This window comes from Melanerpes formicivorus, unplaced genomic scaffold (assembly GCF_026170545.1).
Source record: "Melanerpes formicivorus ecotype bairdi unplaced genomic scaffold, bMelFor1.0.p_v2 SCAF_26, whole genome shotgun sequence".
Classification (NCBI taxonomy): domain Eukaryota; kingdom Metazoa; phylum Chordata; class Aves; order Piciformes; family Picidae; genus Melanerpes; species Melanerpes formicivorus.
In genome coordinates this window covers 8,692,250-8,804,867 of record NW_027142378.1, presented here as the reverse complement: position 1 = coordinate 8,804,867, position 112,618 = coordinate 8,692,250, and the positions used below count along the sequence as shown (strand labels likewise).

At 44.7% G+C, this 112,618-nt stretch overlaps 1 protein-coding gene across 2 annotated transcripts; it reads left to right on the top strand.

The window, feature by feature from the left end:
• The first annotated feature begins 3,704 nt into the window (after positions 1–3,704).
• Positions 3,705–84,605, top strand: SUSD4 (sushi domain containing 4). 2 transcript variants are annotated; one of them, XM_068153539.1, is made up of 9 exons: positions 3,705–3,779; positions 4,091–4,246; positions 53,020–53,232; positions 62,195–62,374; positions 66,270–66,458; positions 80,689–80,880; positions 81,771–81,915; positions 82,558–82,940; positions 84,478–84,605. In XM_068153539.1, exons 2-9 carry the CDS (start codon positions 4,126–4,128, stop codon positions 84,504–84,506), a joined length of 1,452 nt encoding a protein of 483 aa, XP_068009640.1. In that variant the 5' UTR covers positions 3,705–3,779; positions 4,091–4,125; the 3' UTR covers positions 84,507–84,605. The 2 variants fall into 2 exon arrangements, with proteins under 2 accessions (XP_068009640.1, XP_068009639.1); XM_068153538.1 differs by lacking the exon at positions 3,705–3,779 and adding an exon at positions 3,867–3,931.
• The last annotated feature ends 28,013 nt before the right edge of the window (positions 84,606–112,618 follow it).

Below are 112,618 nucleotides of genomic sequence, written 5' to 3'. Positions count from 1 at the left end.
GGGAGATGGAGGCAGTTCCATGAGGATGTACAGAGGAAAAAAGGAAAAAGTCACATCATCACTCTGCCTTGTTTCCACCTGCTCTGCGCCAGCGCTGGTTAGGGGTTATCCCCACTGGAGACAAGGCAGAGTTAGTCCCTACAGGTTTGAGGCTTAGCTGTAAACAGGCTTAAAATAAATAGTGGAGGGATGACCAAGTGTGGGAAGGGAAGAAAAAAAAAATAAAATCACAAAATCTGTGCTTGTGAAGCACTGGGGAAGGTTGCTGAGGGACAAATCCTTCTGTAGTTTACAGTCTGTACTGTGTAACCGCAGCTCAGAGCTTCAGGTGCAGCCCATGAACACTGCTCTGGCCCCACTTTGGCTCAGGAGGATGCACTAAAAGTGATTGTGTATGTCAGGCTTGGGCACTGAGATACTGCAGCCCTTCAGGTAATCTACCCCTTCCAGCAAAGTCCAAACTGAAGCCCCTTCTCCTCTGCCTCTCTGTGGGCAGGCTTGATGCAGGCTCCATCACAGGATCATAGAAACATGGGATTATTCTGGCTGGAAGAGACCTTTAAGATCACAGAGTCCAACCTAAGATCACCATGGCCATTAAACCATGTCCCAGAGTGCCATGTCCACACATTTCTTGAACACCTCCAGGGACAGTGACTCCATGCCCTGACTCCATCCTCCTGCACCTCTTGCAGCTCCTCAGTCTGAGCTTTCCTGGGCTGCAGGAGACCCACTCTGCTTTTGGCTGCCAAACTCCTTTGTCCACTGGGGGACAGCCCCCCCAGCCCTTTGGCTGCCGCCACCATCTTGCATCCTACACCTATGAGCTCCTTGGCAAGAGCTGAATTTTTACAACTCATTAGGATTGGGAAGAAGAGCTGCTGCACAAGTGAGCACAGATTTTCTGGTGCTGTTTGGAGTGGTTGTCCTCCCACTTATCCATGATAGCTGATGACTGACCAGAGCACTTGGTTGTCCTTCCTCAAGCTGAACAGTGTAAACTGCAGGGCTGCACACACATGTGGGCAGGAGCAGAACCAAGGGTCAAGTAGTGTCTATCAACACTGACAGATGTTACTTCACTCATCTCTTCCTCCTTGGAAGGCTGCTGTACACCTGAGAGTAATGCCCCAATCCATGTTGAAGGCAGACTTTGCATTTTAATGGGTGCAAAACAGGAACAAGCTAGCATGCTGGGGATGTGATCTTGTGCTATTTTGATTTCAAAAATCAAAGCTATTAAAACAGTGACATAAAAATAAAGATCCTACTACCACAGATCATAGAATCATAGAGTGGTTTGGGTTGGAATGGACCTTTGACATCTCTCCTAGTCCAACAGCCCTGCAGTGAGTAGGGACATCTTCAATTAGATCTGACTGCTTGGAGCCCTGTCCAATATGACTTTCATTGTTTCCAGGGATGGGGCATCCACCACTTCTCTGGGCAACCTGTGCCAGTGTTTCACTCAGTGTCTTCCTTTTATCTAGCCTAACTCTCCCCTGGTTTAGTTTAAAACCATTGCCCCTTGTCCTGTTGCAACAGGTCCTCCTAGAACATCTGTTCCCTTGTTTCTTATAGGCTCCCTGGAGCCTTCTCGTCCAGCTTACAAAGCTCCAACTCTCTCAGCCTTTCTTCACAGAACAGGTGCTCCAGCCCTCTGATCATTTCTGTGGCCCTCCATTGGACCCACCACAACAGGTTCATGTCCTTCCTTTTCTGTGGGCTCCAGATCTGGACACAGTAATCCAAACAAGGTTTCACCACAGTGGAGCAGAACAGCAGAGGCACTCCCCTCAACCTGCTGGCCATGCTTCTTTTGAGGTGTCCCACTGCCTATATCATTGATGAAGATGGTTCCAGTACAGATCCCTGAGGGACACCACTTGTCATCAAACTTCACCTGGACATCAGGCCAATACAGAGAGAGATTAGGAATAATAACCTGTCTTGGCAGGGAAGTTGGAGTCAATGATGTCCAGAGGACCAACCCCTTCCATTCTGTGATTCTGTGAATTGCTGCATGATTGCTCTGTCCTGCCACTTGTAGTAGGCAGCAGTTTACTGCCTCAGGGGAACCATGCCTATCATGTAATTGTGCCTGTGTGGTATTTGCTCAGCTTAGGAGAGCTGTTACTGACCTGAACTCTCTCTCTAGACTGGCTGAGGAGGTGAAAACTGAGCTGGTAAGGAAACGATGCTTGGGTGAAAAGGCTCTGTTATTTTCCAAATTTTCCTCTTTAAAAGGAGCAGCAAAGGTATCTCAGAGGTTGAACACTCTCTTAGCTGAGAATTTGCCACTTGGTTTTCCTTTCTTAATGGAAGACCTGTATTTCACTACAAGATGCCCATTTTCTCCCGGGGAGAGTAAAGAGAGAAAGAACTATACTCCTCACGCTGCTCTTTGAACCGGTACGTGTACTGAGTTGAGCTGAAGTCCCTCTTCAATAGCCTGCAATTTTAACACAGAGGGCACAGAATCAGGTGTCTGAGACACTTGAAACCTACCCCAGCTTTGATGCATCCAGATGTTCTGTTTTCACATGCCATTATCAGAAGCCCATGAATCTTTAGGGTACGAGTTTGCATTGAGTCCAAGTATGTTTTGTTACAAATGCACCTTCCCTTGTTCCAGTTTCTTCCCCTTGCTGTACCCCAGGAGTGTGCTTCACATCTTAACCATCTTTGCAACCTCCTCAGCCAGAGGACCCCCTGCATGACCTCTGAGCAAGCGAAGGGCTGCAACGCCCAGCTGAGGGTATTTCACAGTGCAGTACAACTAGCACCAGAAATCATGGAGCTATGTCACAGTGGCTTAGGCCACCAGACGGTGTCTCCAATTCAGTGGTTCCAGGCAGTGAATTTCACAGATGGATTAAGTCCAGCTGAGTGCTGCTCCTAACAGGCCAACTGCTTCAGCTGGCAGGCCAGAGCATACTGCCTTTCTCCAAAGACAGCTGATGGGACAGTGTTCCATAAGATACCTTCTCACTCCCACCACCTGGGGATGATGCAGCACTGGCACCCTGGGGTGTTAGTCTATTCTCCTAAGTAGTGATAGAACAAGAGGGAATGGCCTCAAGCTGCACCAGGCAAGGTTTAGGCTGGACATAAAGAATTTTCACTGAAAGGGTTGTCAGGCATTGGCATAGGCCGCCTAGGGAGGTGGTTGAGTCACCATCCCTGGAGGTGTTTAAAAGCCATGTAGATGTGGTGCTTGGCAATACAGCTTGGTGGTCGACTTGGCAGAGAGAGTTGGACTTGATGATTCTGAAGGTCTTTTCCAACCTAAATGATTCTATGATCAGCACTGACACAACCCACACCTCATATCCACTGTTCTGCCCGTCTGCTGAAGCACAGGGCATCTTCAATATGCTGCCTCAGAGCTGCTCACCCTTTTGAAGTGCGAAGTGCCCGAAACTCCCAGGAGTGAAAAAACCATAACTTCGCGTTCCTCTGCTTTTGGAAGTGTCTGGGCACCGCTCCAGGGGTGCTCCCCGCTCCCTCCGCTCGGGTTTCCTGCCGGCAGCCCCCCTCCCTGGGATGCCTACCCGGCGGGACGCCGTGCCGAGCCTTGCCGAGCGCGGCGGGGCGCCGCAGCCTTGCCCGCGGCTGCCATGCGTGTGCGCGGTGGCGGAGCTGCCCGCGCTGCCGCTGGGCGCCGGCGGTCCCGCAGCGCAGGGTTCCCCGCGGCGGCTCTCGGCTCGGCTGCGCGGCCGCGGCCGGGAGGGCGCGGACAGGTGCGCGCTGCGGCTCCCCGCTGCCCCCCTCCCCAGGTAAGGGCCGCATGTGCCTGCGTGTGCCGCGATGCGTGTGCGTGCCCGCCCGCCCGGCCCCGGCAGCTTGCCGAGCCGCAGCGGTGGAGGCGGCGGCAGCGGCAGCAGCCGCGGAGGTGCCCGTCGGCGCTGGAGGGGGGGAACCCCCGCAGGTAGCGGAGGGGGTTGCGGGGCCGGGAGGGCGGCGGTGCGGGCGGTGCGGTGCGGGGGAGGGCGGTGCGGGGGCAGCCGCGCCGCGGGTTGCGGGAGCGGCGGGGGCGACCTGCGGAGCCCCGGGCAGCGGCGAGGCGGAGCCGGCTCTCTCGTTACAGGCGGCGACGAACCGGATGCCTTTGGCGGGCAGAAGATGTGTCATGGGAAGCAGGCGAGCGGCGGCGGTGCCCTCCCGGCGGCGCAGCGGCGGGCGCTGGCCGCGGCGCTGTGGCTGCAGCTGGCTTTGAGCCTCGGCCCGGGGCCGGTGGCGGGCGGTGAGTGAGGGGCCCCGGCCCCTGCCCCCCTTCCTCCGCCTGAGCCGCCCCTTTCCCTGCCGCCCCCGCAGCTCCGGTCCCGGGAAGGGGTTTGGGGCGGGGTGGGGGGATAGCGGGAAAACTTCCTCCCCTGCGCCCGGCACCCTCCGAGGGGAGCGAAGAGCCGCTCTATCCGGAGAGTGTGTGTCCCCCCACCTCTCCCACCCCTGTCCGCAGCCTCTGGTACCTCGCACGGGGACCCCTGGGAGAAGGGAGCCTTGCCCCGGCCCCTGCTAGGCAGCAGTAGCTCTGTGTAAGTGCAGCGTGATTTTGAAAGAGCGTCATGTTTTTCATTGGGAAAAAAACCCCAGAAAAAAAAAAAAAGCATCCTTCTCCTCCGCCTCCCCCCCGCGATCCGCTCGGACACCTCTCAGATGCCTCTTGGTGCAAAAGCCCCATGCAGCTGGGGGCAGCAGGAATTTCGGGGGGACGCAGTCGCGGGATTTAGGTCTGAAAAAGGCAACGTCCTTCAGCACTCTCCTCGTGGAGGAGCGACACAGCCAGCTGTGGGGGTTTTGTTATTATTATTTTTTTCCCCTTTTAATTTTAATTACATTTTCACACTACCATTTTAAATTATGGAGCCTGTGAGATATTTTCAGCAGGTACATTTAATCACAAAATTGCTTTAAACGGATCCCATAATTAGACTCAGATTGCTGGAAAAGTCTTAGAGTAAACTGCTTTGCTGTAAAAATGAACTTAGCTCTGATAATCAGAGCAGCTTCACATTTCTATTCCGGCATAGTATTAGATATTTATGTTGGGGGAATAAGCCATTTTATGATGGAATCGCACCACTAATGGCAGACAGAGTCTAATCTAAAAATTGCCTGGGCTTTTGCTCGCACCAAAGGTGCCAAAATGTTCTAACTTGAATGCCTAAGCTCAAGCAGCTCCAATCCAGATGTGTTTTCTGTCTGTGAATAGAGACTTAGAGCGACACGGCTGAAAAGGACCTCAGAAGATCACCTGGTCCGTCCTCCTCTTGATACGATTCAGTCCTAATTTTCTCTGTGGAGGTGATAATGCCATTTTCCAACAGCAATCCCATGAATGCAGAATTTGATTCCAAGCTTTTAAACTGTTGCAGTCGCTAGGAATCCCTCTTCAGAAATCAGTGGGTTTGGGGTTTTTTGTATCTACCACTGTGTTGCCCTTGGTTTCCTGCCCAGCTTGCTTTCAGCATGGTGATGCCATTCTGCCTGTCCTGTGCTTTCCTTGCCATTGGACTTGCGTGAGCTCCTGTCCTTCTTTACCCTTCTTCTTACGGCTTGATTCATAAAAATTGAGACTATTCCAAGCCCCCCTACCTCCACCTCTCCCAGAGGCTGTGTCCTGGAGTTTGATTGTTGGCACTTATTTAGCTGATTAGTGCAAGAGGTACTTCAAAACATGGTTTATTTCTCCCTTGAATGTAGTAGTTTTCATCACAGCCTGCAATAACATCTTCTGCGATGTTGATCGTTATTCATACTGCTGCCTTTCACCTTGGCACCGTAACTAATTCTAATTCCATTTGTAAGGCATTTCAGGATCCCTCACAATTTTTTATTGTTATTAATTTTTTTCTCTTTGTAGTCCAGAGTGTAGGGAAAGGCAGCACACTGAGTGCTGCTGCATGGGTAAAACAATCAGTGAAAAATATTCATGGCTGTTCTTACTTTACTATCGCTATTATTTTCCAGTGGGGTTGTGCTTGGAAGTTAGGCACTATATAAATACTGCTTAATGTGCAGGTCTTCCATGAGCTAGAATGGATGGTTGTTGTGTTGGCTGGGGTGGGGTTTTTTTTCACCTGGAGTTATTCAAGTAGTAAAAATCATGAGCTCTGTAATTATAGCAGAAGACTGTAAATTAGAATCCCTCCTGTTTTAAGACTCTGGAGTATCTGATCAAGCTTGCTTTCCGTGAAGCCTCAGCTCTTGACTCCCCAGCCTGTGACCTAGAGTTTGAGAACTTGTAAGTAGCCATTGTTACTGACCAAAGTTGTGTTCTCCTGGGACCTTTAAGCATGTTATTTCTGTAGGGCTCTCCTCATTTTCTGGATTCATGTATCCAGACAGAAGGCACCCAGCATTACTGACTGCTTTGGAAAATGTAGCCCAAATCCCTCTCTGTCTTCTCATTATCTGTTAAATAAAGATAATCATACTTCTCTCAGAGATTTGAAAAGAGCTTTGATGGCAGTTAATGAAAATACTATGGAGGTGGAAGGAATTTGTTTCAAAAGCTTTAGAAAAATAGTAGTGACAATATGCTGAAATAAAAACTCTCTCACATAGTAGGAAATTAAAATGAATAGTTTAGGGTTGTTTTTTCAATAAAGCAATCCCTGGCTTACATTTTGGGTCCCATTTATAGCTTCCTCCTTTCCTGAGCTGATAGCAGGATTTGGCTGCTGTAATAATCCTGTCATGACTTGTGTGACTCCTTCTATTTTATATCTGACTAAGCTGTATTGATTGTCACATTCTACCATTTCACCCCAAATCAATACTACTTATAACTCCTTTTTTTTTCCCTTGTCAATAACCCTACAGAGAATAACTCTGTTTATTACATTCAGACTTTCCCAAAAGTGGATCTAGCAGAAAATTTGCTGTAGAAGTGAACTCAAATGAACAAACCTTTCAGCTATCAATACACCTCATTCCTCCCTGATGTATTTAACTCTGCTGATACCAGATCTCTCGTGCATCAGCTTGTGGCTCTCACAGAATCATCTTTGTTTATCTTGCTTTTTGCTATCATGTCATAGTGTAAGAAAGAAAGAAAGGAAAGTAGGAGCAGGCTGGGAAAGCTAGGAGGAGGGAAAATGAAATTCACAAGTGGATGAAGCTGATGAGAAGTTATTTGGTCCTTTTAAGGCATTGTAAGTTATCTGTAAGGCATTGTTAGTATGGAGATGATAAGCTGTAAGAATAGATTTTTATACCTGTATTTCAAATTCCTGGAATTACATTAGGATGAGGGGGAGGGGGAAGGGGGAATCTAAAAGGAGACTGAGAGAGAAAAAACGTTCAGTAAGCTTCTGGTTTTGAGGTTTGTTACGTGGCCTTAGAATTTTGTCATTGTAGCCAGAGGGTGCATGTCTGCTCTATCGTCCTAGCTCGGTTGTTTGAGCCTTGTTCTTCCACAGTGTCTTCTGCACGGCCCCATGGAGAGGCTCAGCGTTGCAGTGTGAGTCTCTGTTGGCTTGGACAGGATCATAGGCTGTCACGTTGTCTTACCTCTTGTTCTCAAGCAGGGTCAGGTGTAATTATGTTCTTCTTGCAGGATGTTTATTTAATCTTCTTCTTAAAAGGTCTCCACCTCTTCTTTAAGCACCCTCTGTGAGTGCTTCATCAGCCTTTACTCTAGCAAGTTTTTCCTAAGGTCTAACCTGAAGCACCCTTGCTGCTGTTTAATCCTGCTAGTTCTCATCTTCATGGCAGACATTCAGCAGAGCTGCTGCTCCTCAGCTTTCTGGCTGTCTTTCACGTTCTGTTCCACCTCTTTGGTCTTTTGCTGCATAAATGGGGATTCCAGTTCCTTCAGACTGTATGGCCACAGTTTCTCCAAGCTTTTCCCAAGTCTGGATCACTGGTCATTCAGACCATGAGCTTGCTCCCATGGGGCCATGTCCCTGTGGAATGCACTGCCCAGCAGCCTCATGAGTGCTGAACAGACGTGAGGGATAGCTGCCTGTGCTTTGGAAGCTCTGACCCTATTCAGACATCCTGAGTACTTTTGCCTTTTTTATATGACATGGTTTATACCCAGCTTCTGAATCCCTGTAGCTCCCAGGCTGGCTCATCCAGGGCTGCTACCTGGCCAGGTGTTCCCATCTCATATCCCTCCTTTTATTTAATGTATTCTTTCTTTTTAATATTTTTGTTGTGGTGGTTGGCATTGCAATCCCTTGATTGACTTTCCCTATTTTCATGTCCTGCAGCCAATGTCCCTTCACCTTGTTGGATGCTTTTAAGATGGGAAGTACTGTACCTCACGCATGGTGGTGCAGAAAACCGTCACACTGTGAAGCCTTCAAACATGGTATTGAATATTAGTGATACCATGCAGAATTGTGTGGGGTTTTTAATAGACCAAAGCTGAATTGTTACTGCTCTGTGATTTTACTGCATTTAGTTGAAGTCTTGGTTATGTCTTGGTTATGATATCTAACTTCTGCCTTTGGATGTGGTGGCTACCAAACCCACATCCTTCAGGTTTCTAAGGATAGTAGACTTGTTTCCTTGTACCACACAAATTTTTTGTGGGTGCTGATGATGCAGACCCACCTGAAGTTGTTTTTGACAAGAGAAGCCAGCCAAAGATTCCCCCCAACTGCCTTGCATACACTTTTGAGATGATAAAAAATGCTGTCTGGAAAAAAACCACAACAATCAGAATGTTTTCTGATACCCTCTCAACTAAGTCTGCAGTTAATGTATTTTACTCACTCCCTCTCAGCGTGTCTGCTTCGAGTCCTCTGTATATTTGATGAAATCATCAGTTGTTTTGAAGGATTGTTTTTAACCTCCATCTTCCTGGAGAAGCTCAGTATTTTGACAGCAGCTGATTTTCCCCACTGTGACACGATCTTATTCTCAACCCTCATACAAGCTTCTCTCCTCTCTCTACATCCTTGAATTAGCAGTGAAGTACCATTTTGCAGCCATTCTGCCTGCAAGTGGCAGAAGGCTGCTCCTCGTTTGTCTTGGTGGCACATCCTTCTGCCCACAGCCTTGCAAGAGGTGGATCTATTTGACATAGGAATCTTAAATCAGTTTCTTAGCATCCTGAAAGGAGGAGGTTTATCCCTGATTTACCATGGGATTTGGAAACTGAGGTTAACTTTGCTTCTCTGGTTTGTTCCCTTACTCCTGGGATTAGAGTAGACTATCTTTGATCTCTGTATTAGGGATGATTACAGCTTTAGAAGAATGAATTAATTATGCTCTGCTTGATTTTCTCATCAGTGGATAAGTGATGTAATTCATAGCCATGTTGTTAGGTAGTTTGAGAACACCCCAAATGAAATATTACAGGGGTGAGACATGAGGGGATTTTAACAAAGTGCAAGCTAAAGTTTACTTGAGTAGAAGGCTCTTTTTGCTGCTGCTGCTGTGTGGATTTGTGGATTAATAATTCATTTTTCTTACCAGAATTAGGAATATGTACTCTTTTCTTTAACTTTTACAGCTTCTTAGGGATTTTTTTCTACAGTGATGCTCAGGTACTCCATTAAAAAAAAAAAAGGAAAGAAAAATCCTTCTACCTCTGATTACAATTCTTTTCCTTTTGTTTAAAAAACAAAATACACATTATTAGAAGTTAAAAAGCCTGGCACTTGGGCTGTGCATTTCAGTGAGCTTTTCACAGAATGTTAGGGCTGGAAGGGACCTTGAAGGATCATCTAGTCCAACCCCCCTGCCAGAGCAGGATCACCTATAGCAGATCACACAGGAACCTATGCCAGATCGCACAGCAGCGCAGCCAGGCAGGTTTTAGGCATGAAAAGGACAACAAAGTGTGACCCAAATTAGTATTAGTAGTGCAAATGTGAATGAAAACCTGTGTTGTGCTTAGTGGTGACCATAACTTAGTAAGAAGATGAGCTTGAGGGATAAAGTGGTGTAGTGTGTAGAATTTGATTCACTAAGTGTAAAAATTTGCTTTGCTAACGTATTCAAGGGATGGAAGGTGCCTGTATCTTGCCAAATTCAGCAATTTAACTGTGAAACCAACATCTCCTCACTTAGTTTTATATCTTCTCAGCTACTTGCTTCAACGAGGCACAAGCATGGCATTATGAAACCAATTACAGGCTGTACATCTACTGGATTTCACAGCAGAGCAGTTTATGGCAGCAGCTTTTAATGTCCACACTTCCTTTCTGGCTGTTGTAACCCATTGCTTTTTGTCCCCACCAAGTCTGGTCAGTTGTTTTCCAGAGGGGGCTCTGGTGACTTTTCCTGAACAGCTGGGCTGCTGATGGGATTTATCCAGATTGGGGCGTTTCTTTGTCCTTGTACTGAAAACAGGAGAAGTGGTTGTTGGTGCCATCCATGTGCACTGAGCTCCTACTGGGAGTCATAGCATCATAGAATGGTAGGGGTTAGAAGGGCCCTCTGCAGATCATTAAGTCCAACTCCTCTGCCAAAGCAGGTTCACCTAGGGCAGGTCACGCCGGAGCACATACAGACAGGCCTTGAAAGTCTGTAGAGAAGGAGAATCCATGACCTCTTTGAGCAGCCTGTTCCAGTGCTTTGGCAGAGAAGTTTTTGCTCACGTTGAGGTGGAACTTCCTCTGTTTCAGTTTGTACCCATTGCCCCTTGTCCTATCACAGGGCACCACTGAAAGGAGACAACGTCTTCTCACTCACCCTTCAGGTAATTGTAAATGTGTTGGATCAGTTTTCATGCTCATGATGGGTGACCCCTGAATCTATTGACTTTTAAATTGGATAGTGTCCATCCTGGGTTGTTCTTCTCTTCATTATTAAGGGATTATACGATGTTGTTGCTGTCTAGAGAAGTTCCAGAATTCACCAGGAGCATTTCTATATTAAATAGGCTTTGTTTGGAACACTTCTCTACTAAACAAACCTTGGAGTTTTGGTGGGTTTTTTTTTGTGTGTTGGTTGGTTTGTTTTGGTTAGTTTGGTTGGTTTTGTCTTGGGGTTTTTGGTTTGGTTTGGGTTTTTTTTCCCCCAGTATGATCAACTTTGGAAAGTAATATATGGGGCTTTTCTGCCAGGGCCACTACTTACTTTAGCTAAACACATCACATTAAAAGAAAAAGAAACACCAACCAACATATAATTTGGCAAACATTCTTGCTTGTGCAATAGTAACAACAGGGATAAAAATGTGACTTTTTTTCTTCTAATACAGCCCTTCTCATCCATAGAATTATAAAGCACTTTATAAAGGAGAATGGAATGGGATGGAATGGAATGGGATGGGATGGAATGGAATGGAATGGAATGGAATGGAATGGAATGGAATGGAATGGAATAAACCAGGTTGGAAGAGACCCTCGAGATAATCATGTCCAACCCATCATCCAACACCAGCTAATCAACTAAACCATGGCACCAAGCACAGTTCTATTATGTCCCTTTGTGTATAGGAAAATTGCTATAGAAAGGTTAAATGACTCAAAGCCATGTTTCACCTAAGAAACAGATCTTGCCTTAGACTGGGAAGAGATCTTCTAGGTCTCCATCCAGCACTTTCTTCTGTAAATAGAACTTCAGGAAATTCCTAATCCATGATACTGCCTTTGTACTAGGATTTTTTTTTGCTGTGCTAGTCTTCTAACTAAAATGAGCACTGGATTTCCTATTGACATCAATTGCTACTTAAGCAAATCACAAAGGGAGTTTTTTTCCAGTGGGGTTTTATTTGCCTGACTCCTTTATGTCTGAGATGGCACATGGCATTTGTCCAGGTGCTAAAAACATCTTCTGACTAATGAAAATTAAAATGTTATAAGTAAGGGTTGAGCACTGAACACCAGCATCGTGCAGTTTCTCCTGGTGCAAAGCACATATTAATAGGAATGCTATTTCTGCCTTGCTCAGCTGTAGAGTCACAACATTGTTTCAGTTGGAAAAAGACCAGTAAGATCATTAAGTCAGACCTTCAAGCTAAGACCACCATGGGAATTAAACTGTGTCCTGAAGTGGCACAGACCACCATGGGAATTAAACTGTGTCCTGAAGTGGCATGTCTACACATTCCTTGAAAACCTCCAGGGACAGAGACTTCATCAGCTTTGGGCAACCCATTGCAATGCTTGTCATGTGGTTGGTGGTTAGAGTTTACAAGAAAAAGCAACTTTAAGAAAGCATAATTTTTAATTAATCCTCACATACTTGAGAAGTTGGAGAGGAGAGCACTGCATGACCAGGTAGCTCCATAGAGACTGTGGCATGAGTGTCGTGGCCCTTATATACTGCCCATGGCAGGTTAGAAGTATCACAGTATCACAGTACATTAGAGGCTGGAAGGGACCTCAAGAGATCATCCAGTCCAATCCCCCTGCCAAAGCAGGATCACTTAAGGGTGGTCTGCACAGGAATGCATCCAGGTGGGTTTTGAAAGTCTCCAGAGAACGAGACTCCACAGCCTCCCAGGGCAGCCTGTTCCAGTGGTCTGTCACCCTCACTGTAAAGAAGTTTCTCCTCATGTTGAGGTGAAATCTTCTATGTTCAAGCTTGAACCTGTTGTTTCTTGTCTTCTTAGCATGCACCACTGAAAGTCAGTGGATGTGTAATACTCTAATGTAAGAATGAGTTCTGCTTAAAGCTGGTTGCTTGCATTGGAATAGGGAGGTGGTGGAGTCACCATCCTTGGAGGTGTTCAGGAAATGTGTGGCCATGGAACTTTGGGGTGTGGTTTAATGGCCATGGTGGGCTTAGGTTGGCAGTTGGACTTGATGATCTTAGAGTTCTTTCCCAACTGAAAAAATTCTGAGAGGGGTAATGTAAAGGATGGATTACACAGGTACAGTGCCTTGTCCCTCGCTGTTTCTTTTGCTTACTGCAGGTGGTGAAGCCACGCAGAGCTGGGAAGCATGCAAGGGCTAATGGTGCAGCAGAGTTTCTGTGTGAAGCCAAATTCTGCACTTAGTGAAAATGTATAAAATCTGAGAGAACAACTTTGCTTGGAAACTGAAAAGAGGAGACAGGGCTTACAATAGACTTAAGAAGAAAATAGGTTAGGTTACTAAGGGTTAGATTATGTAGAAGTTGGGTTATCAAGGGTATCTTGAGGAGGTATCCTAAAAATAAACTCTCTTGTACACTGCTAAAGAAAAAAGCAGGATATGGCATGCACATGAACCAGGGGAATCATTATATCACTGGACTCCCATTCTGGAGATCTAGAGAATAAGCTGAAAAGAAGAGGCTGTCTTTGAAAATGCAAAGCCTTCAGATCTTCTCTTTTGGTACTGCAGAAAGGCAGCAGCATGCATAGTTGTTGATCTGTCAAGAGACTGGAGAGCACCATACACATTCAGGAGAAAAGCTCCCATATGTGCTGGGAGGGAGGAGAAGATGCTCAGAAGTGGAAGCCTGTAAACGTGACATCCTCTTCTCATTTCTGTCATTAGCACCAGTGAAGGAAGGCATACACTGAAAAAAATATGGCATGAAAAATTCATCTCCATCTTCCTGGAGATGGAACAATAGACTTAAGAACAGAATCCAGAAATAGGACTGGGAAAGGCCTCAGAAGCACCTGTAGTTCATTCTCCTGCTCAGAACGGGATCCCCACACACACTTTAGGGAAGTTATGGTCATTAAACCATGTAATGGTCATTAAACCATGTCCCAAAGCGCCACATCTACATGTTTCTTGAACACCTCCCAGAATGGTGACTCCACCACCTCCGTGGGCAACCTATTCCAATGCCTGATCACTCTTGCAGGAAAGATATTTTTCCTAATTTAAACCTCCCCTGGCACAATTTCAGGCCATTTCCTCTTCTTCTATCACCTGATACTAGGGAGAAGAAACTGACCCCCACCTCACTCCAACCTCCTTTCAGGGACTTCTGATGAAAGCCTCCTCTTCTCCAGACTAAAGGTTAAGGTCACAGCTAAGTTTGCATATAGCACAAGATCAGATATCTTACCAGCAGCTATCGAAAAGGTCAGCTTTGCCTTGCTGGTTTGGAAGGGCTTGCAAGGATTTTTCCCTAGTCACAAGTGAAAAGAATCAGGAATACATTCTCAGAGCCCTCCTATAAAAGATGCTTATTTACACAGTCAGGTCTCCTTGGGGATATCAGACCAACTCCCTCTACTTGATGGTGATGTAAACAGTATGGTTATTGCCACACTAAATTGCACCCCAGTGAATTAGTATTTTATTTCTGCAGACTGAGGGAAGTTGTGTATACTGAATAGCCCTGTGGGTAATACATTAGGTCTACACAAAAGCCTGTCAATAGCTTGAGACTTCCATGTGTGTTTGCACACACACACACAACTTGAAGTGCAATTTTTAGAAGCAGCTACTCACAGGTGTTGCTTGAGTTCCCATTCAGAGTAAAAGGAGTGCTGGTGGTGGGTAAGCAGAAAGCTTGTGTCATCCAGCAGTCTGGAGTGGCACAGGGAGAGGTGGGGGGTATTAGGGGATAGGTGGGGAGGAGGTGCTTTTTCAGGCTAAAATGGAAGTTGGAGAGATTTAAAGCAATGCTAAGAGCTGAATTATCAAGAGGAGGAGTGTGATGGTGTGGGGATTGAAGGTGACAGGATTGCTTGTTTGAGTAAATCTTTTAGCTGTAAGAACTTGATGGCACAGAGTATGTCTTTTATCTATGTCTAATTATGGCAGGTTTAGGCTGATGCCTAGGAAATTTCCCACACACATATCTTGAGTAAAAAGTGGTAGAATGTAAATAAATTGCCATTGGAGGTAAGGGGGATACAATGATAAGGTCTAAATAATCCCATTGGTCTGATAACTAAGATAAAGGTAGTTGTATGAACTAACTTTTTCTCTTTCATGGCTCTTTGTTCTAGCTGATACTAGCTGGCAGCTTTTGCTTGGCTGTGTTCATGTTGTGGCTAAGTACTAACAAGCTACTCCCTGCTTTTCTCTTCTCTTTCCTCTTTCCCCTTGTACAGGGAGGAAGGCAGTGGAGAGGGGAAACTCTTGGTAACCCCCTTGTTTTGTCCAGGGGGGGTTCTTGTGTTGTTTATGAATTGTCAATACACGTAAATATTGTTCATTTTGTACATAGTCACTGCATTGCTTATTTCTAGATTTTAGCTGGCTTGTAAGTGCAGCTTCATTTGCTTCCATCAACTCAACTGGTCTGGCAAGTTTATTTTGGGGGTACTTTTCTCCAAATCAGCTGGGGGGGTAATTTCAACCCACCAATGGGATGGCATTCAACAAGTCCAAGTGCCGAGTGCTGCACTTTGGCTACGGCAATCCCATGCAGAGCTACAGGCTGGGGTCGGAGTGGCTGGAGAGCTCCCAGGCAGAGAGGGACCTGGGTGTGCTGATCGACAGCCACCTGAATATGAGCCAGCAGTGTGCCCAGGTGGCCAGGAGGGCCAATGGCATCCTGGCCTGCATTAGGAATGGTGTGGCCAGCAGGAGCAGGGAGGTCATAGTGCCCCTGTACTCTGCTTTGGTTAGGCTGCGCCTTGAGTACTGTGTCCAGTTCTGGGCCCCTCAGTTTAAGAAGGACATCGAAACACTTGAGCGTGTCCAGAGAAGGGCAACAAGGCTGGGGAGAGGCCTTGAACACAAGCCCTATGAGGAGAGGCTGAGGGAGCTGGGATTGTTTATCCTGGAGAAGAGGAGGCTCAGGGGTGACCTCATTGCCCTCTACAACTACCTGAAAGGTGGTTGTAGCCAGGAAGGGGTTGGCCTCTTCTCCCAGGCAACCAGCACCAGAACAAGGGGACACAGTCTCAAGCTGCGCCAGGGGAGGTTTAGACTCGAGGTGAGGAGGAAGTTCTTCACCGAGCGAGTCATTCGTCATTGGAACGGGCTGCCCAGGGAGGTGGTTGAGTCGTCAACCCTGGAGGCGTTCAAGAGGAGATTGGACGTGGCACTTGGTGCCATGGTCTAGTCATGGGGTCTGTGTTGATAGGTTGGACTCGATGATCCTCGAGGTCCTTTCCAACCTAAGTGATACTGTGATACTGTGATACTGTGATACTAGGGAGGTGGTGGAGTCATCATCCCTGGAGGTGCTCAAGAGGGGCACTTGGTGCCATGGTTTAGTCACGAGGTCTGTGGTGACAGGTTGGACTTGATGATCTTTGAGGTCTCTTCCAACCTTGGTGATGCTGTGATTCTGTGAACACTGACAGTCTGTGTAAGCCTACCATGCTGTCCCCATGTTTGTGTAGCGATGATTTGTGTTCTGAAAGCCACGGGTACTTAACAAGACTGGCAGTCATTTTTCTCCACTGAGCTGACATTTTAAGGGATATTGTGTACACATCTTATTATGCAGAGAAAACACAAATGATCCACTTAGAACTGAAAATAAATAATAAATAATTTGGTCTCCTGTAAATTGGACTTATAAAATAGCTTGATTGCAATTACCAGCTTTGCAGTAATCTTGAAGGAATTAGGATAAAATTGTGTTTATCAACAGCAGTAGTAAAAATGAGAAGACACAGACATTTGTCTTGCTCTTGTGAAATGTAGAACATCCTTCTCTCCTCTCCAGGGGGATTGTGATTCTCCCTGAAAAGTACAGTCACAGCCATTCTGGGGCAGCACCACATTGCTGCATCTGCATCACTAGCTCCCACTCCACCCCTCCTTAGCTTCTGAGATAATCATCCCAGGCAGTTCTTCCTGTTGCTGACATGCACACGGAGATGCTCTGTTTTTTTGCACTCCCTTTTTTTTTGCTCACTTCTCTGAGACCTGAGACCAGCAGAAGAAAAGTACAGTCCAGGATGGATTTTGTCAACATGAAGCTTGTTTGCAGAAGCTTGCCTAAATTCTTGCTTTTGTGGTGGAGTCGCCGTCATTGGAGGTGTTCAGGAGGAGACTTGATGGGGTACTTGGTGCCATGGGTTAGCTGTTTGGGTGGGTTGGATTGGTTGATGGGTTGGACGCGATGATCTTGAAGGTCTCTTCCAACCTGGTTTGGTTTATCCTAAATAAAGGTTTATTCTAAATAAAGCTAGGATATTTTAGTCCAAAGGGAATATCCCAGTGAAAATATTCCCCAAACAAAGTACAGAGACTATTGCAAAATGGGTGCAGATGAAGCTAAACTCTATTATACTCGTGGTGTCTTTGAAAGTGAGTTGTGATGGGACACACCACTGCACACTGGCTGTAAGAGGTGTACTGGAGGCACCTGCAGAAGGTGGCACGTGGACTGTCTGGTCCTAAAGGAAGGATGGAAGAGGGGTACATGACTGTCTTTGTATGCACCCATGCACTAATGCGCTGAAGCACTTTTCCACATGCAGATTTCTTTCTGTCTTTGCAGGGAGGTGATTATGCTATCATAAGATCTCTGAAGAGCAAAACCAAAGCAGTGTTTCAGGAGCCAATGAGATTGGCAGCTTGCTGTGAATGTTAACAAAATACTGCTCTTTGTAACCTTGGAAATGCCATTTGCTGTTATTTCCTTGATCCAAATGGCTTTGGGAGTAGGATGATGTAGGGATTTTCCTGTTCATCAGCTGTCCATGTCTCCTGTGAATTTTCTCTCTGACTCTGAGGCAGTCCATTATGCCATGGCAGCTGTGATAGCCACAGCTCAGCCAAATTTCCTGCAAGAACAAATTTGGATCCTCTGTTTTATCTCCTACACTTGACCTTGGGAATGAAGGAGGTGGGGGGAGTGTATGTTGTATGAGATGAAGAGGTTTGGCTTTATGAAACAGTTCCAAAACCATGCCCCACCTCAGTATACATTCAGGAATGAAGAAAATATCATCTTTCTAGAACAGAAGATGCTTCTGGTCATTCTGATTAGATATACAGCCTGTCCTTTCAGCATCTGAAGCTCTCTCATACTTGCTCTCTTACAGCTTTGTCAGTCCCTACTTATTTTCTCCTCTGACCTATTTTCAGAAGTACTTCCCTGAAAACAAAATGAGCAGGTGGACTGATGCCTTCTCTGAGAGGTACTCTGGGAAGCTACAAGGCACTTAGGAAGTGTTTAATATGTTTATTTAGTCATTTTGCCCCTGTGCAGCCTTCTACAGATCATCTTGTCTATCAATCTAGATCAGATAGCTGTTAAAAAAATCTTCACAAACAAACAATACCCATTTTCCTTGATTTGAAATAGCAAATGAAAGGCAGGGGGTAAAAATTTACAGCACTAGATGGGGAAAAGAGAGATTGAGGGATGTACCATCCAGAGGTTTATGTATAGCTTCTTGTTTTCTTCCTACTTGTAATGGCAATTTCAGTCTTGGCTTCCTTACCAAACTCAACTGTTTCCATTTTGTTTAGTCCTGGGCTATCTTACTGAGTTTTGAAACCAAAGAGTGGTCAGTACCCAGTTCCTGAGTGTTGACATCCTTGCTATCATTTCATGGTCTCTGCTAGGAATGGAATAAGGACCTGGGGGTGCTGGTTGATGGTAGGATGAACATGAGCCTGCAGTGTGCCCAGGTGGCCGGGAGGGCCAATGGCATCCTGGCCTGTATTAAGAACAGTGTGGCCAGCAGGAGCAGGGAGGTCATTCTGTCCCTGTACACTGCACTGGTTAGGCCACACCTCGAGTACTGTGTCCAGTTCTGGGCCCCTCAGTTTAGGAAGGAGGTTGACTTGCTGGAACGAGTCCAGAGAAGGGCAACGAAGTTAGTGAGGGGCTAGGAACACAGCCCTAAGAGGAGAGACTGAGGGAGCTGGGGCTGCTTAGCCTGGAGAGGAGGAGACTCAGGGGTGACCTTATTGCTGTCTACAACTACCTGAAGGGAGGTTGTAAACAGGCAGAGGTTGGTCTCTTCTCCCAGGCAGCCAGCACCAGAACAAGAGGACACAGTCTCAGGCTGCGCCAGGGGAAGTTCAGGCTGGAGGTCAGGAGGAAGTTTTACACGGAGAGAGAGATTGCCCATTGGAATAGACTGCCCGGGGAGGTGGTGGAGTCGCCGTCACTGGAGGTGTTCAGGAGGAGACTTGACAGGGTGCTTGGTGCCATGGGTTAGTTGATTAGGTGGTGCTGGATGATAGGTTGGACGTGATGATCTTGAAGGTCTCTTCCAACCTGGTTTATTCTATTCTATATAAGTCTAATGACTTGAATTTGTAAAGCTAAATAGAAACACTGCTATTGGCATGACTCACTATTATTTTTAGCTCTGAAGGGGAGACAGTGGAGCAAAGGTTCATCTTTCCATACCCAGCTGTGTCTTTTGTTGAATAATCTGATATTGCTGAGAGGCTCAGTCTTCATGCTTCTGTTTTTAATCAGGCTTCTGCAAGATGGTATGCATCTGTGAGTTTCTTTTCATAATAGGCTGACTTCTGGAGAGAGAATAGCTCTCTGCTCTCCTTGTAAGGTACCCATTCTTGCTTAATATTTCTAAGGAGAGAGACTTTGCAACTTGAAGTATTGTTAGAAAAAGCTGAAGCAAAAAAAGGTGACTGATTTAACTGAAACAGCAACACAGAAGTCTTTGGATCAGGTTTGTGCTAGTCAAAACATTTTCCCCTTTTACCTGCAGAATGCTAATTATTTTATTGAAAAGATACTTTCCAGGGGTGAAATGTTTGTCAGTAGTGAAATGTTTGCCAGTAGGAACACAATAAAGGAAGACTCATGTTTTCCTGTAGAATCATTAAGGTTGGAAAAGACCTCAAAGATCATCATGTCCAGCTGTCAGCCCACCACCACCATGGTCACTAAACCATGTCTGATAGAGCAATGGCTACAGTGCCTTTTTTAACAGCTCCAGGGACAGTGACTCCACCACCTTTCTGGGAAGCCTGTTCCAATGTCTGACCACTTTCAGTAAAGAAATGTTTCTTAATACCCAACCTAAATCTCCCCTGGCACAACTTGAAGCCATTTCATCTTGTTCTATCACTAGTTACCTGGGAAAAGAGACTGACCCCCACCTCACACCAATCTCTTTTCAGGGAGTTGTAGGGAGCAATGAGGTCTCTCCTTAGCCTCCTCTTCTCCACACTAAGCAACCCCAGTTCCCTCAGTCACTCCTTGTGCTATCTGTTCTCCAGACCCTCCACCAGCTTTGTTGCCTTTCTCTGGACACACTCCAGTTCCAGATCAGTTGCAGTTTGGAAAACTGCAATGATTTCTGAGAGCTTTTTTTCTCCTAGTCTTGTTGAGTGCTGCAAAGTTGAGGAGGTTGTGTGGCCCCTGTGCTCCTGCCAGGGTTACCTGGGAAGTAAACTGGTCAGTAAAATCCCCTGTGGCACACAAGCAATTCCAGTTTCTAACACTGAATTTCTAAGTAAGGGTGTTACTGTCAGCTTCACAAGAAAGAAACGTACTTGCATCTTAAAAAAGGAGTTAAGTGACTTTGGAGGTTAAGAACTGCTTTACAACTGGCTTAGGCACCGAAGTAAACTTACAGTCTGAAGTGAAACAAAGGCCCTGTGAAGGTACAGGCCAGACCAGAGAGGTACTACTGCCTCTGAGATACTTGCTAAGAGTATGAGACCAAAGCAAAACTCCACAATCAGGTTACAGAGGGGTTAAATCTTGGACTGCAGCTCATAATGGTGATGCAGCATATTTGATAAAGAGATTACATTAAATTGAAGAAAAGATTTAATGTTATTTTTTCTTTAAATCACAAGGAGAAACTGCACATAGAAAAACCTTTTCCTGGGGAAAAACCCCCAATTTAGCAGTATTTACATCTCATCTGAACTACTTCTTAAGGAAGACATATGATAGTGAGCCTTAGCTGAATTGATACTAATACGTTCTCTGTAATCAAGCCTTGCTCTGCCACATAGGGAAAATTTATCCCAGCCAAAAAGGGAAGTTAGGGTAGGGAATAAGGAATACAGGGGAAGAATGTGCCTTGCATTATCAGGGGATTGCAAACTCAGATGCAGTAAGATACAGACATTTTGTCAAAGAAGTCGGGTATGTAAGTTTAAAGCTTGCTCTAGGCAGTTTTAACTTAGCCAGCACTTCCAGCAGCTGATAACCCAAAGTGACACTGACCTTGGCAGACTTACCAGGGTAAGCTTCGCACAGGGAGGAATTATTTCTTGATCAAGTATATGAGAGACAGTCCAGCATTCCTTCAGTATTGATTATGGATGTTTGTTTAATCCCAGAACAAACATACTGATTGTGGATAGTGGAAGCAGGCTCAGTCTCACTGTATATTTGAGCTAGTTCTGTATCCATTATACAATATCCTTGGGCACAGTGATGCCACTGAGCTTTTGCTGTGCCTCTTTTTTCTCATAGCTTTTTTTGACTGACTCCTTTTAAAGCTGTAAAGCATGGAATAGGTAATACTGGTTTTGTTCTGTAGCTACCCACACAGCCTTTTCTGCTAGGCTGTCGTTCTCTTGGCCTTGTTGTGTTCATGTCCAGGGGATGCACCTTTGCTTGTGGACATGCAATGGCAATTGCACAGGTAGTTTTCAAGTATCCTAGGTGGCTGCTTTGAGGTTATCAGTATTTAGAGACACGGTGGAGGCAACTGAGCCACAACGTCACTATTTTTAATCCATCCTCTGTGTACTGAATCACTGCACCTCTTGCTAAATCTGTCAGGGCCCGTGGGTGTTAAATGCTGCTAGGATGTAAATCCTTTTTCTTCCAAGGAGCCACCCAGACTCAGGAAATAAAGTGCCATGATGGCAACAGAGCTCTGCTGTACTTTCCCCATGCTAATTGTAGTGGTTTCTGTTAGCAGAATTGGGCAGCTCTGGAGTGACACCATAATCCAAGCCCTTTTCTGGAAGGTGACAAATTGTGGCCCAGTGGACAGACATTTTTCTTGGACTAACAGAATGATGTGAATGCCAAGAACCCCACTGATATTCTCATTTTAGGCTTAATATATTAAGTGGTTATGATTGAAAAAAAATAATACCAAACCCAATCAAAACCATCACCAAAAGTGTTATCTGATACCTTAGGAAATGTGGCAGCTGAAGTGTTCCTTCTAGGTCTTCTGCTGAGTGACTTGCTGGATTCAGAAATACTCTTGCACATGCTACTTCGCCCATCTGTTCTCTCTGCTCTCTCAGATCCCCTGAGAAGGCAGGGAAGCAAAGCTCAGAAGACTTCTCTTCTCTCTGCTTTTCAGAGAAAAGAAATTGTGTCAACTGCAATGCATTGCTTAGATGCAAAAAAAACACCCCGAGCAGGCAGGAAAGAAAGCCAGATAGTACCTCTGACTTATGAGGCTGATTTGAGCAGTGGTCCTTGAGTTACAGGCCTGGATGCTGACATTCTTGGGCAGCTATGATTTTTGTTCATGTTTGTTCCTCTCGTTAACATTTAAATACAGGATGTAATGCTGTGGTGAGAAATGGCTTCACTTGTGCTTATTTATTTGTTTTTAACAGCATGGCCTTTAAGGCAATAACATTTTTGAAGGCTGAAGCTCTTTGTGAGCTAAATCTCTGTTGACAGCACATGATTGATTCAAATTTGCAGATGGCACAGGTTTCCTTCTTGTGTCTCAACCTGTCTTCTGATTACTTGCACACAGACCCAGCCACTGACAAACTCGAAATGTTCACGTGGATGAATGCTCACATATAAGTCTTACACATAGGTGAACGCCCACTGCTTTATGCATTGCTTGAGGGAAAAATACACTTGTACACAATAACCCTGTTCTTTATACATGTGTAATAGAGAATGAAAAGTGATGAAGCCAGTAATGGGAGCAGGGGGATTGAAAAGCTGATTTATAAAAGAACTGAAAATGGAGATGGTTGTATATTCAAGGGTGCTGAGCACAACAGGGATTTGTACTTGATCACAGATCCTTCTTCCTTCAATAGGTCATCACTTGCTAGCTCCAAATATGAAGTTGCTTTACCTGAAGGCCTTCTGTTACTCTATGTGCTCTTACAGGACACCTATCTGTCTTATAACCCCAGGCCACTTGACACTAATTTCTAATAATTGCTATTGACTTTGAAGGAAAAGCCAGTATTGAGCAGGCAAAGAGAATGAATTGTTCTCTGTCCCTGAAAGTTTTACCTTTAGCAGCCACTTGTCACACAAGGCTGCTACCACAGCCTGTTTGATGTTCTTGCCTTAATGCTACCTGTTTTGGTGGAAACCAACCAAGTTATGCTTTGAATTGCATCAGAAGTAAAATGGCACAATTAAGTAGAATAATTCTAGAAGAATCTAGAAGCATCTGAGGGAGCTGGGGTTGTTCAGTCTGGAGAAGAGGAGGCTGAGGGGAGACCTCATTGCTCTCTACAACTAGCTGAGGGGAGGTTGGAGTGAGGAAGGGCCCAGCCTCTTCTCCTTGGTGTCAAGTGACAGGACCAGAGGAAATGGTTTCAAGCTGCACCAGGGGAGGTTCAGGCTGGATGCTAGGAAGTATTTCTTCACAGAGGGGGTTCCCAAACACTGGAATGGTCTGCCCAGGGCAGTGTGTGGACCTGGTGCTCAGGGCCATGGTTTAGGTCTGCCCAGGGCAGTGTGTGGACCTGGCGCTCAGGGCCATGGTTTAGGTCTGCCCAGGGCAGTGTGTGGACCTGGCGCTCAGGGCCATGGTTTAGTGCAGACCCTTCAGTGCTAGGTTGAAGGTTGAAGTGGATGATCTTTGAGGTCTCTTTCAACCATATATATTCTGTGATTCTGTGTTTTATATTGTTTTTTTAGAGTATTACTTCTTTACTATTGTTGTTATTTCAGTCTTCCTTTTGTTCTTTGTGCTGTTCTGTTAAATCCATGGTATCTCAGCCCACACAGTGTTGTATTTTGCTCCCAGTTTCTCCTTCCTATCCTGCTGTGGGGAAGGAGAAGGGGCAGTTGTGTGAGCAGCCTCATGGGGCTCAACTGCGGCTGAGCCTGATCCACAACAGGGTTGAAAAGGTTGTTTGTCAGTAGATAATGCTTCATATGCTCCAAGCTGAATTAATTAAGACAAAAAGGCTTCTAAATGGAAAAACTTTAAGAACTGGAGCTACCCATCAGAGCTACACAGCCTGATCTCCTTAGTCACGTCCTCTTCAGCCACACCACTCAGTTCATAGATTCGTAGAATGGTTTGGGTTGGAAAGGACCTTAAAGAGCATCTAGTTCTGACTCCCCTGCCATGGGCAGGGACACCCATGGGACACCAACTAGACCAGCTTGCTCAAGGCCTCATCCAACCTGGCCTTGAACACCTCTAGGGAGGGGATATCCCTGGGCAACCTGTTCCACCCTCACTGTAAAGAATTTCTGCTTACTCTGTCTGAAAAAAATGCTTATAGACATTGGTGTTTGCTAAGCAAAAGCAGTGTCTATATTGTCTTGATCTTTTAACAGTAATGGTTCTTAATGTTGTCCTCTTGCTTTTGAGCCCAGCTCCTGACTCTCATTTTTGTCCTCTGGGTCCTGACTTTGAATGGAGAACTTCTACCCTCATTTCTGGGTGAGGTCATGTATCTGTTGCTACCAAAACCAAATGCACCATGTGCTGGGATTCATCTCTTGGTAGACCATTAGTGAACCTTGCTCCAAGTGTCAAGTTTAACAGCAAAATTACAGGTTTTTAGCAGGCAGTGAAATAATCTTAACATTGCTCCAGGGTCGATTTTGTGGGGTTTTCATGCAAGTTACTTCTGGAACAGAGTGGGATATTATATTCCACCTACTTGTTCTTCATGTAAATATATACTCAAGCACTTGCTGGAGGCAGTGATTTCTTAAATCAAACAAGTTATATTTATTTAAGCATGGATCTTTTATCCACTCTACCAGAGCAGGTAGCAGTTCCTTAGACTGATTATTCAGGATGAACACCTCACACTTCCTCAAAGCTTGCATGAGTGTGTCTTCTGTATGTGCAGAGTATTCCTCTCATTCTGAAGTGGTCACCGCTCCTGTTCACAGATACTCCCCCTTCTGTGGCCTTACCACATCCCTTCTTCAGACATTGCTTGTGCCTTCAGGTACCCTTGGACTCAGTAGCTATGATGCTGGCTTTGTCTTTTTTTACAGTTTGTATGACCACATCAAAAACCTGCTGGTTGAACTAAAGGCCTTTCCATAGCCTATCTTAGATGAGCTGTCACTGCGATTCCAATGTGTGTTGGACTTGTCATGCAGAAGCAGGCCCTGTTCAACTTATCACTGGGACAGAGTGGTGAGAACTCCACCTGCATCCCACCTGCAGGATGAGTTTATTTCAAGTGTGGAAAGCTGTGGTTTTGTATTTGAAATCTAGAGGAATAAATAGCTCAAGTAATTGTCACCAAATTGTGTTTCTATTCAGTTTCAAAATGATTTTTCAGTGATGTGTTAGCACTGCCAGCTGGGAAGTCTCCTTAGGCAAAAGATCTGACTGTTTCAAATGTATAATGGTACAGAATAGCTATGTAGAAGATGATAGTTCTGTCCTTTGGGCATGTGTCTCTGTAGGCTGAAGAAATTATAGTTTCATAGTTTCATTCAGGGTTGGAAGGGACCACAAGGATCATCCAGTTCCAACCCCCCTGCCACGGGCAGGGACACCCCACACTAGATCAGGCTGGACAGAGCCTCATCCAGCCTGCTCTTAAACACCCCCAGGGACGGGGCCTCGACCACCTCCCTGGACAACCCATTCCAGGGTTTCACCACTCTCATGGTGAAGAACCTCCTCCTCACATCTAGCCTGAATCTCCCCACCTCCAGCTTCATTCCATTCCTGCCTGTTTCCTTAATGCCCTGTATGTATTTTATGAAATGTTATGGTTTTCTCTTTCACACATCTGGTTTCTTTCTCTTTTCTGTTTCTGACTCTGGAAAGTTGTGCTTTGTAGTTGTGGTCTGGAGTTTACAAGACATTACAGATTTAAATTGTGAGATATATGAAATGAAGCATATTCTTCTTCAGAAGCATCCTCTAAACTGAAGACTTCAGCTATTCTTTGTTTTGAGTGCTTCTTGAAGTCTAACCTCTGTATCACCATGTTCTAAATCTGCTAGAAGGAGGATCTGATCACTTGTAGATTCCAATTTGTCCTTATGTGAGGTACAGTCCTTAGAGATGCATTGAGGTCACTGGTAATCACTCCTGTATTCATTTTCCAACCAAAGAATAATCTGACTGATTTTCAGTAGAATTTTGCATAAAGATAGAACTGCAGTAGTGTGAACCATGCACTTTGCCTTTCATATTTTTAACCTCAGTTTGCCCTTGTGCATCTGTCTTGTCTGTAAACATATCCAATGCTAGAGCTTTCTGTGCAAAATAAGTCCAAAAAGCAATCACTTAGCCATATACATTCCCCCTTCCCTCTGTACCACATTAAGCAATAGTGCAGCTTAGCTCAGCTTTTTCTTGTGGCTTTTCCCACTTGTGCTCATTGAGAATAATTCCCACCGTGACCTAAGTCTTTTGTTTCATTCAGTAACAATACTTTTTGAGATCACAGTCATATTCTATACAGGGTAGCTCTGCAGAAGAGGTGAAATTCTGACCCCCTTTGTCACCCATATCTGTTGCAGTTGCAGGTCTTGTCTTTTTGCTTCTCAGTCCTAGGAACACTGAGAGATGTGGTCATAAAGGGGTGGTTGCAGGAGAGTGTGGAACTTCCTCACTTTGAGATTTGGAAGATCAGTTTGATTCGGGGCCCTGAAATAAATGTGGCAGAGTGACTCATTGGAAATGTGTTTTTCTTTCCCTTAGTTATAAACTCTGTAGCTTCCTTTTCTGCCCCCACCTATAGAGTGATATGGTAGTTGAGCCAGAAGATGAGAAAGACGTCATGTGCTTTATGACTTCAAGTCATAAGTGACTTAACAGTAGAAGAAGTATTTGTAATTGCAGAAGCCATAGGGATATCAAGTAAAGAACCCAGAAGGCACATAGACTATAACAGACTACCTGCCACTGGCCTTTGATTGAAAGCAATCTTCAGAATATAGCAAATTCTTTAAATGAGTCAGAGTCAGCTGTAAAAAATGCCACCACCTGGCCTAGTCTAAAGTACCTTTTGTGGTTGTTGTTTGTGCATGTGCATCCAAGTCTGGTGTGATGCAAGCACACATCTTAAAGGAGAGTTCTTTTTCAGGTACTTAAAAAATCCTAATAATAGAGGCTGACATTTGGGACTGACTGATGGAAAGCAGCTCTGCAGAGTCCTGTTAGACAACAAGCTGACCAGGAGCCAGCAATGTGCCCTTGCAGCAAAGGCGGCCAACAGCATCCTGAGCCCCATTGAGAAGAGACTGAGACTGGGGCATGCTGTGTGTGAAAAGAAGCTGAAACTGTTTGGCCTATAAAAGAGAAGGCTCAGTGGAGGCCCTACTGATGTATAAAAATAACCTTAGGAAGGTACAGCAAAGAAGACAGAGTCAGGCTCTTTTCAGTGGCGCCCAGTGGCAACACAAGAGTCATTGGGCACAAACTGAATCACAGGAGGTTCCCTCTGAACATCAGGAAACACTCACTTTGGATAACCAGGCACTAGTTGCCCAGAGAGGTGGCAGAAACTCCATCTGTGTTGATATTCAAAACCCAACTGCATACAATACTGGGCAGCCTGCTCTAGCCAACTCTTCTTGAGCTGTGACATTGGACTAGATGATCAGAAGGTCCCTTTCAAACTCAGCAGTTCTTTTATTCTATGATATATGACACATCAACATACATCAGAGGAAGCCTCTCTGTCAGGCTTGCCTTTCAGGCCTGTTGAGGATGTGGGAAGTGTGTGTGACATACTCCATTATATAGCTGTGAAATAGGATGCACTGGTAATGTCCAAAGCACATGGACTTGTGTCAAGCTGGGTGCAAGGTTGAGGTATGTTCCTAATATAAAGAAGCAGCTGAAGACCTGGGACCTGCTGCTTAAAACTTTTAGATGTATCCACCAAGATTTGTGTGTGTATGCATGTGGACATTTTTGTTCGTGTTCAAGAGCCTGAATGATTCCAGGCTGATAATATGGCCTAAGAGACAAGTGATTCTGGTGGCCTGTGATCATCCTTTCCTCCCTTTTCTTTCATATCTCTTTCTAACTTTAGGTCAGAATGAATCAAAGTATTGCAGAATCATGGAACCACAGAATGGTAGGGGTCAGAAGTGACCTCTGGAGATCATCAAGTCCACCCCCCTGCCAAGGCAGGTTCATCTAGAGAACGTATAACAGGAACATGTCCAGGCAGGTTTTGAATGTTTCCAGAGATGAAGACTCCACCACCTGTCTGGGCATCCTGTTTCTTGGCTCCATCACCCTTACATTAAAGAGGTTCCTCCTCATGTTTAGATGAAGCTTCTTATGTTCAAGGGTGTTCAAGAATGTAATGCTTGATCACTGTGAAACAATTTAGCAACCCTTTCAAAACAGAGTTAAAGCTCTACAGGGCAATGCAAGCGAAGAGAATGACCATTGGAAAATAAAAGTATGGAGACATTATGTACAGCAGTGCTGTTGCAATCTGCTATTGCTATTGTCATCACTGGTATTGTTATTATGACTGACAGAGATGTTTTTAACAGTCTAGCTACTGTCCTCAGATGATAATAGGAAGAGTTGGTGGCACTGGTGTCTTTATGAACGCGCCACACGACCGTATGCCGCCTTGGCTCAAGCAGGACCAAACTGCTAAGGCACAGCTCACATTCTTCAATGTCCTTGTGTTGCTGTTTTCATTATAGGAACAGATGGCTTCACAGGAGTGTTCCCAGCTTGGTTAAAACAAAGATGCAGAAGGTCAAAGGAACTGGCTTTTATTGGAATATGCTGGCTATTATAGTTCGGTGTTGTTTAACAGTCAGTGCTAGATGTATTTTTCCTACATCTCACAGATGGGATCAAAGATCTCACACATGTGGGAAGAATATGAAACACAGAAATGAACTGAATGGTTTTAAGAAGTAAGATGCAAGATCACTAATTTTGTGGAGAGAGACATATCAATTTTGAGGCATTTCTTCCCACATCTGATTCTGAATGTGCAATAAAATGGCTGCTCTGTTGGCAGCATTTTCTGTTTGCTTGCATAAAAGCTGTGGATGGCCTTGAAACCTTGAATCTGAAGAGAGGGACAAAGAAACAGCTGTATTTTAAGCTCCTGATTCAGTGACCTTAGTTCAACAGTGACAAAAGAATGCTGCCATTTAAATAGACATTAAGAGACCTCACAAAAGCGAAATGGGTTTTTCAGTTGCGCAGGTGTCTGCACCCATGATCTCCTCCTGACCTTTCACAGTCCCAGCAGAGATGCCAGCTTTGGCTGAGATACTGGAAGCTGAAATGTACTTGGTTGGAGAAGTTAACTAGTTGGGGGTGGAGGGGTGCTGCTGGGGCCACAGAAGAAATTTACAATCCTCCTCTAGTAAATATTTTACCTGCCCTGGGTGATCCTCTTTGTCAGGGGGGTGGGACTTGGTGATCTCGAGGTCCCTTCCAAACCCTACCGTTCTGTGATTCTATGATTCTTTCTATCACTCTACATCCATGCCAAAAGGAAAATCCTTGTAATGCTTTTTAGACTACTTTCCCTGACATTTGCTCACTGTATTTTGACCTCACGTGTTTGCTACTAGATGGAGACTAATTGCTTGCTGTACTTGTTCCTGAAACTGAGGAGGGAGTGAAATGCTAGGACGGATCTGCAAAGTGATTTTATCTCATTTTCTCCTCTATTGCTTTTGTGTTAGATTGCTCTACATTGTTTTCTTTGTTCTGACACGTATCTCTTGGTCTCTTAATTTTCAGCATTAAAAAATAGTTACTCATTGATCCTATATGTATCAAAAGGTGGAAGAGGTCAGTGAGGGAAACTAATGATAAGAGGGAGAGGAAAGGTGGTTCTGAAAATATGTTTCTAGTTTGATTAGATTTTGCTCCAGGTTCTAAATAGAAAACCTTTGTAAATTTTTAGCTCCTGCAACCTTGTTAGGGTTATGTTGCCAATCAATTGAATCTTCTGGCCAGTGTGCCATTAAATGGACATTTTCTAATTGATAACTGCAGTAGAAGCAATGCAGTGGACTTCACGAGGAAGGCCTTTTGTGACTTTAAAAGGGTCCAATTTTTATGATTATCCTAATTGATCCAGCAAAATATATTTACTTCCCTTACAAATGTTGTCTTGGTGAAGACAATCACAGCTACAGCAGTAGCACTCCTGCTCTGGCAGTCACAGCCGAGTATGTTCGGTGGGAGTGAAAGCAAAAGGTGCAATAGAAATGTTATGAATTATTATTAAGACACATGAGAAAGCTCTGCAGGGAGGAACTGGAACATCTTGGGAAATAGTCTGCAGTCAGCCAGCTGGGAAAGCCAGAGACAGAATGTTAATAGAAATGTTGTTTTTAAAAATCACCATGACATCAACACTTAGATCAAGTGCCTTGTGCTGGAGCTGGTTATATAACTGTGTGATTATATTAGGTGTGATGAGCAGCTGCGTAGCTGAGAGTGGCTGTGCTGTTGTGGGGAAAGTGGAGTTGGTAGGGATTCTTGTAGCTAAAGTTGCTTCAGTAGGAGCCCTTGGGTTTGGTGCCTTATAACTTTGTAACTGTTTAGCTGTATTAATTGGGTTTTGGTTTGGTTGTGGGGTTTCTTTCTTTGTTTGTTTGTTTGGGGGGTTGTGGGTTTTTTTGTTTTGTTTTCAGTCTCTGGCTTTATTGGTTTGGATTTCAGGAAATAGCAGAACAAGATTTTTTAAATACCTCATAGTGGCCAATGTCTTAATTCTGGCTCTAGTTAATTATTAGAGCTTGCAAATGGTCAAAAGGCATTTGGGTGCTTGTGAAAGCATCTCAGCGTTCCTATGCTACTCGTCATCCTGCTTAGCCTACACATTTGGAGCTTCAGGTTGCAGGAGAGAGGTGTAGCCTCCCCTTTGTAATCTAAGGAAAGGAGTAGTTGCAGTTGAGGCTGAGGCAGGAGCTACTCTTTTGTCCAGAGGAATATTGGTTGGAATGGAAACACATGAAGGAAAACATGAGTTTGCCTTCTTAAAGTCATCCTCAGTTAAGGACTTTGGGCTGCAAAAACCCTTGGGTTACAAAAAACTGAATTAGGCTTGCTCATGTGGGTATTCTTCTGGTCCTCTTATATGTGAGCCCATTAATTGTGATCTTTCTTAAGATTGTCACTTACATTAGCCCAGGCTGACTGTGTAGAGTTACTTGAGATGTGTGAACAAAAGACAGCTCACAGTATCACAATATAACTAAGGTTGGAAAGGACCTCGAGGATCATCGAGTCCAACCTATCAACACAGACCCCATGACTAGACCATGGCACCAAGTGTCACGTCCAATCTCCTCTTGAACGCCTCCAGGGACGATGACTCCACCACCTCCCTGGGCAGCCTGTTCCAATGATGAATGACTTGCTCAGTGAAGAACTTTCTCCTCACCTTGAGTCTAAACCTCCCCTGGCACAGCTTGAGACTGTGTCCCCTTGTTCTGGTGCTGGTTGCCTGGGAGAAGAGACCAACCCCTTCCTGGCTACAATCACCTTTCAGGTAGTTGTAGAGGGCAATGAGGTCAAAATGAGCTCCAAATGATCAGTGCAACCAGTATGGGTTCCAGTAGGACATTTACTTCAGTTATGGAAAAGAAAAATCCAAAGTCCCCTAGCATATAAGAGAAGCATCTTGAGAGGCTATGGTAAGTACCATATGTCATCTAGCAATTGGTCTGATATTTGATTTGCAACATATTCCTCCATTAGTAGGAAGAGAAATGTCCCAGTTCCAGGCTAAGTAAACTGAAACATAGGCTGTTGGCGTTGTAAAGCAAAGCCCCCGTGGCAAAATCTCTCGGTTAAAAGGATGATACTTATGAATAACAACATTCAAGGGCTTTGTGTCGTAGGCATCTTCTCTAAAGCAGCCTAAGCCATTCAGAAGTAGTTCAGGGACTAGAACAAGTGATGAATATTTCAATAAATGTGCTGTTGCAGATACCAGATACAAACACAATGTATCATTTTTCATCCTTTCACAAATACATGCTTTAAGGCAGATTTCTTCTGAAGAGCCACAGAAGGAATAGGGTCTAAAACACAGATGCTTCTATGGTTCAGCCATTTATAATATTTCATATTTTTAATGACATTTTGAAGGTCAGCTGTCTAGGGAACATAACAGGGATTGTGCAGGATGTTGAGAGGCTTGAGAAAGCTCTGCTGCCTTTTCTGGACAACTCTGCTTTCATCCATCCACGAGGCAAGGCAGAAGTGATGCATATAAAATCGATACTCACGCAGGCTTCATGCCCAGGATACAAGGTAGATGTTTTCTTTTGCAAAATTCATTTAAAAGCTTATGTCTAGAAAATCTGATACTGTTCTATTACCTTAGTGTAGTTATATGTTAATACCTGGTTGAAAACTACGAGCTCTCTTGAGTAATCTGAATTGCTTCTAGCTACTCACTGCCACTGAAGGGCTGCAGCATTTTCAGATGAGGCAACTCTTAATCAAAGTTGTTCTCATCCCAGTCTGATTCTTGTCCTCCCTCTGCTTGCTTTCTATATTGAAAGGAGCCAGTTGTGCCATAAAGTGCATCTTTATATAAAAACCTTACACCAAAATAGAATTTACTCTTAAGATCAAAGCTTCTCCTTCTCAGAACTCAATTTCTCAACTATAATTATTTTCATTAATTTTTCTGTCAGTTTCAATATCTCTTTCTTCTCTATCAAGATATCAGAGACTCCCTCTGGTGGCTACATTAACTTAATTTTGCTCTTGCTCTTAAAAAGGGAGGAAAATTGCAGAGTCCTCTGTAAGATTGAAATCCCTAACTGCAAGAAAAAATAGTATTAATAATAACAATTACAGGAATGGGAACACCAGGGGTGTTGTAGAGGAGCAGCAATGTAGATCCACACTGAGGAGGGGAAAGGTGATTTCTTGCAAGGAGAGCTGAAGGATTTGCAGCACAATGTGAGCTTTAAATTAACACATTTGTACACCCTTGCTATTGAGCAGTGTGCTCAAATAGGAACAGGATATGAAATCTACTGTGTGAAAACACAGCCTCTCTTTTTTTATCATCTAAATAATTAGACCTGCTATCTCACTTAGCATGGTAAAATACTTTGAATTTTGACTTTCCTTTTATTTTCTTGTTATTTTCTTGTTATTTTCTTCTTTTTTGTTTGTTGGTTTTTTTTACCACTAGAATTGTTATGCACAGAGGATTTTAGAAATAATGATGGAGTCTGTTGCACTCAAACCCCACATCACTGAGTTCCCATTAATTACTTTTTTTATGTTAATTTTCCCCCAGACTTTCCAAGCATATGTAAAATAATTCATCAGCACAGTTCTGCTGTTTGTTAGGAATCCATCTGGCAAATAGTCTGGATGCAAGAAGTTAGAGCTAATGCATTCATCTCATGGGCAAAGAGTGTGAGAGCCTGTTGGCTCAGCTCAGCTGCCACACACAACCTAGGTAAGCCACAATAGCTTAACATGAGCTTAAAGAAGGCTCCAGGCAGCTTCTGCAAGCCTAAGAACTAGGATTGACATCTCCCTCAGTTGGCAAAACAAGGACTAGTTTTAAGCTGTGCCACTCGTGGTTGTATACAGAGAGCTTATGCTGTCCAGTTCTCCATTTTCTCTGGCTCATGAGCAAATACTTGAAAGGTTTCAGGCTGAAAGTTGCAGTCCCCATTCTTCCTGTTCTGTCTCTCTGGAACTGAAAGATGCCCATGAATGTAGCAGTCATCATTTACAGCAAAATCCCTTTAAGTGACCCACTGGGTTATTTATTTGGCAAACTTCCACTGGTTGGTGGAAGTCTGAAGTTTGAAGAAGCTAACTGTCTGCAAGGTAAGTCACAATGAGGAGAAGATTGTACTCTGTTACTGGATTTATAGACAGTCCTGAGTCTTGTGGGGTGTCCTGGTTTGAGCTTCCAGCTCTGGATAGAATGTGCATTTGCCCCAAAGGAGTAAATAAAAACACTTTCACAGAATTGGAAGTTAATTTGCAAAAGTAAACAAAGTGCAAAAGGTATTAAGGTAAAAGGAATATATATACAAAACCAGAATTGGCAATGGACTAAGCCCCACCCCATGGCCCACAGCTCCTGGCCAGCAAGAAGCCTCCCTCCCAGCCAGCTGAATGCAAAAGCAGGAGGCAAGAGAGCACTGACCAGAAGGTCTGCCTCTTAAATAGAGAATATGCAGGAAAAGGAATATGCAGGAGCAGGGAAGTTGTTGGGCCCCTGTACTCAGCACTGGTTAGGCCACACCTTGAGTACTGTGCCCAGTTCGGGGTCCCTCAGTTTAAGAAGGACATTGAGACTCTTGAACATGTCCAGAGAAGGGCAACGAGGCTGGGGAGAGACCATAAGCACAGCCCTGTGAGGAGAGGCTGAGGGAGCTGGGGTTGCTTAGCCTGGAGAAGAGGAGGCTCAGGGGAGACCTTTTTGCTCTCTACAACTCCCTGAAGGGAGGTTGTAGCCAGGTGGGGCTTGGTCTCTTCTCCCAGGCAGCCAGCACCAGAACAAGAGGACACAGTCTCAAGCTGTGCCAGGGGAGGTTTATGCCAGAGGTGAGGAGAAAGTTCTTCCCAGAGAGAGCTGTTAGCCATTGGAATGTGCTGCCCAGGGAGGTGGTGGAGTCACCATCCCTGGAGGTGTTCAAGAGCACTTGGTGCTGTGGTTTAGTCATGAGGTCTGTGGTGACAGGTTGGATTCGATGATCTTTGAGGTCTCTTCCAACCTTGTGATTCTGTGATTCTGTGAATAATATGTTACATTATCCAGTGCCTCCCCTTTTGGGATGGACTTTCCACCACCCCAGGAGGAGTTCCACTCTATGCTACAACAGTTAGCCCTTAACCTACAATATGAGGATGTCACAGTTTTGCTGAAGTCTGTAGTCTGAGACAGATTAAAATACCTCACAAACTTACTGCCCATAGAGAAAATGTATTGTGCAATGTCATTACCAAAAAGCATATCACTTCTCATTACTGGTATAAATCACACTAAAGCAATTTCCTCCCTCATTTGGGTACGGCGTACTTCAGAAATAAGTGTCCTAAAGGTGGGGGGTTTGGCATCAGGTTATGTTTACCTGATTACTCATAACATACATTTAGACAATAGGCTGAATTCATCCTGGTTTGGAGTACCTCCCCTTGTACTTGCACCATGATGTGTAGAACAGCTGATAAAGTTGTAAGTGAATTAGGTAGTCTGGAAACAGGGTGAAGTCATAGAATCACCATATGGTTTGGGTTGGAATGACCACCAAAAGTCATCTAGTCCAACTCCCTCTGCATAAGTAGGGGCATCCTCAACTAGATCAGATTGCCCAGAGCCATGTTGAGCATCACCTTGAATATTTCCAGGGATGGAGCCTCAACTACTTCCATGGGCAACCTGTTCCAGTGTTCCACTACCCTCATGGTGAAGAACTTGTTCCTAACATCCAGTCTAAATCTGCTCTTCTCTTTAAAACATTGCCCCTCATCCTATCATTAAAGGTCTTTGTAAACAGCCTCTCTCCTTCCTCTAGGCCCCCTTTAGGTACTGGAAAGTCATTATTAGATCACACCAGAGTCTTGTCTTCTCCAGGCTGAACAACCCCAGCTCCTTCAGTCTGTCCTCATAGCAGAGGTGTTCCAACTCCCTGATCATTATCATGACCCTCTTCTGGACCCTCTCCATCAGATCCATGTCCTTCCTGTACTGAGGACTCCAGATCTGGATGTAGTACTCCAGGTGAGGTCTCACCAAAGCAGAGCAAAATGGCAGAATCCCCTCTCTGGATCTGCTGGCCATGTTTCCTTTGATGCAGCCCAGGATGCAATTTGCCTTCTGGGCTGCAAGCACACACTGTCTGCCCCTAGAAGAAGCCTTCAACCTTCTGTTTCAGCTGAAGCAGAAGCCCAGGGGATGTGTAGGTTCTGCCCTTCATAACAGCTCCTTTTGAGTGGCACACAGGGTACACAGCATTGTGTTTACTGAGTCAAGCCTAATCCTGGCATAGCAAAGCATTCAAGGTGCTCCACTGAGAGACTGCTTTGACAAGGGATAATAAATGACACTGGTCCTTCTTTAATGGCTGAGTAATATCCTGTCTGAAGAGGAACTTACCTGTCTGATGTTAAGACAGCTACTAAACGTGAGGTTGGCAGTTATCCCTTTACACTATTCCACATACATCTTTTAGCCTTTGATTTAATTTTAACAAAACAATATAAAGTTATCACTCCTACATCCAGGTCTAGTGTCAGATGATGCTGATAAGAGGCACAAAGTGCTGAATTTTATGAGAGTACTATGTCTATAAGACATGGAGGAAAGGTGTGCATTGTGAGCAGGAAAGATCTTTAGGTCAAGCCAAGCACTTTGCACCACGTAGCGATATCTCAGTGTGGGAACTTGTAACTACCTGTGGAGGTCAGTCCTGCCTGATGTGTAATGATTGATGCATCTTTGTTGAGCAGCATGTGAGCTATGAAAGGGCTTGAATCAGGAATCAGGAGCAGAGATGCTTCTTTTTATACTGGGAACAAGTATTTCTTCACAATAAGAGCTGATCAGTGGCAGTCTCTCTGATTTCAGGTTGCAGGGAATTAACACAGTTGCAGGGAATTAATCACAGGTGAAGATATTCCAGAAGGTTCCTGTGGGATTTACCCAGGAATGCAAAAAAAATGAACTAAAAGATGAAAAATTTCAGGCCACAGTTAGGGCACACTCTGTAAGAGACCACCAAGCGTGGTCTTTCTTACCTTTGGGTTTCATAGCCTAAACTCAAAGGCCTCATGGAGAACAGCCCTCAAAGTGGAGAGCAGTTTTGCCTGGCAAAAGATAAATGAAATAAGTGGGGGGCTGAGTAAGGGGTATAAAAGACAACTGGAGAAAAAATTTGGGAGATAGAGAAGTTTCACACAAGATAAATTAAAGCCTGAGGAAGAACAATACATCCAAAAGCATATCCTGAGGAGAATGTAGAGAAAAGGCAGGGCACAGAAAGAACCAAGAATAGGGGGATGTATGGTGAGGAAAACCAGGATGAGGGGCTTGAATGTCACAAGGAAAGGGAAAGGGAGGGAAAGGAGTGCAGGGAAATGGGGCTGTGCCCTCACTGACCAGGGCATATTCTCAGTGTCTCAGCAGAGATGGATGCTGCTATTGGGCTCCATCAACAGCCTTGGGCACAGTCAGAGGATGAACCAAGTCAAGGGCCCACCCAGACAAAGCAGCAGGACACAGGGCTACAACATGGGCCCAAGGTCCACCCAGAAGACAGGGCCAGAGACAAGCACACCTACAGCATAGCCAAGGCTATGGGAGCTTAGGGCTGAGCTACTTGGAGCTCCTGGGTCATAGGCAGAGGGTGTAAGTGGGGTTTCCAGGCAAGGCCAATCAGTGCCATTAAATCCTATCAATGCTGTCTGGTTCCTGGCAGAGACTTACAAGAGAGCAGGGATGTTACTGGGAGTGATGAGGAAATGTTGCATTCAAGACAGTTCTGGAAAGGCAGATTTATCACCAAACATGAGATGCCAAGGCATGATGGGTGACTCCCATGAGGCAGAATGGGAAGGAAGAAAAGAAAAGATTTTAAGTGATGGGTTTTTTTAAGTGGCACCCAAGAGAGCCACAGAAGAAAGTCAGGTAAGGATAGAGAACATAAGGAAAGAAAGGGTTGGTTTTGCTCTCAGAATGTCATGAACAGGTTTGATGAGGAGTGGCTGAGGGAGCTGGGGTTGTTCAGTCTGGAGAACAGAAGGTTGACTTCATTGCTCTTACTTGCAAGTAACTAGTGATGGGATGAAAGAAAATGTCCTCAAGCTGTGCCAGGGGAGGTTGAGATTGGATATCAGGAAAAATTTCTTTACTGGAAGAGTGGTCAGGAATTGGAACAGGAGTCACCACCCCTGCAGGTAGACATGGTATTTCAGGACATGGTTTAGTGGACGTGGAGGTGTTGGGTTGATGGTTGGACTTGATGAGGTCATTTCCAAAATCAATGACTCTGTGACTCTATGATTTTAAAACTGGTAATGCTGAAGAGCAAAGGACAAGACAATGTAATGGTCAGGAACTGGGGAAAGGACCCTATCAATGCCCTTCTTCCCCCAACACTATCAACAGCCAGGTTCAGGGCTATATTATGAAACTCTTTTTGAGTTACTGGGAGCAAAGCATACCCATGAATTCCATGCATAACCAAACAAGGCTGTTAATCTTACCTAATCTAGCAAGGCCTTGCTAAAGCAGTTCATCTCTGGTGTCAAAAGAGTTTCAAGATGGTGTCAGATTATGACAAAAAGTCTTTCTAAGGTGGTCAGAAACTGCAAGTGACAGTGGATCCAAGCATCTGCTCAGTTTTAGCCTCAATGTATTAAGGCATAGTGGGCACATGGTAGCTGACTGGGGGTTGACTTTCTGCTCACCCCTAGGCCATCAGCTTGTGCTCTTTATGTCCTGCTTCTGTTTGTCTCAGTGCTCCTTGTGTAAACAAGTAATGTATCTGCCTGTCTTCATTACAGGGTAATCTGTAGTCTGGTTATAGGAGCAAAATATAATCACAAGATTAGCACTGGCATGCTGCAGTCATAAGAGCTACTGAAAGGCCAGGTCTGTTTACTGAGCTGCTGAGCTATCTCAGTATTTTGGGCTATATTTATAGAGAGAGGCTGTAGATGTAAAGTGTAGATATAATAATCAGGAAGAACATAATTGTCTAAATAACCCAACTGCTCTTGCAAGTCAGGCAGCTCGATGTGTTTCTTGTATCAGTGGAGACTGCAGGTCACTAGAAGGCAGGCTCCAAAATCTCTGCAGTTATAAATAAAGAAGTGGCTGAGCCAATTTTGGTAGAAACCAAGGAAGAGTTGAAAAGAGAGACCCTGGATTAAATCAGGCAACCCATTACGTGCGTGGCTGGAGTCTATGGTGCAAGCCAGACTCCTGCATGTATTTAAGTCTGCTTTCTACATAATTCAGGGTGCTGAGGTGAACTAAGGATGAAGCATTAGCTTTAAGCATAGCATTTTTATTCTGATCACTGGAGCCTGAAGTTATTATAAGAACAAACACAATTATGACATCCTAGGGGACTGGCACACGTATAAATGTGGGTCTGCTGCCTGTTCCTCACAAAGCATATGTATGGATCTCTCTACTGCCTACTTTTTATTATAACTAGGTTTGCTGCAACTGTTGTGCTGAAAAGAATCATTTAACAGTCAGGGAACAGAGAATCTGCAGAAATCCTCATCTTAGCATCTCTTAAGAAAAATAAGCTTGAAATAAATTGCTTGTTTATGTGGTTAAAGCCCTTGCCCCTTGACCAAGAACAAAGAACTATCACTTTGCTAGTTCTAGACCTTTCCTAGCTTCCAGCTAATCAACTTACAGTGCCATAAAGATTTAATAACACTTCATTCTTCCTCTAGTCCTCCAAAATGATGGGAATCTATTTTCAGGATAGGTAGGGATGTGAATCCTTTCTGAAGCACAAAAGCTCCCAGTCTTTACCTTTAACCAATACATGTGAATTTCAGATTGGCTTTTGTGAAAATATTGTGAGCATCAGGTAGCTCAGCATTACCCATTGTCTGTGCACATGAATGTCATAACTCTCAATCTTTCAGCTCACTAATAGTGATGTGTCTATATTGTATGAAGTGCATTAGATTTCATCTGACAGTCTCAACTTCAGTGTTGTCACTGCAGAGTGCATTATGAAGTCTGTATTTTTTAGATGTGTCAGCAGAAAAGCCCCCAAAACGCAGAAGGATAGACCATTAACCCTGGGGAGGGCTCTAATAATCTATTGCCAGCCTCTAGAACTGGCCTGTCAAGCATCTTCCTGGCACTAATTCCCTGTTCTTGTTTCAAACACTGCCCATCCTCTTAGCTCTGCTTCCTGTGACTGAAGATTTTTCCCCTCTCTTTCCTTTTGTCCCTCTCCAGCTCCCCGGTTTAGCCTACTGGGAACCCTGCTGAGCTGCTGCTTCTGTTCCCACCTCCTTCTCTCTTCTAGTGGTATCACCATCCAAACAGCTGTCAGTCAACTGCCAGGGTAGCATATTTCTGGATGTTCACTGTAACATATTTCTGTGTGTCACCATCTCTGTACCTTTGCCAAATCACTTCTGCTGTTCCTGCTCCATTTTCTTCACTTTCTCTTCTGTCCTCAGCTCCCTTCCCTTCTGCCTAAGTTCACTGTGATATCCATAACTGAGGGGGAGTGACTTCCAGATGTGCCTTAGCACACTGTCAGTAATATTCACTGATTAAAGAGAGGGAAAGATAACCAAAACACAACCACCACCACCACCCCCAAAAGAAAAAGGAAAGAAAAAAAAAGAGAGAAAGGAAAAAAGAAAGTAAGACCCCATGGTCTGTATGGTCTGGGCAGTCAGGGGTGTGGTTGTCTCAATTAATTCACAAGAATTTGGACTTTCTTTAAAGTAAGGACATCAGACATCTTGAAGCTGTGATATAAGATGAAGCATAGATATATTAAAGAAATGTGGGTTTTTTTCAGGCTGATCTATTGAATCTCCTGAGATGACAGCTGGTTTCCCAGGGAAGGGAAATGGAGCAGATCCCTGTCTATTGTGACTTGAGTAAATTGCCCCCTGGGAAAGGATGGGTGAAGATTTGGATTAATTGCAGAATTGATAGGAAACTGGCTAGAGAGGAAACAGATTATGTTGAAAGGGGAAATACTGGACCAGAGGGGACTTTACACACCAGTGGTCTCTTGATGATAGAATGGAATGGAATGGAATGGAATGGAATGGAATGGAATGGAATGGAATGGAATGGAATAGACCAGGTTAGAAGAGACCTTCAAGATCATCATGTCCAACCCTTCAACCAATCCAACCCACCTAAACAACTAACCCATGGCACCAAGCACCCCATCAAGTCTCCTGAACACCTCCAGAGATGGTGACTCCACCACCTCCCCAGGCAGCCCATTCCAATGGTCAGTCACTCTCTCTGTATAGAACTTCTTCCTAACATCCAACCTAAACCTCCCCTGGTGCAGCCTGAGACTGTGTCCTCTTGTTCTGGTACTGGCTGCCTGGGAGAAGAGACCAACATCTGCCTGTCTACAATCTCCCTTCAGGTAGTTGTAGAGAGTATGCCACAAAAAGCTGAGGTTGTGACAGTAAAATACGGTATTGCCATTTCTTTGGATATTATTTTTAGGGGCTCAAATATGATGGTTCTGTAGAGGCATAACATTTTAATCACAAATCTTTCTGCCTTGCTTACTAGCTCCTCTGTGACTGTGTTCCTTGAGTTGCTTGTTTTGATGCTGTGTGCAAGATTGCCATCGCTATCCAGCCATTGGGAGGTCCTCAAGTAGGACTGCACCAGGAAAATAGGCACACCAGGATTTTTAGGGGAGATATCCCTGCAACTGGATTGTCTGCTATTACAGCCCAACTCATGGCCAGCTGTTTAAGCAGAACAAATTTTAAAGGAGTTTTTGCCCTCTATTGAGGAATTAAATTGAACACAATTATGATGTAGTGGTAGTGGTGAGATTGTGAGCTCTGGGTGAGCAGCTGGATTTGATGATCTCAAAGGTCACTTCTGACCTTGTCAGTTTGTGATTCTGTGAATCAAAAGGAAAGGAAAAAATGTGCTCCAGCATCATCTTAACCTACTACTGATTTTTCCAGTCTGAACAGAGTATCTCACAAGACAGAGCATTTTGAAGTAGCAATTTCAGTAGAAGGGATTTTGGTGTGATGACTCTGCTTCATTATCAGTGCCCATCTGGATTCCTACTTTTCCATGCAGTTTTGTGGGTTTATCTCAGTCTTTGAAAGTAACATCTAACTTTGTTTCCCTATTCTTCAGTAAATGCATTCCCATGAAAAGAATACAGAAACAACATACTGAAAGCTGTGAGGGTGCTAACAGTACTAGCAGGATACAGGGACGTGAAAGCAGGATACAGGGACGTGAAAGCAGAATACAGGGACATGAAGTCACTTTTCTGTATAGAAGGAAACCAGAAGTTCTCTTTGAGTTGAGAATAGGACCATAATCAGTCAGGGTGGTGTTTTTTTTTCAGTGAGCATTATCTGCTTGTTTCCTGACATCTTTACTTGAGTGGAAGTGCTTTGCAGTTGCAGGGTGATCCGAAGGAAATGTGCAAAGCACAATGGCAGTCATCATGTGGTGAATGAACGGTGAACCAGCAAGACCACCTCATCTTCCTTGACATAGTCTAGACCTGCAGGTAAATAATTTCCCAGCTTAGCCAGACTAATCCAGTAAGTACCAGCAAGCAAAACACATGCAGAGAAATGGGGAATGAAAAATGGATGTCTGTGATGAGGTGCTTCTCTAAGAGGAAAGGTCACATGGATAGGTGCACAGAGAGAAAAATCACTGTGGGGCATAAGAGCTGTCAAGAGTATCCAGAAACATCTGGACTTGTTTCAGCAAGTCAACATCCTTCCTAAACTGAGGGGCCTAGAACTGGCCCCTCAGTTTAGGAAGGATGTCGACTTGCTGGAACAAGTCCAGAGAAGGGCAACAAAGTTGGTGAGGGGTTTGGAGCACAAGCCCTATGAGGAGAGACTGAGGGAGCTGGGGTTGCTTAGCCTGGAGGAGACTCAGGGGTGACCTTATCACTCTCTACAACTACCTGAAGGGAGGTTGTAGACAGGTGGATGTTGGTCTCTTCTCCCAGGCAGCCAGTACCAGAACAAGAGGACACAGTCTCAGGCTGCACCAGGGGAGGTTTAGGCTGGATGTTAGGAAGAAGTTCTATGCAGAGAGAGTGATTGCCCATTGGAATGGGCTGCCCAGGGAGGTGGTGGAGTCACTGTCATTGGAAGTGTTCAGGAGGAGACTTGATGGGGTGCTTGGTGCCATGGGTTAGTTGTTCAGGTGGGTTGGATTGGTTGATGGGTTGGACGCAATGATCTTGAAGGTCTCTTCCAAACTGGTTTGGTTTATTCTATTCTAAAGTATTAAGGTTTATTCTATTTGTGGTAAGGTTTCAAGTGCAAAAGCTGGAAACTCTGTCTGTCTGCTTCCCTGCCTTAAGTATGCACCAGCTTTTTAAATCCCCTGTTCCTCTATCTTCTCTAGTGCGCACTTTGTTTAAAAGTTTAATGTTGTAATATTCACACATTAATCCTGATTGTCCTGGTATCCAATTCTGCCTGTTCTTGGCAAGCTATAAAATCAATTTCTATAGCACAGCTGAAAAGCAGAAAGAAAAACTTTGGATTACCGTGCCGTGGTGTGCAATAAAAATACAGCCTCATCTGGGGAAGGCTGCAGTTGATTAGAGCATAAATATCAACCCCCCAACCCATACCTCTGAGTATTTGATTCCTGCATCTTATAAAAGTGAGGATCTTTGCTGAGCAGTGTGACATTTCATTACTTTGGATTTGCTGTGATGAATAATGTTACATGCCATTGGCCTAGAAGAAATATTACTATAGTAACTAGCTCATGATTCATTTTTTATGCCTTTTTTTTCCCCTGTATTTCCTAAGGGATGCCTGTCTAGACTAAAAATGTTTAAATTAACTCATGGCAACAGTAATTAATTTTTTTTTCCCCCCAGAGTGTTAAAAACACGAGGCAGATGAACAACAATACTTGGATACTGCTTTTTACAAACACAGCAGGCCCATAACATTCTTGAAATGATGAGAGTAGAGTTTGGCTTATTTTGTTTGACACTTTTGTGTCACTTTTGCCACAGTGTGCCCTGCTGGCCAAGAAGGCCAATGGGATCCTGGAGTGCATTAAGAACAGTGTGTCCAGCAGATCAAGGGAGGTTCTTCTTCCCCTCTACTCTGCCCTAGTGAGACCTTATCTTGAGTACTGCGTTCAGTTTGGGGCTTCCCAGTTTAAGAGGGACAGGAATCTGCTGGAGAGGGTCCAGCAGAGGGCAGTGAGGATGATTAGGAGACTGGAGCACTGCCTGGTGAGGAGAGGCTGAGGGACCTGGAGCTTTTTAGTCTGGAAAAGATAAGACTGAGAGGGGATTTAAGAAATGTTTCTAAATATCTGAGGGCTGGAGGTCAGGAAGGAGGGGACAGGCTCTGCTCACTTGCTCCCTGTGATAGGACAAGGAGCAATGGATGTAAGCTGCAGCACAGGAGGTTCCACCTCAACACAAGGGCGAACTTCTTTACTGTAAGGGTCACAGAGCACTGGAACAGGCTGCCCAGAGAGGTTGTGGAGTTTTCTTCTCTGGAGACTTTCAAGGCCCATCTGGATGCATTCCTGTCTGACCTGAGCTAGATTCCCTTGCTCTGGCAGGGGAATTGGCCTTGATGATCTCTTCGGATCCCTTCCAACCCCTGACATCCTGTGATCCTGTGATTCATAGCTTTCTGCATTGTTATTAATCCTGTTGAGTGACCTAAGGCACTAAATAGTGTTGGGTGATAGGTTGGATTCAATGATCTCAAAGGTCTCTTCCAACCTTGTTAATTCTATTCTATTCTATTCTATTTCTATTCTATTCTGTTCTGTTCTGTTCTGTTCTGCTCTGCTCTGCTCTGCTCTGCTCTGTTCTGTTCCGGTCTGTCCTATCCTATCCTATCCTATCCTATCCTATCCTATCCTATCCTATCCTATCCTATCCTATCCTATCCTATCCTATCCTATCCTATCCTATCCTATCCTATCCTATCCTACTGAACTAGATGAATAAATGGAAATGGAGAAAATATTCACCTTCTATTTGCAGAAAGCAGAACAGCCTTTGGCTTCAGGTTTTTAGGCATTTCTGCCTGATGCTGAACTGGCCTGTTTAGTCTTCAGCATGCAAAGGCATTTTCTATGTCTGTCTGAAAAGTAAACATCCAGTTAAAATGTTTGGGAACTGGGAGGAGGTTGTGGAATTTTCTCATGTGGCAAATCAGCTTTCATTCCCCCTGAATCGTACCCCAGGATGGCCAGGGTAGCTTTCTGCAATCAAACCACAGAAGAAAGGAGCTCTGTCAGCAGAGCCACCAGCAGATTTACCTTCTGCCTTTTGTTTCCCTTCCTAAGTGCTGGCAGGTTCAGGGGATCACGCAGCAGCATATGACATTTCATAAGGCTCATAAATTATGCAGCCAGACTTGTTGGGTTACAAAAGGCTGGAAGCAACAAGTGCTTCCTGCACTAGAAATTAAATGGCTTATTTGCAGAGCTGACATGGCTGTATTAATTGTGAGAAGTTATGATTAAAGGGACAGGCCTGTGCTGTTCAAGATGTTAATTAGGAGGAAATCATTTTTGAGAAGAAACTAATGCATCCTTTTAGTTTGCTGTGTGTTTACTGCAGTGCTCTGCTGATTGTAGTCGAAACCATCTTCCTTTTCCAGCAGTTTCTAAGTGGTTTTTCCTCATGCATCAGCTCAATGTCAAGGCAATAAAAGAATCCCGTGTCAAAGGTCACACTCAGAATTAAAAATGGTGACTGCCTCCATGGGTAGAAAATTCAGCTTGTCCCCTGCTGTGTGACACTGGTCAAGCACCAGCTGAGGTGGTCATCCCTGAGTGCTGAACAGTAATTGGAGTAACTAATTGGAGGCACGACCCCTGAAATAAAGATGCTGTTATTACATCTGCAATCTTCTATGCAGGGCCCTTGAACCTGCCCTGCTGATGCTACAGCATTTCCTCCTTTCTCCTTGGTGATGTTCCCAGGCAGAAGCAGCCTCAGCAGAGCTGCTGGAAGGCCCATTTTTCCCTCCATGGGCACTTTGTCCTGCCCACGGCTCCTCATGTTCCCTGTATCCCTTCTGGGGGGAGCATCAATCCTTCGGCTTGCTAGGGAGATGTCAGTTTGATTTAGTACAAAAGTGCTCAGGGACTTATCACCCTTGAGTAAGGATTTTAAGGCTGAACTGGCCATTGCTCTTAGAAGCTTCTCTGAGTGACAGCTCTTTTCTAAGAGCACTGAGAAGAGGAGAAAGCAAGGTGGTGAACGTGGTGGTGGGCAACATTTGGGAGCATGAAGGCCTTAATAGAGGGTGCACGGGTAGGTGGTGATTTAGTTGGGGGTGGAGGGGGGGGGTAAGAAGTGGGGTGAAGGAGGGTGGAGAACACATGTGGGAGGCGAGGGTTGGGGAAGAATAGGACATGAAGTGGAATGGAAAGATAAGAAAACTAGGGAATTGCAAATGAGGCAGTGTTTCAGCCTTTTGAATGATCACTGCCTCTCTTGGAGCCTGTTGCCCTTTATGCAGGGCTTGCATTTTCATGTTTTATTGCAGATGGGTGGTTTCAGTGCTCATGAACTGTACTGCACAGTGATTTTCCTACTTTTCTGCTATGACACTCTTGGGTTATATGAAGAAGAATGAAGCTTAATGGTGTTCCTGATTTTATAGATCAGCTTGTGTCTTAAGCAAAGTACCCAGCCCCTGGAGGTCTTACTTGCTGTTCTGTTTCTCCTACAAAGTAATTTGAACTTCTTCCTTTCTTTCAGTGGCTTGTTAGGCTGCCCTGGACAAGGCTTAGCTGAGTGAGGAGGGATATTCAGCAGCCCTGGGAGCTGAGAGTATGTTCTGCAAGGAGAGCAAGGGAGGTTGTGATTCACATCTTAAACAGGGCAGGGTTTTTCCAAGGCTGCTGAAGTCTCAGGGAAGCTTAAGCATTAGTGACCCTTAAGGGCTTAAAGAGAGTTTAGATTTTAGCAGGCATTTCACTAATGAAATCACAGGTTTATAATTTCATTTTACTGCCAAGGCTAGATGCTAATTGAAGCACATCCTTCCTTTTCTTGTTACAGGGCTGTGTGGGTAGTTCAATTAACATCATCAACAACAAGAAGGTATAAACAGCCAGTGGCACAAAATGCTGTGCCTGTGTGGCTTTCACAGAAAAAAAGAGGGCAGAAACTCTTCAAGGGAAGAAAATGACTTTTCCTTTTGTATGAGACAAGCAAGCCCTCAGCTCTCTTGCACTTCTGGCCCTTCTGCTTTATATTCTGCCTAATATGACTTTTTTACTGAGAGCTGGCCTAAGATAACCTGCTCCTGCAGTGTTTACAGACTCCTTCTGAAATGTGCATGCTGGCAGTTTGGTCCTGCCACGAGCTGCAAAAGCCTCCACTCCCAACTGAGATAGAAAGGACTTACTGATTTAATGACCCCAGATGCAGGTGTTGCTGTAGAAGCCCTTTCTCCATCATACTGAAGACAAATACTGAAAATGCTCTGTGTCTTTAATATCATTACACATCATAGGCCACTCTTCCTTCACTGTGAGGATGTAACAAATTGGAACCTGATGTCTGTGTTCAAGAATGAGTGCAGCCATTTCTGAGTAGCATGCATCAGCAGTGTGTCACTCAAATGCTATATAGCAGCCTTAGAGGCAAAGAAGTCCATCAAGTCTAGATTAGAAATCACCTTGCCAGCACCACAAATTTATGGGGAGCTGTAAGATATGGAGGTAATAGAAGAGGGAAACCAGGAAAACAAAAGAGGAAACTGAGAAAAAGATGTGGAGAAATGGAGAGTTAAGAGGAAGAGCTGAGAGATTCTTCCTCCAGCTTTTTTTCCCTAGGCATGTCTGAAGTTTAGTCATGGCTATCATGACTTCTTGTCATCACCAATGTGATTTCCCCCTGGCTTCCAGTATTTCAAGCTTTTCATTGGGGCTGAGATGAATCACTATATATTAGAGAACATATAACACAGGATTCTAGAGCTGCAGTCCAGTTCAAAGAAATACAGTGTTCTATTTTCCACCCCAGAGAGGTCATTGCTTATTTTCCAGTCTTCTGATGAATTTGGCATCATGTTCATCTGACTGACAATCCCAAGAGGTTTGGGTAAAATAGGAACCCATATAAACTGTTTCGATTTTATCCAGGTTAAGAGCATTTATATTTTCTGATAATCTGCTGTTGTAGAAGAACTATCTTAAATACCACAACCAAAAGAATGCTCTCATTAGAAATACATTTCTTATCTTACAAAGACACAAGGAGATGGGGTGCAGCCAGCAGGCCCAACAGCCTCCCACGTGCAAGGGCTCATCTTGACCTGTACAACACTTGCTGTAATGACAGGACAAGAAGTAATGGCCTCAAGCTGTGCCCAGGGAAGCTTAGGTTGGTTAACAGTGAAAAGAGTGGTCAGGCATTGGAACAGGCTGCCCAGGGAGGTGGTGGAGTCACTGTCCCTGAAGGTGTTCAAGAAAGGATTGGATGTGGCACTTGGAGCCATGGCTTAGTTGTCAGGAGGTGTTAGGGATTAGGTAGTAGGTTGGACTTGATGATCTCTGAGGTCTTTTCCAACCTTGTTGATTCTATGATTCTATGAATGAAAGGACAGCTCACCTAGACCTTGCCCTCTCAAAAGCCAACATTTCAGATCAGTATTGTCTGGGTTCTTTTACTAGAGCTAAATCCATAGCACTGTGTTAGTAGGATAGTTCTGTGGATGACAAACACTATTTCAGTGCATATTAAAGAACTCTTTCTTTATTGTCCTTGCTTGTACTACAAGAGTGCATGGAGACTTTGCCCAAGATCTGTGGCCATTGTGCTGAGCACAGGGTAAAAACATCCTGGGTGATGTGCTTGTACCCAAGCATAACAATCAGCAAATAATGGGCAAGAGAGGTAAAAGATGAAGAAATAAAAATAGTTCTGTCATTTCAGATCCAGGGACAAAGGCAAAGAGAAATGAGGGCTAAATGTCCTACAGGAAACTCGTAGCCAAACTGTGTACTGGTCCACTACTTTCACTGTAGGTTCATCATCCCTCTCAGTGGCAGAATGAGGCACTAAAGACATCAGAAGTTCTCTGTCTGTAGAAGCACTCTATATTCTTTATCAGCTGCATGTTTTGCTGCTGAGGATGGCCTCACCAACCTTAACAGAAGGTCTTATTGTTCACTGTATTTATAAACAACATCCCTTACAGGTGCCGTGATGCAGAAAGCCTGCAACCAAAGACTAAACATTAAAGTCCTTCAGTTATTGAACTGTCAGTTTCAGCAGTAATTGTGTGGTCTTTATTTGAGAGATTTAAAGCCACACAATAGCATCCCATAAAGTTGTTGCTAGTGCTGCAGTATTGATTATGATGATGGCTGGTGGCTCTGCTGATTTTTTTATTATGCAGGCAACATGAAAATTTACTGCTTTCACAAGTGTGCTGTGTAGTCTTTACTAGCTGATGATTATTCCCCCATCCCTCTTTGTAAGAGAGAAAATCCAGTAGTCAAAGTAAGGTTTCTTTCTTTCCCCCCAAAGACTCCTTGATAGTTTTACAAAGAAAGAGAATCTGGGTTAGTTCTAAGTTATTATTATTTTTTTATCTTATCTGACACGCTCTTTCCCTGCAGGATAACACCTCTCTGTTAGAACCTTTCTGTTATTTGCTTTCCTATTTATGTAACTTCTGTGGCCCTTTCCAAAGGCTTATCTTGTGGCTTTGACTGAGAAATGTTTTGATTGGTTCCATCTAGTTCTAAAGGGAGCAAAGCAAAAGATGTCCTATCTCTAATGGGAGACTGCTCCTGCCATTATAAAAATGCTTTGAGGAGCTGCTTTTAAATGCCTGGCTTCAAAAAAGGAAAGAATCTGAAGATTGCATGAGAAAAAGTAAATAGCTAATTTACCAAGCTGCATTTACTCATTTCTGATAGGGTGAAGCTTAACTAGATGAGACCACATGGAAAAAGCTTATTATGCAAATGGACCTGGCCTGCTGTCATTAAGGACAAGAGGAGAATGCCAGTTCTCAGAGGTGTTTCAGCATTGCTGTTCTTGAATACTGTTACCAGACATTTTACACTGGTAGACTTAGCTCTTGACTACATAAGCTGTTGAAATAGTCAGCACACCTCTTGTGCAAGAGAAGCAACTGTTGTGAAGAAAATCAGAGCAATTCCTGGCTTCTCTAGACAGTAAAGACCACATAGAAACACCTGCAGCGCCCTCTCAGTGCTGTGGCCAGCTTCACTATACCGCCCTTGAAAGTGTCCTTGCCTCTTTCTCACAGGAAGAGGTGGCAGAGCACTGGCTTCACTGCTTTGTGCCTGGACCATACACAAGAGGACACAGTCTCAGGCTGCGCCAGGGGAGGTTCAGGTTGGATGTTAGGAAGAAGTTCTATACAGAGAGAGTGATTGCCCATTGGAATGGGCTGCCCAGGGAGGTGGTGGAGTCGCCATCATTGGAGGTGTTCAGGAGGAGACTTGATGGGGTGCTTGGTGCCATGGGTTAGCTGTTTGGGTGGGTTGGATTGGTTGATGGGTTGGACACGATGATCTTGAAGGTCTCTTCCAACCTGGTTTGGTTTATTCTAAATAAATAAAGGTTTATCTTCTAAAAGGAGCTTGCTGTACAAGTGGCTTCTACTAATCTTAGTAGGACTATAATTTGGGCCATAGGTACTGTTGATATCTGTGGAGAGAAGATGGAGCTGAGATTTTGTTTGCTTTGCCTTCATGATCATACCACGAGAAGCTACCATACTGCACGTGTAATCCTCCTAACTGGCTATTCCCTGGGGCTTTTCCTTCTTCCTAGCTTCAGGAACAAGCAGTGATCCTGTACTGATTCCCTGTGTCATCTCTTGCTCAGTAGCTGAATAACAGCTGGCTGCTGGCTTTGTAGAAACTAGAGGATACATAATGAAATTTTTCCATTTGTGTTCCAGTTCCTTCTTGGGAATTTCCCTTGAGGACAGATTGGTCTGCTCACAAACTGTGCTCAAGAAAAAGAACCTAAGAGACCAACTTACTGCAGAAAAACCACAAACCCTAGGAGGAATGAAAATCTTTCTATGTGAAAGGTCACCAGAAAAGTGGCAGTAGGGTCACCAGTGAAAAACCCAACAAGAATGTTTTGCCTTCTGTGTTGGGTTTTGTGCTGACAGCCCCAAAAGCTCTAACTTTGCATACTTGACATAATGAAAACTGAGAAATGAGCTTGCCTTACTTTTCTTTTTGTGGTTCTTTTTCTCACCAGGCAAATTGTATGTGACCTCAGCACCTTTCAGTTTTTGTTCTGTTGTTGCAGAGGCACAGTAGTAGGCAGTTGTGTACTTTTCCCTGATGCAGCTAGTAGGAAAGGACACATATTCCAAGGTGGGTTATAATATTCCTTGCCTGACTGCAAATTCTGAGATTATCAAAGTAGCACAACTGAACTAAATGTCATGTTATCCCTTGGCTTAATGGAAAAGAAATAAGATCATCACTGACTGCACTGAAGGATATGGATTTGCTGCCTGAAGCATAACGAAGCTTCTTTTGCATCTCCAGTGAAAATGGTCAGCCCTTCTTTATTACTAAGTATGGCCTACAATATGTAATCCAATGAGCATGATGGTTGTACTACTCCTTGTTCATCATGTTGGCAGATGCTAGAGCATCTTGGCCAATTTGCACTGGACACCTGGAGATAAGTGAGCAGAGATGAGCAGGGGTGAAATGCAGAGATTTGTTTGACTTGAAGCACTGACACTTCAGTTCTCAAAACAGACTTCCTTGGGTGAAGGAGTAGATGATAAGAGTGGATGCCCTGCTGCTCTTGTGCCAAGAGAGGACGCTCAGCAGTGCAAAGAGAGGGGACATTAGCGCTGTTGCTTTAGGTCAGTGGCCTGGGTATTGGAGCACTGCAGAGAGGCAGAGGCTGGGTGCAGGTGATGGCTCTCTCAGGCATGCACAGCACGTAGCTATTTGGCTGGGGTCTGGCCATCAGGTCAGCTTCTGGAAGTTGTAGCTTGGAGGAGCAGTTCAGAGCAGTGACCTGGACTCACATAAAATCAGCTGTGTATGGAGTCAGGAAAATGCAGTCCTCTCTGGTGACCCCCACGGTGTTTCCTATTCTGCTAGCAGGGGCAGGCAATTGGGCATGCAGCACAGTGGTTTGGTGTGTGCTGCTTTTCCTCACTGGCAAGCCTTCAGACAGGGCACTGAAGGGAGAAATTCATTGTTCAAATGCAAGAGCCTTTTACCACCCTCAGTTCTCCCCATTTGGCTGCCACAGCATCACTTGGAGCCCTTTGGTGGAGGGAACGATTTGGCCTCAGGAAATGGAGATTTATTTTGAGAAGTCTTCTACTGTAGTATTCTCCTTCTCTCTGACTGTACCATGGAAGCACTGCATGCTTCTGAGGCAGAAAGTAGCTGGGTCTCCCTGATACCAGTCTTTAAAAAGCAAACATTAAAGCTACAATGGGATGATTTGCAACTTTTCCAGGCATCCCTCCCACTGGCATTAATTGCCTCCCTGCTGTTCCTGTTGCAAAGCTGTTTGCTCTTTCAGTATGCAGTACTTGTTCAGTGCTGCACTAAACCTCTGTTGCTTTGCAGGGGGAAAAAAAAAAGGGGGGGAAAAAGCTTCAGTTTATGCAAATGACATTGAAATTATCTTGATGAAGTGATAAACAGTTCCATTTTCTGATTGCAACTGTGGGGGTTTCCTTTGTTGTTTTACAGTTTATTTTGTGGAAGTAAAGGGCTCTACAAAGTCCCTTCTGGCATCACTGCAGTCATACAGCACTCTCCCATCAGTTCTTCAAGAATTTGGTAGAGCTACCAAGGCAGTGTGGGAGGGGATTCACATACAGCCCACATCACAGTGCCCCTTTTCCCTGTGGTATGGATCCCTCCCAGCTTGAAATCTCCTGGCACCTAATACGACTGCAGAATCTCAACTTCTGGTTTAGTTGTTATGTCTTCGGATGGCAGATAGGTTTCATGCCCTTTTATTTCCTCTTCCTCTCTGCTTCTCACACATTTTTTTTTTCCAGTGACTGCACCAGACCTCCAAAATCCCATAGTCCCCAAGAGTAATTGCAGATACATTACTGCACAATCCCCACTGGTAGGTTGGGTCAAGTGCTTTATTTTTATCCAGGTCAGCTGCTGAGGAGTGTGGTTGACTTCCTCAGCAGCTGTGCAACAAGACAGGAGTATTTCTGTCACTTGAGTACCTCTGCTGTATCTGAGGGTTGGTCCTGTCCCATCTCTGGCATAGCTGGTACCCAAGTAGTGTTGCTAGTGGTGTTAGAGGTCTCTTCCAACCTTGGTGATACTGTGTGTGATTAATGGAAGGTAAGAGGCCCCCATGGAGATTAAACCACTCGAAGAAGTACAAATGCAGCTGCATGAGGAGTAAGTGAACAAAGTTTGATTGTATCTTTGTCTGGTATAGGGTTTGATGACTTACATGCTTGTGCTGATCCTGGAGCTCCTGAACATGGATACAAGACACCCAGTGCAGGTGTGTTCTTTGAAAGCGTGGTAGTCCGCTTTCACTGCCAAGAAGGATACAGGCTTAACGGTACTTCCAAAAAACTTTGTGTGAGACACTTTAATGGCTCCCTGAGCTGGAAACCAAGTGATAAACCTGTGTGCCTACAAGAAGGTAAGTCAGTTTTCTTAAAGCACTTCCCCAGTCTCAGCTTTTCTCACTTGTCTGTGTCCCATATCTGTGTTTCTCAGCACAAAACACAAAAGACGGGAGCCCATTTCACTGTGGCTTTTTCGACACATGCTTTACTGTCCCATCCATAACTCCCATTTGTCAGTTAAATGTACATTGTGAGAGGTGGTGTGTGTGCATGCAAGCTTGTGTTGGAAGGGACATAAATCTGAAGGAAAAAAGATAATGCATTTCTCCTGTCAACTAGTTACAAACTGATGGAGAGAGAGAAAAAAAAAACCGAACTCCTAGTATCTGTAAACTATTTGTAACTATGTATTAAAATTGCCTTCTTAATGCTCCTTTCTACAGTGTTTTACTAGGAAAAATATAATGAAACTCCAAGGCTTCTGTTTCTCTTAAATGGTAGTTTTAAATAATGATATTTGATGACATGTGCAGGGTTCAAGTAGGAAAATCAAACATGCAGGGACTGCACGAGTGTAAAGTCACAGCAGAAGTTTGCTTTGAGATAATTCAGGCTATAATGGCACAAATCAATTTATTTCTATTATATTGCACATTAACATTTGTATTGGGTTTTAAATCCTAATCAAGACATTAAATTACTCTCATCTTCTAGGAGTTAGATAGAGGCAAGGTTAATCTGAATAGCATAGAATCAGACAGAATCACAGACTGGCATGTGTTGGAAGAGACCTCTGGAGATCATCCAGTTCAACCCCCCTGCTGAAGCAAGTTCACCTAGATCAGGTTGCCCATACCCTAAGTGCAAATTTTGGTCAGCAGCACCAACAATTTGTTTCATCAAGCCCATTAAAGACATCCCTTGTTCTTTTTGTTGATTTATTTTTGGTCAAGAGAGCTACTAAAATCACCAGACATGAAAGGTGTTAGCTAAACCAAGCATGTACATTTTAGTCTTGTCGCTTCTCCACTGAAGTCATTCACCACTGCATTATTGTCTTCAAGGTAGAGCAATATAAATTCTTTCAGGACACCTTCCATCATTTAACATCAGATAAATATATGATCTTCATTCAGAAGTAGCTGAAGACTTATGTGGGTCTTAACCACTTACCACACAGGATCATGCATCACTCAGCATGTGTGAAAACTGCAGGTACTTGTTTGAGCTGATGAGTGGGTGGGCATTAGAATCCTGTGCCAAGACAGGGTGTGTGAAGTTGACAGGAGCAAGCAAGGACTGGGAGGACCACACTCAGGACATACATGTGAGGGAAGAACCCTAAAAAGTGGTCTGTGTAAAAGCTTTGCATGAAATATTGGAGAGAACAGCCAGAAGCAAGTGGTAAATAGTCTGTAGGCTTCCAGGTAGCTGCCCTGTTGGCAGGAGAGGTCTTTGTAAAATATGGACTCCTGGACACATGAGGCCACAGGCTACAAAGCTGTGAGGGGCACAGTTGTGAGCTGGTCCTTGCAAAATATGGACTCCTGGACACGTGAGGCCACAGGCTACAGAGCTGTGAGGGGCACAGTTGTGAGCTGTCTCATGGTATGCACTGAAATGACAGCTGATGTGTACAATGTAAAGGCAATGGGGGCCAATGGCACCTGGCCATAATTGTGGCATGGGTCAGCCTAGAAGAAGCAACCTGAGGCCTTTAAAAATAAAGTATGTTTGCAAATCATGCCCTCTCCTGTTCCAGCCACCTTTAATAAATGCCCCTGTCTCTCATCTCATGGTTATTTAAGAGAAAAACGCTTGCAGAGTGACAGCAGCATGTGTCTGACCTAGGCACGTGCACTGCCAGAAAAAGCTACCATGCTTGAGAAAACTATTTGCTTGGTTTGAGCTGAAACAGCTCTGGACTGAGGACAGAAGAGGGCAATGAGGCTGGGGAGAAGTCTTGAGCACAAGCCCTCTGAGGAGAGGCTGAGGGAGCTGGGGGTGTTTAGCCTGGAGGCTCAGGGGAGACCTTATTGCTGTCTACAACTATCTGAAGGGAGGTTGTAGCCAGGAGGGGGTTGGTCTCCCAGGCAACCAGCACCAGAACAAGAGGACACAGTCTCAAGCTGTGCCAGGAAGTTTAGGCTGGAGGTGAGGAGAAAGTTCTTCCCAGAAAGAGGAATTGGTCATTGGAATGTGCTGCCCAGGGAGGTGGTGGAGTCACCATCCCTGGAGGTGTTCAAGAGAGGATTGGATGTGGCACTTGGTGCCAAGGTTTAGTAGTCATGAGGTGTTGGGTGACAGGTGGGACTTGATGATCTTTGAGGTCTTTTCCAACTTTGTTGATTCTATGATTCTATGAATGTATTTTACCCCAAAGGAGTAAATAAAACCACTCACACAGAAATGCTATTTACAAAAGCAAACAAAATACAAAGGGCACCAAAGTCAAGGGACATATGTACATTCAGAATCAGCCCCAGCTTAGCCTTCCCCATGCTAGGCCCCAGTTAGGCTTCTGCTAAGCCTCTGCTAGGTCTCAGGTTTGCCTCAATGAAGCCCTGAGATAGGCCTCAGTGATGCAGCAATAAATATTCTCCAGCCAGCCACACCTCCCTCACGCTGCAGGCAAAAGCCAAAGCCATGTGTCTGGAGAGACAGAGAGCCAGAACAGACTGCCTAGGGAGGTGGTGGAGTTGCCATCACTGGAAGTCTTTAAGAACATGTTGGATGTGGCACTTGGTGGCATGGTTTAGCTGATGTCCTTGTGTTAGCTCATAGGCTGGACTTGGTGATCTCAGAGGTCTTTTCCAGCCTCAATAACTCTGTGATTGTGACCCCATCAGTGTTTATAAATATGTGAAGGGTGAGTCCTGAGAGGCTGGAGCCAGGCTCTGCTGGGTGATGCCCAATGACAGGACAAGGGGCAGTGGGTGGAAGCTGAGGCATAGGAGGTTTCACATAAATATGTGGGAATTTTTTTTCCCTATGAGGGTGACAGAGCCCTGGAACAGGCTGCCCAGGGAGGTTGTGAAGTGTCCCTCTCAGGAGATATTCAAAACTCGCCTGGATGTGTTCCTGTGTGATCTGGTGTAGGTGAACCTGCTCTGGCAGGGGGGTTGGAGTGGATGATCTTTCAAGGTCCCTTCCAGCCCCTGAAATTCTGTGATTCTGTGTGTGAGAGAGAGAGCTGACTGGAAAGTCTGCTCCTTATATAGGGAGCTACAGGAAAAGGGAATAGAATAACAAATTACCTGTGTGTGCCTCCCTCTTGGGATTTTCTAGTCCTCTGGAGGACTTTTATCTCTGTGGTTTTACAATTAATCCTTAACCTACAATACTTGAGTGCTGCAGGTAGCTTCTAGGAATTTTGATGAGCATCTTTGAAAGAGTGCCTATATCATCCACTGCAGCTGTCCAAACAAGCATTGCCATGTTTTGCCAAATAATAGAAACCTTTTCCCAGGCCCCCCACTCCAGTGGAAATCAGTAGGTCACAATGCCACCAACAGCCAAGCTGCTGTCAGTGTCATCAACCCTCGAGCCAGGTGTTTTCAAAAGAGAAAGAAACTGGAAGATGAGGATGTGATGGATAGTGTGATAACAGTGGCTTAAGAGATAATCATTACTTTACAGCACAGAACACTTAAAAAGGATTGCTAGCCAGTGCTCTGATCAAGTAAAGCACTTAAGCTCCAGCATAACTGTAATTATGTGATTAGTCTTGTTAAAGTTCTGTTCTCAAAATCAGGCACACACCAAAACCTGCTTTTTATTATTAGGACTGAAAGGTAGGGCTCTGATTTAGTGAAGCAAGTGCTTAAGTCTTTTCCTGGCTAACTGTGTAATAAAACCTCAGGTATTATTAAAACCCCCCCTAGGGCTTAGCAATGGGTAACCAAAAAAAAACCAAACAAAAGATGAGAGAACCTTCTTTCAAATATACAATACAACCACTGCTTCTGAAGAAACACTAAGCAAGGGTTCAGTGGCAATCCATGAGAACCAAGTATTTGTCCAGGTGCTTTTTACAGGCACCATTTTGTGTATTGGGAGTGGAATCATAGAATCATAGAATGATTTGGGTTGGAAAGGACCCTAAAGATCATCTAGTCCCACCCACCCCTGCCATGGCCAGAGACACCTTCCACTAGACCAGGTTGCTCAAGGCCTTGTCCAGCCTGGCTTTGAACACCTCCAGGGAGGGGGCATCCACAACCTCCCTGTTCCAGTGTCTCAGGACCCTTACTGTAAATATTTTTTTCCTAATATCTGGTCTAAATTTGCCCTCTTCCAGCTTCAATCCATTCCCTTTACCCTATCACTACAAGCCCTTGTAAAAGGTCCCTCCCCAGCTTTCCTGAAGTTGCCCTTCAAGTACTGGAAGGCCAATGAAAGGTCTCCCTGGAGCCTTTTCACCTCCAGGCTAAACAGCCCCAAATCTGGCACCATAGGGCAGGTGCTGCAGTCCTCTGGTCATCTTTGTGGCCTTCATGAGAGCAACACGACGGGGAGGTGGGCTGTGTAGGAACCTGGCACATCTGGAGAACAGCTAAGGAGGAATTATAACAGCATTTGCTGTTCTCAGCTGTCTAATGGCAGACATAAAACTCCTCATTGCAGAAATTCTGTAATTATACATAAAAAGGCATTTTAAATGTGTAGCAGCTACTGGAGGAGTGCCAAGTTATGTTTAGCCATCCATCATTAGCCATCACATGGCCAAATAAAACTTATATTGGTTTTCCCCACTGAAGGCAGGGGCAGACTGCCAAGTGTGCTATGTATGCTGTACACACCTCTCATCCCGGGCTGTGCAGGTGTCAGCTAGAGCCAGCTTGAACAGTAAAAACACTCAGCACTTTGAAGATCATTTTAAGTTCATCTCAGGAGCTTGGATTCAGCTAAGGATGATGAAATACAATTTCATGTCTGTGTGTTCTGCATGTTTAATTGTCATTATGTGTTTACTAGAATGATCTCTAATTACAACTGAATGCCATTTACCTAAGGAAGTGAAGCAACCTGCTTCAGAATGTAATTGATCTCAAAGCTAATACGTTTGCCTGGAGCTCTTCAGCCAATCAATTTGATTTTATAGGTCTGTCATTTCTGGTTAAGAGGCAGGAGATGTTAAGTGTTGGTATGAGAACGAAGTTGCATGACTAGGTGCCCAATGAATGCCCTGTCAACATTCTGTGTGCTTGGAGTGGTGGTCTCAGGTTGATCTACAGCATGTTGTGACTGGAACTTACAGCAATTTTAATTCAGTTATGCACATAAATACCAAAGCTCTAAGGCTGATTCTTGTATTTACTCTTTAAGAGCAATATGTCATGTTGTTCACACTTTAATTTAATCTTCTCCCACTGTGATAATGTGGCTGCTGAGTCTGTTGCCCTACTTGGAACAAATGCTACCTCTTGCCTATGAGATTGAATCTGAATTACAGCCTGCATGGAGATGGCAACCAAGTGAAGAACTGTGCCCTTCTCTCCCAGTGCTTCCACAGACAGAGAACTTCTGATGTCTTTAGTGCCTCATTCTGCCACTGAGAGGGATGATGAACCTACAGTGAAAGTAGTGGACCAGTACACAGTTTGGCTACGAGTTTCCTGTAGGACATTTAGCCCTCATTTCTCTTTGCCTTTGTCCCTGGATCTGAAATGACAGAACTAGTTTTCTTTCTTCATCTTTTACCTCTCTTGCCCATTGTTTGCTGATTCTTAAGCTTGGGTACAAGCACATCACCCAGGATGTTTTTACCCTGTGCTCAGCACAATGGCCACAGATCTTGGGCAAAGTCTCCATGCACTCTTGTAGTACAAGCAAGGACAATAAAGAAAGAGTTCTTTAATATGCACTGAAATAGTGTTTGTCATCCACAGAACTATCCTACTAACACAGTGCTATGGATTTAGCTCTAGTAAAAGAACCCAGACAATACTGATCTTAAATGTTGGCTTTTAAGAGGGCAAGGTCTAGATGAGCTGTCCTTTCATTCATAGAATCATAGAATCAACAAGGTTGGAAAAGACCTCAGAGATCATCAAGTCCAACCTATTACCTAATCCCTAACACCTCCTGACAACTAAGCCATGGCTCCAAGTGCCACATCCAATCCTTTCTTGAACACCTCCAGGGACAGTGACTCCACCACCTCCCTGGGCAGCCTGTTCCAATGCCTGACCACTCTTTTCACTGTTATCCAACCTAAGCTTCCCTGGGCACAGCTTGAGGCCATTACTTCTTGTCCTGTCATTACAGCAAGAGTTGTACAGGTCAAGATGAGCCCTTGCACGTGGGAGGCTGTGGGCCTGCTGGCTGCACCCCATCTCTTTGTGTCTTTGTAAGATAAGAAATGTATTCCTAATGAGAGCATTCTTTTGGCTGTCCCATTTTAACTTTCACAGGGTGGACATAAGGAGATCACATAAAGCTGCCAGGAAGGAGTGTAAGTCATACCCACTGCTGTTCAGGGCCGGTTAAAGATCCTATATTCCCTTAAACAGTTTAGCAGCTTCCATGGATTTGCTGCAAAATACTTAGAATAAAGCACTTTATTTTCTAGGACAGGACATTTTAAATCCAGTCACTTAACAGCTTTTCCAAGTGGAATTCATGCCAGCTAATCCAGTTGTCTGCAGCAAGGTGGCTGCTGCAATTTATGCCTAAGTGCTAAACAATACAGATTCAGCCGGTGGGGAAGCGTTTCCTTGCAAGGCATCTGGAAAAAAGAGATGTAATATTGTGGTCTATTGGGCTCACATTTATCTGGGGCTTGTAATAGACCCTGTTATCAAAGTCAGCTAGGATGTCTCAGGCAAAGGATGATACACTGAGCAACTTATCACCATTCTCTGCCACCATCTAGACGATTAGAATGATTCGATCTGTAGCTATTACTTGGAATAAGGGGGATGAAGTTGCTGAAATAGGTCATTGTTACAGAATCAATCTCCCTTGCTTTGAAAGTGAAATTTCATCTTTCACTGCTGTGTATGTACACACACCTCTTTCATTTGTATAGCAACAGACAGCTGTTATGCCAAGAGAGCGAGCTGTTCATTGACATTATCTTCCGACATCCATCTCTGACCTCCTCGTGTATGGCCCCGGAGCAGGATCCCCATCTATCTCATCCCATCCTCCAGGCTGCCCAGGGCAATCTCTTCATGACAGCATTCAAGGCTTAATGTCAGACATTTCTTATGGGGTATCCTCTCCTGTCTCCTGCGCTGATTAACTTGCCAAAGAGAGAAAACTGCAGACTTTGAAGATGATGTCTGCAGCCTCAGCCCAGAGCATTGTACAGCCTTCTGTTAGAGTACACACACTCGCAGAGTCAGGCATTTATAAATGAATACATTCTGGTCTTGCTGCAGGTTCTGTGTGCCTGACTAATCATGTGTTCAGAGCCCATACTAAAAGTACCACAGCCAAGTGCCATGTCCTTTAGAAAACATCTCTATAATAGGCAAGTACAAAGGAAAGTACATTTCCACTGGGGAAGCAACACTCTCCATGTTAATAAGATCTAGTGATGGAGTCTTGGAATAATAGATCCTCTAGTTTGCCTAAATAAATAACTGCATTATGAAATGCACTTGCTCTTAGTAGTTTGCCTGTGCTATGCTGAATGGCAGTTTATCTTCCTCCTAGTTGGGCTTCTATGCAAACAAGCAAGCTGTTGCTACCACTTTCCTCTGTGCATGCTGTCAGTTAATTGCTAAACACAAATTCAGCGCTGCTGCTTCCTCTTTAGAGAGAATTACCCATGAACATGGCAGAAGTCTCCAGGGGCTTCTGAAGCTTCTCTTTTGTGGTTTTTTTTGACAAATATTGCATTTTAAAATGCAGATAATTGTCTCTTGTGTTGGAAAAAATCCCCCAAACGAGCAACAAGCAGCATAAAACAGCCTTGCAGTTTTACTGCATTGGCTTTCTGGTTTTGGTTTTTGTTAATCCTTCATAGGTTTTGATGCCTGGAAACTTTTATTATCATCTCTGTCTTGGATTGACTGCTGGCAGACAAAGAGATATTTTTTTGATTATATTTCCCCAATATTTAATCTTTCCCTCTCTTCTGTTTAATCTCACTTTGCATTATGAGGAGGATGAACTTTAGAGTCACCTGAACTGTTCCTTCATATATTCTTGGCTGGTCTCTTAATTATTCAGTATTAGCAGAGGGATTTTTACCCTGCCTCACCCTTTCCTCTCACTTTCCACATCTTTCATTTTTCAGTCTTCTGGGGTTTGTTTTACATTTTGGTGTCTTTGGCACTGGTTTATGCAGTGAAACACAAACCTGTCTAATACATCTGTCGCAGACAGGTAACAGAGCCTATGCCTGTATATCACCAGAGGTTTGCAGTCATTTCCCTTGCTGAGAATCTTCTACAAGCATTCAGGGCCTTAAAAATCACACCCTCTAAAGGCATGTGGATTCAGGCACATGATATTCCCTAATTTAAAACAGAATCAATGAGATTAAGGTGAAGAAATTCTCAATTAAAGACAAGACGTTATCATGACAAACTGTGGGAAAGAGCTGGATAAACCCTTGTAAATGTACCTGATTTTCATCTGTCTCTGCTAAAACTGCAGGGTTATTTCTGTGTTCCTCATGTCATATCTGTGCTTTATCTTTTCTTCTGTCCTGTCCTTAGTGCTGTCAAAGAGTCTGCCTTCAGAAGGGACTTTGGGGGAGCATGGTGTAATTTGACTGGAAGGACAAAATTAAACCTGGTCTTCCTAAACACCCTTCATTTTGTTGGTGTATAAAAGTCTGGGGGAATGCTCCATTCTTGTAGGACATCAGCTTCTATTAAAGTGCTATAAACTTTGTTACTGCTGGTTAGCCAGAGGAAGGGCATGCTTACTGAAATGCATGTATCACCCAACTGGTTTAAGGAGAGCACGTACATTAGCTGGTAATTTGTGCTGAAGAGCTTGATTGTTGAACATCTAGCCATGTTTTGGTCTGGGTTTTTTTAATGAAGCTACTTTTGTTGTTTTGTTTTCATGAAGTCACAGATTGCCTTGTTCCACATGTTGAAGATGCAGAGATTCATAACAAGACATACAGGACTGGCGATAAGTTAATAATCAGCTGTCATGAAGGATTCCAGATCCGTTACCCTGACTTAGACAACATGGTTTCAATATGTCAAGACGATGGAACATGGGATAATCTGCCCATTTGTCAAGGTTTAGTACACCAGCACGTCCTGTTTTTTATAGCTCATGCACCTCGTGGTAGTTTGCCAATCTTTTTCCAGCATTGTGAGGATGTTAGTCGTCTCTACAGTATTTGAATAGTGCTGCTGTTGAGATTGTCTGTGATTTCCCTTCCCAGTTGCTCACTGCAGGAGAGAAGATCCCACTTCCTGAACATACACATACTTAAAATGCTACTTTAAACATTGAATATTGCTTTTTTTTTGTTTGCAAGTCTAAAACCTGACTCAGATTCATCACAGTATCACAGTATAACTTAGGTTGGAAAGGACCTCGAGGATCATCGAGTCCCACCTATCAACACAGACCCCGTGACTAGACCATGGCACCAAGTGCCACGTCCAGATCTTTCAGAAAAAATCAGGGTTAAATCAGTCAGAAGTTCAGCAAAAGATCTGATCAGCAACTGGCATTTTTGCACCAGTTAATTTCTGGAAGGATTTAAACTTCTGACTGCAGTTTACCTTTCTTTGCCTTGTGCAGTGGGCAGTGGGAGAGGAGAGAAGCTAGTCTCTCTCAGAGTTTCCAGCAGAGCTGTTGATCAGGTTCACAGTCCATTAAACCCATAGTTATTGACTAAACATTCAGGGTGTGCACAGGAATGATTTCAGCCAGAAAAGCCACTAGTTGTAGAGCTAATAGTAGTAGCAGCATGTTTCACTCAGACTGTGAGAAATGTCTTGAGGGTAAGCTAGCTTTAGTGAAGTGAAACTCAATAACCCTTTGAATTTCTAACATGCCTGTGTTAGTACCACTGGATTGGTTTTAACCAGTTCATGTCTTGGTAACAAACTTGACCAGCTGAACAGCATCGAGAGGTTTTAACTGCCTGTGCTAAGGAGAGGACTGGGTTAGTATCAACTTCCCTCAAATGCATCTGTCATCTCCTGAAGCTGAAAGTTCTCTGTAGGCACTTAACTACGCTGTCAGCATTGGGGCAGGCTGTCAGGGGAGCTAGGACACTCTTGGGAGTGACAGCGGCAGGGTTAGATGTGTAAGTCAGGGTGTTTCCGCTGCACACTGATGAGATTGATAGGCACCAGACCCAGAAATGACTGGAGCTTAGTTTGTATGGGTCCTCATAGTTAAGACCCTCAGTCTGGAGCGCATCAAACTGTCCCTCAAGGTCTTGTCTTAGACTGTGGAACAGACATGCAGAAATTTAGGCACGTTAGAAGGACTAGCTCAGTGTTTTAGACACAGACATTGTATCAGAGTAGGCCAAACAGAAGAGGGGAATTCCCAGAAGCCCATTAAAAAGTGGGCACTAGGTAGTTTATCAGCAATGGCATCCTGTATGGCAGTTTGAAGTATACAGCCCATTTTTGAGAGTGGGTGCACCTCACAAGTAATTAAGGTATCACAGAGTGCACGGGGTTGGAAGGGACCCTCAAAGGTCATCGTATCCAACCCCCTTGCAGCAAACAGGGACATGGCCAACTAGAGCAGGTTGCCCAGGTCCCCATCAAGTTTGATCTAAGACTTTTGCAGTTAGGTGAGAGGAACTCTTAAAAGATTCACTTGCAGGCACTGCATTCGCTAAAGATCCGGAGGGACATTTTATGACAGCCAGTCTTAACTGGGGAAGCAGAAGCACCCCAAGTACCCCTTGGTTTGTTACTTTCTTCTCTTGCTGTGTTTATACTAGGAAACACAATCTATAGCTGCAGCTCAATGTTTAACTGCTTTCCAAGAGAAAAGCAGTGCTAATAGAAGATAAGAAATCAATTGCACAAGAGCCAAGTGCTGCAACTATCAGACAGGTAGAGAATAGGCAATTCGGATTCAAGTATCTGCCACATTTTGCCCAATTCTATAAACCTATGCCAAAATTTCCTTCAGAATTTTATTTTTGCTGTGCCAAGGACTAATAACATCAGAGGCACTTGTCTACTTGCATTAGGTTGGCTGTCAATTCCATTTCTGTGCCCCTTTGATTACAACAGGCAGGGGAGTCTTACAACACTAAGATGCCCTTTTGCCTGTCAGACCAGTGGGAAAGGATTGTAGAGTGTAGAAGAATCCAACCTCAAACTATTTTTGCCATGAGATAATAATGATAATTACTGATCTGAAGTGATCTGAATTACTTAGCAAAAAAAAAACATCAAAATGAAGTGTTTGAGAAGCTTGAGATGTTTGGAGGTCTAGGGGTTTTCACAGATACTGGGCTGTCATGCAAATAGTATCATAGTATCAGTCAGGGTTGGAAGGGACCACGAGGATCATCTAGTTCCAACCCCCCTGCCATGGGCAGGGACACCCCACACTAGATCAGGCTGGCCAGAGCCTCGTCCAGCCTGGTCTTAAACACCTCCAGGGACAGGGCCCTGATATACAAAGTGAATCTCTGTCCTGCATTATAAGGAACCCAATGAGCGTTAAAAGTTTGAGCCAGCAGACAAAATTTTCCCTGATACAGTTCAGGGCAGTATAAGCTTGGTCTTGCTTGGGCAGTCTGTGCTCTTCCTGTCCCACTGGAGGCTGCTCATTTTGTGCTGCTCAGCAGGCTGCTTGGTTTGCAGGAACTGGTGTGTTATGTGTGGGGTATACGTGACCAGGGGTACGCCTTGTACAGGCAGATAGGATGCTTGGAGCTTTATTTGAGCAGGGGGGTAACCAGTTAGCCAAAGAGCTATCAACACCATTGATCTGATAGGCAGCACAGTGTGCTGGAAAAAGCTTTTTCTGTTGGTTTCTTTTGGTTTTGTCCCTCTCCTCCAAAAGGCCACTGCAAGGAAATAACCACCTGAAGAGCTGCAAGACTTTTTCTTTTTGATGCCAGTATCTGACAAGAAGTTCTCAAACTGGTATTAGTTTGCCCCTTAGGCTTCAAATTACAAGACTTTAATGAACATCCTTCACAAATTCCTAGTAGTGGCAAGAGACCTATTCATGGATTGCCACGATGCAGCTCATATTAGACTCATAACTTAAAAACATGATTTTTAATTCCCTGATACTAATCATCTTTCCTCCACATTGCTGCAGATTTAAAAATCAACAGTGTTATTACCCAGAGAGTCATTTCTAAAGCCATGAGGATTTGGGTTTTTTCTCTAGCATAAACTCCTGCCTAAATGCCAGCTCAAAGCAGCCTCTGAAAGTATGTGAATGACATGTTATAGAGTCGTGTCATCTACTAAATTCACTGTTCTTTCATGAGCAGATATGGTTGGTGACCATTTAACTGTCACCACTCAGTACCTTCCATGGTACAAATCCCTCAGAAGTAATTCCAGGCACAGAACAGAGTCTCTTGACTACATTTACAGTTTCTGGTGATAAAAGGAACAGTAACTTTTTGCTAACCTAATCTGAAACCTCGTTCAGTGTTTGTCATGGGACTGCTTATAGGAAGTCATGTCCCTTTAGACTTTCTCAAGCTGGAATCTCAAAATCATTGATTTTGTCTGCAAATCTGTTACAGTTATGTGCACCTGGTCACCAGAGCACTTTGAATATTAAAAGGTGGCTTATGTGCCTGTCAATGTTAAAGCACAAAACTCAGGGTTTGTATAAATGATAATCTGTATTTATTGGAGATTCCACCTCAAAATAAATTGCCATCTGCTAAGCCAGGCAATGTTTGTGAAACAAAATACTGTCATTTTCAGTAAACCTTTCCTGCATTTGCTGAGAGTGAATCCCACGCTGGCAAAGTGTGTGGGCTAAACAATAGCAGGGTTTGAAACAGGATAATGAGGCATTACATGTCTGAGGGAGATCACGCAGACATGCCGTTCGTAGTAGAGAAGATAAAAACCATTGTACTCCTCAAGCTAGGAATGATAACTGAGATGTGTGAAGATGGCTGAGATAAGCACTTTGTAATAAAAGATCCCTTCCTCTGCTTAATTTGCAGGTTGCCTGAGGCCATTGGTTCTTCCTCATAGTTATATTAACATATCTGAGTTCGAGTCCTCCTTCCCTGTAGGAACAGTGGTGTATTATCAATGCTTTCCTGGATATAAACTAGAAGGGGCAGAGTTCCTTGAGTGCATGTATAACCTTATCTGGTCAGATAGCCCACCTAGGTGCCTTGATGTGGAAGGTAAATGTCTCATTGTTTATTTATCTTTTAATGTTGCAAATTCAGCATGCTATATATGATTTTAACTCAGGGCCACAACCGTGGTTCCACTATTTGTGATGTTTCTGTAGGCCACACAGAGCCTATCCATGTGTGGCTGCACATGGTGTGCCCCAACTAATGTTAGCTCTCTCAACACCCAGAGTGCAAGTAGGGAAGATCTTAACAATGATTGCTTTGCCCTTAAAATGTAAATTCTATGCAGACTTTCCCATAAGAATGCTGAGGAAGTTATGGAATTCATATTTGGGTGCTGATGGCCAGAGTTTCTATAGATATGGATAGCTTTCTGTAGATATGGACAGATTGCCATGCTAAACTGAAAGATGCTCTGTAAAACTCTTAACTTGGGCTGTGCCAGCTGCAAGCATTATTCAGTGCCACACAATGCTGCGTGCTTGAATATTTGTTGTCTCTCGAAGCAGTTCACCTTAAAGAAAGATTTGCAGCTACAATGACTGAGCTAATTTATTGACGAGGAACGTAAAAACCATTCAGTGTGAAGCAGGTAAATCACACCGAGCTGAAAGGGATAATCTGTGACTGTAACTGCAGTACTGGGATGGAGGACATTGTAGTGCATTTATAGTTGCATCCCACATACATAAAACAGACTGAGTGGATTGCTCCATGCGCTGTCAAAACCTTACGAATTGCCTTCCTCCATCTTCATACTGCATCTTGGAAGTCACCAGAATCCAACTACAGCCTCTGTGTTCCATTCCCTTAAAAGGAGTAGATTTTTGCTCTATTTCAAGCCTGTGAGGAAGCTATCTATCTGTAGAATTTAGCTAAAAGCAATTATAGGAATTCATATGTGAGGCTTACGTCACGGAGCTAAATGCTAAGCATTCTGGAAGCGCAAGAATTTGCCAACAGCATCAACAAAGTGATACTCTGCACAAAACTAAGAAAATTATCCTGATTTGTAACTGACAATTTGAATTCCAAAATTAAAAAGGTGCCTTTGCAAGTTCAGAATGACATGACAAGAATATTGAGATATATATATATATATATATATATATATATAATCAGTTAATACACATAAAAGATTAATCCCAAACCAACTCTGTTTAAGCCATTTTTTGGAAGGGTTTTGTGTGGTGTTTATAGCATGGCAAACACATTAAATACATTAAAAATCAGAAGAGCTATGTTAGGAGTAACCTAAACAGTACAACTGCTTTGATAAAAAATGTCAGGTCTCCATTTAGGAAGATAAAAACATTAACATACAGAAACCCCAGCAGAAAAAATGGTGGTTTACCCTCACTTAACACAGGGGAGCATTCCAGCTCCAATCACAATTCCCCCCAAAACCATATGCTCAGTGTGCATTCCAGCTCCAATCACAGTTCCCTCCCCAATAAACATGTGCTCAGTGTGCATTCCAGCTCCAATCACAATTCCCCCCCAAAACATGTGCTCAGTGTGCATTCCAGCTCCAATCACAATTTCCCCCCCCAAAACATGTGCTCAGTGTGCATTCCAGCTCCAATCACAGTTCCCTCCCCAATAAACATGTGCTCAGTGTGCATTCCAGCTCCAATCACAATTTCCCCCCAAAACATGTGCTCAGTGTGCATTCCAGCTCCAATCACAATTTCCCCCCCCCCAAAACATGTGCTCAGTGTGCATTCCAGCTCCAATCACAATTCCACCCAAAACCAAGTGCTCATTGTGTATTGCTTGCATTACAAAACCTTGGAGAGGCTCTTTTGGTTATTTTCCCCTTTGGTAGTGTGGAACATGAGAGAAGAATTGCTGCCCTGACAGTTCTACGTGTCAAATAACATGCCAAAATTTATTATCCCCGTTCAACTATGATGATCTGTGATCTACCAGATCTACAATCTACAAGGTGTCAAGGCCATCTAGGAGGCCTGAGTTTTGATTTAGATCCATCCACCCTTTTAATTGCTTTCTGATTACTCTCCTTAAGTGGTGATTTCATGTTGGTGGACATCCATGCATGTGTTGAGCGAACCAACGGAGACTGAAGTCTAAGAGCATAACCCTTGAAAGAGCAGATTCTCCTCAGCTTTATGGCTGTCCCTGCTTCTGCTGGGGCAGAAGAGAGAGCAGCAGCACTAAAAAAGTCACTCCAGCAACTCTGTTGTAGTGTTGCTTTAGCTGGTATTCAGTGAACTTCAGAATGAAATCCAGACAGGGGAAACCAACCTGAGATGTCCTCCTTTGAAGGTGTTTGTTCAAGTGATTTATGCAAGGCATGTTAATCTCCAGGAATCTTGTTACAATCCACTACTCTTAATTAGCAGACAAACCTCCCTCCCTGCATATTTTTGATTCTGCACCTTGCATACCAATGTCAAGCTCATTTTTCAGCATTCCTTCTAGGTGTGAGGTACAGTCTCACCAAGCAGTATTTTCTTCACAGAGGAAATCTGTCAATAACAAACTCGTTCCATTCATTTATCTCCATGATTAGTTCAAAATTTGTTCTAATGGCATTTCCTGCTCAGTATTTTAGATGTGGCAATGATTAAAAGCAAATGGTTTTCTTAGGAAGCTATCATAAACCATTTCAGAGCTTTTCTTCTGCAATAAACAACGCTGCTTACAGCTTTCTTGGTTTCCTATATGGTCTTGAAGCCATCACAGAAGGAGTTTCTTAAATGTGTGTGGGGATCACACCAATGAATCACAGAATGCCAGGTTGGAAGGGACCCCAAGGATCATCTGGCCCAACTGCTACATGTCAATCTCATGAATTCTTCCCTTTTTGTTAGGCCAAATAAATTCTAAATGAAGGGTTTATAGCTCCATCTAAATAAAGAGCTGCACTGGGGAGCACTCAGTCCCCACCATTACAGAATGCTTTGTAATGCTCAGTCCAGCCTTATTCCCAACAGCCCCAAGCACAGCGCTTTAACCAGCTCTGGTGAGAGGCTAATTTTTGCTGAGAGGGAAGAAGATTTTTCTGATAATTATAATCACTGTTGCTGCTTTATCACAGCACTGCACAAAAACTGTGTTATCTGGTACTGAAGTGCAGCCAACACTGCAGTTACGCAGTGGCTTCTCAGAAACAGCTGTTCGCATCTGATCAGGAAAGTTGTTAGAGCTTGGACAAATGAGGGTGCTTCTAGCTTAGATCACTGAGTATTTACTGGTATGAGATCTTCTTCTTAAATGCTTGTACCTTTGCCAAATTTAAAGCATTTGGATTTATTTTTGAGTGCCTGCCTCAAGCTGAATCGCTTGGGAAGCTTCAGCTGAAATGGTTCAGCTATATCTGGGAATCACATTAGAGGAAATTGTGTTGTTTTACCAGTGCTAGAAAATTTTACGCTCACTTAGGGGACAAGATGAAGCATCTTAACACTGAATTTTCTTCCCCTTTGAGTCCTAAATTTGAATCTCTGACTTCCTTAATATCTTTGGGTGTTTTTCCTGGTGGAATTCCATAATTATGCAGAAGCCTTAAACACTTCCTTTGGTACTGAAACTCACTGGATGCTTCCAAGGATGCACAAAGGTTTAAGGAATTTTAATTGTATTGCTATTTGTAATAATAATAATAATAATAATAATAATAATAATAATAATAATGCTGTTTAAATTATTGGTTTGGGGTTAGTCATCCATCTGTAGAAATTAATGGGAGTGAGTGATTGCCTTCTGCAAAATTAGATATGCAAATGATGGGTGGAAACCCCTTAAAATGAAGATTACCACATGAGTGATAAACATTAATTGTAAAATCAGGAGTCTTCCAAGAAGGCTGGAGGAGAACAAACACTTGAAAACCTACTGGTGTGGAACTCTGTGAAATGAAATGTATAGAACTAGGAAATGTTGCTGATATGATACTTCAAGGTGAATAAAGACACAGGATCTGGAGAAATTAAGCCCAAGCAAACAACAAAAAAAGCCTGTACTTTGGGAATGTCATCTGCATATGATTACACACTTTGCCATCTGGACTTTGTGGTTTAATCTTTCCTGTCCTTTTGGAAGACTTCCAAGAAGATGTAAGGAATAGCTCTTATAAAGGACTGGGGGGAAAGCAGGCAAAGAGAGGAATTTGATTATAGTGTTAATGCTCAAGTAAAAGCAGTTGTATGGAGAGTGTAATTAGGAATTCCCAGTTTTGTGTTTAAGAGTAAAAGGCAAAGCAGGTTGATTGAATTTACAAACAACAGACTTGGTCCTCTTACCTGGAATATCTGTTTGCAGCGTCAGCCCAGCTGAACAGAAAAGCTGGTCCCTGAGGAAATCAGATGCATTGCAATATCAAAACTTCATTCTGCATGCCTCTAGCCGAGGTGAAGCTCGAGGTGAAGCCTGAAGGAATGTAAAAGAGAAAATACTTCACATTTTTGTAGGTAGACTCAAAATGAAATGAAGCAAACATGAGGAATAGACTTCAAAGGGGAGAATCAATGAGTAGAAAGGAGGGGGAAAAAAAAAGAAGAAAACTGAAGGCATGTCCAGACTCTGGTATATAAACCTACCTCACTGTGAGAACAGGTGGAAAAAATAAAATAATAAGCAAAAAGATCATGAAAATTGTAGAAATGAGGGAATTAAGATAGGAAAATGAAGGAGTTAAAAGAATTGCCCAACGAAGCCACAAGAAGTGCAAAGGAACCCCCTCCAAAAAGAACACAGGACAGAGCTTGAAAATCATTCTCATAAACCTGAGAACAGGCCCTCAGGGTCTGGTAATTCTGACATGATGGAACCCAGAAAGTAAAGAGCATGAAAGAGCACTGGAGGAGGCTAATACTGCACATGAAACGCCACAGCTGCTTCACATTCCCAAACAAAGTAGCTTGAACTTTCTAACCAACATCACTTAGGATATTTTGAAGGAAAGCTCCAAAAATCTTCATTCTTATATAACAATTGCTAATGCCAGAGACAGGGATTGACACTGAGACATTTTATGACCTCTGTCTTTAAAACATTTTCAGTTCCTGATGGAGCATAGAGCCACATACTGAGAAAAAAAAGGTACAAGTCAGCCTGTAATCAGTTTATGTTCAGGTGTCAAAATAAAGTAAGCAACCCTAAGCCTGAGATATTGTACACTGGTACAAATGGGTTTCTCCCTGTGTGTCTCTGTTGACATTGAGAAGGCTTTACATAAATTCCAACATGACAGACTGATTTGTATCCTCAGGGAAGTTAGTGTTGATGCAGCAGATCTCCAACAGATACAAATCCTGTAGAGGGAACCAAGGGCAGCAGTACAAGGTGGTTGTGAAACGCTGTGGTATTAAGAAATTAAGAGAGGCAGATACCAGGGTTCTGGTCTATGTTTACACCTACTCAGCTTGCAGGAAGGGGAGAGAATAAATGAAACATTGCTCAACTGTCAAAGAGGTCACCCAAGTTAACTGAGTTAAAAACTCAGGACATATTGATAGCCTTGGTTTTAACAGCTCTGACTTAGAGTGGCGTTTCAGGGTATATTCACTGCCTACAGCAATGCTTTCTGCAACTCAAGAACAACAGCCAGCAGTAAATACTCAAACTGCAGCAGCCAGCAACGCTTTAAGCACCTTTACTTGGGCTGTGACCCCTTTAGCCTGATGACCAAAGGATGAAACAGCTGACAACACTTCGCCCTGGAGGTGATTAAGTCATAGAGAGCAAGTCAGATGAAGAAGTTCAGAAGGATAACTTTCTTGTTAAAAAGCAGTCATTCAGTAATTCTGTGTGTTTCTGCACTGCACACAGCTAATCTGTTCACCACTCAGGAGTGCAGAAATTCTTATATATCCTGCTACCTTGTAGGAGTGTGGAACTGAACATTTGAAGGAGCTGCTGGTGGTGATTTGGAATGTCTGGATTTTTGTGCTGAAATTCATCTGCATCCCTTTGCCCACACGGCTGAGGAGACATGCAAAAGAACTGAATTGAGAAAGAGCACAGTGACATGAAATAACGAGGCAGACAGATCATGTTCTTCTGTGGACATTCTGCCTAATAATCATCCAGCCTCTTAACTCCAGCAGGTGTATTGCAAAGTGAAGCAGAGGGGGAGAAGAAAGAAGAGACCACATTTTTGAGACAGAATGATACCCAGAAGTGGCTTTCTACAGCTCTTGTTATGAGAGATGGGGGATTTAGAGAACACTCTCCAAGATGAAGACACTGTTTGAAGAAGATAAATACTGTTGTATTTCTGAGAGCCTGCTCCTTTCTTGCATTGCAGAAATCTTCTTTGATCTTGGCTGTGACTGAAATAGATGCCTTCTCCACTGCTCATAATTTTTCAAGAAAGCAACAGAACAACAACTTGTAATCTGTTTCTTTTGTGTCTCCTGTTTCTGCTTGACGCACAGGCCTGTCACAGTAAATCATTGTTTTACACCTGCTCTATCACCTGGGTGCCTTGCAGGAACTCCTTGGTGTTTCCAGAATCAGCCAGACATCCCAGCTTCTTTATGGAGCTGTGATTTCTGCTCTGAAGTTCTATGTTATCTGGCAGATGCATGCAGTGTTTTATCCAGGGTGCTTTAAATATGCCAAGGATTAGGTGGAGGAAAGCAGACAAAAATTCTCTCTAAAGGCTGTCTTATAATATTAATCTTTAGCTTTATCTGGCAAGGGCTCCTCAAAAAGGCAATGCACGCTCCTTTGTCTGCCTTGAAATCAGGTATCCCTGTGCTTTATGGACATGCTCATTGAATTTGGCTACACAGCACAATCACAGAACATCCAGAAATGGAGGGAACTGTAGCTACAGACTCTGCATGAGGAAGTCTACTCACGATGTAGGTTTGTTCCGTGCCTGGGCTAAACCCCAATATTTAACAGGTGGCAGTTTCAGCAGTTAGGCAGGCAGCTGCTAGCTAAACATAAATAACCAGTGCTCTTCCACACTTTCCTGGTCTTGTAAGCTGATTTGCAGTATGACAGTGCTAAGATCACATGCTGGCTTTCCTCAGCTCCAGTGGGAATGGAACTTTGTGCATTTCCTTTTCCCAGATAGTACAGCTCAACTTCCTCATCATTCACCTAGGCCCTGGAATACAGCTTGTCTATTCCAGCATTCCTTCTCTCCCATCACCCCCTGATGGCTGGTGTTGTTGAAACCTTGCCTATAAACAAAGAGGGGAAAGCTATTAAAGAAAGGAGGATTGAAATAACATAAAAGCACTGATATGTCCAGCTCACAGTGAGCACTGCCTTCTTCAGGCATCTCTGTCAGGTGCTTTTATATATCTGTTTTTCTCAACCAGCTCCTCCACCTCCATTCTACTTGTAATCAGTACTTGTAAGCATTCTACTTGGACTTGACCTTTTCCAAGTCTTAGGTTATCCTGTGACACCTGTCAAATACCCAGGCCTTGACTTATTTTGAACCTCTTTAATTCCTTCCTGTTTGATGTCTATGCAGTCCTCAGCATCTGCTTCTCAGTGTCCTGAAAAGACTTTGATCATGAAGTCAATCACTCATGAGAAACAGAAGCAGCAAAATTAGAAGGAAGAAATGAAGAAAGCTAAAATGATCTACCTGAAATGAAACCACAGTGCTCCAAGCACTCCCATGTGAATAATGATTGTAAATACCTCCTTAAAGAGAATTATGGGCCTCTTGCTAAAAGAACTCCTAGCTATCTGTTGCTGCAAACTCACCATCAGGTTCTTGCAGTTTAAATGAAAATCACGCTTCTGAAGTTACAATTTATAGGAGAAAGGTCTCTCAGGGTTTGTTTCATCCCTTATCTGTTGTGAAACTAAAGATCTTGGCATCAAGATCAATGTTTCACAGGTTGCTGTGCTGGCAACAGCAGGGTTGTTGAGGATGAGTGTGAAATGTGGTGTGATGCTCCTGTTGGAGCTCAGCAGACTGGAACTGCAAAACAGGCTCTGCAATTTGTAACTCCAGTATCAGGGAAACTCTGTGCACAAGCAATGATTGTAAATCACCTTCTCTTTCCATTTTGGAGTCAGCTAATGTCAAACTAGTACCAAAACAGGCTGAATCTAGTTTCATACTGTTTCACTCAGGCTCAAACAGCTGGTGTCAGTGATAGAAATTTTCATCAGGGCAGTGTTTGTCAGAGGTAGCCCAGGAAAGTAGCTTTTCATTAAAAACTTAATTTTTCATTCATTTCACACATCACAGGAGGTGAAAAGTACTTCTCACTGTGTGCACATGGAATGGCTTACCTTGCTATTGTAGCTGATAAGAGAATTACCCACAGGTGATTGTCTAGGGGTAGAGCAAAGAACATGGAGGTGTGAGACCTGCAATGTATGTTCCTAGCTGTGTGAGTTCTGACTTGCTGAGTGGTCCAGAAGTTGGTTAGCTGTTGGCTGCCTTCTGAAGAAAACATGCAAGTGGCATTGTGAAGGCTAAGTAACTGGGAAAGGCTAAGACTGAAAAGAAAGTGGAGATGATTGGCTTAAGAAATAAGAATGTTTAGTAATTCTTGCTGTAGGCTTTGAAGAAATAAATTTGCAGGCAAATTCAGAGTTCAAAGTAAGCATCTTGTTACTTCATTAAGTTATGTCTGCTTTCAGGCTTACTAGGAATTACTTCCTGTATTACTGCTCAAAGAGTTGTTTCCACTAGACTTTCTATTCTGGTATTACTACTGGTGCAGTTGTTTTGCTGTTGGAATGTGGAATCAGAAAAGTTCCTCAAAGCATGCCTTCACTTTCAAAACACCAATTCAATGGCCTCAAAGGCTTTCTTGCTTGTTCCAGTGCACTTACAATATGCACTACATCTTTCTTCATAATAGCAGCAGCGTTTGTTGTAGGAAAGTATCATTAGGGTATTGTTAAGCTGATAGTCAGGATAAATGGATAGTTACTCTGGTAATGCTTCCTGTTCTGCTCACATTTTTGAAGGGTGTCATTAGGATGAAATTCTCATTAAGCAGCTGTTCTAGGTGGAGATGTTTTAACAGGACTTACTTTAAAGCAAATTGGCTTGATATTTCTTTCCTTTTACAAACTTCTTCATTGCTTCTTCATGGTGGATAGGAGTGGTTGAGTCCCACAGGTGTGTTTTCTGTCCTGCTTACAGTACTGAAAATGTACTGACAATTTTTGTTTTGAATTGCAATACTATTTTTTTAGCGTTACTATACATTGACAACTAAGTAGAGAGCAGAAAATTATATATATATATTTGTATATATAAACATTTGAAGTGTAGAAGTAATTTCCTATGCCTCATCTTCTTCCTTTGAAAGCTCTGTACCCAAGCATGTATTTGTATGAAGGCAATATATGGAGAAGGATCCTTACTGAGGCCCCAGAAGCCAGGCAGTAAAGAGTCAGGTTAGGACCAGGCTGCCCTAGATGGAGAGAGTCAGATCTGCTGGGATGTATATTGCTGCAGTCTCATGGAGTGAACCATGGCTCACATTGTAACATTTGGGTGGAATGCAGTAGCCAGAAGACAGGTGTCCAGATTTCTGGTGTTAATTCGTGTCCTGATATCATAGAATTGGCAGAGGTTGGTCTCTTCTCCCAGGCAACCAGCACCAGAACAAGAGAACACAGGCTCAGGCTGCACCAGAGGAGGTTTAGGCTGGAGGTTAGGAGGAAGTTTCACACAGAGAGAGTGATTGCCCATTGGAATGGGCTGCCTGGGGAGGTGGTGGAGTCACCATCACTGGAGGTGTTCAGAAGGAGACTTGACAGGGTGCTTGGTTGCGTGGGTTAGTTGATTAGGTGGTGTTGGATGATGGGTTAGACATGATGACCTTGAAGGTCTCTTCCAACCTGGTCTGGTCCAGTCCAGTCCAGTCCAGTCCAGTCCTATCCTATCCTATCCTATGAGACCTCAAAGATAGATGTAGAAGAATGACAAGTGAGGGTATTTGAAGCTCTTGTTCTCTTCTGTTTGTGCTCAACACAGACAGTAAGTCCACCTCTGATCACTATCTCATGAGGTACATTAGCATTTTTTTATCTGTGTCTTTCTCAGCATGAAGTTTCATCTCAATCTTTTCTCATCTTTTGCATAATGAACAGACAGCCATGGTGTGTTTGGAAGAAGCATCATTTTTTGATCAGGTGCAGATACCACTAACTCTGTCCACCCCTGTGTCACACAGAAAATGGCTGGCCTTCCACTGGGTCCTTCTGCTGACCCACCTAAGTGAGCAACTGACGTCCTAAATGAAAGGCAGGCTAGTAGCTAGAGAAAAGAAAACACAAAAACCACAAAACCAAACCAAAACTAAAACCATACTATTCAAAAAATCAAAGACAGAAAATAAGCTTCTTGCTTATTTCTACCCCATTTTTAAAGTAAGTGCTCTGAATTTCAAGACATTTTTGCTCTTGTTTTTCTGGCTCATACACAAAAGCTGGGTAAAACCTGAATAAACTACCTCCCACCTACTCTAAACTGACTAGCCACTGTACTGATTGACTAACAAGAAAATTCTGAGCATTATAAATAGCTGTAGCTCCACTGTTCTCTCTCAACCAGTGGGTATTAAAAAGGGATGTGACATCTCTATGCTGTGCCACCATGGTAATTGTGAATATGCTAATGCCAAGCAAAACCCCGTTTCTCCCTCCTAGAGTTCCTGTGTCAACAGTGCAGAATTACTGCAGCATCCTCTGGGCAGAGTTTAAGAAGCTTCTTGACCATAATTGGTAGGAAAAATTACTGGGTGAACCACATTTATTCCTCCAGTGTCTGAGCAGTCCAAGAGATGCAGTTGTTGCACTGCAGAGGCTGTGTTGGAGGGGACACACTGTGGAGCAGACTTGCCTTTGCTTTTGCTCCAAGCCATAATGTGACAGGGTTTGTAACAAAAGGCTTGGTTGCCTGATTTTTAAGCTCTTCCTGAAAGTGTTAATCTTTCATTACAACCAGTTAGAGCAGAAAGCCCATAGCTGATCTCAGAGGAGAGCCCTCAGGTCCAGCAGCTCCTACAAGCAGGCAGGGAATCCATCAGCTCAAATTAAGAATTCCTCCCTTACAGCTTCCTTGAGTAACAGGCTTCTTGAGCATCCTGGAAGGGATCTGATCACCATATAAACACATTTGTTCTTTTCTTTATGATGAATGATTCAGCTTTTCAGCTGAGAATGCTGAGCTGTAACATTCCTGTAACTCCCCAGAGACTGTAACAGTCTGCAGCCAGTTGCTCTACAAAGACAGATCTGGAGACCCAGGATCATGTGCTGCAGAACCACCAGCAGGCACTGCCTCAATTATGCCCATCCATCTGACAAGCTCCAAACTTAAGGACACACACATGTGGTCTTTTAATGCTGGTTGTCAGAAAGCACTACTGCATGCTGTAATTAGTGCATTCAAGTCTCAAAAGCCTTATAAAACAAAGATGCTGAAAGCTACTGGTAGGAAAGATTTGGTGTCATATTTAAGAATAACACCTAGGGCTTATTTTTCAAGCTGTGAGAACTTCCTGAAGGAGAATTCATTTGTTTCTATGATTACATAGTGTTCATTTTGCTGTTGACTTTGACAGTGAAAATGCACTTGTCAGACACACTTCTTTTAATCAGTTTGTGGTTCTTTCAGTTCTCTGAGTTTTATGCATTTGCCTGAAGCCCATGGCCTGTCACTTCCAAATAGAAGTAAGGCTGGGAATGCCAGGAGTTAAACTTTCCTAGAAAACTTCTGTGGGCTTAGGTTTCATAGTATCATTCAGGGTTGGAAGGGACCACAAGGATCATCTAGTTCCAACCCCCCTGCCATGGGCAGGGACACCCTACACTAGATCAGCCTGGCCAGAGCCTCATCCAGCCTCGGCTTAAACACCTCCAGGGACGGGGCCTCGACCACCTCCCTGGACAACCCATTCCAGGGTTTCACCACTCTCATGGGGAAGAACCTCCTCCTCACATCTAGCCTGAATCTCCCCACCTCCAGCTTCATTCCATTCCCCCTAGTCCTATCACTACCTGAGATCCTGAGAAGTCCTTCCCCAGCCTTCCTGTAGGCCCCCTTCAGATACTGGAAGGCCACAATGAGGTCAGGCTAGACTGTAACAAGGGTGGCAGTGGAAGAGGTGGAACTCTGTTTTAGCACTGGGCACATATCCCACACACAGAGTGATGCTTTGTTTTCAGGTTTTATACCATCTGTAAACAGACTGACAGCTCCAGGTCTGGGTTGTTCCCACAGTGTACAGTTTTCAGTCTGCCTGGTAATGTCCAGGGAGGTGGTGGAGTCACCATCACTGGAGGTGTTTAAGAAGAGATAGGATGGGGTGCTTGGTGCCATGGTTTAGTTGATTAGATAGTGTTGGATGATAGGTTGGACTCGATGATCTCAAAGGTCTTTTCCAACCTGGTTAACTCTATTCTATTTTAAAGGGATTTAACTAAAAGTACTGGTCAGAGATACTGGAAATGCCTTGTGTCATTCCTGAGATGACCCATGTTGCTGGGCTATGAACTTTGTGGCTGTTTTGAATTCAGTAGGCTGCTTTGGTTCTTAATGACATTAAGAGGTTACAGATGAGGTAGCAGGTATATTGTTGGAGAGGAAAAATTTGTTTCTCTGAGTGTTGCTCTTTGTGATAGGGTGTGCTCTACTTGCTGGTTGCTAGAAAGGCTCTGAGCTTCTACACATCTCTTGCAGTCTGCCCTAGCTTGGCAAAAGTCTGATGGAAAGAAGCTTAAGTTGTTCTCTTGCTTCTTAGTGTAGCTAATAAAAATATACCAAGGTTCCTGATGGCAGGCCAAAATCGCTGCTGTCAGTGGATATGGACAGCAGATGCTTTCTGACACCTTTGCCCTAGTCTTAAGAAAACTCTTTTGACCCTTGAGTAAAGCATCCCTCTTTCTTGTGGGCCCAGAGACTTTGAAGAGCATTGAGGGTGTGAATTTTTCTGTGAATTACTTGCTCTGATTTCAAGTTATTATTAAGCCTTGCCAGTGAAAATGCAAACAAACCCCTGTCTCCAGGGGATGGGGAACAGCCATTGCTGCACGTCCTAATCAGTCTCTCTTGAAGATTCATTTAATATCTTGTGCATTTTTTTTTTTCTTTATCAAATGCATTATTCATGTAACAAAATTCACAGAGAGAAGCAGCTGAATTGTAATTTCTGGGAAGATTCTTCTTCCGAGAGATGGCATTTTCATTATTTAAATCAATGCAGCAGGGCTTGCCGGCGTGGGGGAGGCATGAAGTGAAGGCAACAGCCTGCAGATGGGGCACTGAGCCAGTTAGTTACTGCCTCTGAAGGGAAATAAAACAAGCCATCCAGAAATTTAAGCCCTTTTTGGGTCAGTATGTAGCTATTTGAAACATCATTACTTTTTGTAGGTGTCTTTTCCCTCTGTGTAAGAAGCACTTAAGAAAATAGCAATCGACTAATGCTTACTCAGTGGAAAGGTTTCCTCTGTTATAAAAATACTGCTTGTGAGCTGCATTTCCCCACTGCTGTTTCCTGGAGAGTGCACCCTCAGCTCTCCATTGAGTTCATCTGCCCAGCCATGTGAGAGGACTTTTTTTGTTCATTTCAGGGCCTACAATAAACGTTCCACATGTTTACATTGCAATTCTCCCTTATTTACCTAACCTTATGTAAACCACTGCACTCAATTAACACAGGCTCAGCCTCTGTTGTATTTAAGACCTCACTCCACCAGTGGTCCCACTGAGATCAGTTGGGCTGTTCAGAGACAACAGAACACAAATAACACTGGTAGAGTTTATAAGCTCAACTTAATAACATTACAGTGCTGCAGATTGTTAAGTGCTTAAGCAACACAGTGTGCTGTGCATCTCTAGCAGCATGGTTGATGGCAACTTACTTTTAAGTGAGTATTTGGGAATTTAATTAGTGCATACAATCATTTAATTATGTAAATGAAACAAAAATAATAATAGGATGTTACAGCTGAATTTGAGATGCTTCATAAGGAGAGCTGTTCTTATTTTGACTGTCCCACTCCAACCCCATGTAAGCATCTTCTAGCTTATAGTCCCCTTTTGTCTTCCTCTTGACCTCCCCTTGCCCAAGAGAATGGAAAGCTTGCCACATCCTGTCCCTCAGGCCTTTAAATAAGCAGAACTTGCTGGTGTTGATGAGAACCCAAACCACTTCCCAGCAGCAGTGGCCTGATACCTCTGAGTATAATCCAAAACTGAACAGGAGTCTGAAGGGTGCTCTGTGCATTTTGACAATGAAGCTACCCAGTGGTGGGTTGCTAGAATTAATGTCTCTATCCTTTTCTCTTTGTTCATTTGCCCAAGTTTGTCCACTACCTCCAATGGTGAGTCATGGAGACTACATCTGCCACCCACGTCCTTGCGAGCGTTACAACCATGGGACGGTGGTGGAGTTCTACTGTGATCCTGGTTACACCCTCACCAATGACTACAAGTACATCACCTGCCAGTATGGAGAGTGGTTTCCCTCCTACCAAGTATACTGTGTCAAAACAGGTAAGGGAGAACCAACGTATTATTCTGATCCCCTCATTTTTAGGCCAAATTCAGTGGTCTATGAATCATAGAAGGGTTTGGGTTGGAAGGGATCTCCAGTGGTCATCTAGTCCCACGTTCCCCTGCAGTCAGGAGGGGCATCCTCCACTAGATCAGGTTACCCAGGGCCCTGTTGAGCTTCACTTTGAATATCTCCAGGGATAGGGCCTCAAACACTTCCCTGGGCAATCTGTTCCAGTGTTCCACCACCCTCATGGTAAAGAACTTCTTCCTAACATCCAATCTCAACCTACTCTTCTCTAGTTTGAAATCATTGCCACTCATCCTATCACTGGTGAACTTCATCTGTTTCGTGGTTAAGTGATGAATATACCTTTTAAGATGCTATTAATTATAGCACACTTTCAAGATCCTAAATGATCCTAAACCATTTCAATTCCACCACAAGAGCAGTTAGGCACTTGAATAGTCTCCCAAGTGAAGTAGGGGACTCCCCAACACTGGGCAGTTTGAAGACTCAGCTTGAGTGCTGGGCCATCTCGTTTAAACCATATTCTTACCCAGAAAGGGTGGACCAGATGATCCTTGAGGTTCCTTCTAACCTGGCATTCTATGATTCAATTGTTAGCCCTTCTAGATATTTTTATGTGTCTATAGGCTAAGGTCATGATTGCATGTAAAACAGAGTGGGAGAAAAATCCGTATCCAGCCCTCATGGCAGAGCTTTATGTTAGGGTTCCTTTAGGCATGTAGCACTGCCATCGTGTGATTTTACAGTGGATGTACAAAAGATGTCTTGCCCTAACTATCACTTCTGAGTCTTAAAGCATTAATCCCAAACAACAATGGTAATAATAAACCACAACTCTTGTATTGCCTTTTTGTTACAGAACAGACCTGGCCAAACACCCAGGAGACCCTCCTGACTACATGGAAAATAGTGGCGTTCACTGCTACCAGTGTGTTATTAGTACTGCTACTGGTTATCTTAGCCAGGATGTTCCAGACCAAATTTAAGACACATTTCCTTCCAAGGTTTGTACTGCTATCTTTTGAAGATTAAGAGCCTTGAGTCAGTTTTCACATTCAGCAATCCTTGCTGAGGAGATGGAGCAGCTCATGAGTCTTGCAGTTAACCTCCTTCTACTCTGAGTGGAAGTCTCTGAACCACGGGTGTGGGGTTCAGTCTGTTCTCCCTAGTATCAGGTGACAATGAGAGGAAACAGCCTAAATTTATGCTGAAGGAGACTTGGGTTGGATGTTAGGAAAAAATTCTTCACTGCAAGAGTGGTCAGCATTACAACAGGCTGTCCAGGGAGGTGGTGCAGTCACTGCCCCTGGAGATGTTCAAGGATTGCGTGGACATGGCATCTCAGGACATGGTTTAATGACCATCATTGTCTGGGGTTGCTGGTTGGACTTGATGATCTCAGAGGTCTTCTCCAACCAAAACAATTTGATGATTCTATGATTACTGGTTTAACTTTTTTGCTTGTAACAGATTGAGTTTGTCAACCTGAACAGAGTTTTGCAAACCCACAAAGCAAACATTTCTGTGACTGGGAATGACCCCGTAGCTTCATTTTGCACGACTAGAAGTTGCCATGTTTACTTAAGTTCAGCAGTTGCTCTGCCATGCTCCTACTGTCTGTGGTAACTCCTCTGTGTTTGATGTAGAGGCAACCAGGAGGGCTCCATGGGTGACCCTGACTTTGTGGTGGTGGATGGTGTTCCTGTCATGCTGCCTTCCTACGATGAAGCTGTAAGCAGCGGCTTGAACGCCTTGGCACCTGGATACTCGGCCACCACAGATCAGGGGCATATTTTGCAGACAGAAGATCAGAACCCTCCTGCTTACCCTGGCCCCAGGATTGCAGACACGCTGCCTAGTGAATATGAGACCTGTGACAGCAGGTCAGGCTCCTCCGAACTGCTCCAAAGTTTGTACTCGCCCCCAGCAAGCCAAGCGGCAGCACTTCCTGGTTCAGATCGAACTGACATATCCCAGAGCACTGCCACAGAGGCTGCATCCACGAGTCCACAGATTGATATTGCAGATGGTGAGTCTTGCATGGGGGCAACAGATGAGTCCTGAACAGAAGCCATCATTTGTTTGCATTGTCAGAGCAAGAGCAAACCCAGGGGACTTGCTTGTACTTTCCCCATGGTTTTATCCATATTTTGGTTTGGGCATTTCTTTAAACCACTCTACTCCACGATCACAAAGCTGTGTGGCAGCTGCTGCCTACAGCAGCAAAGCCAGCTATCATCTTGCCTGTGTGAGTTGGTTCATCTGCTCCTCAACTCCTATGCTCACAACTCCCTCACATGGCCTTCACAGCAAAGAACTGGATTTTCCCCTTGAAATAGAACTCCAATGCTGTTTGCATACTCAGCCAAAATTAGCAGCCTTTATTACCAAACTCATCATGCCTGTCTGTGCAGCTAACTGCTCAGTTTGTGGTACGTAGACATTAAGCCATGGGAGTCAGAGCATAAGGGGAATGTACTCGTGGGGCCACGTCTGAGGATGGAGATTGCTGTAGATGATTGTGTGCATTTGAATCAAACATGAGCACACGTTGATGTAATTTCACTGAGTTCTAATGGAACTGCATGGTGTGCTGCTCAGCATGTTAAGGAAACTAGATAGCTCTCCTTGGAGGCATTTAGGAGTGGCTCTGCTCCTGCTCTCCACAGCCTCTAAGAGGTACTAGGCAAACAGGTGAAGCCCAGTGGCCTAAATTCAGTATAAAAGGAAGTGTGAGTGGAGAAGGTCTTTCTACTTCACAGCACAGATAAAGAGAGAGGGAAGAAATTCTGATAATGCCACTAAAGAGGCTGAGGGAGCTGGGGTTGTTTAGCCTGGAGAAGAGGAGGCTCAGAGGAGACCTTATTGCCAGCTACAACTACCTGAAATAATGTTGTAGACAGGTGGGGGTTGGTCTCTTCTCCCAGGCAACCAGCATCAGAACAAGAGGACACAGCCTCAAGCTGTGCCAAGGGAAGTTTAGGCTTGAGATGAGGAGAAAGCTCTTCCCAGAAAGAGTAATTTGCCATTGAAAGGTGCTGCCTGGGAAGGTGGTGGAGTCACCGTCCCTGGAGATGTTCAAAAAAAGATTGGATGTGGCACTTGGAGCCATGGCTTAGTTGTCATGAGGTGTTGGGTGACAGGTTGGACTTCATGATCTCTGAGGTCTTTTCCAACCTGGTTGATTCTGTAAACACCCCTGTTTCAGTGATTAATGTATCATACTATCAGTCAGGGTTGGAAGGGACCACAAGGATCATCTAGTTCCAACCCCCCTGCCATGGCCAGGGACACCCCACACTAGATCAGGCTGGCCAGAGCCTCATCCAGCCTCGTCTTAAACACCTCAAGGGATGTTTGCATTTAGGTTGTGTGGGCCTAACTTGGTTTAGAAGGTTGATTTTCACACAGGCATTAGAGTGTAAGTGGGTGTAGAAGTGGTAATACTTGTTCAGATCTTTGCAAGGCCCATTTCTGCTTTTGTAGAACTGCTACTGCTAATACTCTGCACGTACAGAAAGGGAAGTTGCAGTCAACCACCAATGTTATTTCCTCTTTTCCCCTAGAGATTCCTTTGATGGAAGAAGACCCTTAGCCTGCACAGAGACCTGCCTTTGTCGCATTGCACTGTTGGGTGACACACCTCACGAGGATTTAGAGCTAGAAAAGACTCTCTGTGGAGCTGGGGAGCGTATTTTCCTACTTAGCAATCTTCCCCGCCACGCTGTCACCAGACCGGGTGAAAACCTCAACGCAGGGCGGGGACGCCAGCGACAGCACTGGGAAGGGCAGCGGCTGTATGGATGAATCCTGGGGATTTGATGAGAGCAGATGTAGAAACAGAGGACTGTGGCTTTTTAGACATGAAATGTATCTCTGCATCGCAGAAAGCCCTGTGTGTTCTGTAAGAAATGCTATTGGATTTTGATACCAACTGCCTCACTACAGCATGTCAGAGTATGTAAATTGGCTTATAAAGACTGCTTTAAATGACCTCGACGGACCTCTAGTTTATGAGGAATCCTTACAAGGTTGGGGGGGAGAAAAAAAAAATACTAGTGCTGAAACACACACACAAAAGAGGAAAGAACCCTAGGGTGGTTCTTTGGCTTTCCTATGGTAACTAGGAAGCTTCTGATTTGAGTTGTTGGTGATTTTGTTTCAGACCATGTCTGCAGGAAATACGACAGAAAGGATGGGATTCCTATATACTTTGATGTATGATAGCAGATATATATAAATATATATATATATATTTAAAGAAAACTCTTAAAGAGAAAGAAAAGGAAAGACTCCCAGGTCACATAGTGGTCTGGAGAAGTTGTTTTTTTTTTAAAGGCAAAGCAGAATTTATATCCTACACAATATTCAAGGTAAAGTATTGATATTTGTATTTATGCAAGACTCCTGTGGCTCCATTGCATTTGATACATCCTGCTGTAATAGGAGAGACCTAGACAACGTTCCAATGATGAAAGATGTGCTTAAGAAAGGTTGAAACAGGGCAGTTCAACCTTTCTCAGGCTCTTACAAATATATCTACCTACTAGAGTAATCTACAGTCATAGCCCAGAGCACTGCCTTGTCCCTGTACCTTGTGGTAGTATTCTGAGCCATTATTGTAGAATACTTTAAAGAGTAATAATTAATAAAGTTCAGTTTTGGTTCTTTTGACTTATCTGATTGTGTGTAGTTGGCCTGGTTCTTGCCTTCCTTGCTTCTTTCACCAGCCCCCTTCTGAAGGCTGAGATGGGAGCAGGACACCTGCTCTGTGACATTTTCAGCTGTAAATTCCTTATCCAGCTACAACTGGAGAGAGTGCTGTTGGCACAGGAAATGGGCGCAGTGGTGGCGCAGCTTCTGTAGATGTACACAGCCTCTGCAGAGGCTTTTCACTCCTCTCCACGAGCACTGTGCTAAAGCCTCTGTGTCACCTCTGTGGAGTTAACAGGCTCATTGTTATTAGTCAGGAGCAATCCTGGCTGTTCCATGTACTTACTGAAGGCCAAATAGATTTTTCTCATCTTATTTTTGCCATTGAGCATATGATGAGGATGTAAAACTGGTGGAGCTTGAAGGAAGAACTCACCAGCTAGACCAGGTTGCCCAGGGAGGTGGTTGAGGCCCCTTCTCTGGAGATATTCAAGGTAAGATTTGATGAGGCCCTGGGCAATCTGATCTAGTTGGGGATGTCCCTGCTGGCCGCAGGAAGGTTGGACTAGATGACCTTTGGAGGTCCCTTCTGGCCCAGACCATTCTATGATTCTATATGTTAAGAGTCCATCATGTGAGCTAATCCAGACCAAAGGTGATGAGACTCAGCTCTGATTTTATGTGCAAAGTAAACCATTACTACCTCTATTACCCTAGAGGATTGCTACAACTTCTGGTTTTGTGTTTTTCATGATTATTTGTTTGCATTGTGGTAGCATCTTGTGGTCCCACTCATGAGTCATGCTGGTAGAAGGGTAGGTGTGCCACAACCAGTCAAGAAAGTGTTTATTAGCATCCTGTCAGCACCTGTACAGGATAGCAAGAGGCAAATGGAGACAATAACCTGTGCAAGAGAGGCAACTATTGGAATAATCTCACTCTGTGGTGTCGTTGATGAGAGCACAGCAATTGATATTGAAAGAGAAAACCTCATGCACCATTCCTGCTCACATAAGATTTACATTGGTTTCTGCTGAAGTGGTCTCAGCTCAGATCTTCAGGTTTATCCCAAATCTATTGTGTACTTGTACTTGCTTTGCTACCCCTTCCTTTTGAGGCCCCATCCTTTCCAGAGGCGCTTGCACTACCAGCTGAAGTTGGGGATTGCCCTGCCAGCAAACAAGGCAAGAGTGCTGTACTAGCAGCCTGGAACTGAAGCACCTCCCAAGCCCTACACTCAGCTAAGTGATTTTTGTTTCATAATGCCATCAGAAAGTATTGAATTTACTTTAGATGCCCTATAAAACACCAGGAAGTCTGTCTTTGCTGATCTGCTAACAGCTTGTGAAATTTCAGCCCTTATTAAATTCCTGGACTTCCATTTATTAATTTCTGTTATGAAAGCTCCTGATTAATATTTGGAGCTCTACTGTTTTACAGATTTACACTGCTGGACTTATGGCACTGCAGTCAATTTTGGCTAACAGAGCCAGACAGGGCAAGTTAAGGAATGTAAATTTATGGCTTATTAGGCCCTTTTTATTTTTAAAAGTGCAGAACTGCAAATACAAGGAAAAACTGCAAATGCTGGGAAACATTGATGCATTACTATTGCTCAATAGCCCTTTGATAGCACCACAGTCAGTGTAACTTGCCAAGGTAAGAGAGAGGTTTTCACCACTTTTTTGCTTATGACATAGAAGGCTTCCTGAAAGGGGGTTTGGGGGTTTTGCATGCTTGAGTATTTGGGGGGAAAGGCAAGACTCTGCTGCTTTTTGTTTACTTTCCACATGGGGCTTGAATTCTCATGGGAGATCTGCCTGCTCCCAGATTGGCAACTGTACCCCGAGCCTCAAGCTCTGGGCTGAGGGCTTCCCCCTCAGCCTGCCCTGGCCACCCTGCAGCTCCCTGACCTAAGACCTCAAGCCAACCTCAAGCACTCCCTGAGCTCCAGCAGCCACACCATCCTGGCCTGCATTAGGAACAGTGTGGCCAGCAGGAGCAGGGAAGTCATTATACCCCTGTACTCAGCAGTGGTTAGGCTGCACCTTGAGTCCTGTGTCCAGTTCTGGGCCCCTCAGTTTAAGAAGGACATTGAGACACTTGAACTTTTCCAGAGAAGGGCAACAAGGCTGGGGAGAGGCCTCAAGCACAGCCCTGTGAGGAGAGGCTGAGGGAGATGGGGTTGTTTAGCCTGGAGAAGAGGAGGCTCAGGGGTGACCTCACTGCCCTCTACAACTACCTGAAAGGTGGTTGTAGCCAGGAAGGGGTTGGTCTCTTCTCCCAGGCAACCAGCACCAGGGGACACAGTCTCAAGCTGTGCCAGGGGAGGTTTAGACTTGAGTTGAGGAGAAAGTTCTTCCCAGAGAGAGTCGTTCGTTATTGGAATGTGCTGCCCAGGGAGGTGGTGGAGTCACCATCCCTGGAGGTGTTCAAGAGGGGATTGGATGTGGCACTTGGTGCCATGGTCTAGTCATGAGGTCTGTGGAGACAGGTTGGACTCGATGATCCTCGAGGTCTCTTCCAACCTTAGTTATACTGTGATACTTCTCTTAGGGCCACAAGAGACTAGAGGGCTGGTAAGATCATGATGGGATGTTCACTGTGCAGATGAAACCAGATGGGAAGATGAGCACATCTTATGCACATCATGTTTTCATTTGAGCTAACTGGATGTGAATAAAAACAAGCCCAGAGTTAAAAAAAACATTGTTGGAGAGGGAGCAGCAGCATATTAGTGAAAATGAATAAGCCATGTGCCTTTGGCAGCGGGAAGAAAGGGTAGATACTGTGAATTCTGGGGAGGGGGGGGGGAAGACAACACAAAAACCAAGAACTGGCTTCACCCTGCCAGAAGAGAGGAGAAATGAGCGATGTGTCAGCCTTCAACACTGACTTATAAGTGAGGGCTTGACCTGCAGAGTGCTGGGGTGGGGGGGGAAAGAGTGGGCATCCAAGTTCTCTCAGCAGCTCTGTAGGGAGTGAATCACAACCTGAGTCAACAGGACCTGGCTGTTGTCAAAATGTTAAATGTCAATACAAAGATGTTTACACAGAACTGGAATTTATCAAATGCATGAAGCAATCCTTCAAGCTCTGCTCAGCAACAGTAAGGGCTCAGCTTAGAGCAGTGTGTCAAATGCTGAGCAATTTTTTTTCCACCTCAAGGAAAAGAGTGAAGTAGCTGAAGGGAAGCCAGGCAGGGAGAATTACTGGGAATTGGAAAGAGTCAGTCCTCAAAGGTGACATTTAATATCATGTAGTGTTCAGCTGGAACAACAGAGGACCAAGGGGACACAGAAGTTTGGCTTTCTCTGAGAAGCATATTTTGCAAGAAAGGAAATTGTCCCTATAAGTAGGACAAGAATAATAGGCTTAATTGTAGCTTGAGAGGCTTAGGTTAGATATTAGAAGGAACTTTCTCAGCACAGGGATGGTTACAAGCAAGGAGAGAGTTGTCAGAAACTTGAGAGATTTTTTAAAGACCACTAAGTAAATAGAAGCCAGGAAAACACTGGAGCAAGAGGTACTAAATGAGCTCTGGGCCCCATGCTCATTCTGTTTCTGTGCAATTCCTGCCTTCTGAGAACTAAACCTGGCTAATGCATGGCTCACCCAGGTAGACTAATGCTAAACTAGGCAAATTGGTCAGCAGTCACCAAAGCCACAGGCAGAAATACTCTGTTCCACCTACAGAAGCTTTTCATGTAGTGTGGGCTGCACTCCAGTTAAATCCCATGAATTAAACCCTGTTGCATTAAGGGGGTGGTGAGTGCAGAATTTGTTTTGTGACAAATTCAAACTTGGTATTTTGTGCTCTTTGTGTCTGTCTTAGGCAGTGAAATGAATGCAGCCCTTCTAATGCTCTCTGCACACTAGGTGACAAATCCTCTCTCAGCAATTATCTGAAGACACCTATTAAGTTGAAGCAAAACCAGCAGCTCAGGCACTGGAGTGCAGAGACCATTGTCATGTTTATGCAAAACGTGCTTCCCATGCCCCAAAAGCTGTTTGCTCCTCTCGGTGCTGTGCTGCAGATCGTAGCACAGCTTACCACATCAGCTGTCAGAGGAGGACTGGCACAGCTGAGAGAAGCACATCTCAAGCTTCTCTTGTCACTACCATTATACAGCAGCATAAAGCCCATCCTTGTAGCCCAGAAAGCCAATCACATCCTGGGCTGCATCAAGAGAAGTGTAGCCAGCAGGTGGAGGGAGGTGATTCTCCCCTTGTACTCCACTCTGGTGAGACCCCACCTGGCATCCTGCTTCCAGTTCTGGAACCCCTACTAGAGGAAAGATCTGGAAGGTGTCCAGAGGAGGGCCACAAGGATGATCAGAGGGCTGGAGCTATTCTCCTATGAGGACAGACTGAGACAGTTGGGGCTTGTTCAGTCTGAAGAAGAGAAGGCTCTGAGGAGACCTCATTGCGGCCTTCCAGTATCTCAAGGGGGGGTACAAGAAAGCCGGGGAGGGACTTTTTAGGATGTTGGGTAGTGATATGACTAGGGGGAATGGAGCAGAACTAGAAATGGGTAGATTCAGATGGGAAGTTAGGAGGAAGTTCTTCACTATGAGGGTGGTGAGACACTGGAACAGGTTGCCCAGGGAGGTGGTAGAAGCCTCATCCCTGGAGGTTTTTAAGGGCAGGCTGAATATGGCTCTGAGCAACCTGCTGTAGTGTGAGGTGTCCCTGCCCATGGCAGAGGGGTTGGAACTGGATGATCCTTGAGGTCCCTTCCAACCCTAACAATTCCATGACTCTAAGACTCTTCCAGCCCTACCATTTCCAGGACAGAAAGATACATTATTTAATAGGAAGGACCTTAGCTTAAGACTAAATTATTGACTGTCCAGGTGTCACAAGCAGATTTCTAATAACTCACACAGACCCCCTACAGCAAATGGGCATGAAAGGCTGAGTGGGATTCTTGGGGCAGCTTTCCTCAAGCAAGGCAGAGAGACAGGGAGTACTGTTACATGGGGATGCTTTGTCACTCAGCAAAACAGGATTCACTGATAAAATGTATTGATCAGAAACTTGGAGAAGGAAGAAAAGACACATTCTAAGAAAGTCAGAGGGACATGGCTAAGTTCCCCATGTTCTCCAGTAAGCACAGAAGCAGCTGTTTTCTTTAGACAATGGTTCCAAGAGGGCAGGGAGGGAAGACAAGTTTACTGTTTTGGGGGGTCCAGTGGCTCTTTTCCATCAAGTCTGCATTTCAGTGGTCAGGTTGCTTCTGCTTCCAATTAGGGCCTTGGCTTTGGTTTGGATCCACTTTTTCCACTGTACTGTGTTTGCCTTTTGTTTCCCCTCTGCTTATCCTTCTACTGTCTTTCTTTTTCCCTTTTAATTTTTGGTAACTGATATTGCTGTACCAGTTGCCTCCTGCCACCTCAGTCATGCTGGGAAGCAAAACAAGTTGCTTAATTGCAGTGCAGTGCCCAGCAGGACACATCCCCTCCCTCATAAGAAGCCTCTCTTATTTGTTTGCCTAATTTACATTCTCAGCAGAGAGGATGAGAAGGGACATGGAGCTCCTCACTCTGCTGACAAATGGTCCATGAAAATGGTTGGAGAAGGACACTGAGGGGAGCCCACATTGCTACCTGCACAATGTAGCTGTACACCTTGGTTCTGAGCCTATCAGTTCATGATCTTCCACTGGCCCAGAATTCACAGGAGCACCTGAATGCTCCTCTACAAAACCAGGAGCCCAGGCTTTTAAGAATTAGTGAGTGTTTTAGGGTGTTTGAAGGGAAGCTGTTGTAAAGAGATCCTCCTTTCTGAAACTGGTGAGCTCACACATCCAGAAAATGGGTGCTGATACAGTCCAGTTAGGGAGCATGGGGTGCACAGCAAATGACTGTCCACTTCCTGGCACTCCAGTATGCACTCCTTGTCCCCAGGATAACTGCTTGAACTAAACAGTTACCAGTTGCTGAGCTGTTGGCTTCACATCCTTTTGTTTTTTAACCTAATTAGGCTAGATTTACTTTTAACACTCCTTATTTCCATCTGCTTCTGACTTCCATCTAGCTACTGCTGAGCACATGCTGCTCCTGCCAAAGCAAGTGTCTTTCAGCAGCTCTCCCTCAGCCCCCCCAGAAGCACAGCACCCTGCAGGAGATCACACTTGCCACCATTGTCCCTTGTATTAATTCCATGGCAGCACACGCTGTTTGCCTGCCTTCCTCCCTGCTCTCCAGTTAATAACTGTGCAACTGGTTGTTATTCCTTTCATAACCATTGCCAGAGCTGCCTGTTGCTGATAATTCAGGGTTAATTACTTACTGAAAAGTTGAGCAGAACAATTTAGCATGGCTTAGCCTGCTTATTGATGAAGACTCTAAATGCCTGCAGTCTATCACCGACACAGACGCTACGGGAACGTGGTGTAATCGGCTGTTGCTGAGGTGCTGAGGCAAAGATGAGGCTCAGTCTGACCAGCAAGGCCATGCACCTTCTGCTTGGTTTGCCACCAGATTTGGGGCAACCACTTGAGAAGGGAGCTGCCCCAGTAACTGAGCAGGTTCACTTATGCACCCATTCCCATTGCAGCAGTATGCAGAGCAGATACAGCTGCACAAGTGATGAAGCCCAGCCTTTAAAAGGACATGGTGGCAGCTGTAAAGATTCCAGCATTCCAATTAGGCTTAGGGTGCCAGGCTGATCTATCACAAATGCATCTTACCAGAGACAGACATACCTGTGATGAGACTTAGATGATAATGTTCTCTGTTTTATGGAATAAAGGAGAGGGGAAATTGCCAGGAAGCATCATTAAAGGTAATGATGCCTTCTAGTCAGCTGGCAGCCTCCTGTTCCCTGAAATTCTGAATCCAGGAGCTGTTAGAGATTGACAGCTTGCTTTGGGTTGGAAGGGACCTTCAAAGGTCATCCTGTCCAACCCCCATGAAGTAAGCAGGGACACCTCCAACTAGGTCAGGCTCCCCAGAGCTAGATCAAGTTTGGTCTTGAATGTTTCCAAGGGCAGGACCTCAACCACATCTCCGCACTACCTGTTCCAGCACTTCACAAATCTACTCTGCTTCAGTTTAAAACCATAGCCTCTTATCCTGTTGATAGAAGCCCTTCTAAACAGCCTCTCCCCAGCTTTCCTGTAGGTCCCCTTCCTATACTGAAATGCAGCTATAAGGTCTCCCCAGAGTCTTCTCTTCTCCATCTTCCCAAAGCAGCTCCTACACCCTCTACACCATCCTCCACCCTGCCCAAACAGCTTCTACTCCACCACCACCATTTTTGCACATGTTTCAGAGCCAGGAGCAAGACCCTCAACCAGCCAAATACCACACAGAGGAGCACAGCCAGCACCCATGGATATTGGAGTAGTCATCAATCATTGCCCTAACAACCGGGGGGCCACCAGGCCCCCCGGCCTTTGTTGTCACCACCACCATCACCCAGTGTGCACCAGGGGCACTCACCAGCAATGCGAGAAGGATCCCTCAGCCCAAATGGGCTCAGCTTGGGGATTCTGCCTTTCCTGGGAGGGATTAAAAAAGGGAGTGGGTGGGGAGGGCAAAGTGGCCACACCTGGGGTGGGAGGAGACTCAAACAAGGCCCAGGTGCTCTGGGTTTGAGGGGGAAAAGGGGGAAAATGGGGTGGGTGGTGGGAAGGGCAAAGTGGCCACAGCTGGGCTGGGAGGAGACTCCAACAAAGCCCAGGTGCTCTGGGTTTGAGGGGGGAAAGGGGGGAAATGGGGTGGGGGAAAAGGGGCAGATCTGGTGGGAAAGGGGAGGTGGTGGTGAAAGGAGGGGATTTTAAAAGAACTTTATTTTCCATAAGTCTTTCATACTATACCACTGCAGTTCGTGGTTTGCTTTGCCTCCATGCAAAAAGAACAAATCCATCAAGACTTCACAAAATACAGCACAATGGTGGCTAGTACAGTGAAACCTTTCCATAAGTCTCATTTTGCTTGGTGGGAAAATCTGTGCTTTTCAGGCCAAGATAGCAAGTTTGAACAGAACCAAATCAACTCCACCCAGCTCACCAGGAGCTTGCTTGCATTACACCATTTGCAGGGAATCCAGGCTGATGTGGTGCATTGTATGGGGTACTCTGCAGTCTTTTAAGCTTTCAGCACATAGGGCTGTGCAAAAGGTCATCAACAGTCTTTGGCTGTCCTATGCATGGACAAGCAAGAGAAAGCAAGACAGCTCCCCTTTTAGAATCCAGCACAGTGCTGTCTTCATCTTTGGATGCCTAAGTATCTTCCTATTAAATTATGAGCAAGAAAGTGATTAATTGCTCCCTGACCTTCAGTTTCTTCATTGAGACTGTGTCACCAAACCATATTTTATGTCACTAGGAGACAGTAGACGTAAATCAACTATCTGTCTGCTCTAGAATATCTAAGAAGGGAGGAAATTACTTCCATCCATTAACGCAGACAGGGTTTCTTGAGAGGATTTTCTGCCTTCCAGATTCTGTTTTAAAATGCAATTTCATCCTCACAGGTCTGCCTGCTAGTTTCCAGCAGAAGAAGCCTTGCCTTGGTTTGTTTGCAAGGCTGGCAAGAACAGCCACCTGCCACTCTCTCCCATCTTCCAAATGCCTTTTTTTTCCCCCCTTCCCACTGCATAAGTTAAAAACAATCTATATAAAAAACCCTCACTCAAGGTAATGTTTGGGTTTCTTCAGGAAGAAAGCCTTTCTCAAGAAATGAAATGATTATTTCATTAGGCCAAAAGCAGACTGAACTCCTTCCACTTTGCTTCTGTGGCCCAAGACTCAACATGCAGTAAGTAATTAGTAAAAGATTACATTGGTCCTTGTGTCTCTGACAGCACCCACGTTTGCAGCACACACAGCCAGCAGTGTGCCCAGGTGGCCAAGAAGGCCAATGGCATCCTGGCCTGTATCAGGAACAGTGTGGCCAGCAGGAGCAAGGAAGTCATTGTGCCCTGTGCTCAGCACTGGTTAGGCCACACCTTGAGTCCTGTGTCCAGTTCTGGGCCCCTCAGTTTAGGAAAGATGTTGAGTGATTGGCCATTGGAATGGGCTGCCCAGGGAGGTGGTGGAGTCACCATACCTGGAGGTGCTTAAGAAAAGACTGGATGAGGCACTTGGTGCCATGGTTTAGTTGATTAGATGGTGTTGGCTGATAGGTTGGACTCGATGATCTCTGAGGTCTTTTCCAACCTGGTTAATGCTATTCTATTCTATTCTATTCTATTCTATTCTATTCTATTCTATTCTATTCTATTCTGTCCTGTCCTGTCCTGTCCTGTCCTGTCCTGTCCTATTCACAGATCCTGTAGCCCCACCTGTGGTTGACACAAGAACTGGGAAGCCAACACTTTCGTGTGCAGCACAGAGAGAGCAGCACTCTGTCCCCTGTGCCACCTTGTGCTGCCCATGTTGGTCTCCTCCTCTGGCAGTGCTTTATAATGGCTTTTCCTTGGTTTGTCCTCTTAGGCTTGCCCTTTTAGGCTTTTACATCAGGAGCATTCAATGCTATCAGATCATTGTGTCAGTATGTTCCCCAGGCCTGGCTGCAGGATGCAGTGATTATTTTCAACTCCAAAGTGAGTCTCATTGAAAACTAAACCAATTTTTAGAACCTTAAACAAACAAACAAACAAAAAAAAAACCCAAATCAGGCTTAGGGGTAGCCTCATTGTTGTGTTGTCCCTGTGCACTCATTTTTCTGCTCAGATTAGACATGCCCTTAAAGAACAGGAAGTTCACAACAGGGCAGCCAAATCTCATATTCAGAATTAGGAGCCTGGAAGGTCAAAACAGCCTGTAAACTAGAAAAATGTTGGCCCAGGACTGCACTGAAATCTCAAAGCTTAGTGCAAGATGTGTCCTTAAGTGCTTTTGCTGGAAAGAAGCAGCCCCTGCCATGCAATTACACATTTAACCACCGGGGAAAAGATTTGTTTACTGAGGGAGGAGGGCTTACAGTCCAGGCTGCCGGTCAGAGGTAGTTCAGTGTAATCATTACAGGCTGCAACACAAATGCAACAGTTTGAAGACCTTTGACATTTAATTAGCATTTTTTTCTCTTTTACAGAGTGAGGAGAGTTTGGACCTCAAAAGAAAAATGAGCTAAGGCTTTAATTAGTGGGGCCACGGAGAAAGAAATGAAGAGTGACTGTGGAGGGCAGTAAGTATGGGCTGCAAGCTTACAGGGAAACTGATGCCAAGCAGACTGCAATGGATGTTAAATTACACATTTAGATGGACTCTCATGTGCAGATGCCAAACACAACTGTTGCCATGTAACTCTAAGAAGGTAAGAAAAAGAAAAGCAATATCAAAAGAACAGATTGGTGATAGCTGGGAAATGCTCTGCTGGAGCAACTGCTTTACCCCTTGGCACAGTCACAGAGAATTGATTCTGCTGGCTTAAAAACAAAAGCCGTTTGCTGCCCAAAGCTGTTTCTGAATGTGCACCTTATACACTAGTGTGAAAGAGAGAAGGTTATGCTATTGTAGCCCCTCTCTACTGGGCCTTGACCCACACAGCTCCATCTGGACAAATACTGGTGCACTGGCCGAGAAAACCAGTAGCAAAGGTGACTGGACACAAAATTCTCAGAAATGTACAAAGTACATGGGAACTATCAGAAGTCTGTGGGGTTACTGAAAATGGCAAGCTTGCTGTTTCCAGGCCAACGTGATTTGTGAGAGGATAGTTGCTTCACAGGCAGCAAGTCACAGAAGCTTAGCCTCTGCAGCATCTCTCCTCTCCTTAGGCAGCACTTTCCATGGCAGGAACAGATAAGAGCAGCGTTTAGGGCTTGTGCTGATAGCACAAAACGAACAGAAACTGCTGTCACCTCAGAACAGGTAGGAAAAATACAGGGAGAGGCCATACAAAAGTGAAACCCATTTCATGTGGGAAAGGTTGGGCTCTCAGGTGTGGATGAAGACAGAAGCAATGTCACATCCTGCTCCAAGCACTTGTCCAGTTACTTCTGGCCAGCAGCTGCTGTCAGCATAAAAGCAGGAGTGCAAGCAGCAGTGATTGGAGCTTGGCTAAACCAGGCAGTGAGACGGAAAGAGATGCAGCACAACTGTGGTATATTTCTGTCCTGGCAGGTGAGATCCCAGTCGATGTGGTGCTACGGGGCAGGAAGCTGGGTGGCAGGTCACCTCTCTGGAGCAGCTGTGGAGGCAGCATGGCCTCCAGCACAGCTCTGTGGAGGGCAGGTCTCACTACCTGCAACATCCAAGGCCTCTCCTGCCCTGGGCATAGGAGCCCGAGGCAGCAGCAGCTTTCAGCCAAGCTGGGAACTCACGTGGCTGCTCAGCAGTCCTTCCTCTTGAACCTGGCTAGAAGATTACTTCCTCTTTGCTCTTGGTAAAAATGTGATCTAGTATTGAGGCTTCAGATTACTGCTCTGCTGCCTGCAGGCATCTTGCCACATGAAAACAGATAAAAAGTTAAGGATGTTACACACTTTGCTGATAAACTGCTTTGGAGAGACTTCAGAGTGTCCTTGGGGAGCGCCAGAAGTGCTGTGCCGGTTTTGAGCTCTCTTCACCCTCCCTGCTTTGGAGTGGCACACGACATGTTGCAATCCATCTGTCCTGTTCACATTTGGAGAAGCGGTCAGGATGGAGCAACGCAGCCAGCCCAGCTGAACGTGCTGCTGTCAGCCCAGAGGGGTCTGGAGTGCGAGCAGGAGTCACGAGGCTGCCCTGGCTGTGAAACCCCGGAGCCCTGGCGTGCTGTCAGCATCTGCAGTGTTCAATTTCACGGGACATTTCTTTTGGTCTAAGCAGTGGATTTTGTTTTACCTCCATCTTCTCTTTTTTTCTTTTTGGTTGACACTGCAGGAATTCTTTCTTGGGGCTCTCTCCTGTCTTACCTGATATTGTGTGCACTGTGTGATTCCTGGGCAGAGACCTGAGCTTGCATGTGTGCATGGCTCCTACATAAACTCTGGAGAGTTCAGTAACACAAAAGCTGTCACAGGCCATTTTACTACAGCCCCAACATTTGAAAGGTATTTAGGTTAGAATAAAACCAGGTTTCAGCTCCAGTCAGCTTGGCTTTGCAGAATATGGGGAACAGCTGCCTGCCCCTTGGGCACTGCCTGAACAAAGGTCTCCTTCTACTCCAAGTGGCCTCATCAGAGGGAAGCTGTTGCTGTGCCTTGCCAGCCTGAAATAGGGATTTGCCCTTTACAGATGTGGAGGTTGGACAATCAGGGGCTGTATGTATATGTAATTTTAAGCATGTGAGTACATTTTTCTCCTACAACCTAATCATACCTTGAAGAGAAGCAGAGCAGGCTGAATCAGTTCCTCAGACACCACTGTTGTGCACACTTTCACCTCATTTTTAGGAATCCAAAGCAGGGTAATCACAGCTCTGAGTGCTGTGGGGCTTTTTTTTTTGCCTAGATATGACCACACTAATTTCAACAGGCCAAACTTTGGCTTCAATGTGTTGAAATGAAAGTACCAGCATTCTGATCTAGTGGAAGGTGTCCCTTTGCCATGGCAGGGGGGGAATTGAAACTAAATTATCTTCAAGGTCCCTTTCAACCCAAACCATTCTATGAATCTATTTTCAAGCTAGTATGTTGAATTATTCTTAGGTTGAGATCAATAGGGTCCTTTCATCAATTGATCAAACTTTGCTCAGTTAGACTTTACTGATCTTCCTTCTTTGCTCAAATTAACACAGTCATATCTGTAATTGAACTCAGTGGTAGCCAAGTCTATAAAGGCTAAAAATGCTAAAATCTGCCTCTCCAAAGTCTTCAGCAACACTAAGAAGCACATTCAGATCAAAATTGATGCTAGCTAGAGCAGGAAAAAAAAAACCCTCCACTTGTAGAGGCTCATTTTGTGTGCTTCTGGGCACATGAAGAGAGAATAATTATCTTTGTACAGGTAGAAGTGTATCTTTTCTTGTTCTGTCCATTCTGTGGACAAACTGTTGAGTTCACTGTATCGACAGAAGCTTTCTAAAACACTTCAGTAATTCCCCAAACATTCAACCCAACCCACACTGCCTTTTTTGTTGTTCCTTTTTCAAGCTGGAGGTTTGTTAAGAACATCATAGATCTTTCCTGTGTTTATTGTGAAATCCAGGTGGAGGGGGGGAAAAAAAATCAAATGATTCTTTCTGTTTAATATGATCATTTCAGCTGAGACTCATAAGGTAAAGAAAGTTAATCTCATTACCTATGCAAGATATGAAAATGTGTGTCTCTAGAAATAATGACCTTATTATAGCATCGATCTTGTGTGGGTGGAAGGCTGCTTTAGAAGAAGCCTGTGGGAAATGATAATGCTTTTCACCTGCCTATTGTACATTATAGGTGAGCCCAGAGGTACAATGAGATACACAGCTGGTTAAGTGTTTTACATGTAAGAAATCAGTGATTTAATGCATTAATCACTAGAGTGTGATTACAGGCCTTAATTTAGAAGGTATTAAGTCATTCACCATAGATAACCTTCGTGGCTATTAGAATTTCACAGTCTGAGTTCATTACAACTGGCAAATGTCATTTGCACAACCAGCACACACAAGGGCCTGTTCTTTGGCTGGAAGCACATTCTTTGCAGTCTGAAATCCACTCCATTAAATACAAGAGAGAGCACCTGTTGGGGCCTTATTTCAATAAAGATTCTTATATCCTAGCAACATTTTAAGGGCGCTTATAAAGATTGCACATTATTAAGATATTTTATTGGCGTGTTAAAACCGGAGTGAGATACACTGGAAGTATTACAAGCACATCAGGGGAAGACATCATAGCTGGTGCTAAATCATGGCAATAAACCAGCCTGTTGCAGTCAGTATCAAAACATGAGACAAATGGCTATTTGTTCCCCCCAAATAAAAATCTGTTAGAGCATTTGCTGACCTTTTACAAATGAACCTTCATGCATGGTGTTTCTTGAAATTAGCAATATGCTTAAAGTTAAGTGTCTTGGTACTTCATGTTGAGAAGCTGCATAAATCTAGGACACAGTAAAATTCTGTAAGTAACTCTTCCTAACTTTTGGTCTTTTCATTTGCACAGTGGACATCTTTTTCTTTCCCCCCCTTTCCTTATCCTTCGTGGTGCCTGCCAGGTGTCTGGCTCGCTCTGTGTACCTGACTCGCATAAGACAACAGAGAAGCAGGAAACGTGTTTCTGCTCAACACAAACACCTTGGCAGAAAGACAACTCTTGGTTTAATTTCCATCATTCTTGCAAGTGACAGAACAAAGTGAGGTGGTTGTGTAGGTGTGCCTTTTGTCATCAAAATATAACATGCTCATCTGCATCATTTGGAATTGCATTCCTTCCTCGCTGCAAGGAGGCATGGAAAGGTATCAGCCCAGTGCTACAGAAAATACAGCTGCATTAACAGACAAGTGAGCTGTTTCTTTGAGTGACATGAGCACAGGAGTTGAAGACAATGGCATCTTTTATACAGACCTGTGATTTACACATTTTAAACTTGGAGGGTTTTAATAACTGAATCAAAAAGATTTAATCCAGAAGCCAGTCTGCAGTGATTATGCTAGTGTGTGAGCACTGAACACTGATCATTTATCATACTGATAAATCAAACTCAATGCACTGAACTAATGGAAGGGGAGATGTTCCAAGACTATAGTAATACAAGGAGAGCAGTCCTGCTTTACCTGCTGCTTCAGCCACTTCTAAAGTTTTTATTTACAATCTGAAATTGACTCAGCTGACACCTGAACTGTCACTGGGTTCTAGGCCTTGCTTCAGGCTGAGCTACTTTATGCTGAAGTTAGTGAAGCAAGGCCTAGAAATCCAGTGGCAGTTCAGGTGTCAGTTGAGCCAGTTTCAGATTGTGAATTTATGCAAAAAGTTAGAGGCCCAGGCTGAAGGATCCACAAAAGAAGTTCTAGAGAGAGAGAGTGATTGCCCATTGGAATGGGCTGCCCGGGGAGGTGGTGGAGTCACCGTCATTGGAGGTGTTCAAGAGGAGAGAGGAGACTTGATGGGGTGCTTGCTGCCATGGTTTAGTTGTTTAGGTGGGTTGGATTGGTTGATGGGTTGGATGCAATGATCTTGAAGGTCTCTTCCAACCTGGTTTATTCTATGTATTCCCACCTGCATCAACATGTTACAACAGGATCGTGAGTATCCACACTAGACACACACTGAGATCTGTAAAACTGGGGGCACATATTGAGATGTGTCAGCTGTCTAAATCCTGATTCTGGTTCTTACAGACACCAGCTAGAAAGAGGTATTGTGGTGGGAGGCTCAGGAGATATGACTTACTACAGACTTACTGCCTTCCTGTTTATTACAGCTAGGAGTAATCCTGGAAATATTCAGAATGTCAGCTATCCAGTTCCATTTTTACAGACATAAGTAAGAGAGAGAATCAGGGCAAACCAGAAAGTAAATATTAGCTGTTTGAGCATAAGTGTCACAAGCATTTCCTCACACTGCAAACTTGCGGGAAGCAAGAGAACAGCTTACACAGCAAAGAGGGAGAATATTCCATCTACATTGTCTCATGGTCTGGTGGGACATCCAGGGACACTAGGGAGAGGAGAGTTCAGTTCTTACTAGGAAGAGTAAAGTTCTGGAAGGTGTGATCTGACCACTGAGTGGAGGGATAGGAGAAGGGACTACATTACAGCTTGCTGAGAGTTGCGAGCAAGAGTGGCTTTAGGCGTTCAAGTCCAAAAGCAATTGAGAGTTGTGCAGCTTCAGCAGAGGGGAGCCTCATTTCATTTATTAGGTGAAATCTTAAGACACGATCACAGGACATGCAGAACTGAGGATTACCAACTTTCCAGACCAGGTCATGCTTTTGGCCAGTGTGATATATATTGTATATACTGTATGTACTGTGTATATATATATTGTAGATCCAATGCTTTAGGCACTGAAGTCTGCCATTCAATGCTACTAAAACGTCACCTTACTGCTGTATCACAGTATCACAGTATCACAGTATCACTTAGGTTGGAAAGGACCTCGAGGATCATCGAGTCCAACCTATCAACACAGACCCCATGACTGGACCATGGCACCAAGTGCCACGTCCAATCTCCCCTTGAACGCCTCCAGGGTCGATGACTCAACCACCTCCCTGGGCAACCCGTTCCAATGCCGAATGACTCGCTCGGTGAAGAACTTCCTCCTCACCTCCAGTCTAAACCTCCCCAGGTGCAGCTTGAGACTGTGTCCTCTTGTTCTGGTGCTGGTTGCCTGGGAGAAGAGGCCAACCCCTTCCTGGCTACAACCACCCTTCAGGTAGTTGTAGAGGGCAATGAGGTCACCCCTGAGCCTCCTCTTCTCCAGGCTAAACAATCCCAGCTCCCTCAGCCTCTCCTCATAGGGCTGTGGGTATGGCCAGGCAGCAGCGTGCTCAAGAGCTAGCTCAGAACTGGCCACTTTTCCAAACAGCATCCATTTCCAGAAATTGTATTTAAATGCAAAATGGTTCTCCTTTTTAAAAAAATTAAAATGGCCCTGTCCTCTCTTCTCCCCCCTCCCCCCTTCCTCACTCCTGGATTCCTCTTTCAAGAATTACAGTAAAAGGCAAATAAATCACTTCAGCTACAGATCTATCATTCAATCTTAACTTCTTTAGGAAGCCTAAGTATCCTATTTAGTATCAGGTAATGTAGAAAACAGAATATAATGGCCATCTGAAATAGGATAAGAATGCAAGCATCATACCAGCTGCTTCCACTTAGCTTCTGTCAGACGGAGTGCACATCAGAGGGTCAGCCGTACTGGAGGTAAAAGAGACAGAAATGAGCCGGCTCTTCATACCTGCAAAAGACCAGAAGAAAAAGCTCAAGCATCAAGCAACCAGCAAACACAATTTTTTAAACTGCTTAGACTGAGATGAGTCAGTGTGATTACCTTAGAGCCACAGAATCATTTTGATTGGAAGAGACCTTTAAGGTTATTGAGTCCAACCACTATCTAACTCTCCCAAGTCTGGCGCTAAACCATGTCCCTCTGCACCACATCTCTGCCTCTTTTAGACACCTGCAGGGATGGGGTTTCAACCCCCTCCCTGGGGAGCCTATTTCAGTGTTTAACAATCCTTTCAGTGAAGAAGTTGATTTTAATATCCAACCTAAACCTCCACTGGTGCCAACTTCTTCTCATCCTATCGCTTGTTACTAAGGAGAGGAGTACCAATGCCCATCTCGCTCCAACCTCCTCTCACCTTTTAAATACCTCCAGGGATGGTGATCTCTACCACTTCCCTGAGCAGCCTGTTCCAGGGCTTAACAACTGTCTTGGGTGATGAAATTTTTCCTAACAGGCAATCTAAACCCTCCCTAGTGCAACTTGAGACCATTTTCTCTTGTCTTGTTGATCATTACTTGGGAGGTGACCAATCCCCACTTCAGTCCAACCTATTTTCAGGCAGTTTTAGAGAGCAATGAGGTCTTCCCTCAGCCTCCTCTTCTCCAAGACTAAACCACCCCAGTCCCCTCCTCATAGCACCTCCTTTCTGCACTCTTCACCAGCTCCATTGCCCTTCAATATCCTTAGCATATACCCTGGAGAAGAGAAGGCTCTGAGGAGACCTTATTGTGGCCTTCCAGTATCTCAAGGGGGCCTACAAAAAAGCTGGGGAGGGACTCTTTAGGGTGTCAGGGAGTGATAGGACTGGGGGGGGGCATGGAGCAAAAATAGAAATGGGTAGATTCAGATTGGATGTTAGGAAGGAATTGCTCCCCATGAGGGTGGTGAGACGCTGGCACAGGCTGCCCGGGGAGGCGATGGAAGCCTCATCCCTGGAGGGTTTTAGGGTCAGGCTGCACGCGGCCCTGCGCAACCTGCTGCGGCGTGAGGGGGGTTGGACCTGGGTGATCCTTGAGGCCCCTTCCAGCCCTGACAATTCTGTGATGCCAAGATCAGTAGCTAGTGGCAAATCTTATAAAGCCGGGGAGGAGTCCCACCCAGGTGGGGAATTCGTTTTGTCATTCCCCTCTGCTGTCCTTTTTGTACATTTATTTCCATTCCGTATCCCCACGATCGCCGCTTGCCTCGCTCCTTGCGGCTTGCGGCACCCACCTCTCCTTTATTTACCATCGTGCCGCACGAACAAGCCGCTCCAGGCGGCGTTTTCGGCGGCGGTGCGATCCAGCCTCGCCCCCTCTGCTCGCCCGGTTCCTCGGCTGCGCCAGCACCCCCCCACCTCGCCGCCGCCCGGGTTCCCCTTACCGGCCGCTCCGCCCCGGGGCGGGGAGGCGGCAGCCCCGCGCCCCTCAGGCTGAGGCGGCGGTGCCGGCGCGAGCCCGGCTGGAGGTAAGCGCGGGCGGTGGGGCGGCGCGAGGCGGCGGCGCCCGGGCCTCCGGCGCCGGAGTCCTGCCGGGACGCAGGGCTGCGGGCGGGGAGCCGGGGGGCGGCATGGAGCGGGCAGCCCTCAACAGGTTCTTCGCAGCCTGCAGTGAGTTGTTACACAAGCGTCAGGCTCCTTCTCATTCCACCCTCTTGCTTCTCCTCTCCCAGCTGCCAAGAAACAGGGCGTGTGGTCCGTGGGGCGTGTTGCGTTGCCCACGGGATGTGTTGTCCAACCTAGCGCAGCGTTTTGGCAGCGGGGTGGTGCGTTGTGTTTTTCAAAGCAGTATGTAGTTTAGCTGCTTGGGTTTGTGCTGTTGGGAGGGTTTTTTCCACCCCCAAGACAGACAAGGATCGGTACCCACGTTTTCTGAGGGGAAAACCAAACAACAACAACAAAAACCCCAAACAAACAAACAACGACAAAAAAAGTACATCTGTGGGATACAAAGTTACTAAAACACCCGAAGGCATGGAGGGCAGGACTTGAGGCACAGCCTTCCCTGCGCCTGATGGTGGAAGCGTCCAGCTTGCTGTGTCCTGCCCCGTATTTCAGTATGCATAGAACAGAATCTCAGAATTGCTTTGATTGAAGGATGCCTTTAAGATCATCAAGCAGACACGCTGGAGGGAAGGGAGGCCATCCAGAGGGACCTTGGGCACAAGCCAACCTCATGAAGTTCAACAAGAGCAAGTGCAGGGTCCTGCATCTGGGTCGAGGCAATCCCAGGCACAAATACAGGCTGGGCAGTGACTGGCTGTAAAGTAGCCCTGAAGAGAGAGACTTGGGGGTGCTGGTGGACAAAAAGCTCAACATGAGCTCTCAATGTGCTCTTGCAGCCCGCAAAGCCAATCAGATCCTGGGCTGCATCAGGAGAAGTGTGGCCAGCAGGGCAAGGGAGGTGATCCTCCCCCTCTACTCAGCCCTGGTGAGACCCCACCTGGAGTACTGTGTCCAGTTCTGGAGCCCCTATTACAAGAGGGATGTGGAGGTGCTGGAGCGTGTCCAGAGAAGGGCCACAAGGATGATCAGAGGGCTGGAGCACCTCTCCTATGAGGACAGACTGAAGGAGTTGGGGCTGTTCAGTCTGCAGAAGAGAAGGCTCCGAGGTGACCTCATTGTGGCCTTCCAGTATCTGAAGGGGGCCTACAGGAAGGCTGGGGAAGGACTTCTCAGGATCTCAGGTAGTGATAGGAGTAGGGGGAATGGAATGAAGCTGGAGGCGGGGAGATTCAGGCTAGATGTGAGGAGGAGGTTCTTCCCCATGAGAGTGGTGAAGCCCTGGAATGGGTTGTCCAGGGAGGTAGTCAAGGCCCCGTCCCTGGGGGTGTTTAAGAGCAGGCTGGATGAGGCTCTGGCCAGCCTGATCTAGTGTAGGGTGTCCCTGGCCATGGCAGGGGGGTTGGAACTAGATGATCCTTGTGGTCCCTTCCAACCCTGAATGAAACTATGAAACTATGAAACTATAAATCCAACCTTCAACCCAAGACCACCATATCCATCAAACCGTGGCCTGAAGTGCCATGTCCACGCTTCACACGTGGAACATTTTGGTTTTGCAGATGCCTAGCAATGCCTGAGGCTGACGGGGCTCATCAGTCAGCATCCGTCCTAGCTACCCTGCACAACTGTTTTGGTGTAGGCATGCTTCTAGCTCATTCCCAGACTAAAAAGCAGCAGTGTTTTAAAATGGAGCAGTGAACTGTTACTGTACATCTTTATTTAAAGTGGCTTTTGGCTAGGAGCATTCACCCTGGTCATGGGAGAGTTCAATTCTACCCTCTGCCTGAGGGCAAATGAGACTTATGTCTTCCTCCTAATTGGCAACAGGCTCTTCCTGGCACTCTTCAGCTTCCTTTGGAAGCTGTGTCATTGTGCAAGAACTTGTAGAAGTTGATTGAGATGTTAAGAATTAAAAGGGAGGGCAAGAAGAGCCTCTAAGGATGGTTTCTGGATTGAACACATGCATAGTCAGAACATTGAAAGTCCCAGTGCAGGTCTCCTCCCTCCCCTCCCTTGGCCCAGATACAAAACAGCCCCCAACGTGTCCCTGATCTAGTGAATCTGGAACTTTATTCACTCCAAGGGCTGTAACAGAGAGGAGGAGGGTGCCTTCAGTCCAAAATCACCAGTGCTCCCACAGATCATGGGTGTTTGTGAGATAGTTTGGTATTGCACTGTGCAGAAAACAGACTTGTGTTAGCTGTTTTGTGTGACAGATTACTGTGCCAGATAAAGACTGCACTAGCTTCCTCTCCAAGAAGAGCTGGGTAGGGACAGGATTTAAAACACAACCTGCATGGGAATTTCTGCTTTAGCATTCCCCAGGTATCAGACTGCAGGTGTTTTATGGATTCAGAAATGGGATGCAGAACTTTCTACATGCACTGCATGGAGTGTCTATTTCAGGTCTGCTGCCTTCCACACTAAATGCCTTTCCCGCAGCCTCACACAGGAACTCTTTCAGAACAGCTACTTAGCTACTTCCCTGTATTCTTCACTTCTTAGGTCTCATTTGCACAATAGGTTCTACAGTGCAAAGTTCTGCCAGCTACACCTGTGAGTGTAATTGCCACACTCCATCCAGAAGTTAAGAGGTAACTCAAATTTATTCTGATCTAAACCAAGGTATCCTTTCCATGCCTTCATTCCAGAAAAGAGTGGAGCAGGATTCTAACTCTACTTGAAGGTTAGGCAGATTGGCTCTCTGTCTCTTTTGTGCTGTATTTATGGTCCTTCTGTCACTGGGCACTTGCAGCTTGTTATCTTTCCACTGCCTTTTTAAAAATGTGTCTGCAGAAAACCATACTTGCAGGAGCAAGCATCTCTCTATTATCATTTGTTCTGCTTGGCTCCACATATTTAGGCACCTTTCTCCATACTCTTTTACCAGTTCCTTAAGAAATAATGTGCCTAGATTGGGCCCCAGGAGTGCAGGTGTGGCATTTCCCCTCTGGCTAGCTGTCTGGCTTTGCTGACTTCAGCTACCAAACCATTACTGCTTTTACGCCTGACCACTGTTTCACAGGCATGGCAGTGCTGGTGAGCATGCTGAAGAGGTTAGCTTTGCAGGTAAAGCTGTACAGAGCTGTGCTCCTGACCCAAGGAATAGAATTAACCAGGTTGGAAGAGAACCTTTGAGATCATCCAGTCCAACCTATCATCCAACACTATCTAATCCACAAAACCATGGCACCAAGCACCCTATCCAGTCACTTCCTAAACACCTCCAGTGATGCTGACTCCACCACCTCCCTGGGCAGCACACTCCAATGGCAAATCACTGTTTCTGGGAGAAACTTCTTCCTAACATCCAGCCTAAACCTCCCCTGGCACAGCTTGAGACTGTGTCCTCTTGTTCTGGTGCTGGTTGCCTGGGAGAAGAGACCAACTCCCACCTGGCTACAACCTCCCTTCAGGTAGTTGTAGACAGCAATAAGGTCTGCCCTGAGCCTCCTCTTCTCTAGGCTAAGCAACCCCAGCTACAGCCTAAATGGTGCTTTTCCACTAAGTGCTGCTTTCTCCAGAATTTCTGTCTCCTGTGAAAAGCTGGCCTCCTGCAAGCTAAAAACTTGGCTGTCATTCTTGAGACTCCTTTCCTGTTATCGTTTCAATCTTTTCCAGGTGGGAGTTTTAATCCTGGCTGCATCTAATTATCCAGTGAGCACAAAAAAGGGACACTTTGTCCCTTGGCTAAATCCACTTTGTGAAAAACACAGTCCAAAACAATAGCTGAGAGGGAAGGTGAACTTAACAGGAAGGAAATGCTATTTGCCCAGAGTGGCTTTTAGTCTAGACCAGGCAGTTACCACTTGACAGTCTTCAAAGACATAGAAGGGATTCAGGGTGTGAGGCAAGAATACCTGAGTGGTGACAGTGAGTGCCCTCAGGTGGTGTGTGCAGCTTTGAACAAGCATCTCTGCTGGAAATCAACTGTAGCAACACAGGAATCTTCACTGTTCTCACTGAAGCCTCCAGGAGCTCATTTCCTTAGGACCTGGAGGAGAATAAGAAACACTGCTGGTCTTCTTAAGACTAGCTGAGGCACTCTCTGCCTTCATCATTCCCTGTGGTCCTTCTGCTCTGTCAGGTCATTAAATCACTTACTGCCTTAGGTAAGTGATAGGAGCTGCTGCAGTACTCACTTGCCCTATAAAATACTTATGGATTTTATGTTGGTAAATGCTGTATGTGAGTTCACCATCCTAGAAACTTAAGGGAGAGGCTGGGGGAGACTCCCTCACACATTCATTAATCATCTGATGAATGAAATGGTTTTCTTTTTGCCAGAGAGGCTCCATGAAGAAAAGTGTGTTTGCACTGCACAGCTCTTTATGAGCTCAAATGCACATATTGTGATGGCTTAAAGCCTGGGCAAAAGCTTCAGAGCCTTACTTTTGTTTCACTAAGGAGATTTGATCGAATCAGATAGCAGCAGCGACAGAAATTTCCACAATGGAAGTTGGCCTTTAAGTGGCTGGTCTAAGAACAAAGGCTTACTGTTTGTGGTATCTCTTTCAAGATCTTTTTATGGCCTAGATAAATATTACAACCAACCCCCTTGTTAGTAGGCTTTCTGTGAGATTAAAAGACCTTTGAAGGTCTTTGGGTTTGGTGTTTTTTTTTTCCCAAGAAATGTTACCAAGCACCAAATCCAAATAGTCCATCATCAACAATAGTAGCTGCAGCGGCTGTGTAGCAGGTTTGTGCATGCTCTCTGGTCATAGTATCATAGTATCAGTCAGGGTTGGAAGGAACCATAAGGGTCATCTAGTTCCAACCCTCCTGCCATGGGCAGGGACACCCCACACTAGATCAGCCTGGCCAGAGCCTCATCCAGCCTGGGCTTAAACACCTCCAGTTCCATTCCATTCCATTCCATTCCATTCCATTCCATTCCATTCCATTCCATTCCATTCCATTCCATTCCATTCCATTCCCCATTCCAAGACTTTGATCAGGGGTTACCTTTCTGACTGGGCAGCTAACATCCAGAATTCCCCAAGCAGGTAAGTTTGACCTTTACATCCAGACTGACTAACAGTGTAGAATGAGGACAGATGCAGTAGGTCACACTACTGTAGGAGTTACATAAAATGTTATGTACATTGTATATGCTTGTTGAAGTCGAATAGAATAGAATTAACCAGGTTGGAAAAGACCTCAGAGATCATTGAGTCCAACCTATCACCCAACACCATCTAATCAACTAAACCATGGCACCAAGCACCCTATCAAGTCTCTTCCTAAACACCTCCAATGATGCTGACTCCACCACCTCCCTGGGCAGCCCATTCCAATGGCTAATCACTCTCTCAATGAAGAACATCCTCCTAACATCCAGCCTAAAGCTCCCCTGGCACAGCTTGAGACTGTGTCCTCTTGTTCTGGTGCTGGTTGCCTTGGAGAAGAGACCAACCTCCACCTGGCTACAACCTCCCTCAGTCCACGCCTGAGCTGAAGTAGAATGAAAAGAGAAGGGGAATGAGGAAAAGAAGATGGAGATGGGAACTGAGTTCATTTATCGACATACCCAACTGTAAGGTCAGGAGCAGAGTCTCACATAGGCTCCTGCAACACTTCTGGGTTTGCTCAGTTTTCCCACATTGCTCAACTGTGAGAGACCATTTTGGCCCTAAGTGCCAGCTTTGTTCATGGCTGAGTGGTTATAGACTCTTGTATTTACCATAGCCTCTCCTGGAGCCATTCCAAGCACCTTATCAGCAACATACCAAAAAAATCAGTTACAGATATACAAAGGTCAGTTATTTAAACCTTAATACTATGAGGACATGAACATTTGCCTAACATGATGAATGGTAAAGTCCAGGCTGCATCAACACCCAGAGAACTGTGTGGTTTTAGGATGCTTGAGAGCTTGGTGTTTGACATCAACTGTAGCTTCTACTGCTTCTTGTGTCACTGGAATGTGCTGTTGGGCTGTACTTAACCTCTGCTCCAGTAGGCCTTTTCTTCTTGGTTTTGCTTCTCTCTCTTTATAAAGAAGGGGACCTACAGGAAGGCTGGGGAGGGACTGTTTAGAAAGCTTGTAGCAATAGGACAAGACACACTGGTTTTAACCTGGAGCTGGGTAGATTTAGGTTGGATATTAGGAGGAAATTTGTCACATTGAGAGTGCTGAAATACTGGAATAGTTTGCCCAGGGATGTGTTGTGACTCCAGCACCTCCATAGGCAGCCTGTTCCAATGCCTGACCACTCTTGCAGTAAATAAAGTTTTCCTGATATCCAAACTAAACCTCCCTTGGCACAATTTCAGGTCATTTCCTCTCATTTTATCACCTGATACTAGGGAGAAGGGACTGACCCCCACCTCACTCCAACCTCCTTTCAGGATCTCAGATAGTGATAGGACTAGGGGGAATGGAATGAAGCTGGAGGTGGGGAGATTCAGGCTAGATGTGAGGAGGAGGTTCTTCACCATGAGAGTGGTGAAACCCTGGAATGGGTTGTCCAGGGAGGTGGTCGAGGCCCCATCCCTGGGGGTGTTTAAGAGCAGGCTGGATGAGTCTCTGGCCAGCCTGATGTAGCGTGGGGTGTCCCTGCCCATGGCAGGGGGGTTGGAACTAGATGATCCTTGTGGTCCCTTTCAACCCTGAATGAAACTATGAGTTGGAGAGAGAGAGAGAGAGAGAAGTTGGTAAGAATGTATTTATAGTAGTATCTAACAATCAGAAGCAAAGCATTTTAAATTATATGACTTTCTACACAGAAACATCTATTACTGATTAGATTTGAAGCAGGGAGTTGTTTCACATCTTACAATTTGCCAGAAAGCCAAAGTGTGGCACCAGTCTGTCTAGAAACTCACTCATGAGCCCTGCTGCAAACTAGGGGTAGTTTAGGTTAGATGAATATAAACCAGTCTGTAGCAGCAATATAAAACAGTTAGCTGGGCTGAATGTAAACATGTAAAAGTTGGCTTAAATGTCTTCAAAACATTCACAAGATGTGTTGTACACTGCTGATGTAAGCAGTGTGCCTCTCAAATTTCAAGTTAAATCAGTTTAATTCTACACACCAACCCATCTCATTGTTAAATAATAAGAGACAATTAAATATGGTTTTGGTCTTTTTGGTGCCTAATGTGTTGGGGTATTAGAAGGGAGAGAGAGAGAGGACTCTTCTATGTATTGATTTTCCAGGCAAGAAATACACCCTGAAGTTGTTTAATCTTTCTTCCCTTTCTCCAGGGAGCTTTTGTGCTACCTGCAGCAGCAGCAGCTAGTACTATTTCACTAAAAGAAATCAGGGTAGCAGCATGAGTCTGTGATTTGCCAGCAGCACTCAGGCAGGCTCCAAGGGAGCTCTCACATCTTGCTGTCCAAACAGCAAGGCCGTGAGTTATGGAGCTAAATCCAACTTGGCAGTAGGATTAATGTTTATCCCTTAATCCTAAAGCAGGTTTGCAGCAATTAGAGATGGGATTCCCACACACTCATCAAAAGATATGCTGCCTTTATTAATACATACTCCACTCATTTGTGATTCAGTGACCTACAGAAAAATCATAGAATGCATTGGGTTGGAAGGGATCCTCAAAGGTTATCTTTTCCCAGCCTCCCTGCGGTGAGCAGAGACATCAGCTAGATCAGGCTGTTCAGGGCCCTGTTAAGTCTGACCTTGCATGTCCCCAGGATGTGGCCTCAACCACATCCCTGGGCAACTTGTTCCAGAATTTCACTTCCCTCATTGTAAAGAATTGCCTCCTAAAGCCCAACTTAAATCTACTCTGCTCCACTTTGAAACCATTGCCTTTTGTCCCATTGCACCCTTTCAGGCTATTGCATTTCTTCTTCTCCTTAATTGTTAGACATGTCCCTGCCTTTACTTTCAAAAGTATTTTACAACCCTTTCAAGAAGACTTTCACAGTGCAGCATTAATCTGAGGCTTGAGTTCATAGTATCATAGTATCATTCAGGGTTGGAAGGGACCACAAGGATCAGCTAGTTCCAACCCCCCTGCCATGGCCAGGGACACCCCACACTAGATCAGCCTGGCCAGAGCCTCATCCAGCCTGGGCTTAAACACCTCCAGGGATGGGGCCTCGACCACCTCCCTGGACAACCCATTCCAGGGCTTCACCACTCTCATGGTGAAGAACCTCCTCCTCACATCCAGCCTGAATCTCCCCACCTCCAGCTTCATTCCATTCCCCCTAGTCCTATCACTACCTGAGATCCTGAGCAGTCCTTCCCCAGCCTTCCTGTAGGCCCCCTTCAGATACTGGAAGGCCACAATGAGGTCACCTCGGAGCCTTCTCTTCTGCAGACTGAACAGCCCCAACTCCTTCAGTCTGTCCTCATAGGAGAGGTGCTCCAGCCCTCTGCTCATCCCTGTGGCCCTTCTCTGGACACGTTCCAGCACCTCCACATCCCTCTTGTAATAGGGGCTCCAGAACTGGACACAGTACTCCAGGTGGGGTCTCACCAAAAGAGGACCCCCTTTTAAAAATTTCTGGCTGTTAGGCACTTGCTGTGTGACTGCAGTCTGAATTCTCAGTACTCTGCTTGCCCTCATGAGGAGAGTGCTCAGGGGGAAGAGCAGCATTAGCCTGCTCTGTTGAGATAAGTGGATGACTGCACTGCACTTTGGTAATCCAAACTGTTCAAACCTGTTTGGATAACTGAGCCAAAAAAAACCAAACCAGCATTATCAGTTCCATGATGCAAATTAAATGGCTAGGCCAAGATTTTTCCCACTTATCTTGTGTTTTGGTGCTACCCATAAGGTACATC

Excerpts from the sequence above, each read along its gene's own strand:
- SUSD4 (XM_068153539.1), top strand. The coding sequence starts at position 4,126 with ATGTGTCATGGGAAGCAGGCGAGCGGCGGCGGTGCCCTCCCGGCGGCG. Across the intron at positions 80,881-81,770 it reads AGTATACTGTGTCAAAACAG|AACAGACCTGGCCAAACACC; the intron begins GTAAGGGAGAAC and ends TTTTTGTTACAG. Across the intron at positions 81,916-82,557 it reads AAGACACATTTCCTTCCAAG|AGGCAACCAGGAGGGCTCCA; the intron begins GTTTGTACTGCT and ends TGTTTGATGTAG.